The 144,179-nt window shown below is 38.2% G+C and overlaps 6 protein-coding genes across 9 annotated transcripts; 2 read left to right on the forward strand and 4 right to left on the reverse strand.

The window, feature by feature from the left end:
- The first annotated feature begins 33,318 nt into the window (after positions 1–33,318).
- Positions 33,319–37,337, forward strand: LOC141623140 (uncharacterized). The gene is made up of 3 exons (XM_074439207.1): positions 33,319–33,428; positions 36,792–36,957; positions 37,076–37,337. The coding sequence occupies exons 2-3, from the start codon at positions 36,793–36,795 to the stop codon at positions 37,121–37,123; spliced, it is 213 nt and encodes a 70-aa protein (XP_074295308.1). The 5' UTR covers positions 33,319–33,428; position 36,792; the 3' UTR covers positions 37,124–37,337.
- An 18,313-nt stretch (positions 37,338–55,650) lies between these two features.
- On the reverse strand, positions 55,651–56,646 carry LOC141617038 (uncharacterized). The gene has a single exon (XM_074434208.1). It carries the CDS (start codon positions 56,644–56,646, stop codon positions 55,651–55,653), a length of 996 nt encoding a protein of 331 aa, XP_074290309.1.
- An 8,909-nt stretch (positions 56,647–65,555) lies between these two features.
- On the forward strand, positions 65,556–72,769 carry LOC141623141 (protein DWD HYPERSENSITIVE TO UV-B 1-like). 2 transcript variants are annotated; one of them, XM_074439208.1, is made up of 10 exons: positions 65,556–65,854; positions 67,525–67,591; positions 67,761–68,014; positions 68,466–68,994; positions 69,322–69,978; positions 70,455–70,898; positions 71,356–71,550; positions 71,659–71,715; positions 72,188–72,250; positions 72,346–72,769. In XM_074439208.1, exons 1-10 carry the CDS (start codon positions 65,832–65,834, stop codon positions 72,427–72,429), a joined length of 2,373 nt encoding a protein of 790 aa, XP_074295309.1. In that variant the 5' UTR covers positions 65,556–65,831; the 3' UTR covers positions 72,430–72,769. The 2 variants fall into 2 exon arrangements, with proteins under 2 accessions (XP_074295309.1, XP_074295310.1); XM_074439209.1 differs by lacking the exon at positions 65,556–65,854 and adding an exon at positions 67,006–67,089.
- Positions 72,770–73,842: 1,073 nt separating this feature from the next.
- On the reverse strand, positions 73,843–76,449 carry LOC141623142 (U-box domain-containing protein 4-like). The gene is made up of 3 exons (XM_074439210.1): positions 76,369–76,449; positions 74,475–75,579; positions 73,843–74,127 (listed from the first exon to the last, which is right to left on the reverse strand). Exons 2-3 carry the CDS (start codon positions 75,546–75,548, stop codon positions 74,071–74,073), a joined length of 1,131 nt encoding a protein of 376 aa, XP_074295311.1. The 5' UTR covers positions 75,549–75,579; positions 76,369–76,449; the 3' UTR covers positions 73,843–74,070.
- A 1,833-nt stretch (positions 76,450–78,282) lies between these two features.
- LOC141623144 (aspartic proteinase 36-like) lies at positions 78,283–90,160 on the reverse strand. Its single transcript, XM_074439211.1, has 12 exons — positions 89,763–90,160; positions 89,520–89,640; positions 84,496–84,923; positions 84,246–84,402; positions 84,034–84,116; positions 83,849–83,945; positions 83,612–83,684; positions 83,189–83,518; positions 79,845–79,969; positions 79,616–79,717; positions 79,439–79,530; positions 78,283–78,683 (listed from the first exon to the last, which is right to left on the reverse strand). Exons 1-12 carry the CDS (start codon positions 89,978–89,980, stop codon positions 78,503–78,505), a joined length of 2,007 nt encoding a protein of 668 aa, XP_074295312.1. The 5' UTR covers positions 89,981–90,160; the 3' UTR covers positions 78,283–78,502.
- Positions 90,161–92,097: 1,937 nt separating this feature from the next.
- On the reverse strand, positions 92,098–97,889 carry LOC141623145 (metal transporter Nramp3-like). 3 transcript variants are annotated; one of them, XM_074439214.1, is made up of 6 exons: positions 97,563–97,889; positions 95,979–96,139; positions 95,533–95,887; positions 94,233–94,369; positions 93,495–94,147; positions 92,148–92,742 (listed from the first exon to the last, which is right to left on the reverse strand). In XM_074439214.1, the coding sequence occupies exons 3-6, from the start codon at positions 95,871–95,873 to the stop codon at positions 92,521–92,523; spliced, it is 1,353 nt and encodes a 450-aa protein (XP_074295315.1). In that variant the 5' UTR covers positions 95,874–95,887; positions 95,979–96,139; positions 97,563–97,889; the 3' UTR covers positions 92,148–92,520. The 3 variants fall into 3 exon arrangements, with proteins under 3 accessions (XP_074295313.1, XP_074295314.1, XP_074295315.1); XM_074439212.1 differs by having other exon boundaries at positions 92,098–92,742; positions 95,533–96,139; XM_074439213.1 differs by having other exon boundaries at positions 92,098–92,742; positions 95,533–96,210.
- Between the last annotated feature and the right edge of the window lie 46,290 nt (positions 97,890–144,179).

Raw genomic sequence — 144,179 nt, forward strand, 5'->3', positions numbered from 1 at the left:
TAATTGTAGAGTTGTTGGTGAAGTTATAAATTGTGTTTTGGTCTAGGTGCTCCTAACGACAAGTACTGAAAACTAAACCCCACGAGGGAACACGACCAAACATCAATAAACAAAACAATCGTCTATATGTACAACCCGAAACTCACAGAAAGCAACATCAAACAAAACAACAATCTATGTATATCTGGTATGTACTTTCGAAACTCGAATCGTAATCATCCCGCCTACTCCACCACAACCAGTGACGGCACCAACAGCCGCACCGCAGCGCGAAAATACCCACATCACAACACGAAGTACCGTGCTCGGATCACCACCCGAGGCACAACAACCACGTCGATAGACATCACAACCACATACAATTCCCATAAACACTGACTCAGTATAACTTTCCGGACAAGAAAACTTACTCAAAACTGCTTTACTGGCTCATAACACAACATATTATACGGAATAAAGACAAGAATCTCATGAATATCATCCATACCTTTTTATGGAATAAACATATATCAGGAATACACATACAAGTATAACTAGCCATGCCAGATCACCCAAACTATCACTTTTGAACATCATACCATTAGTTTACCGTATCCAACATATATCACAAAACATTCACATAACAACTTTATAACTATCACAACATACCATCTCTCGTGAGGTCAAAACCTCACACAAACATTTATATACATCATAGACCTGATAAAGGTTACCACCTGATAAAGGTTACCTCTCGCCCATAACACATTCCTCCATTCGCATTACCATCATCCCCTGCCAAATATAACCATACAGCTAATACTCAACCACTAGCAACCGCCTCCTAAGACCACGTCTTATACTTCCCCACAAACGTACATATCAATCCGTCCTCTACCAAATAAACCTCTTTAGAATTGCTATCTTTCTAATTGACTATCACCCTTAACCACTAGTGACAACACCACAATACCCCCACTACTCGTATAACAACCCTTTTACACTCATCTCTAAACATCACAGTTTTTTTCCTACCTTTGGTTAACATCCCAAATAACGAACATCAAATCCATCAATAAAATTACCTCACCACTATTCCCAATTCCATCCTTAATTGCATCGTCACCCAACTCACCACCAAGGTCTCATATCGTGTAAATTCTTTACCCGGCTTCTTACTTTCCTTAATTCCCCGAAACTCATGACTAATCATGTTGTCCTGAAACTCCTATATAACCCTTAACTAACATCCTCATGATAGTATCATAAATCTCGATGATTCCTTACTTCTATATCACATAGCTCTGGTCAACATTTTTCTTAGCTTACTTTTATCCTTCTTTTCTCTTTACACTCAACAATACCAATTAATAGTTCAACTCCTTATTCCTTCTACCTAACTCTTTAGTAATCCAGTTACCCTTTCGTTGCTCCAATACTCAAATTCCATTATTTCATATTAGTACCATCTCAATCTTTCTTACCATCGATCTTTTCTTATCCTGTTATTACTCACACTTAACATAAATCAGTCCAGACCATCTCATGTTATTACACACACTGATCTCCAATCTCTTCCTTTTTTCTTTTTCTTTTTTTATATCTCAAAACTCATTTCATAACGTTACTTGCCCAAGGAAATCACACATTAGTTTCACCTCTTGATAATGCAAATTCCCAAACTCACTCACTATCTGCAAATCCACATCGCGACATGTCCCCATTAAGTTCACTATATACCACTCTTCTCCATCCCTCTAAAACGACCTTTCACTACATATATTCTTAACCCACACGATTCCTAACCATCTCCCTCCATAATTCTTTACACATCTCAAGTTGCCACTATCCACATTCTTCCTTTCAATCTTTTCATTCTCACGTTCCTTAGACTCACATCACCCTTGCCCACATTCACTTACTTTTACATTACTCAACACACAACCATATCACTCATCTCATCTCACAAAACATGCTCCATGCCTTAATAAGTCTTGCCAATCTTCCTTTTTTTTTCCACTACCTATCACAACCGCATATAACTCATGTCCTCCCCACCGAACTCATACTCACCACAGGTGCCACTCCTTACATCATAAGATTGGGTAACTTACGCATCAAGACCGACACACGTGTAAAGCAATGCATAAAAAGAACACCTTTGAATTAAACATAATAGGCAACCAAGTAAAAAGATAAGCATATGACCCAAAACAGGGGTCACTAAATCGAGTACAGGTCACTCGATCGAGTGAGTGACTTACTCGATCGAGTAGGTGAAGGTCAGAAGCACGTAAAACAAATTACTAGGGCTACTCGATCGAGTAAGGGTTACTCGATCGAGTAATAAGAGGTGCACTCGATCGAGTGAGGGCCACTCGATCGAGTACCCTACGTATTTCTCGGCACTGTCCAATTTTCGTAAAACGGTCATAACTCACTCGATTCTTGGTCGTTTTGGGCGTGTGACCTATCGTTAGAATCGTAACAGAACAAGCTATCACCTCCAATTAGAATCACATTAAAATCATTTATGCATCTCAAGTTATAACAGTTTAAAGACAACTTTACTGTAATCAGACGACATAACTATTCGATTTTCTCTTTCAAACAACTTAAACAACAACAAGGTAGACAAAACAACTCAATACTCGTAAAATCAGTATCCCTAACCACATTTTACTATCTTCAAAAGCCAAGCAACAAACAACTCAATGCACATATATCATTCAACTTACCCATCATATATTACCCGCATGTTTTTATTCTATAACTTGACGTAAACAAAATCACAAATACATGACATCAAGTCCCATTTTTACATGTTACTAGCATAACAACATCATAATATCACTTTCATCATACAACATACTTAATCATAAATCATATTATCATGCAACGATTATTCATCTTTTCCACCAATTCATCCATCATACCACATTCTTCATCTAACAAGTGCATATGACACAACAGTAGACAAGTATATGAACTTATTACTTAAGTGTACGCAAACAAAATTATGTAAAATCATATCACATCCCCTAATCACATGTTACTAGTATAGACACATTATAAATCATTCATCCTGCAACATCAATATTCATCACATATTATCATATATGAACTACTTCCTTTTTCCACCACATTATTCATCATTCTCACATACTTTTCCAATGACTCCAACCAACATTATAAACCAACTATCATTCAACATGCTTTCAACCAACAACATACAAAATCACACTGATTCATGCCACACATCACTATATAGGTACACAATTCATAAAATAAACACATAACGATCCCGACTCATATCCCATGGTGACCGGTTCAAAATTGTAGGGCGAGTTTGCGACTTTAGGACGTCTCCCAAGTCTTTGCATTAGCTCCTACAACTTCTACCCGGGTTCATTTTATTTTGACTCCCTATGTTCATTAGGTTCATTGGTTACAGGTTTCAAGATCGTCGCTCTGATACCACTTTGTGACACCCCCATACTCCACCAGGACCACTAAAGGTATGAGAACGCCACCATCTCGGTTACCCGAGGCAATGATAATCAAATAAACAATAACGAAATGTACTTAAATGATTACAAAGTTTAAGTGATACAACTAAACTCCAAAACTGTTTAAAGAAAATACAACTGTTCTCAAATGTTAAACCAACTAGCTAAAGAACAACGTTCGACACAGCGGAAGACTTCTAAAACAGTTCGTGATGACTCAACCGGCTATCTCATGCGCATCAACCAAACTCGCTCAATAATCGCTCACCACCCCGAATGGATCACCACGATTTTTTAAAACATTTAAACGGGTCGTACTAATTACACAAAAACAAATACCATAAAGGAACAATATCACAAACAAGACAAACATTTCAACAAAACCGGTCTCCATCTCAAATCTCCACACAACTGACTACACACTAAAGTGTGTAGCCCTGCCAGAGTACCCATCGCAACAAGTACTCCACGCCGCCAGTCGGGGACCGCAGCCGTACCCACCAAATCCCCGCTCATCTCCATCGAGCGATAAACTCAAGTTCATTAATGTGCACATCCCTTCTGTGGCGGGTTCCACAGAAGGCGAATCAAGTTGTGAAGCCACTCCCACAAGTGACAGACAAACAGTAATCACAACACAAACCAACAACCGTCTGAATCAATCAATAATACGAAATCACAACCATCTGAATCAATCAACAATCACTAACTACAGCACAATCACCACACATTATGTGATTAATACTGAGTAGGGAAACCCTACCTGGAGAAGCAACCACCATAGACGATCTAGCAGCTAATCAGAATTCTCCTCTACGAATCCTCCTCCTATAACATATATACATTCAATTACTACCACACACATACAAATCACCCACAATCCTCAAAATCACCCAATTAAGGTTTTAAAGAAACTCAACCAAATGCTATAAAAATTATACAAGGAACTTACTCTTGACACGATGATCACAACGGCGTAAAGAACAGGATGATCTGACTCTCCTAGCCTTGGGGATTTGCTAATTATGCGATGAATAAACTTACGTAACTTCCTTCTCTCAATTTAGGTTTTTAGAATGATAAAAAGATTTAAGAAAAGTTACGGAACTCATTATATATTAATCTCGCATCACTAACAAAACCCGTCAAAACTCAGCCCGTAAACTCACTTACTCGATCGAGTAAGGCACTTACTCGATCGAGTGCCCCCTACTCGATCGAGTACCCAACTTACTCGATTGAGTACCCTACAGGCAAACTACTGTTTTGCGTCAAAAACTACTTACTCGACAGAGTAAGCCCCACTCGATAGTGTACCCATAGACTCATAAAACCGTAGTATTACATTTCTGTAGAGATGTTTTTCGTGTTTCGGATGATGAAACAATGAAGCACAAACGTCCCTATTTATACAAAACAAGCCTTTTTTCCGAAAAAAGGGGAAGCTGGCTTCTATCGCCGGTGTACTCGCGCCTCTTTGGGTTGTTCCTCAGGATTCCCACCATGAATTGTCCCTTTCAAGTTGTGTTTCTTCCTGACACCTCAAACCTCCCGCCGCATGGCACGCGCCTCTTCGGGCTTATCTAGGATGTTTTGTGTTTTCTCACACTCACATTTCCTTGTTTTCGCGTTTTACGAAATCATACACGGTTTCCATGACGCAACTTTAAACATAGGGATTTTCTTCTTCTTTTAAGGGGGAAGGGCTAGTCGCCCGATCCGCGACGGATCGTTTCCATATCAGTCGAAATTCTGAAAAAATTTCCCTTTTTCGCACTTCCCACAAAAATCGAAAATTGATAAACACAACGTCAGTTTTCTTCAAAATTTCAAGCTCTCACATATCCGAGTCTTGATCTCACAAAAAAAAATCAAATCAAATACACTCACAAAATTCCTTAATTTTTTTAAATTCACCCATGGCGGTTTGAGTTTGAATTTTTCGAGTTACAAATCAATCTCAACAATTTCGACGCGATTTAATTCAAAATACGAGTTAATTGCTCAATTTTCAAATCAATCCTTTTTGAGAAATCCAAACGTGACGACTTGTCGCGGAATTTTCAAAATGTTAAATCAAATTTCAATTTTAACTTCGAGTCATCGTGGTTAATTTTATTTTCAATCAAATGCTTTTTTTACTTGTTTTCGTTCATGCGTACGTGCTACTTGTTGCCTGTTTTCTACACTAACGATGCAGAAACTAGTACGAAGCTAAGGGGAATTAACAGTCGATAGCGCTTCTCCGAAACACAACACAAAAAAGCCAAACAATCACAAATAAACCACAATCCAAAAACACATGAACACAAACCGCCTCACGCAAGATACATCGACACACGTTTGATACAAACGACTGACCATACAAACAGGATCCGGTATAGACATTTATCATACAGATACTGGCCTAAGACAACAAACTGGAGGCTACCTGCCACCTACCAAACTAAGCACTCCCCGTCATTCCAATCAAGAAAGGGAATGAGCAACGGCAGAAGCAGAGGTGGTTACCATGACGGTAATACCACATTCCTGCTCCGCGATAAAAAGGAGAATAATGTCTTGCAAATTTTGGATGACATGACAACCGAGGATCGTAACTCAGCACGTTATCCCGATGTTAACCTCCAATCATCAGAATTCAAGGATGAAAGGGAACCATGACACCGGACGCTACCCCGATGTTGAACCCCAATCATCAGAACTCGACAACGATCGAAGACAACAACGTGGAACAACGAACCCGTCTTGAACCCCACTCATCAGACATCCAACCTCTGCAGACAACAGCCAATGACCGGTGTACAGTCAAAGGTCGGGCAAAGGCCGCCAGGGAGAAACACAACCAAGCCTGTAACAAAAAACAGTCCTCTCTCCTCCTCCAGGATCATCCTCGTCCTCCAAAGTCTCAGCAATGGACCCGGTAAGCCCCGAACACTCCCCTGCAATCAAAAGAACAACCAAAGAACGCCAGCCAAAATTTTGGCATTACGACGGCATAAAGTGAACAAATCCAAAAAAAAACCCTGCAAATCAAAACAAGGGCAATCCCGCCCAAACCCAACCAAACAAAACAATCCACAAAAACCACACAAAAAAATGACTCGCCCTTCTTTTCAAGCAAAAGACGAGTCAAAACAACAACAAAAAAAGGGCACCTCGAGACCCACATAAGGTTCGCCAACAACCAAAAACATATTCCCGACACAATGAGGAATTTTCCCACGGCTCAAAAAAGGCAGCTTTGCCCCAATTCAAACATAAACAGGTCAAAATTTCAAAGTACGACAACAACAAAACAACGTGATTTTTATCACATCTCAAAGCGACCTAAACTACCAATAAGGTCTATTTCAAAACAAACTGACTCAATTTGAGCTCAAACAGACGCTTATTTTGACAGACATAAGACCGTCGCAAAAGGCAAAAATTGCAATTTTGCCCACAATACCCCAACGAAGGTTCAATATGACAAAAACGGTCTCCCCTGACTACAATACAACCTAGTGGGGCACACAACTCAAGCAAACAAACTTGACATTGTGAAATAAGACGGTCTTACCGTCTCATTCACGTTTTTCGAACATACGGAGCGGGAACGGGGACCAAAATGCAAACTAAAAGCACCCCTATACTCCTATACAGGTTTCTAACCTAATGCAATCATCAATTTCACTCGAAATTGGCTCAATCAAAAACGCCCCAATCAATTTTGGAGGGTTTAGGGTTCGCCCTAATTCAATCAACAAAAAGACCAACAAATTCAAATGGATTCAAGAGGATTTACGTACCTTGAGATGACATGTTGACAATGGCACGAACTCAAGCAAGCAAAGAAGCCCAACAATGGCGTTTTTTGGTTTGTTTGTCGAAAATTTGAAGAAGATGAAGTGAAAATGACTAGCAGCCTGATCTCGCGTCTTTTCTACAAAAACAGGGAACCTCCCTTTGCCTTTTCAGCGAAATTTGGGCTTTGGCCCAATTTCCCACACAAACTATCAAATTTCAACGACGGCAATTAAAAACGTCTTTCAAAAAATAATAGTGAAATTCAAAATTCACTATTCCTTCAAAATTCAACGACGGCAATTAAAACCGTCCTTCAAAAAACATTAATAGTGAAATTCAAAATTCACTATTTCTTCAAAATTTCAACGACGACAATTAAAACCGTCTCTCAAAAATAATTGTGAAATTCAAAATTCGTTATTTCTTCAAATTTCAACGACGACAATTAAAACCGTCTCTTAAAAAATAATAGTGAAATTCAAAATTCACTATTTCTTCAAAATTTCAACGACGGCAATTAAAACCGTCTCTCAAAAAATAATAGTGAAATTCAAAATTCACTATTTCTTCAAGTTTCAACGACGGCAATTAAAACCGTCTTTCGAAAGCATTAATAGTGAAATTCGAAATTCACTATTTTCTTCAAATTTCCACATCGGTATTCAAAGCCCTCGCCCGTCAAAGACAAAACAGCGTAGCGGAATTCAGACCCGCTATTCTCACAAATTTTCAACAAACATTCATCAATCTCAAATCGTGGGAAGACGAGACTAAAATCGCCCTCCCCAAACAAACATCGAAAGACAGAGCACATATCTGTCCCTTTCCTACAAAACCAACGGTAATAAAAACCGACATCTCTCGTCGAGATTCAAAAATCGCTGCCAACCCTGGGGGCTAGGCTCACGAACCTATCCCTTCCCGGTACCACAAACAAACACCGAGATTCCCCAACAGGATATCAGAGGCTTCCTCACGAAGCCCGCCAATTCAAACAAACCTCTTAAAACAAGCCCATTATGGCTATTTCCTACGGTCGATCAATCGACCTTCGATATGGCTGGCGGGCCTTATAAACGCATATGGCTGGCGAGCCTTACAAACACATATGGCTGGCGGGCCTTACAACGCATATGGTTGGCGAGCCTTACAAACGCACATGGCTGGCAGTCCATACAAACGCATATGGTTGGCCATCCTTACAAACGCATATGGCTGGCGAGCCTTACAACGCATATGGTTGGCGAGCCTTACAACGCATATGGCTGGCGGGCCTTACAAACGCATATGGCTGGCGAGCCTTAGAAACGCATGTGGCTGGCAAGCCTTACAACGCACTGCGGCTGGCGAGCCCCTTTCATATACGCACCATGGCTAGCGAGCCTTAATATACGCACCACGGTTTGCGAACCCCTTCATATACGCACCGCGGCTGGCGATCCCCTTTATATACGCACCGTGGCTGGCGAGCCTTACAACGCACTGTGGCTGGCGAGCCCCTTTCATATACGCATCGCGAGTGGCGAGCCCCTTCATATACGCACAGTGGCTGGCGGGTCTTACAAACGCATATGGCTGACGAGCCTTACAAACGCAGGTGGTTGGCGAGCCTTACAATGCACCGCGGCTGGCAAGCCCCTCTCATATACGCACCGCGGCTGGCGAGACCCTCTCATATACGCACCGCGGCTGGCGAGCCGCTCTCATATACGCATCGCGGTTGGCGAGCCCCGTCATATCCGCAACACAGCTGGCGAGCCTTTGTCTGTAAACAAGATACAACTCAAGGACATATCCCGAAGATGCCTCGGGTACGACTCCTTATCACAACTGGCGCGCCTTTGTCCGCAAACAAGAACGTGTAAGGACATATCCCGAAGATGCCACAGGTATGACTCCTTCTTATGGCTGGCGAGCCTTTGTACGTGGTCTAACGGACTTTAAACGACCCGCACGAACAGTCGACAGAATCTAAACTGTCCCCGACGACAGGTCCTTCGCTCGTACCCTCAAGTCGGCTTGGCGTCGCCCTTCCCGACGGCAGGTCCTTGGCCCGAATCCTTTCGAGCCGCCTCGATGTCGCTTCGGTCTCCAGTTTGTAATCTTCGATTGACCTGGGGGCTCTACTTTGACTTTCGCCCTGTCCAAGCCTCAGTCAAAGTGGAGGCTCTGTAGATACCCAGTATCTGTCGAGTCTCCAACAAACACCCGATGATTATCGGACTACAACATGCTTAGGAATCGCGGCGTTTGATCGACAGTTGGTGTACAACTATATGTCGGAAATCTTAAAACGATTTTGAAAATAAAACATTCTAAAACTTTTCAAAAGTACCTGGAGTGTTTAATACATGACGACGGGGTCGCAATTACACGAATTAGAGTCAAAACCGACACCGGACCAAAAACCGACTCAAAATTCAAATCCCGACTCCAACAACGAGTCAAACCGAGTCAAACACAAAAAACAAACCATTCAAATGCTTCTATGTTAAGGTTTCCCGGAATCTTACATAGTCAAGTACAAATCATGTTCTTCCAAATCCTAGGATAGAACAAATGATGATTTCCTCGTGTGATAGTGACAAGACACCTCGAAGACGTGCGACATGGCTCGCTCCTCTTTGAGCAGCCCATGCGGCCACATCGCTCAAAACTCACACAACCACCCATTTTCCTATAAATACCCCTCAAATGCCACCATTTGAGAATTACGTGAGTGTCCGCCCTCTCTTTTCTCCCTTAAAATTCTAGACTCGACTTCTCAATTCACAATCCGACACGTGTTTACGACCTACCGATCATAAACACAAGCCTTACACATTGTTTGGTACCGTCATCGTGCATTAAATCACTTGACCGACCATCTCGACCACTACACCGTCACTAAACTTAACAAAACACTATTTTTACTTACTAAAACGGTTTTAAACCGAGTTTTCCGGCCAAACAAGTTGATACACTTACGTCGGTTTCTCGCCACAAGCCTAGCATGTAAGTATGAGGGTGTAAAAATCTTCTCTTATCATGTTTTCATTTGTTTCATGACTATAACATGCTAAATCATGCATAACATGGTCCAAAACATGGGAAGAATGAGCCAAAACCGGATTTTTGGTTGAGGCAGAAGCTACTTACGTAGCATACAGGCTCGCGCCTAAAGCAGCTGCCCAACCTAAATCCAAACCGTGTTTGGTCTCTTCATCTCCTCTATTTTTATTTCATATTTGTAATCGGTTTTTACCATTTCAAGTATTTTCAAACCATTTTTCTTATGACAAGTTTTTAACCACAAAGCATTAATCATCCTTGGTTCCTAGTACCATGACGGTTAAATCCGTGTTCGGTGATAATATTTGGTTAATTACATTTTAAAAGGTATTTTAAAGCCTTTTATTTCATTTCTTTACATTTTGAAGGGTATTTTAAAGCCTTTCTCATTTCTTTACATTTTTAAAGCAAATGTATTAGTCACCAACACAAAGTCATCCTTGGTTCTACATACCATGTCGGATTTCAACCCGAGTACGATGATGAATGTTGACTAATTATATACAAATGAACTTAAAACAATTAGTTCATAATCATTTTCAAAATTATCATGTCAAGCTTGCAAAATCGAACCCGACATCGAATATTGTCAAAACAATGACGATTATTCAAGTCTCGTTCTTCAAATCAATACAAAAGCGGCCTAAACGGCCTTTTCAAATCAAGCCGGATTCAAACACCCATTTTTCAATACATTTTACAAACCTTTTTCAATGGTTAGAAGACGTTTTCAATCGTCTGTTGACCCGCGCCTAAACAGGCCACTTACTTTTCTATTTTCAAACCAAGGGAATCCCCTTTGCATCGCCAACAGGCTCGTGCCTCTTATGGTGGCCTGATGCAGACCAGGGCAGACCCATTAGCATCGCCAATGGGCTCGCGCCTCTTATGGCTGCCTGATGCAGGGTCTGTTCCCCTCCCAGCATTTATCCAGGACGATCCCGACTTCGGTTAACCCGAATACAGGACGGATCAGATGACGAATCTGCTCATTCAACATTATATTTGCAAAACGCCTTACTAAGACAAATGGATCATGTTATGCACCATAAACCTAATTCGGTAAATGGATGTTTAATTTCCTTCTTACATGCAAATCAACGTTAAATCCAACTCGACATCTTATACTTGATACTTGGATTAAACAAACCGACATAGAAAGCTCACATGTTAGGTTCAAACTAGTGGATGCGCATTCATGCATTTACCCGTTTTATCAACTTTTGCATTTAACCAACCAAGATCGATCAGTATAGGCCGCTACCGCGGGCGGGATTGGGTGTCTGATTAAAGGACTTCCCAATACGTACCTTCACCTCTTACTCAGAAACTTTGGATAGTGGACGACCTTATCCAAGGCGTACGAGAGTCATTCTAGAGATAGGATGCTAAAGAGGGATGATTCCTTATCTTTTGTACCTATGTCAAACCCTACTTTGTGCTTTGTTTGACCGAGGTACAAAGTGGATTCGAACGAGTTCCAAGCATCCCACAAATGCTTGGTGGTGACTCTGAACATCTCTTGCATCGTTTCGAGACCCATGCAGAGACGAAATCGACCGATCTAAAATGATCCGGTCGAAAGCATTCTTACGCCACCGAGCGTGGCTTTCAAAAAGACCGCTATGCGTCCAACAGATCGGCTTGGCGCGTAGGTGGGCCATGTCCACAATATGTTGTCGATTATATGCATGCAATGCAACATCCATCGCTTTAATCCTAACATGTGAATTAAACTAAGTCGGTGAATAAGTAATTAGCACTTATTAATGTCGAATTAGGGTTTAGAGTTAATTACATGTGAAAAATGAATAAACACAATAAATACATAAATAAATAGCGATGATTGAAATTACAATAAATTACAATGGGTTAAATGATTAACGTCAAAAATATACTTAAGACGGACGATTTGAAGAAAATAAAATAAAATAAATAAGGTTGGAAAATATGGACAGATTAGGGGTGATATTACGGCTAATAGTCAATTAATTACGTAATTAAAGGATTAAGTCAAAGCAAGAACGGAATTTCAGAGACAGAATTCATCCCAGAACAGGCGCAGCATTGCTGCGTCCCTTGGAAGAGGCGCAACTTTCACTGCGTCTGTTCCTGAGGTGAGCTATGGCTGTGAAGTCAGAACTGCGGGTTTGTTGGTGGTTTTAATGGTTGATTATCGATATTTGACTCGGGTGAAGGTGATTTAATATGTTAATTACATACGAAACCGTCGTGAAAGCGATAAACACAAATTAAAACGGATCAAAACGGTTTAGAAACGAATTATAAACGAGTTAGAACTAATTAGGTTTACATACGAAGACGGAAACGAACTTGAAATAACTTGATAAACTGGAAATAAATGATAAAAATATGTACAAAGGACGAATTCCAAAAACTTGATATGAACGAATCGAGTGTCTAAAATCCGGGTTTGATTTAATGACGAAAACCCGCAAATATGGATTATAAGGGATTTAATTCGGAATAAAACATGATAATTATTAAGAATGTATTAAAAAATTATTATGTATGAAGAAAGAAAAGAAAATAAGAAAGTGAAAGAAAAGGAACGAAAACAACAGAAAAACCGAGGAAAAAGAAGAAGAGCAGAAACAGCGACAGCCTCTGGAAGAGGCGCAGCAGATGCTGCGACTCTTCGAAGAGGCGCAGTTGTTGCTGCGTTTCTTCTCGACATTTGTTTGCTGCTGATCCGTAAAAACGGTTTGATGAAAGGGTTTTAGAAATTGGTTTTAAACATACTTTTGACGTAAATCTTACAATAATGAGTACAAAAACAAAATACAATAAAAAAGATGGGATTTACACCCTCGAACTTACATGTTAGCGTCGCGCGATTTATCTAAAATCATTTTTTAGTGGTAACTCGACTCGATCTATGCAAATATGAAAGTGCCCTTGAAAAAGGAATTAAAAGATTGAATTATTGATTAATTGTGTAGTGGTGAAATTGGTCGGTCATGCAAACGTGACTGGTACTCAGAATGATTTGAGCTTACGTGGTCGATTGATCAAGCACGTAGGCGTCGAAAGCTTAGAGCAAGGACTTAGAATGCAAAGAGAGAAGAGAAGGGCGGACACTAGCGTGAAAAATATGGAGACCGAAGGTCTCTATTTATACTAATCACACAGAAGAATTATGGTAAGGGTAGAATTTGGAAAGGAATAGGAAATAAAGATCCAGAAACAACCGAATTAGTTGAAACACGGAAGGACAAAAACAAAGCCCTGAGAAAAAGCGCAGCAGGTGCTGCGTCCCTTAGAAGAGCCGCAGCAGTTGATGCGTCCTTACTCGGGTAGGTTCCTTCTGCGCGTAGAAAACGTGTTTTACAGCCTGTCGTATTTTAGGCATAACTTTCTCTACCAGACTCGGAATAAGGTGATTTTGGTGGTGTTGGAAAGTTAAGAGAAAGATCTAGAACTTTCTGGGAAATAAGCCAGACCCAAAAAAGTCGTTATCGCCTCGTAAAACGGGCCTAAATGTCGGGTTGTCATTTTAGCTAAATGAAATGCACATTTTGTAATGTAAACTTTAAGTTTAGCCCAAAGAAGTGATATGGGACTCAAAATGAGATATAATCATACATTTTATGACATCCTAACCTTAGGTAGACAAGCACATTGCTTTTTGACTCGGGATTTGACGGTTTTAGGAAATGAAGACAGTTTTTGACCCGTACTCCAAATGAACTCTAATTACTGCCAAAACGACCGTAATGACACCTAGATGACAACCAAGGGGTAGACACAAGTGTATGAGTTACCTTTTATTAACCGATTTATGAAACGTCATAAAATCGCGACATATGCTAAACATGCGGCCTAATCATCACTGGGTGTTTGGCGGGAGGTGCAAAAACGAGGTATCTACACCGCGGTACTTTAGCATTGTCCGAGTGAAACTATATACTAAGATACTAAGATGGTTTTCCATAAGGAGTATTTGATATTGTATCTTATACTTTAATGTTTCTGAACTTTGATTTGGATTTTCAATTGTTCAAACGCTTACTTATGTTTTTAACATATTATGATATACTGAGGTTTCATATTTCAAGTAATTGTGTTTTTAGCATTAGCTTGCCTTTAACTTGATGAAATGTGGCTTGGAGAATGCCTGAGTTACTCCCCACTGATTGTGGCTGTTATGTTTATAACATGACAGGTATTACCGTATTGGTTTGCTGGGATCTGAATGAGAGCTAGTGAGTGGTCATTTGGGACCTACTCTTCGTTTTTTTATGCTATGTTTAGAACCCCTTTTAATGGTTTTGGTTTTTAATAAGACCGTGTTTTGTACAAGTGTCGAGTTGTAGCTATTACTTTTAGTTACTGCTGTTTGAGACTTACCACCTTGGGAATGTTTCCCAAGGATTATTTTTATTTCACATAGCATTTTCATTGTGTATTTAATCCTATTAGACAGTGTCGTTTCCGCCACTATTTTACAATAGATTTTGTAGGGGATTACAGTTGGTATCAGAGCATACTGCTCCTGACGCTCACGCCTTGATCTTTAGGCAAAAAGACAAAAATGACTTGACGAGTTATAAATATATTTGTGAGAGATGGGTAGAAACAAATAAGGACTTGTTTGCTAGCTTATGTGATTGTGGAACTCAATGAATAGTGTTGAATTTATGTCATGTTTCCCCGACAAAGAAGATAAAAGAACGAGAAATTGGTGCTGTAAGGAACATACAATGGTGGTTTCGAGCCAAGATTTAGTTTTGCTCAAGCTGCAGACTATATGACCAAGAGTAGACTCAAGTTTCACGATAGTGCAGTAGACCAAGAGATGATTACACTGTGGATCCTTTAGATGGGGCGACCCAAGACTCGTGTGTTTATTTCTTTGCAAGAAGATGGAGTGAACCAGTGAGCACTCTTGCAACTCTGGAAGCCTGAAGATTCCTTCTTTTATCTCAGATCTTGCTAGTCTGCAATAAAGGTTCCTCTTCCTTCACTCTAACTAATCTTCATCTCCTATTATGGTGAATGAATCTTTGTTCACGATTCTTCCTCTTTTGCTATTTAATTATTCTCATGAGATTCATTGGTTAGACTAACCCTTTCTTGGTGATCTGTGATGGAAGTTAAGTGCGTTTCAGGTTTAGTGGAGCCTTGTTACTTATGGTTTGTGGATAGTAAGTTTTGTCTCTAATGTTTATCTTGTAAGAGCTATCATTCCTTAAGGATTAACTTGAATGGTGGCTAGTGGATTATGGAGTTAGGATTTTAGCTTAGATGTTGGCTTTGAAGTATAAGCAGCTTGCATATTTTGGTCTAGATGTGATTAAGGTTTTTATAGCAACCATGTATCATTATTGGTTGACCTATATTAATCTCAGTTTCGATTCTTATGGATTTAGATCGTTGAGTTCTAATGTAAGGTTGTAACCTTTGAAATTTTGGTTGTGTGACATATCGTCTTTACTTGAGTTGATTAGTGTTAACCTTGAGAACAAGGAGTGTCCTTACACAATAGCATTGTGGATTGATTGTGTTCATTTGAGGAATGTGAGACTTTGAAGTTGAGGATTATGTACCTTTCATACTTTGATGTCTGGACCTTAGTAAAAGTAATGTTTTGAGGACTTTTCGGGTGCGAACTACTTTAAAGGAAGTTTTTAGTTGAGAACCATTAGATTAATGTGATTGTGGACTTTTGAACTAGTAACCACTAGTTGTTGCAGTGTTATAATTAGAAACCTGATGGACTCCTAAGAGACTTTTATCTTTGTTAGACGATGATATCGGTTTAATGTTTCGTATCTTGAGAAGTCTTATGGATTTAATAACTTGAGGAATTTAGTTAGTCATTTAGATGTTGAAGTACTTGATGGATTTTTTTTACCATGATGTTTTGAGCGGATGATCAGCTATGTAAGGATTTGAGATAAAAGTTGTGTTAATCGATAATCTTGGAGGATGCAGGTTAGGAAGTTTGGCAACTCTGAGCTTGACAAGTTAGTTGCCTGATGTTAATAACCTTGGTGTTGTTTTTGATGGAAATAGAAAAAGCTTGGGTTCCATAGAGGAGTCGTACCAAGAATCTTGAGATCTTTAACCTCTTCTCTAATCCTTGATAGAGCTTTGTATAGCCCTTGAATCTCTCTTTCCCACTTCTTCACCCGAGCATATGTTCCAGCTGTTACTACCTTAACCTTGGCTTAAATTTGAAAACTTTTACCTTTAACCTTTTTTCCTCGAATATTTCCTTTTATACAAGGTTTAACTCCTATAAAATTTTGATTATCTTGGAAATTTATGACTTCAAAGTGTTAAACTTCCCTTTTCGTTTTACTCTTGGTTAGTATCTAAATTTTTGTCTTGTCTTGAAATGTTTTTAAAAATCCTTTGAAAATATTTTGGAATTGTTTCGAATAATTTTGTTTGGATGCTTTACAAACTTTCAAAAGTTATGTTGTATTTAACAAATTCAATTTGTCCAAGGGCTTAGAGTAAATTTTACGTAAATTTCAACGTTGGTTGGATGCTAGAACTTGTCATTAAAGACGTCTAATGACTTGTTTGGTACTTGCTAATGTTTGGTTTTGAGATTTGGTTTATCAAATGTTGACTCACTTTTATCTTGGACGATAGAATTCTTGTTCGCGGCGGGTATTCTTCCGTTCCATGAGTTGAGACAAGTGATTTCTAATAGTTTGATTTTGAAAATTGGTTTAAATTGTGTTCATTTCCCAACCATGATTTATCTTCGGATTTTATTTTCTCAACTAAATGTTTTAAAAAGTCTTTGATCTTTAAGTCTTGTTTTTCTATTTCCAGTTTCGAGGACGAAACTTTCTTTTAGTGGGGGAGCTTGTAACACTCGCCAATTTTCTAATCTATTTTCGTAACTGTATTTTATTCCCGGTTACGGTTTAACTTGTATGACTTGAATTTCATTCCCGAGTAATATATTTTTAGCTCTTTGAGTTCTTGAATTCTTTTATATCTCGAACATTCTTGTATTCTCGAAATTTATCTTTCTTTCTAATTATTTCAGCTTGGTCTTATTTGTTCATTTAATCCGTAATCTAATTCTATTCCCAGTTAATTTGTTGGACTTCGGAATTTATTTCTATTGAACCCTTTTTATTTTTATTAATTCTAATCTGGTATATTTTATTTTATAATGAGATTTAAATTTTTATTCTTTGATTTACGGTTTTGATTTAATTAAATCCGTTCTTAGTCGAATTTCAGTCTGATTTCTGTAACGGACCGACTATTATTCAAATGGTCAATTTTTATCACATTTGCGAAATGCCAAGGCTTGGCACCCAATCTATTGTCGTGATATTCTATGCAGTTGTCACATCTTATTTTATTTGGTATACAATTTCTTTTTAGGCTATTATTAATCTAATGCATTTTTTTTACCTCTTTTACTATACAAGATCAATTTTGTTGAGGAAATCATTGCTCATTTCCCTTCTTGTGAGCCGTGAATCTTGACTAATATTGCCCATCTGATTTCATTCTCATACTTTACACATCCCACGTTTCATTATTCTTCCCTTTGAAAAAAAATAAGAAAGACATCATCTCTTTTTCTCCCATTGTTGGACGTTTAATTCGAGACTCCATGCCCTGCTTTGTTCTTCAACTTTCTAATCCTAATTCAGTCAATTTTCATCCTTAGTTCAAGGGTAAGACGATTACTCTTTAACCCCTCCTTTTAATTAACGTTTTATATGATTTTCACCATATATTCATAATGTTTTTGTAGGTTACAAAGGAGATCCATACGAGGGTGAATACCTTATTGATTCGGATCTAAAACAAAGTAACGCGTGATGGCTGACTCGATATTTCATTAAGTGAATTGAGTAGTTGCATGTTTTATACTTGTTTTAATATGATTTTAATTGAATTTGTGTATTTCGAAAAATATGATTTACGATGTTCTAAGATTAATGAATAATTGGATTTGCAAAAGTTAGTATTGGTCGAGACTATGGTTATAGTATGTGTCAAAAATTTTATATATTGTTCTTATTAATGTCTTTAATAAAGTTTCAGCACTTTGTCAAATCTGTCTGTCGTCTTGTACAATTTATTTCTCCGTCTTAAAATGTTTTTCTTTGAAATATTGAAAAGAGACTCATGTTTATTTCAAGTCTATATTCTACCTATAAAATTTCGTAATTTTTGCACGTGTCAGTTGTTCACAATAAAATGTTTATGAACAGTGCGCTGAAATACTCGCGAAACAGACAGTAGCTCAAAGATTATTTCGAAAACCTATTTTATCCTTTGAAACTATTGTGGGTCCTTTTTATAAATAAACTTTGAATAGTCTATATGATGTTAGAATTTTACTTTACCCAAAATTGATTTGTTAAACCCGTTTTATAAACCGATATATTTTGTTCGATGATTTCTGTCAGACTTGAAAGATCAGTTTATAAACCCCTGTTAAGGTCATTATTTGGAAAATGTTTATTTCACAAAAGTTGTAGCTAAGTATCTTAGGAATCCAACCCAATTGGCTTTGCATCATTTCGATTTTCCTAGAATCCTCTATTTACTACGGAATTACTTTTTCACATACGAACTTTACTCTTTCACATACATTTTTTCATAAAGTTTCCACCCCATACCATTTTCCTAAACACAATCAAATTAACTCCTATCTTTCATCTTTACCTAATATTCAATCAAATTACTCTAAAAACTTAAAACAATTGATTATAATTCTCTAATTAGTGAAGTAATTTTGTTTATTAATGATTATTAATATTTTTGATTGAAATTATTAGGGTTAATTTTTATTGAAATTAATATATTTAGCAATCATTTGTAATTACGATTTATGGGTGGTGGAAGGCACGGTGGTTGACGGTAGCTCTGCGTATGTGTGGTGGTTATAGGGTGGTCGGCGTTGGGGTTATCGTCTGGGGGTTGTGGCTGGGACAGGGGTGTTGAACGGAGTTCAGGTGGTGAAGGGTAGGGAGATTAAAAGTTTCGGTGTGCTGTCGGCGTCGGCTGGGGTTGTTAACGTTGGGTCGGAGCAAAAGGAGTGTGAGGGAGGGGACTGCAGGCGAGGGAGTGTTGGAGCTTCTGTCCTCCACAAATTAGTGTGATAACATTTGTAAATCTCTTACAGGTTCACAAGGGTATACTTCGTATTTTAATCAGTTGATTAACGATTACCTAATAACGGTTGGCTTGCTAGAAAGTTTGACGTTATTATCATACAGATGGCGGTGATCAACTGGTCCCTAAAGGTCACACCTATAGGATGTGTTTGAGAGATGTGGTTATAGAAATATAATCACATTGATGCCTTATATGACTAAATAGTTAGTCAATGTGTTGATGAGACAATTATTTAATGAAGATTAAATAAAATTAGTTGAGACGAATTAACTGTCAATTCGTAAATTGAATATAATAAGTTATATTTAATTAAATGTATGTAATGTTAGCTTGGACGAATTAATCTGTTAATTCGTAATTAAATGTAATCGGTTATATTTAATATTAACAAGATGAATGTGTCATAGTGGTAATAGTGAGGGTACGCAAACCAATAGGTCATGGATTCGATCCTCACTAGATGACAATTTAACACATTTTATACATTTTTGGAATAACCGAAAATAAGGAAATCATACTCCTTATTTCGGTGATATGGGCCGAATTTAGGGAAAATAATATCTCCCTTATTCACTCCCATTTTTCGGTTTCAATAAGAGGGGAAGGGAGATCATTTTCTCTAACCTAATTCTCTTTTAACCTAATCTCTCCTCTCATAAAAAAAACACAAAATAACCTAAATTTTTACAGAAAATTTGGATCGATTCTAGCATAATCAAAGGGCATATCTCATATCATCTTGGGTGCAACTGATAGGAGAATATCATTGCGATATTGTTCATAGGCCGTATTTGCTAGGACCGAAGGTTATCTCTTTATCCTTTACTTTTGTTTATGTAATTTTATTTTATGACTAGTGATCATCTTCATAAAATTCGTTATAATCCTTGAATATAAAGGGATGCATACAGATAAATCTCACAAGTGGTATCAGAGGCAAGGCCACGAATTTTAATTTTGATGATTTTCATAAAATTGTATGTAAACCATATATGGAATTTCGAAGAAAAAAAAAAGGAATTTCGGCTGAAATTTTTTTTTTTGCCGAGAGATGTTTTTTTTTTCCGGTCTGTTTTTCGTTTTTTTTCTTTTGTTTGATGATTTATTTCCAATTTCATTTTTCATATCATTGTTGTAATCAGTTAAAATTATCATATGAAGAATTGGTAGATTTTGATTTAATGCAGATTAAGTTAAAATGCAAATTGAATCGTCATGTCGATGATATAAAAATTTGTTTTTGCTATATAGTTTTAGCATATACGATTAATCATGTTTTATTAATTCATTTGCTAAATCATGTTCTAATAGCAACTGTAAACATTTTCTTCATCGAATTATTGTTCTAGGGCTTTTTGCCGCAAAAGAAAAAAAATGACGGCTTATTTTTAGGGTTTGCCGTGAGCTCAAGAAAAAAATTTCTGTTTTTTTGTTGCATTTTTACTGAAATGCCGAGCCAAAAAATAAAAAAAAAAATTCTGTTTTTTTTTCTTATTTTGCCGAAAAGAAAAAAAATTGGAAGGGTTGTTATTTTTTTTTTTGCCGTGAGCTAAGATTAACAAAAAAAAAATTCCTGTTTTTTTCTTTTTGCCGAGACTCAAAAAGAAGAAAAAAAAAGGTTTTTAATTTTGTTTTGATTTTGGCCAATTAGTTATTGTGAAACGGTTCACAATTTAAAGATACCATATTATTTTAAAGCAGTTTAAAATTTTGATGGATTAAATTCATATTACAAGTTTAATATGAATTGAGATTGAAATTAATGTGATTAATTAAGGAATTGTCACTTAATTTAATTTTTAAATAGGTGGTTTGGATAAATTGATCAACATAATTAAGGAATTGTGTCATGTATGTTTAATTTATTTTTAGTTGATGCATTTTAATTTTGTTGAATGAATCATTGAATGAATTTTATTTACGTATTTTTTTTGCAATCGGTTGTAATTTGTAATACTTAGTGTGGCCTTAGTCAAATTATGTTTTCGTAATGAAGGAAACATGATTTTTATGTAATTATGAGATCTCGAATCTCCTTTTTCCTTTAGTTTTTGGGTTTTGAAATTAGAATGTAATAAATAGGTTTATTATGTAAATTTTATTTATTGTAATTTTCGAAGAAGACTAAAGATGGAGATTGGAGCTCACTCCCGCTACATGGATCAAGATGGAACATCAAGACAAGCTTCTCGGGTCCAAGGATGGATTCCAAACTTGTATTTAATGTTCATTTTGATAGAATAGGCCACACTAGGACTTTTATTGTTTCACGTTTTCATTCATATTGCCTTTCATTCACATGATAGTTTATGCATCATATTCCGCCTAAAACCAAACCACCTACTACTAAAATGCATGAAAATTGACTCATATAGGTTGTATGTTAGTTTTCATGGACATACAGATGTCACAGTCTTATTAAGCCATCACCTTAGTTTATTCATTCTCGCATGCTAGATATTAGTTCGCTTAAAATGAATTAAAATAAAGTTGATGGGATCTTCCTCTAAAACGGAAATTGAGATTAGTCTTTATAAGGGCAAACAACTATGAATCCCTTCTTCGTCGGTAGGCATAATATGACCCCTTCTACGTTGGGTAAGTAGTTGTGTTGACTTAGTTTACCTCAACATCATAGTCCGAAGAGTTTCTCGTGATTATGATGGACTAAAGATAGAATTTACAGAAATTTATCGACCGAGAATTCTAACGGTAGAATTAGCTAAAAGGTTAGCTTATCAATTTACAGAGAATTGTGTCTTGGGATCATTTATATAATTCTTGAGGGAGGTCAATTGTATAAATGCTTGAGTCTTCGCGTTATGACATTAGTTCATTAGACTTAAAATCAAAACGATGCACATGCTTATTATTTTTTTATTCTTCTTTCGCAGTGTAGAACACGTTTATTTTGATAATACTGTTACAACAAAATGTCTAGAAATAACGCAATCCAAATGCCTAGTGCCACACTTGGACACGAGTCCTGGCTGAAAATATTCATGGACCAGATGAATCAGTTCACACGTCTGAAAAACGACGGGTCCAACTTTGCGGATCGGGAGGCAAAGACTACGGAATGCCGCCATTGCCGACGGTAAGCTCAAGTACTTAACTCAGTCAATACCGGTAAACCCAGGCCCCAATGCAGGAGTCAACGAGTCACTCGCTTATAGTGACTTCGTTATGGAAGCGGGTGCGATAAAGAACGTACTCATCTTTGCAATGGAAACCAATTTGCAGAGACGCTTCATTGCCCAAGGTGCGAACAAGATTTTCACCACGCTTACTAACGAGTTCTCTAAAGCACCGAGAATCGTTACATATGAGCATACCTGTCGCTTCTTTGATGCGAAACTCCAGAAGGGCCAACCGGTTAGCCCACACATTCTTCACATGATTGAGAATGTCGAGAAGCTGGAGGCACTAAATTGTAAAATCAGTGAGAGCATTGTCATTGACCGAATGCTTCATTCTCTTCATGATAGTTTTGCCCTTTTCAGGGCGAACTACTACATGAATGACTTGAAAAAGAGTCCTCATGAGCTACACTCCCTTCTCGTACAGACCGAGAAGGATATGAAATTGAGTGGGAGCATGAAGCAGGATGTTCTCACGATTTACAACAAGGGTAAAGGTAAGGGCAAGGCTCGTGGCGACCTAGCTGTAGGTAAGCCAAAGTTTAAGAAGCCAGGAAATGGTAAGAGTGCGCCTGGTGAGACTAGTGGCTCACAGGGCAAGGCAAAGAGCAAGGGCGGTGACATAGAGTGCCACCATTGTCACAAGACTGGACATTGGAGGAGGAACTGTCCCGTCTACCGTGAGGACATCAAAGCAGGCTGTGTCGTTCCTGTTGGTATGTCATCTTATATTCATATGATTAAGATTAACCATGCAAGTTTCGGAACTTGGGTACTTGATACTGGTTGCGGTTCTCATCTGTGTAATTATTTGCAGGGCCTAAAGAACATCATACCTCTCGAAAAAGGTGATGTGGACCTGCGAGTCGGGAATGGAGCACGAGTTGCTGTTGTCTCGAAGGGAACATATGTAATCCAACTCCCTAGTGGTTTTGAGTTATTTTTAAATAACTGTTACTATGTACCCAGTTTGTCTAAGAACATTATTTCTGTTTCCGTACTTGCTAAAGACGGTTTTGCATTTTCAATAAAGGATAATAGCTGTATTTTCTCTTTCAATGAAATGATTTATGGCAAAGCAGTTTCCATGAATGGAATTTACATCTTAGATCAAACCACGGAAGTATTACACATGAATAATAAGAAATTAAAGCTTGGTGACAAAGATCAAACCTATCTATGGCATTGTCGAATGGGACACATAAATGAGAAACGCGTGAAGAAACTCGTCGATAATGGGACTATTCCCGCATTCGATTTTTCTACATATGGCACGTGTGAATCATGTTTCATTGGCAAAATGACTCAAATTTCCTTCAAAGGTGTTGAAATGCGCGCTAGTTACCTATTAGGACTCATACATACTGATGTTTGTGGACCTATGTCAATTACCGCTAGAGATGGCTATAGATATTTTATCACTTTCACGGACGATTTGAGTAGATACGGATATGTCTACTTAATGAAGCATAAAAGTGAGTCCTTTGAGAAATTCAAGGAATACCAGAACAGGGTACAGAACCAACTGGGAAGAAAGGTTAAAGCACTCCGTTCAGATCGGGGTGGCGAATATCTTTCAAATGATTTTGATCAACACCTTAAAGACTGTGGAATCGTTCTACAGTTAACTCCACCTGGAACACCTCAATTAAATGGTGTGTCCGAACAGAGAAATCGAACCTTACTTGATATGGTTCGATCCATGATGAGTCATACGGTAGTGCCTGATTCATTATGGGGTTTTGCTCTTTGTCATTTTGCTCTTATACTTAATCAAGTCCGACTAAAGCTGTCGACAAGACTCCATATGAAATGTGGAAGGGAACGGTCCCTAACTTGTCCTTTATTCGGGTTTGGGGCTGCGAGGCTTATGTCAAGTGGAGACACGAGGATAAGCTCGGCCCGCGATCGGTCAAGACATACTTTATAGGTTATCCAAAAGGGACATTTGGTCATTACTTCTATTCGCCTACCGAACATCGAGTTTTTGTTGCGGCCACTGCGGCGTTCTTAGAGAAAGAATTTCTCGAGAACAAGACGAGTAATAGAACCTTCGAGCTGTCGGAGATTCCAGAACCAACAACCGAGGAACAGATGGAGGAAGTGGTTCCTCCAACTAATGATACGGTTAGTATTCCTGAGGAACCTAGGAGGTCGGGTAAAGTCTCTCATCCTCCGGACAGATACATTGGTATGGTCGAGGAGAATGACGTTTTACTCCTAGAGAGTAATGAACCCGCTACCTATAAAGGTGCTATGACCTGTTCCGACTCAAAGCTATGGCTCAAAGCCATGCAATCCGAGATGGACTCCATGTATGAGAATGACGTATGGGATCTAGTTGATTTACCTAATAAGGTAAAACCTCTACAGTGCAAATGGCTTTACAAAATAAAGCATTCTGTAGACGCGCAACCAGATACCTATAAGGCACGACTTGTGCAAAAGGTTTCACTCAAGTGCACGGATTGCATTATGATGAGATTTTTGCACCTGTAGTCATGCTACGTTCCATTCGGATAATCTTAGCGATTGCCGCTTTTCATGATTATGAAATTTGGCAAATGGATGTGAAAACCGCCTTCTTAAACGGTTATTTGGAGGAAGAGTTGTACATGGTGCAACCCGAAGGTTTCATAGATCCTGAACATCCTAAGAAAGTATGCAAGCTTAAGCGTTCCATTTATGGACTTAAGCAAGCTTCTCGGAGTTGGAATCATCGTTTTGACCAGGTGATAAAAGAGTATGGTTTCACTCGATCGGTCGAAGAACCATGCTTATATATCAAGTCGAGTGGGAGCAAGATTGTATTCTTGATATTGTATGTCGATGACATACTCTTGATTGGGAATGACATTCCTCTCCTATCTTCGGTTAAAGAATGGTTGAAGAACCATTTCTAGATGAAAGATCTGGGTGAGGCACAGCGCATTTTGGGAATCCGCATCTACCGAGATAGATCACGACGGACGTTATCACTTAGTCAGGAGTCTTATTTGGATAAGATTCTTGAGAAGCTCAGCATGACCAACTCCAAGAAGGGGAACCTTCCAATGACGACTGGGATGCAGTTGAGCAAGTCTCAGTCACCCACGCCACCTGAAGGGATTGAGCGCATGAGTCGTGTTCCTTATGCATCTGCAATAGGATCGATCATGTATGCCATGATATGCACACGTCCAGACGTGGCATATGCATTGAGTATGACGAGTCGGTACCAAAAGACTCCAGGTGAAACACACTGGATAGCTGTTAAAAACATCCTTAAGTACCTACGGAGGACTAAGGATTGGGTATTGACTTATGGAGGCGATACTAAGCTATGCGCAATCGGTTACGCAGATGCTAACTTCCAAACGGATCGAGATGACTCAAAATCTCAGTCCGGGTTCGTCTTCACTCTTAATGGTGTTGCGGTCAGCTGGAATAGTTCCAAACAGAGTGTTGTAGCAGATTCTACTACTGAATCCGAGTACTATGCCGCTTCGGAGGCAGCAAAGGAAGCGATATGATGCGTCAATTCTTACAAGGACTTTCGGTAGTTCCTAGTTCGAATGACCCGATCACCATCTATTGTGACAATAGAGGTGTCATCTTCCAGGCTAAGGAGCCAAAGTCTAGCAACAAATCTAGACATGTACATCGGAAAGCTCACCTGATCCGTGATTACGTGGAGCAAGAAGAGATAGTGATTGACAAGATTGCGACGGATGATAACATCGCGGATCCTCTCACTAAACCGTTGAATTATGATAAGCAAGTAGGGCATGTTATTTCCATGGGAATTAAATGTGTTCCTGAGTTGTAGTACTTGATTATGGATTTGATACATTATCTTTTTTATATACTATTTATAACTTCATCGTTTTATTATAATATTTTGTTTTTCATGTGGATTGTACTGACAACATTGAACGCCACAAAGTGAACTGAATTACATTATATTTGTTTTTGGTCCGTAATTGCCAATATGAGCTGATAACTCCGGCTATTATATTGTGCAGTCGATTGATGGTGGGTTCAACGAGCCATAAGTCAAACGGTTGACTGATCGATCACAGATGCGAGATTATAACGATACCTCGTAGGACAACTTTTTGTGACAACGTAATGGAGTCCTAAATGTTTAAAAACATTCGGTGCCAGGTCGTGGATAGGACATCCATTGTGTTCCTAGAGTCGATTCTTTTGACTATCGACTGTCTCTTGAGATTAAGGCAGTTTTTGGGTGACTTTGGTTTCTTTCTCACGGTCTCTGTGAATCGGAGGCTAAGTAGATTTTTCTGGGTCATTTCATACTGTGCTTAAATCTGCAGGATTCGAGTTGAGGAAAATATCCAACCCTTATCAGGTATAGTTATTTCTCAGGGCCACTCGAGGAGTTGTAACTGAAATGCATGGCCATGCTCGAATGTTGATTCGTTTATCAGTTAAGTTACTCTCTAGTCGGGGAAACCACTCTTGATGATGATCGCTTGTAAAATACGACCTTTGTGAATACGGATTTGCAAATTGTTTTACATTGAGTGGGAGAAATTTTAGGATATGAGAATCGGTTATCGCACATACACTTGTGAGGACAAGTGGGAGTTTGTTGGAGCTTGTGTCCTCCACAAATTAGTGTGATAACATTTGTAAATCTCTTACAGGTTCACAAGGGTATACTTCGTATTTTAATCAGTTGATTAACGATTACCTAATAACGGTTGGCTTGCTAGAAAGTTTGACGTTATTATCATACAGATGGCGGTGATCAACTGGTCCCTAAAGGTCACACATATAGGATGTGTTTGAGAGATGTGGTTATAGAAATATAATCACATTGATGCCTTATATGACTAAACAGTTAGTCAATCTGTTGATGAGACAATTATTTAATGAAGATTAAATAATATTAGTTGAGACGAATTAACTGTCAATTCGTAAATTGAATATAATAAGTTATATTTAATTAAATGTATGTAATGTTAGCTTGGACGAATTAATCTGTTAATTCGTAATTAAATGTAATCGGTTATATTTAATATTAACAAGATGAATGTGTCATAGTGGTAATAGTGAGGGTACGCAAACCAAGAGGTCATGGGTTCGATCCTCACTAGATGACAATTTAACACATTTTATACATTTTTGGAATAACCGAAAATAAGGAAATCATACTCCTTATTTCGGTGATATGGGCCGAATTTAGGGAAAATAATATCTCCCTTATTCACTCCCATTTTTCGGTTTCAATAAGAGGGGAAGGGAGATCATTTTCTCTAACCTAATTCTCTTTTAACCTAATCTCTCCTCTCATCAAAAAAACACAAAATAACCTAAATTTTTACAGAAATTTTGGATCGATTCTAGCATAATCAAAGGGCATATCTCATATCATCTTGGGTGCAACTGATAGGAGAATATCATTGCGATATTGTTCATAGGCCGTATTTGCTAGGACCGAAGGTTATCTCTTTATCCTTTACTTTTGTTTATGTAATTTTATTTTATGACTAGTGATCATCTTCATAAAATTCGTTATAATCCTTGAATATAAAGGGATGCATACAGATAAATCTCACAGGGAGGGGGAGTGCGAGGAAGGGGCAGGGGGAGGGAGGCCGAAGTTGGTGGACGAAGAGGGGAGTGGGGAGTGCAAGGCCTGCGTGAGGTCGGCCTGAGCGTGGTCGGTCGGCCGGAGCAAAGTGTGGGGCAGGTAGTGGTGACCTGAGGTGGTGAAAAAAAAAAATGGTTATGGGAGATGAGGGGGAGAGGAAAAAAATAACTTGAGAAAGAATGAAAAAATGATGAGGGCAATATTGTAATAGTCGTATGTGAAAAAGTAAAATTCGTATGTGAAAAAGCAAGTCCTATTTATTAAATGAATAGGTGAACTCGCACATTTTCCCTCCAAAAAGCATCTTTTTAAATAAGAAAATTGTTGATAATTTAATTGTATTCACTAAATAAGGAAAGTAATAATTATAATGTATTTCATTATATTATTTTTTTCATTAAAATTAATCTTTTCATCAAATTATATAATTTTCCCTAAACACTAAACTATTATATTTTAATTAAAGTATAAATAATATAAGACTATAAACTATTAATTTTTTTATTGATATTATTATTTGCTAATAACTTGACTCATACTATTCATACTATGTATAAATAAAAGTATAACTGGTTTTGATTACTTTCATAACAAAAAAAAAAGTTGAGAAAATTTATAAATTGGAATCATTAGTGTTCTGGTATAAAAAATACTTTTAAAAAAATATATTTCAGCACATTACTCAATCCTCTTGGATTAATTTTCAGTTTTAATTTTATTTTTGCTCGAAACAAAATATAATAACGAGAAAAATGAACAATTAATGAGAGACCATTATTATTTTACATTCAATTTTACTTAGTTTTCTTGAATAATTTTACAATTCAATTTTTTTTCCACAAAATATAATAACGTGAAATATGAAAAATTAATAAACTGTTAGTTTAACATGATTAAGTAATACAAAAATAAAAAGTCTATAAATACCGCACATTCATTGCGCGGGATCTAAACTAGTTAGTTATGATTTTTATTGCAGGACTGTTTTGTTTTTGGAAAGCTGTAAATTTTGTTTGTTAAGCCTTTTTTTTTTTTTACTATTTCGGCCTTTGCCATTTATAAATGGATTTAATTTCTCTTTTTAGCGTCCTCTTAAAAATGAATTCAACATTTTATACATTAATTTTAGATATATATGTCTCAAGGCCTATTATTAACTATTTTGATATAATACCTAGTTTAACGGTTTACTATGTCGAATAATTGCTATTTTTACTATATTACTACTTTTAGTAACCTTTTATATTTATCAAATTTCTATTTTTAGAATGTTACTATTTTTATTAAGTTTCTATTTTGAGGAAGTTACTATTTCAAGAATGTTAATACTTTAAGAAAGTTTATTGTGTATTTAATCCCATTCGACAGTGTTTCCGCCACTGTTTTGCACTAGATTTTGTAGGGGATTACACGTACGGTTATGCAATTAATGTCTGTTTATACAACAAAACTAAAAAAATATCATGTTGTAGCATAGGGATCTACACTAGTTACTTAATAAACATGTAAAATAATATTTTACGTTGACAATCTAATATTTTATATAATAATAAATTGCATATATAAATAAATTAATGTTCATAATAAAATATCATATATTTAAAATAAAAGTAAAAACCAAATCTATTTAATTGTTAAATTTGAGTTATTCTCATTTTAGCTCGTCCAATCCTATATTATTATATAAAGGGTATTTTGTCCAACACCACCTTATAAAAAAGGTATTTGCGAAACATCACCTTTAAAAAAAATGTCTTGTTTTTTGGCACCTTTAAAATAATAAAATTGTAAAACACAACCAATTGGCCGAAATCTGGTCGAAATTTGGCCGGAATCTTATTTTTCAACTCCCTTTATAATTTCTCTCCATTTTCACCTTTGTATTCTATCATTATCACTATATATATTAATCTTCTAAGATCTATTACCACATGTCATGCTAATATTTCAGTCATGCTTACATGACATTCTGTAATTATGTTGAGTAATTTGAACCTTGCACATATCACGAAAAAAAAAGGAAAGTTTAACATAACACTTAAAATCAATTAAAGAAGCAATATAAAACATATCATTATTTACCAAAATTAAATTATAATTATCAATCAATCCCTAAATTCATGAATATTTCAAGTTCAGATAATCAATTGAAAAAATAGATTATAAACTAATGTACTATAGGTCTATAGCTATATGATATTCTTTCAAGCAAAATTACGGAATATATCTATATAAGCAAAATACATAATATATGATTCTAAAACTAATTTATAACCGAAATTACTGAATATATTTTAAATTCCTATATTGATGGTACTCTTCCCAAAAACAAGCGTACTTCTAAACATGTTAAATCTAAAAACTACAATAATGGTAAAAAAAAAAAATATACTCCATCGGCTATTGTGGTTGTCAATAATGATTAAGTTAAGACGGTTTTATACTGTGAGACGGTTCTATAATGTGGAACGACAACTTATTTGTTAGCATTAAATGAATATTTTTTTTTATATAAAAAAGAACCGTCTCATGGAGTGAGATCCTCTTATTTTATAATTTTTAACTCATTAAATAAAAAGACAATTTTTTTATTAATTTAATAATAAAACTGAACGTTTTTTTATTAACAAAAATGAACAGTTTCATAGTCGAGGTTATCTTAACCTATAATTTATGAATACATTTTACAAGCATTATTTTTTTCTCGATGACTTTTTAATGTGTATACGGGGGTAGAAGGGCGGGCTTCATTTGAGATTGTTTTCCCGATAATTTTTACACCATTTAAGTGGGGTTATATATCCTTTATGTTGTCTATATATCTCAAACGGGTTGGACGAGTCGGATCATACAGGTCGGGTACGGTGGGTTTAAATATGGGTCGAGTCATACGGGTTATGGGTCGAGTTATTAGGGGCAAAGTGCGGGTCAACAATTAGTATCTAACGCCTTTTATAGATCAGAAATTTTTTTTTAAAAAAAAAAAAGTATATTTAATATTAGTATTTTAATCATATTCAATGTTTAGTTTTTTAAAAATATATTTGACTCAACAGGTCGATGTATTCGTGTCGGGTTTCACTTAAATTAACGAGTCATTTCGGGTTCTAGGTAGAACGAGTTACTGCTCGAGATTTTCGGGTTTTAGGCCTGTAAAAAATGGATGAGGTCGGGTCGGGTCAAAATTTGACAGGTCTATATGTGAGCCATATCTTAAACTCGTAACTTATTATTTAGTTAAAATAATATGGATACGAATTGTACAAATAAGCAACTCTAATTTGTTGTGTTTTACATTTATATAAGGGATTTAATAACTTATACCTTGAAAAAGTCACTTTTTCAAATCTTATACCTAAGATAACTTTCTTTAAAATCTTATACCTAAAATAACATTTTCTTCCAAACTTGATACCAAATCTGAAAAAAGCCTTGAATTGACAATCTTACCTTTAATAATTAAACATTTTCATCATTTGCCTCACCTATTAACACACATATCCACGATTATCAACACTAAAAACCATCAAATTAGTAAGGGCAAAATCGTTAATTTAGGGATTTTTTTAAGATTTGGTATCAAGTTTGGAAGAAAATGTTATTTTAGGTATATGATTTTAAAGAAAATTATCTTAGGTATAAGATTTGAAAAAGTGAGTTATTCAAGGTATAAGTTATCAAATTACCCTTTATATAATATCGACTTTCGTTTGACTTTAAGTTTATTAACAATATATGGAGGTTTAGTTTAAAGGTAATCATCTAATCACGGAGTATAAAACAGTCCGTGAATTACACGGATTTAAAACTAGTAACTCTAATTATTCCCTCCTTATCTTCAACATTATATCCTCTTTCTTCATTTTTTCTAACTCATTTGTTCTACTTTTCATAAAAAAAAATGTCTTATTGAAGCTTTGAAACCACATTGAATCCCTCTTATCATATGTTCCTCCTACACTACTAAGTATAGGAGGCCATTAAACTCGACAATAGCAAAACGAGAGGCTGTCATACCAAGAAAAAACAGTTTTTGGAAATAAATTACTTGAACTTTTGATTGGAAACCAAATAGTGTATTCAAATAGTCAAAATTTGGATGAAGAATTTGATAAATTAGTGATTAAATTAACAGGAGGTGGAGTAGGGGAAAATGAGGGATGAGAGTATAAACGAAAAAAAGGGTAAGGTGATGAGAGTCAACGCCGGATTTTTTTAAATTTGGTCAAATTTCGGCAAAAAAGTAGTGTTTAACAAAAAGAAAATTTTAAAGGTAGTAGAAAACAAGAAATTTTTTTGGAGGTAGTGTTTCGCAATGTGACCTATATAGGCTATATTAAAGGTGATGTTAGACAAAAAACCCTTATATAAACGGTTTTAAAGGAAACCCACCGAGTTTGTGCTTGGTTCTCCGGCTTTGAACCCACCCGACATTTTTTTTTTTTTTTTGCAGCAGTAAAGTCATTTATACCTAACTATCCATAGCCTTACAAGCAAGGCTATGAGCAACATTATTGAATCGTCTAGGAATGTAAATAAAAGCTAAACAATGAAAAGAAGAAAACAATCATGGATATCCTCCAAAATTGCCTTTAGCAGATGATGTGGTCGTTCCGTTCCTGCAATTTGTAAAATCAGCGACAAACAGTCCGAAGAGACCTCCAAATGTCGGAAACCCCTATCTCGAGCCCATAGAAGCACCAAAGACACGCCAAGGCCGAAGGCCTGTAAAGCTGATTCTGCTTTTATTTTCCTCTCCGTGCTATTAAAAATCCCTCCATTATCAGACATAGCTATCCATCCAATTCCCGCTTTGTCTAATGCCTTCCAGCCGGCATCAACCATCACTCGCACATGTCCACACTCACCAATCCTGCCCACAACACACACTGGGTTACTATTACGTACCCAATGTACACGAGCCCCCTCTAACATTAGACTATTCCCGCCCAAGCATGAATCTTTTTTCAGCTCAGCAATAGCATGGATCCCAGTGCTAACAACCCACCCGACATTGACCGTATCTAGTCCAATAATTCTTCATAAACCCAATATCAAACGTGGGCCGTATTTTCTTAACAATTTGACCCAAAACATAGGAACTTAATAAGGTGTTACCTCCTTCCATCATCATCTTCATACAACTCGTGTATTCTCAGATTCCAGAACCACGATTTCTCTCCCTTTTTACCGAGTTTATCTTCCGAGTTCAACCGAGTCAACGTTCAGGTATTTTCTTTCATTCTTCTTCGTCAATCACTCGATCTATCATTTCTTAATCTTATCGTCAATGTTCCGCATCTTATAATTCAGATCCTAGGGTTTTCAATTGATTGTTATGGGAAAATTAAGCGAAGTTTTATGTGCGCATTTTATTTTCTCTGATTAGTCGATTCTTATCCCATTTTTGCAATATTTGATTAGAATTTGTTATGTCTTGTGAAAATACTATGCGTTTTGGTGATAAATTTGATAGATGTTGTGGTAATGGGATTTATTCAAGGATTTGTTTGATGTTATCCGTGTTATAAACGTCGGATTGCGCGATGTTGTGTGAAATCGCTTTACTTGGATCAAAATAATCTGGATGTTGTTATTAAAGGGAGATAAACCAATCATAGTTATCCATTTTGAATTTCGTTGTTTGTGGCGTGGTTAATATAGAATAAAGAGCTAATTTTTAGGTGTTAAGGAGAAATTGTCGATGGATGTGATGAAGGTGGGAGATAGGATCGTAGTTCAAGTTTTATTACGGAGTAGTTTTTTAGCTATGCTCGTCAATGGTCATTGAAAGCAGTGAAATGAGACTAGGGGAGTAGGTTGGTTTTCTATCATCACCTTGTTGTATTTAATCCCCGTGCTTTTGGTGTGATCATGATGATAATGCCAATTTTAAATGTGGTGAATGCCCATCGTCAACATTGTTCGTGTTGTTAATGTGATTATATTGCTTGAATTTGGAAGCATCACCCTATTGTTCGTTAGCACTAGTCCCCTGTAGTTCGGAATCTACATTTTTTTTTCAAGTAGTTTTTCACCTGGATACAACCTCATACACACTTCAATTTATCTCAAAAGTGTTTTTTTATTAAGCTTTTAAGAGCCCTTTGATACTCGTCTTTTTCTCTTGGGGAAGTGTAATGTCAGGGGACTGATCAATGGAACCATGGAGATCATAGTCAGGTGCACCGTTTATCACGCGCGTGGATAAGTTTATCTCCCTCATAGCAAGAACGTTTCCCTTTTCTTTTTTCTTTTTCGTTGCTGCTCAACATTCTGTCTTGAGTTCAGGACTCCTTTCATTTTGTTCTCTTGGGTATACGTACCTGGCTTATAGTTATAGGGTAACATTTCGTCTTCCTCATCCGTCTTTTGATAGAAACCTTATGTATGGCATTGGTGATAGTTTGTTAGTGTTGCTGTAATGCTGTGTCAATAGTGCTTCATATGTGGTGTCCTTTGTATGGCTGTTTTATAGTAGGGTTTTATTTAGCGGTGGTTCTAATTGTTTGGTGATCGTAGTAATGTAATATTGAGGATATTTTTTCCTATTAGTTTTTTTGTTTTTGTCTCCATATTTTTTTTTTCACTAATATCCCACTGGTCAAAATTTTCAAGCACTCCGAGCTTGAAGTCATCATATACATAGAGTATGTAGCATAGTTTTTGTTTTATTTTGCCAAGAGTGGCCTAAGTTGGAAACATCAACTTTCTTTTGTCTAAGATGACAAATTCTTTATGCCATAATGTTGCTTTGTTCTCCAATTTGCGTACTCCAACATACACTAGTGGCAACGCCTATTGGGTAGAAGAATGACGCTCTTGGATACTTTTAGATAACAAAAGTGGAGGGAAAGGGAGGGAGGGGGAGGGGAGGGAAGAGAAAAGGAAGGTAGGGAAGGGGAGGGGGAAATGGGTTGTGGGTGTTTGGATACAATTTCCCTCCAGTGGAGAGATTTTGATTTGCCTTGGAGGAGTGAAAATGGATCCCTCCAAATCACTTCCCCTTCATTTCCCTCCACCCTTATTTGTTATCCAAACATTGGATTTTAAATCCCCTACTCTCCCTCCCTTTCTTTTCCCTTCAAATCCGTCAAATCCAAATTCCAAACACGCCCTAAGGGAGGGGAGGGGAGGTGAAGGGAAGGGAAGGGAGGGAGGGGAGGGGGAATGAGGGAAGAGAAAGGAAGGGAGGGGGATGGGAGGGAGAATGGAGGAGGTGATTTTCCTCCAAATCTTGCCTATGTTGGTGAGGAAATAATTTGTCTCGTAGGAGGGAAATGGAGGGATCCATTTTCCCTCCCCTCCAAATCCTTCTACTTGCATTTTGCTAGCAATGGATTTCTCATCGTTCCAATTCCCTCCCTCCCCTCCAATCCCTTTCCCTCCAAATCCCTCAATCCAAACACACTCTTAGGGGTTGTTTGGTTCACCATGGGAAGATAGGGTTCCAATTCACATGAAGTTGCAATTCATGTAAATTGCATACACGTTGTTTGATTTGCATGGGGGAAAGGTATTGATATGGGAACTTTTACTCGCCTAGGGGGCTGAGTTAAGTGACTTCCTACATATTGTAGGAACTAGAGTTCCATGGGAAGTTGTACTTCACATGATTTTGGTACCCAAACAACATCGCGTTTATTCAATTCATAGGAAATTCTACTTCGCATGAATTAGAAGGGCAACCAAACAACACCTTAATGTCTTGCCATATATAATTTTCATTCAAAATTCAAACAAAATTCTATTTCCCAACTCTTCAAAGAGCGTTGTTTAATCATGAATCTTGATACCAATTTCGCAACACAACGGGGTCAGCACTGTGCAAAATTATACCACTATTTGGCTTTGAAGTTTGAAATGGAAATTCAATATAGGTACAGAATAATTTTTTTAAGGTCTCACTCGTTTATTTATTAGAAAGCCACTTGCCACGATTTATGCACTGCAGCTTCGGCAATGCAATGCTTTTAAAGTTACATATAGTATACTCCGCATGATTATGTTGTTAGTCTATGACCTATGTTGGGGCGACCTCATACCACAATATCCATGGTTACACTTTATTCTTAGATGCAAAAATAGCAAGTAGTGTGCATTGTGTCATGCTATAGAAAATATAATTACATAGAGTTCTTATGTTTCTATTCTGCTCATTAATTTGATTTGGTAACTCATAATGTTTTTGAATTAACATCACTTTCACAAAATATTCTCGCATTCATCAGCCAGATTAGTAAATTCTACTTTCAACAGTTATGGATTCTACATTTCTGCTTTCAACAGTTGGTGAGAACTTTACCATGATATCGAGTTCTATTGTTAACATGATTTAGAGAGCTTTCTTGAATTGTTGTGATGACTAATGAAGGCGTATAACTGTATAAGGAGGGCTTGTTTATTTTGCTGCGCCTAGCAACAATTCTGTCGTGTTTTCTTCAACTTTACCATGCTAAATTTGTCGTTATTGTGTACATATTGTATTTAAATCTGTCAAGTTTTCTTGGTAGCTTTAATTTTATGCCAGAAGAACAAGGGATAATATGAACCTCAATAGGCAAATTCACACTTTGTGATCTTGACTTGCAGAATGGCCGCAGAGATGGAGTCCCCATTTTATCCCAGGGAGAAACTTATTGCCAAGCAGAAGTATTACCAAGCCATCCAAAAACATACATATCTAAAAGGACCCATGGATAAGATCACCTCAGTCGCCATTCCTCTTGCCTTTGCCGGTGCTTCTCTGTTCATGATTGTGAGTATTACTTTCTTCAGCCTTTTCTTTATCCATTCAACTATTTCGAAATATAATCCAGCCTTCCCCATTGTTGATTTTTGTTGACGTTCTTGGTTTTTTGACTATATTATTCCAGGGCAGGGGGATCTATAACATGTCGCATGGAATTGGAAAGAAAGAATGAGGCCAGTGTTTGGATTTCAGCAGCTTAATATGAAGCCAATATTTGTGGATTTCAGCAGCTTAATAATAGGGTGTTGTAACTTGTCAACATTAAGAAATACGCTTGATATTTTGTACTTGAGATTTTGTTTTATGATTTACGCTGGCTGGCTGGCCTTTTGACCTTGAGAATTGTCTTTACAATGAAGGCTTTATAAGCCATTTGTGCTTGCCCAGATTTTCTTTACTAGATAATTGTGGGTATTTTTAATCTATACTACGTACGAGTGTACGACCGTACTTATGGAGTGCACAAAGTAACGGGAGTGATCATTTTGGGATACCTGTTATAGAGCGGAGCACAGAAGATTGAATGTGCATCCAAGATGGTGGTCAGCTTCTGCTTTGCGTTCTAAAGCGCGCATCTCTTTTCTGAACTTCTAACCTATGTAGCACGGACACTCCTCCTAATCAGTTGTCCCGTGTCGGACACACGCGGGCCTAAATGTATCTGATACCTATAAATGAGGAATGAGACGTTAAATTTTACCTTTAATTATTTAAATTTAATATCAAATACATTTACTAAAATAAATTCCGGTTTGTAAACAGTCTACGTTTTAGTAACTATCGTCAACGTTTTCATTCCAAAAGACGATAATGTCCTTTGCACATTTACACTCATTTCTCTCTATAAACAATTCTCTCTCAAATTCTACTAAAAATCAACTACATTTCGATCTCCCATCTGCATTAAACCAATTAAAAAATGTTAGAAATTAACGCACATCGACTAGAAAATTTAAATAATTTTAAAAAATCGGCAAATAAACATATTAAACACGGTTTTTAAAAAAAAATGAACTAGCTAGCCATGGACTAAATGTTGAGATTCAACAATCGACTATGGACCAAACATGGAGACTCATCGGTCGACCATGGACGGATGTTGAATCCCAACGTGTAATCATGGGCTAACGTCGGAATTCAACGTGTAACTATGGTCTAAACGTGGGAATCCAAAGTTTGGCAATGGAAAACTTCAACATGGCCAAACGTTGGATTCCGACGTTTGGACCATGGCCAATGTTGGGTGCCCACGTTTGGTCCATGGCTGAACGTTGGGTCTCAACGTTTGGTTCATGGCTGAACTTTGGGTGCACAAATTTCAGATTTACGCAGAAAAATAGCAATATTTTCTATTACTAAGTCAATACGTGGCGTAAATCAATTATTGAATAGATTTAACGGTGCGAAAAAAAATAAAAATTAACCAAATAATGAAGCGATTAAGTTGTTTAAGTACCGGCGATTCGGGATCCGTCATGTTAGTTAATCTTGTTAAATTGTTGTTGTTGTTTTTTTTTTTTTTTAGTTGATTTTTACTACAATTTGAGAGGAAATTTTTTAGAGAGAGAAAGTAGTGTCAGTGCAAGGTTAATTATCGTTTTTTTTTAAAACGTCGTCGACGAATATCAGCCCTCAAATAAAATTATACGTTAATTATAACTATATAAAATATTATATATTTTATTAAATTTAAATAATGTGTTTCGTGTCCTAAATGCCGTGTCTTTGTGTCCGTGTCCGCTTTGATGCTACCTAGCTTCTAACTCCCTGCTGTGATTTATTCACTCCATTTTAGATGGAATTTATTGATTTTCAAGTGGTACAAAGCTAGGTAGCACCAAAATGGACCGACACAGAAACGGCGTCCTATAAAATTTAGGACACGGGACACGTTATTTAAATTTAGTAAAATATATACTTAATAGTTAGAAATGACGTGCGATTTTATTTTTGTAATTGTATTTGATATTAAATTTAAATAATAGAAAAATTTGACTTTGACTACAACTCATTTTCATTTCTCATTCTAACTCATCTTCTAATCAATCTTTTGCAGTCTTTCGACATTTTATTTCTCGTTTATAGGTATCCGACATGTTTAGACGTGTGTCGGTGTTTGACACAACACAATGTCGGACACAGGACGACTGATTAAGAGGAGTGTCTGTGCTATCTAGGGACAAAGTGGGGTTATGTGACTTTTTACCCATTCATCTCAATTTTCTTTTCCTAATCCAAGTATTTGTTTGTTGATATTTATATGTTCATTATATTCATGTCTAACTAAACCAGAATTTTAATAGTAGAACATAGCTCGAACAATTATAACTTTGACGCAAATGTTTAGTGTGATTGTTGCTCATCACATCCCTTAACGATGTGGTAAAGGGTTCGATCATTACATGATAGTGGAGCAAACATCTTAACCGGCTAATATAAGCGTAAGGAAAGGAGTTAAACCAAGCCTAATTTCATAATACCTTTGGTTATAGGTTATAGCTATTCATTGTCAACAGATAACTAATTATCATCGACACTTTCACTTAAACTACCATATCCCTTTCCACATCTTTCCTTCTAATTAGACCCCAAATGCCCAAACACACTACAAGGCACTTTCTTTCCTTCATTCTCTCTAAAATTGACAAGATATTAAGATCCAAAATCTTATCAAAGTCTAAAATAGAGTCTTTAATATTTTAGATCTGTCTGATGAGTCTTGACTAGACCTGTCAAAATGGACTCGAAAACCCGACCCGCCCGACCCGTTTTTAGGGTTAAAAACCCGGTTTTTTCGACCCGTGACCCGTTTGACCCGAACCCGAAATGACCCGTTATTTTAGGGTCGAGACCCGACCGAACGGGTCGACCCGTTGGGTCAAGGGAAAATCATGAATTTTATTAAAAATATTAATATTTATATATATTATATTTGAAAATATAGTTAATTTTTTTTTATTACATAAAATTAAAAATTCAACCAAAAAGTCAATTTTATATAACTTTTATAATATTTAATAATAAAAAAATTATTAAAAAAATTATTTTAATAATTATATCAATAGAATTATTGTATATGATGAATATGATTAAAATAATAATCAATATCTATATCTCTATATATATATATATATATATATATATATAAAAGAGAGTTTTTTCGAGCGATCTGAGAGCGTCCACATCATCTAAAATCAATTTAGGAAAGTATAATTTTTGATGTAAAAAATAAAGTGGAAAATCTTTTAATTATTATAATATGTATATTTCCTAAATTATATTCAAGTGATATTTCCAATTTTTATATCAAACTTTTACATTTCATTTGGCAAAAAAATATCGTTAAAAAAATTATGAAAATAATATAATTAGCTCTTAAGATTTTTTATCATTATCTACTATATGATATAAAAAAATAAAATGGAAATCATTGGGAACTACCCGGGAAAGAGTTAAGAACATGAACAAGAAACTCAAAAAATAACTAAAGGTTTTACTAATGGTAATCTCCTGACACAATACAAAACTAAAGATTTTACTAATGGTTGTCTTCTGAATGCAGTAGTAGAGCGTTAATGAGTCGTTTTATGTACGATGTAGAGATCCATATCTAATGATCGAGACTAAGTGATTTTACCTTCAAAGAAAAATAATATGTATACAATAGTGATTTTTTAAGAAGAGACGTGTATTTCTTGGTATGTTATATCTTTCACATTGAAAAATAATGTAGGCATTATGAACATACTACGTCTAAATAATTAAATTATGTATCTCACACTGAAATAATAGTATACGGTAGGGTGATTCTATAAATATAAATAGGAGGCATCCTTGAAACTTATGTATTAATCCAAAAATTTTTGATATAAAAGATATAGACTTTTTAGCATGTTATATGTCCCACATTTAAAAATAATGTAGGTGTTGTGAATATATTATTGTTAGACGAATATCTCCGATATTCGTTCCGTATATATTTTGTATATATTTAGTCTTCTATTAGATTATTAGTTCCATATATTTTGGTAACTGTATCCTGTAATTTAGGCATATGTTTATCTAACCTAGAATGTAATTGGCTATATATACTTAATATAATTGATCTCCCAATTCAGGGATTATCACAATAATATGGTATCAAGCTCTTAAGGTTTTTTTCGATTTCCTTAATCCTGTGCCTGCCGCCTCTCTCAATTTCTCGAAATTGTTACCATGGCCCCCGATGGTAATCCACCACCACCACAACAAAAACCCAGCCTTCATCCGGTGTTCACGGTTACTAATATCCAGCATAAAGTTCGTGTTCTTGACGGCACGAAAGTCACATATGCATCGTGGGTTCGCTTATTCAAACTTCACGCTCGCGGATACAAGGTATTGTCTCACATTGATGGCAGTCCCGCTCCCGCTGAAGATCACGAGTCTTATGAGTCGTGGTGTGAAGTCGATGCACATGTGCTCCAATGGATTTATGGTACCGTAAGCGACGAACTCCTTCCTCGTGTGCTTGAAGATGAGTCAACTGCCCGCGCAGCGTGGTTACGCGTTGAAAACATTTTCAACAACAACAAAGGGGCTCGCGCCGCCGCTCTCGAGAATGAGTTTAATAATCTCCGTCTCGCGAATATGCCCTCGTTGGATGCTTACTGTCAGCGCCTCCGAGAGCTTGCTGGAATGCTTAAAGATGTCGACGCCACACATCGATCATCGACCGCCGCCTTGTCATTCAACTGGTACGTGGCCTTCCAGGTGAATATGACACTGTCGCTTCTTATATTAATCAAACGTCTCCTAATTTCGAGACGGCTCGTAGTATGCTTGAATTAGAGTTGCATAGGACATCCGGTCGTGAGGAGCCTGCGACGGCCCTTGCCACCCCTAGCGCCCCTGCTGTTGACTCGTGGGTTGACCCTAACCCTAAGGCCACCCCTTCTGGTCCCCCGCGTCAGTACAATAACAATGGTAATCGTTCTCGTCGCAATAATAACAATCAAAACCGCAACAACAACAACAACCAGAACCGCAACCCACCACAAACTAGCCTCCCATCGCCCTCACCTTGGCCACCACAGCAACCGTGGCCGTACCCCTGGACACCACCTCCCTGTCCCTACCCCACTTATCCCGGCTGGACACAACCCTGGCCCCCGCAATCCACCCAACAGCCTCGTTCTTACCCTCCTCGTGGTCAAGCACCACGTCCCACTGGTCAGGCTTACATCTTGGAAACTGAACCCGCTCAACCTACTGATCTCTCTCAGTCGTTCCAAGCGTTATCTGTGCAAAATTATGTTGAGCCATGGTACATGGATACGGGTGCATCTTCTCATTTGACTTCGGACCCAGGTATGATTTCTACTCCGCTTAACTCAAGTAAAATTCGTTCTATTTATGTTGGTAATGGCAATCGTATTCCAGTTTTGGGCTCCGACACTTCTAGCCTAACCAGCAATTCCCGTACCCTTCACCTACATAATGTCCTTCACGCACCTAGCATCATTAAGAATTTAATTTCTGTCCGTCAATTTACCAAAGACAATAATGTTAGTGTCGAGTTTGACCCGTTTGGCTTTTCTGTGAAGGATATTACGACGGGGAATATGATAATGCGGAGTGACAGTAATGGCGAGCTCTATCCTGTGTCTTCGGTACCCTCCACGAGTCAAACAAGCTTCCCACCGTGTCAGCCTCAAGCCCTCCTTACACACACCCACGACGTGTGGCATTCCCGACTTGGCCATCCCGGGAATTCTATTTTAAGTTTCTTACATTTGCATAATAATATTGGCTGTAATAGTTCTAAAAACTCTAGTCTTTGTTCCTCTTGTCAAATTAGCAAACACAAAAGACTACCATTCTATTCTTCTAATTCCTCAACAATTGCTCCATTTGATATTGTTCATTGCGACTTGTGGACGTCTCCAATAATTAGTAAAAATGGGTATAAATACTACATGGTCTTAATTGACAATTTCACTCAATTTGTTTGGGTATACCCTCTTAAATTTAAATCTGAGGTATTTGAGAAATTCCGACAATTTAGCAAATTTGTGTCCACTCAATTTAATCGGAATATTAAAGCCTTCCAATGTGACATGGGCCGTGAATTTGACAATAACCAATTCTCCAATTTCGCAAAAAATACGGGCCTTGTGTTTCGTTTCTCATGCCCACAAACTTCACCACAAAACGGTAAATCCGAAAGAATGATCCGTCGCCTTAACGAAATAGTCCTTGTCCTACTCCATCACGGTTCCGTTCCCAACCAGTATTGGGTTGATGCCCTTCATGCAGCAACTCATTTACATAACATCCTCCCTACCTCCACATTAAATTACCATACCCCAACATCCGCCCTCTACCTCAAAAACCCCACCTACGATCACCTTCGTGTGTTTGGTTGCGCGTGCTACCCGAATATCTCCGCAACCCGTCCACACAAGCTTGCTCCCCGTTCCCTCAAATGCGTCTTCCTAGGCTATCCCCCGAGTCAGCGTGGTTATCGTTGTCTCGACATCACCACGGGTCGTGTCTATGTGTCTCGCCATGTCACTTTCGACGAATCATCATTCCCCTTCACTGAATCGACCAACACGGACCCCTCAACATACTCCTTCCTTAATCCCCCACCCGCTGACCCAAACCCACTCCTGTACGACTCCATCACACCCCAACCCATCCCCCAAGCCCAACCTCACACCCAGCCACAAACCCAAACCCCACATCCCAACCCGCAACCCGACACCATTCCACAAACTCCACCAGCAGCTACTGAGTCCCCTGCCTCTCCTCCCAACACCACCTCTGCCCCTCATAACCCTCCCACACCTGCTTCCGCCCCTACTGCCTCACCAACGCCACCACCACCTCCCCCACCGCCACCACCTCATGCCCATACCATGACCACTCGTGCCAAAAACGGCATATTCAAACCCAAAACCATCGACGGTGCTTATACCGCCACTACCACTATATCTCCCTTACCCAAATCACCTAGCCTTGCCTTACGAGACCATAACTGGAAACGTGCTATGCAGGACGAATTTTCTGCGTTAAGGGACAATCATACTTGGGACTTGGTCCCTCGCCCGCAGGATGCATCTATTATTCGTTGTATGTGGCTCTTTCGACACAAATTTCATGCAGATGGTTCTCTTCAGCGCTACAAAGCTCGACTCGTTGTGAATGGGAAAACACAACAGGTTGGAATTGATTGTGATGAGACGTTTAGTCCCGTTGTTAAGCCCACTACAATTCGAACTGTGCTTAGCCTTGCCGTATCCAAGTCTTGGCCTATACATCAATTGGACGTCAAGAACGCCTTTCTTCATGGTCACTTGGAGGAAACGGTCTATATGCATCAGCCTCCGGGGTTTGTTGACTCATCCGCCCCACATCATGTGTGCAAACTTCGTAAGTCTCTTTATGGCCTTAAGCAAGCGCCTCGCGCTTGGTATCATCGGTTTGCCACGTTTATTTTATCGCAAGGTTTTGTTAGCAGCAAGTGTGATTCCTCCCTGTTCATCTTTAAGACACCTAAGGCCACGACATATCTCTTACTTTATGTCGATGACATAGTTATTACGGCCTCGTCTACCACGCTGCTACGGTCCATAATTGATCGTCTGTCCCAAGAATTCACAATGACTGACCTTGGTAATCTACATCACTTCTTGGGTATTTCGGTAAAACGCACGCCTAATGGGTTATTTTTGTCGCAAGAACAGTACGCTAAAGACATAATCAGTCGTGCCCATATAACGTCGTGTAAACCTTGCAACACTCCCGTTGAACCTGGTCCCAAACTTGATGCGGACAACGGCCCTAAGGTCGAGGACCCCGCCCTCTACCGTAGTCTTGCCGGCGCTCTTCAATATTTAACTATCACTCGCCCCGACATCACTTATGCGGTTCAACAGGTATGTTTGTTCATGCATGATCCTCGTGCCTCGCATTTCCAATTTTTAAAGCGTATCATACGCTATATCCAAGGCACTGCTGATCACGGACTGTCCATTCGGCCTTCTCGCAATTTCTCGCTTAATGCTTATTCTGATGCCGATTGGAGTGGTTGTCCTGATTCCCGTCGCTCCACCTCTGGTTACTGTGTATTTTTGGGTGATAACTTGGTTTCTTGGTCGTCTAAACGACAGCCTACGGTCTCCCGGTCTAGTGCTGAGGCTGAATATAGAGGTGTAGCAAATGCTGTAGCCGAAACGAGTTGGCTCCGTAACTTACTGTTGGAACTTCATGTTCCCTTGCATCGGTCTACTCTGGTTTTCTGTGATAATATTTCCGCAGTCTACTTGTCTGGCAACCCGGTACAGCATCAGCGAACTAAGCATATCGAAATTGACATTCATTTTGTTCGCGACAAAGTTGCACTTGGTGAAGTGCGTGTGCTCCACGTCCCTGCTGAATATCAGTATGCCGATATATTCACCAAAGGACTCCCTCGCCCTTTATTCACGAGATTTCGAACCAGTTTGAACGTTCGGTCTCCTACCGTTCCAACTGCGGGGGAGTGTTAGACGAATATCTCCGATATTCGTTTCGTATATATTTTGTATATATTTAGTCTTCTATTAGATTATTAGTTCCATATATTTTGGTAACTGTATCCTGTAATTTAGGCATATGTTTATCTAACCTAGAATGTAATTGGCTATATATACTTAATATAATTGATCTCCCAATTCAGGGATTATCACAATAATAATTATGTATAAATAATATATATGTCCCATATATATACATTTTCTATATTATATTAAAGTGATGTTTATAATTTTGATATAAAAACTTTATATTTCATTTGAAAAAAAAAGTATCGTATGAAAATTATATAATTAGATTGTGACAAAAAAATGCTATCATTAGAGTGTATATTGTATTGTATTGTATTTTCTCATTATTAAATCGGGTTGATGTCAAAGTAGGTGCAAAAAAAAATGGTGTACTTAGTATGTTATTTGTCCTACATTGAAAAGTAACGTAAGTGTGGTGAATATACTATGTATAAATATTAGAATTGTCTCACATCGGAAGATTATCATAAGGCATGGTGATCTTATGATTATAAATAGAAGTCATAACCCAAAATCTTTTGATTCCCTTAAGTATTATCAGGGATAACTCTTAAAAGAGTTTGTATTACTGTCTCTACAATAATGGTTTCTAACCTAAGTTAATGTTTGGAAAATCTTTTAGTTATTATAATATATACTATGTATTTCTTATTTTATATTCAAGTAATGTTTCTAATTTTTATAAAAAGCTTTTAAATTTTATTTGACAAAATAATGTAGGTAAAAAAATTATGAAAATAATATTATTAGATTCATGGTAAGAAATGCTATTGACACGTCTGTCGCGTACCTGTCAAAAATAAACCAACTGGTTCCAACTAACTAATATAGCTAGGGAAGTCGGGTCGAATCCACAGAGAGGTAGGAACTTTTCTGCTAAACTAAGTTCGCCAAGGTAACCAAAATGAGGGTTTGTAAATTGTGATTTCTAAACTAACAGAGTGAGGAAAAGAGAATTAAAAGGAAGGAGTTTAACAGAAAGGAAGAATAGCTAAGACAACGGTTCACCATAATCATCCGGTCGAGTAATCTAGGTTCTGGGTTAACGCAGTACGGTCTAAGGGGTAGCGAACGTCACCTTTCGGTCCTTGATTCACCCTAAAGTGTAAACAGTTTAACTTTCGCCCTCATTGCAATACTCTATTGTTCGCTACTAGTCTCGCCTCTTCCAACCTTTCGGTCCAGGTCGAGATCCACTAAGAATAAGGGTCTAATTGCGTCGACTCAATTAGGCAATTACAATTATTTGTAGCATTTAAACAACAAAGACGGTACCGATATTAGCCTAGTGATTCGATTACCCTCCCTTCAAATCATGGATCCCCTATAGTCTTAGCATAGGAAATTAGCTACTCATAATTATCAAATCAACAATAACAATAACCAAATAATTAAGATTAAACATGACGAATAAACTAATTGATTGAACGATTAGCGAGCAAAGAGAGAAAAGGAATTAAAAACAATAAATACGATGAAGAAATAATTGAATTGATAATACCGAATCAAAGTGGCAAGGTAGTGAACAAAGATCCGAAGAATCGTCAAAAGTAAAAGAGAAATGTACGTAGTAAAAGTGATAGGAGTAACGTAGTGTTCTCCTCGCCTCTTATCTTGTAAAATGTTTAAAACCTAATCTATGGGCTGATTAACAAAACCCATAAAAGATTAGGCGGAAAAAGACTAAAAGCACACGGAAACCTCTCGATCGAGTAAAGAGATCACTCGATCGAGCTCCAAGTCACTCGATCGAGCTAGGGCAACCTCTCGATCGAGCACCGCTCATTGGTCCTCCTCGATCGACTCCTTTGGTGGTCGATCGACCGATCTTGAGTATAAAGCATTCGATCGAGCACCAAAGTACTCGATCGAGCTATATAGCGCATTCAGACTTGAATGCCTTCCTTGACTCACTCATATGTCCTCCAAGTGTAATATTCCTTAACTCGGCTCCTTATTTCCCACGAATGCATACAATTGGGACAATTAAGGCTCGATTTAGCTCCTCCTCGGTCGGGTTCTCGCAAATTACAATAAACGGACCAAAGTAGAATATTCGGGGGTATTTGTAGCCAGATGCTACATAAAAAGCACAGAAATGCGTGTAAAAATGAGGTGAAAACCTTATATAAAAGACACGCATCAGCTATCATTAGAGTATATATAGATTTCATATAATTTGCACATATTAAAGATGGTGTATTTCATAGTATGTTATATCTCCCACATTGAAAAATAATATAAGTGTGATAAATATACTACATATAAAAAATAGAATTTTCCCATATCGAAATATAGCATAAGGTGGGTGATTCTATGAGCATCCTTGGAACTTAAGCATCAACCCAAAATCTTTTGAGTCGCTTAAGTATTGTCTTGGAGAGCTCTTAAAAGTTTATATCATTATATTTTCTACCTATAGATTTTATATGTCCCATATTGAAAAATAATATAGGTGTGGTAAATATACTATGTTTAAATAATATAATTAGAATTGTGTTAAAAAATATTCTATCATTAGAGTATAGGTTCTTATCATTTGCACATATTTTAATTATGATAAAAAAAAATAGAAAACAAACGTCCATGGTAACATGTGTAATCTATCAAAGTTCAAGGTTATCATGAGAAATTTCCAATATTATAATGATATAGTTAATAAAATTTGCATTTAAAAGAGAGATATCTGTATCAATAAAACAATAAAAGAGGTATTATTTTTTAATTGTTATTTTATTGCCACGTCATCAAACTTAACGTCCATTTAACAGCCTTTACATTAGGGGGTACCATGGACAAAAAAATGGAACCTCAAGGGTACTATAGGCAGATTTTTAAAAGTAGGGGTAACATGGAAAATCTAACAAAATTAAGGGGTACCACGGGAAATTTCCGTATCTCAATTATGTTAAATTTTTTTTGAAGAAAAACAACGTACAAATATTAATGGAGAGTACTTGATCATATTATTAAATTTAAATATAACTATTAAATATAATGAGCAGCAATTATCTGTATTCGGTATTCGAGATCTGGTTGGATGTCGAACTAAGTACAAAAAAGACGGAGTAATTCTGAGTATGTTATTTGTCCCACATTGAAAAATAATGCAGGTTTGATAAATATATATTACGTATAAATATTAGAATTGTCCCACATCAGAAAAAAAAATCCAATTTTTGTGAATATATTACTTATAAATAGTATAATTGTCCCACATCGAAAGATTAGTATAAGGTGGGGTGATTATATGATTATAAATAAGAGTTAACCCACGTATATATTAATCTTTTTTTTTTTTTGAAAAAGATATTTTAATAATATGTAAACAAATTATTAGACATATAATGTAAACATTAAACGCTTATAACGTTTTTTTTTCATTATAAATAAGCTAATTACCCCGTTGCAACGCACGGGCATTCAAACTAGTATATATATAAAAGAGAGTTTTTTCGAGCGATCTGAGAGCGTCCACATCATCAAAAATCAATTTAGGAAAGTATAATTTTTGATGTAAAAATAAAGTGGAAAATCTTTTAATTATTATAATATGTATATTTCCTAAATTATATTCAAGTGATATTTCCAATTTTTATATCAAACTTTTACATTTCATTTGGCAAAAAAATATCGTTAAAAAATTATGAAAATGATATAATTAGCTTTGTGTTAAAAAATGCTATCATTAGAGTATAAATTTCATATTATTTGCACATATTAAAGATAGTGTACTTCTTAATACGTAAAATTGTGTACATTTTAGTATGTTTTGTCCCACATTGGAAAATAAGTAGGTGTGGTGAATATACTACATATAAATAGTAGAATTGTCCCACATCGAAAGATTAGTATAAGGTGATGTGATCCTATGAATATAAATAGGATGCATATTTGGAACTTATGTATCCACCCAAAAATTTTTGAGTCTCATAAATTTGTTTTAAAGAGCTCTTAAGATTTTCTATCATTATCTACGATATGATATAAAAAATAGAAAATCGTTGGGAACTACCCGGGAAAGAGTTAAGAACATGAACAAGAAAATCAAAAAATAACTAAAGGTTTTACTAATGGTAGTCTCCTGACACAATACAAAACTAAATATTTTACTAATGGTTGTCTTCTGAATGCAGTAATAGAGCGTTAATGAGTCGTTATATGTACGATGTAGAGATCCATATCTAATGATCGAGACTAAGTGGTTTTACTTTCAAAGAAAAATAATATGTATACAATAATGGTTTTTTTAAGAAGAGACGTGTATTTCTTGGTATGTTATATCTTTCACATTGAAAAATAATGTAGGCATTATGAACATACTACGTCTAAATAATTGAATTATGTATCTCACATTGAAATAATAGTATACGGTAGGGTGATTCTATAAATATAAATAGGAGGCATCCTTGAAACTTAGGTATTAATCCAAAAATTTTTGATATAAAAGATATAGACTTTTTGAATGTTATATGTCCCACACTGAAAAATAATGTAGGTGTTGTGAATATATTATGTATAAATAATAGAAATGTCTCATATATATACATTTTCTATATTATATTAAAGTGATGTTTATAATTTTGATATAAAAACTTTATATTTCATTTGAAAATAAAGCATTGTATGAAAATCATATAATTAGATTGTGACAAAAAAAATGCTATCATTAGAGTGTATATTGTATTGTATTGTATTGTATTTTCTCATTATTAAATCAAGTTGATGTCAAAGTAGGTGCAAAAAAAAATGGTATACTTAGTATGTTATTTGTCCTACATTGAAAAGTAACGTAAGTGTGGTGAATATACTATGTATAAATATTAGAATTGTCTCACATCGGAAGATTACCATAAGGCTTGGTGGTCTTATGATTATAAATAGAAGTCATAACCCAAAATCTTTTGATACCCTTAAGTATTGTCAGAGATAACTCTTAAAAGAGTTTGTATTACTGTCTTTACAATAATGATTTCTAACCTAAGTTAATGTTTGGAAAATCTTTTAGTTATTATAATATATACTATGTATTTCTTATTTTATATTCAAGTGATGTTTCTAATATTTATATAAAAACTTTTAAATTTCATTTGACAAAATAATGTCGGTAAAAGAATTATGAAAATAATATTATTAGATTCATGGTAAGAAATGCTATCATTAGAGCATATATAGATTTCATATAACTTGCACATATTAAAGATGGTGTATTTCATAGTATGTTATATCTCCCACATTGAAAAATAATATAGGTGTGATAAATATACTACATATAAAAAATAGAATTTTCTCACATCGAAATATAGCATAAGGTGGGTGATTCTATGAGCATCCTTGAAACTTAGGCATCAACCCAAAATCTTTTGAGTCGCTTAAGTATTGTCTTGGAGAGCTCTTAAAAGTTTATATCATTATATTTTCTACCTATAGATTTTATATGTCCCATATTGAAATATAATGTAGGTGTGGTAAATATACTATGTTTAAATAATATAATTAGAATTGTGTTAAAAAATATTCTATCATTAGAGTATAGGTTCTTATCATTTGCACATATTTTAATTATGTTAAAAAAAAAATAGAAAACAAACGTCCATGGTAGCACGTGTAATCTATCAAAGTTCAAGGTTACCATGAGAAATTTTCAATATTATAATGATGTAGTTAATTAAATTTGCATTTAAAAGAGAGATATCCGTACCAATAAAACAATAAAGGGGGTATTATTTTTTAATTGTTATTTTATTGCCATGCCATCAAACTTAACGTCCATTTAACAGCCTTTACATTAGGGGGTACCATGGGCAAAAAAATGGAACCTCAAAGGTACCATAGGCTGATTTTTAAAAGTAGGGGTAACACAGAAAATCTAACAAAATTAAGGGGTACCACGGGAAATTTCCGTATCTCAATTATGTTAAATTTTTTTTGAAGAAAAACAAAGTACAAATATTAATGGAGAGTACTTGATCATATTATTAAATTTAAATATAACTATTAGATATAATGAGTAGCAATTGTCTGCATTCGGTATTCGAGAACTGGTTGGATGTCGAACTAAGTGCAAAAAAGATGGTGTAATTCTGAGTATGTTATTTGTGCCACGTTGAAAAATAATACAGGTTTGATAAATATATATTACGTATAAATATTAGAATTGTCCCACATCAAAAAAAAAAATCCAATTCTTGTGAATATATTACTTATAAATAATAGAATTGTCTCACATCGAAAAATTAGTATAAGGTGGGGTGATTATATATTATAAATAAGAGTTAACCCACGTATATATTAATCTTTTATTTTTTTGAAAGAGATATTTTAATAATATGTAAACAAATCATTAGACGTATAATGTAAACATTAAACGCTTATAACATTTTTTTTTGCATTATAAATAAGCTAATTACCCCGTTGCAACGCACGGGCATTCAAACTAGTATATATATAAAAGAGGCTTTTTTCAGGCAATTCTAGAGACTCCAACTTTTTTAAATTACCTAATTAATTTTTATTTAAAATAATATTATGTATAATCATCCCAATATTTATGCAAATTTTATCTACATACGAATATTTGTGCAAATTATATCTAATATTTGTGCAAATTCTATCTAATAGAGTTTTATAAATTATATACCACTGGAAAATCATAAACTTATATGGCTATATATACCATCAAAAGAAGGAATTCATATTTACAATTTGTTTCAAGGTAGTGATGTTGGACGGTGTATATAAGAAAAAGGGACGAGGGAGGGAGGCAACTTCGATTGAGTAGTGTTAAAGACGTAAACAATAGAATAAGATATAAGATACTGAGTAATTTATTCAAATAATCATGTTGATTACATATGGGTATATACTATGCTATTTATACACAAGAATGAATAACATATTTACGGAAGTAAATAACTTGTATCGCTAATTACGGAAGGCGGATAATATGTTGCCTTGTGTGGAGCTTGAGCCAACGGCTCTTATGAGGCTCCTAGACCGTTGCTCTTCAACGGCTCTCTAGGATGCTTGTTAATACCCCCCGCAAGTTGGAGTGGGTAGGGTCGAACACACCCAACTTGGATAGAAGGTCTTCAAATGATTCCCGTCCTAGAGCTTTGGTAAAGATGTCCGCGAGTTGAGCTTTAGTGTGGACATAGCTAGGGGCTATGACGTTCTTTTGTATTTCGTCGCGGATAAAGTGGCAATCAATCTCGATATGTTTTGTGCGCTCGTGGAAAACTGGATTGCGGGCTATGTAGAGAGCGGATTGGTTGTCGCACTTGAGTTGAATGGGTTTGTCATGAGAAATGCCGAGAGAATGAAGTAGTCCTTTGAGCCACTTAAGTTCTTTGACGGTGAAGGCCATGGCGCGGTACTCGGATTCAGCGGAAGAAAGGGATACGGTGGCTTGTTTCTTGGTTTTCCAAGAGATGGGAGAGGAGCCCAAGAAGACTAGGTAGGCGGAGAGTGATCGTCGAGGGCGTACTTTCGTTGAGAAATAAAAATCCCGGAGTTATGACGAGCGATTTCTAGGCCGAGGAAGTATTTGAGAGCTCCCAAGTCTTTCATATGAAAACATGTGATCAAATATTGCTTGAATTGATTAATGAAATCGGGATTGTTCCCACAAATGACCAAATCATCCACGTAGACAAGTATGTGTACCTCGGTGTTGGGCCGGTTAATAGAAAATAAGGAGTGATCATATGGGCATTGATTGAATCCATATTTTAAGAGAGCGGAAGCGAGCTTAGCATACCAACACCGTGGGGCTTGGCGTAAACCATAAAGAGACTTTCGAAGACGACAAACCTTGCCGGCTGTAGATGGATGAAAACCCGGCGGAGGTGTCATGTAAACTTCCTCATCGAGATCACCATGGAGGAATGCATTGTGAACATCCATTTGGTGAAGAACCCATCTTTTGGCGGCGGCGATAGCAAGTAAGGTGCGAACGGTAACATGTTTTATAGTAGGGGCAAATGTTTCGTTGTAGTCCACCCCTTCAACTTGCTTATTTCCCATAACAACGAGCCTTACTTTGTACCGTTCAAAAGACCCATCCGCATTGTATTTAATTTTGTAGACCCACTTGGAACCAATTGCTTTCTTATGCGAAGGTAGAGTTTCGAGAGTCCAAGTGTTGTTTTTGTCGAGAGCATCAAGTTCAAGTTTCATGGCGTCGCGCCATTCCTTGACCTGCACGGCATCTTTAAAATGGCTAGGCTCGTGGTGTTTAGTCACGGCCGACAAGAAAGCTTTATGGTTAGTAGAAAACTTATCATAACTTAAATAGTGAGAAAGAGGGAATGCGGTACCTGAAGACGATGATGAGGCCACGAGAGAGTTTAATGAGGGGCGTGGTTTAGAAAGAATAAAACCGTTATGATTAGAGTTCGGTATTTTGATACGATGTCCTCGACCCATGGGTTGTGGGTCATTGGTAGGCGTAGATGTGGAAGAGTCGGTCTCGGTGGTCTCAGTAGCTGCGGTCTATGGGGTCATCGATTGGGCTGATTGGGCCGTGTTTGTGGCTGGGGAAGAGGAAGATGTGGGCGTTGTGGATGGTGTGGAGGCGGATGTAGTAGTGATAAGTATAGGTTGTTCGATGGGTGTTAAAGAATCCGCTAAGAAGGAAGAGTTAGTGTCAAGATCGTGTATGTTAAGACCTTTATAAGGGAATTCACTTTCGACAAAGACGACATCGCGTGAGTCAAAATAGGACCCGGTGTCCAAATCATAGAGACGCCATCCTTTCTTTCCAAAAGGATAACCAATGAAAATACATTTACGACTTTTAGGAGCAAATTTGTCATGAGAGCGATTTAAAGTCCGAGCGTAAGCGAGACAACCAAAGATGCGTATATTTTCAAACGGGGGAGGTTTATTATAAAGCATTTCATAAGGCGTTTTGCCATGTAGAAGAGGCGTCGGAGTACGGTTTATAAGGTAAACAGCACTCAAAACGCATTCTCCCCAAAAATATAAAGGTAGACTTGCTTGAAAAAGTAGAGCGCGTGCAACGTTCAAAATATGGCGATGTTTACGTTCGACCCGCCCATTTTGTTGAGGGTGTCAACGTTAGATTTTTGAAAGAGGATCCTATTTTCGGTGAAGAAGGGGATAAGAGGGCGAAATTCGGTGTCGTTATCGGTCCGTAAAATTTTAATTTTTTTCTCAAATTGACGTTCGATCATAGCAAAAAAATTTAATAAGGTTTGTTTAGTATCACTCTTACGACGCAAAAGATAAACCCATGTAGATCGTGAAAAATCATCAACAATAGTAAGAAAATAAGTAGATCCGCACGAGGCATTCTCGGAATATGGACCCCAAAGATCGCAATGAATGAGATTAAAAGAAGAATTAGCATGACTTGAACTTAAATTAAAATGTTCGCGAGTTTGCTTCGCGCGTAAACAAATGTCACAATTTTGACTATGAAAAATATTCGATGTTTTAGAGACTTTATTCAGAAAAGGTAAAAAACGAGAAATTTGTGAAGAGGGGTGTCCCAACCTTCGGTGCCATAATTCAACAGAGTCAACCGTCCCAGCTAGACAAGCGTGTAATTTGTCGTTCCGGACACTCTTAAGGTAGTAAAGCCCCTCATGTTGCTCACTCGCGCCAATCACCATCTTCGAGATACGGTCCTGAATAAGACAAAGATTATGAGAGAATTGAATGGTGAGAGTCGTGTCTTTTAAAAGACTTGACACCGACATTAAATTACAATGTAAATTAGCGGCATATAAGACATCTCGTAAAATAAGACGAGAAGAAAGGTGTATATCGCCACTTTGTGTAGCGATTGTAAGATCTCCGTTAGGGAGACCAACGGATAAAGGAGTAATATTTTTAATATTAGAAAAGTGAGAAAGACATCCCGACATGTGGTGGGATGCTCCCGTGTCAACAATCCAAAAAGAAGAGATATTACCGTTTAAACGCTCAATAGAAGGCTCGGTTTTGCGAGACTGCCATAAATTCCCAAGTTCCTCCAATTCTTGTGGAGAAAGTGAGTTCAAATCAAGACGATCAAAATTGGCCAGAGGCGGACGAGAGCTTCTTTCCCCCGTGCTGGCAACAGTGCCTCTGCCCGACACCATTAAAGCTTTTGGTGCGAAACAGAGGGCAAAACAGGGGCAGAAGACGAAGGCACAGAGGAAACAGAAGGCTTACTACGAGGGTCGGGGACGAAGACAGTGTTTGTAAGGTCAGTAGCATTTTGAGCAAGATAAATACGGGGACGCAGTCTATCACCCCACCACTCGGGGTAGTTACCAGTAACTTGATAGCAAAACTGTAAACTATGACCAGATTTCTTACAGGCGATGCAATAATACTTTGAAGGTTCGGATGAATTACGACGATTATCACGCCCCCCTCCCCCTGACTGTCGGTTTCCTTGAGTTACACGCGCAGCAAAGGCCATGGGGACAGGGTTAGACTCTGTTTTATTCAAAGACAATTGCCGAACCCCCTCATCTTGCAAGAGACGATTATAAACCAAGTCTAAAGAGGGAAGAGGATTAATACCAATTATTTGGGAACGGGTGTTTGCAAAACGGTCATCGAGGCCGATGAGAAAGTCACATACCCGTTTCTTCTCCCTTCTAGCCGTGATAAGAGTGAGCCAATCACACTGGCACGGGTTGCAAGAACAGGTCGAGAGTGCGTCGAGATCAGAGATACTATTCCAGATGGCCGTCATACGACCGTAGTAAGCAACCAGGGACTCAGTCGGTCCTTGACGACAAGCCAACAAATCGGCCTGCAATTGATAGATACGAGACTCGTTAACTTGACTAAAACGATTTTTAATATCTGACCAAACCTGTTTCGCCTCAGGACGGAGCACGATTTGATTGCGGATGCCACTGTCAATAATATTAAAAATCCACATTGTAACCAAAGCATTAGTGGATTGCCATGTCTCGAAAGTATCAGCAGTTGCAGCCGGTTTCGTAATAGAGCCATCGATATACCCGAGCTTCCCTTTGGCCATGAGAGCTAATTGGAAAGAACGGGACCATTCGTCATAATTGTTTCCATTGAAGGGAATCGGGGTGATGCTATGACCCGTATTCTCCACATGGACCATTGTGACAGATGGAGTTTGTGGTGTAGGAACGATTTATGTGCCTGCCATAGCAAGAGATTGAAAGAAAGAAAAAAAAAATTAAGACGGCAGATATGAGATGTGAAAGAAAATCGAACCCTAGCTCGATACCATGTTAAAGACGTAAACAATAGAATAAGATATAAGATACTGAGTAATTTATTCAAATAATCATGTTGATTACATATGGGTATATACTATGCTATTTATACACAAGAATGAATAACATATTTACGGAAGTAAATAACTTGTATCGCTAATTACGGAAGGCGGATAATATGTTGCCTTGTGTGGAGTTTGAGCCAACGGCTCTTATGAGGCTCCTAGACCGTTGCTCTTCAACGACTCTCTAGGATGCTTGTTAATAAGTAGCCTTCAAATTTATTTCTAAAGCTGAGGACTGTGAATTTGTATTTTTGGATAAGGCACTTGTTGCACTGATCTTTGTAGATATATACGGAATATAAGTTTGGTTCAGTTAGCGTTTGATAATCACGATCTAGGAAGTGGTTTGTACTTAAATGTTGTTGTCTTTTGTGATTCAGCTCCTTTGATTTTTTTGTTTCTGTTTTTGTTTGCTCATATTATTGTAATCTTGCTTCAAGGTTGTTAATAAATATTTAGGTCTAACCCAAATATAATTATAATCAACCCAAACGATAATAGTGGAACAAGTCATTAGTCACAAACCACGTATAAAATTAGTGGTTCTTTTTTAACAGAATAACAATGGCTTAGTTGTAGCAGTAGTAGTGAGAATAAAGAAGACAACGTTGGAAGGAAATGCAGAGAATAATAATCAGTTTATTGTGTCAAGGGCAATATCGTTGATAGTTACTAAAACATTGTCAATATAAACCAACCCCCAACGAGAATTTGTGAAAGGCTAACGATATACTTGTCTCCTCTCATCATTGTTTTTAACACTGACAAGGTTGGCGGTCCAATAAACTGTTGATTATTGTAATCAAGTCATTAGTCACGGATTCACTTAAATATTATTGTTGTGTGATCCACGTATTCATGATAATAATACATGAAATCCGTATGAATACATACATAAACCATGCAACTAAATATATGTGCATGCAATTTTATTAATAGTGGTAGTGGTGTCAACCTAAATGATAAATCTTTTTGTTTACTATACGTCCATTAACTCAATGTTTACGGTGAGCATGAGCCATCGTATCCATATTATTTGATCTTTGAAGTAGATATATCTGACAGTTATTGAGTACATACTGATCCATATTTCTCATCATCGTTCTCATACATAAAAAAAAGGTTATCTATGAAGTTAGAAGACGTCACTTTTTTCATTTTTATTGATTTTGTTATAAAAATATTTCATTTTTTAACCTACAATTTTTTTACGGGAAGAGCACAAATTTTCAGGAAAGATGGTCTCTCATTAATCTCAATAAAAGACCAACTTCATATATGAAGATTGATACAAATTTGAGTAATTTCACTTAGAAACATAATCAAAATAGAAAAAAAAAGTATTTACACATTCGAGACGATTAAATAAGGAAAACGTAAATTGTTACTCAAGATGGGGTGGGTAAATAACGCATTGTAAATAACAAAACAAAACACAATACAAAAACAAAAGTTTCATAGTCTTACTTAAATAAGGTAGCTTTGACCTTTACTCTTGGTAGCTTTTGTCTACCTGTAATTGTGCAACCAAAGTAATATACTCATGTTTAGTAATTAAAAATGCATGTTTAGTAATTAAATTGAACAATAATTAATAAAAGCATGGGATATTGAACATATATGAATATGAAAAATAATAATTTAAAAAAAAAATCAACGTTCAAAAGGGTAAGGTATAGAGGATTTGTACATTTAATAATTCACAAAATCTCATTGAAGACGGCGATATCCGTCACAAGCTTGTGACGGATACCGTTTTCTCTCACAAAATACCCATAAGAGGTGAGTGGGGAAGCACGGGGGGGGCACCTTATCCCCTCTCCCTTTTTGTGAGAGGTCTTCAGCGTGTGACGGGACAAGCAGGACGCTTTGTTATTAATTTGATATGGAGATAAACAATGTAAAATTAATCTCAATAAAAGACTCTCTCATAAAAGAAATTATCATTTTATTATCATTTTTTTTAGATTTTTCCTTCAACACAATTAGTGTAATATTTTATTGTATTTTACCAAAAATAGAACTACATTATTAGATGAAGCTCTTCCCGTTAATTTGACATTTCTACAGTTCTACCATTCTAATGCTCCTTAATTAACCAAAAAGTCCAAAGAAATTGGTAAACAGCTACGAGATTTCAGGGGTTTGTACATTTATTAATTTGATATGGAGATAAACAACGGGGATAAGTATTTGGGTGATAAGCAAAGTATTCAATGAAAGTTTCATTCACTATAAGTCTATAACTATGTGGTGTTTTACGTACAGATAATTAACTTAATTTACAAATTACTAAATTATATTCCATTAAAAAAATTTATCTATAAATTTGAAAAGTGAAAACTTAAAGGATAAAACTTTAAAATAATTTGCAATTATCCTCTTATTCTAACAAATTGTAATTCCTATTCCTAGAATGCTTACATAAACGTACTTCTTAATCTTATATAAAATTAATAAGATAAATTTTTGAAAAGAAAGAAACTTTATTGAGAGGTGTTCAAATTAATAGAACTAGCTTTTGAACCCGTGCCCGCACGGGCGATCTTCAAAATTGCATTATAAATAATGTTTATATTATAATTGTAATTATCGTACTTTAAAAAAAAAAAAGAAAAAAAACTGATTTATGGGACTTTAATCGAATGTAAACAAATAACTATTTGTAAATCCAATATCATATAATAACTATCATACCCTAAAAGCATACACGATGTATGTGCATCACGTTCATTTTGTCCGCTCTTTGTATTTCTGTCAAAAACAGAACTGCTTTACTCGGGCACTCGACTTCTCCCGCTATTATTCAATTATGCAGTCAATTTTTGCTTCTAAATTATTAAATTAACCTTTATAATTCCCACTCTTTAACCAAAATCATTATGAGTCAATCAATTTATATCACTTATGCTGGATGAAACATAAAATTTATCAACATTAGTGAAGAATTTATCGAAATTTGATGCTTAGGGTGAATATTACGGAGTATATGAAAATGATGTAAAACTCATTCTTCAACTGCCATTCACCACGGGACAATGTTTAAAACCCTTCTCCAATCACTCTCCCAAATATTTCTTAAATTTATCGAACAAACGATTGTTTTCCCAATACATGAAAGTTCATCAGCTTACTCGACTCAGCTCGAATTTTGTCTCAAATCGCAATGACTCGTGTTTGTCCCGACATGTCAAACCCGTGTAATAGATTTAGATATTTTTTTTTTTACGAATATACATGCTTTAAATTCATATTATTGATTTTTCTACATGGTACCCTCCTGTTTTTTCCAAATTTGATTTCGAAACATCATTGGTACCCACCCAAACTTGATGAATATCTCTCAAAGCACAAATTCTCATTATAGACGGACACTATCCGTCTATACGTATAGACGGATACCATTTCCCCTCACAAAATACCCATTTGCCATAAAGTGGGAAGCACATGGGGGTGCCCCACCTTGTCCTCCCTACCCATTTTATTAGAGGTCTTTACCCGTCTGTTCGCCCCACCCGTCTATACCAAGACCAAAATACCCAAAATGCACTAATCCACCTCTTTCAAAAGTTTATTTTATGCACTTTTTGTTGATCTTTTAGCAATAATTTGTCATGCCAATAACTTAAATATTGTTTACTCAATCGTAAACATGTTTTTTTTAAAAAAAAAATTAACTATTTGAAAACTCGACTTTTAGCATGTAGAATTCGAAAAAACATAAGGGTACAACGTACAAAAAATCTTTTCGTATTATCACATTAATTAGTCTTAAACCCGTGAATTGCACGGGTGGTAATGAAACAGCGTTTTTGACCTGACAAACAGATCGTGTCGTGTCAGGTCGTGTTTGTGTCAATGATAAGTAAGTTATTATCCTCCTAAGTCCTAACCCGTACTCAACAGAATTGCATAAACACATCGAAAGACCCAACCCAAACCCAAACCCATTTAAATTTTGTATAACCCACCCCGACGTGTTTAACTCAATTATCTTTAAACATATCAATTTGAATCCATTTAACCGTAGCTCAAACCCATTTAATGAACTAATTTTAGAAGTTATACTTTTAATACAAACATTATGATTGAAGTTTAATAATCCTAATAATATACTTCGTATAAATCTTTGAAAGTGTGATACATGATGAACTCACGAGTCATGACTAATGTCAAATTTTCATTTTTTTTTACTTATGTATCAAGTTAGAAGAAATAAAAAGTAAATAAAAATGTACTCCTTATTGAGAGGTTAATTATAATTTATAAGGTCTTTGCAGCTGTGCGCAAGAATTGGAAAGTATACCTTTTTGTCTATCTCTTATTACAAATTCTCGTTTAAGAATTAAGATGATTATTATCCGTCTTAAACATAAGACGGATAGTATCCTGCTTAAACAAGACTTTTTGTGCTCTTTTATACCCTTGTGACTCACACATGAAACTCCAGTAACCAAAGAATAATTGCTTGTATGTACTTAAAACTTCATTGACTAATTGATTCCGATTTTTCTTATTACATCTCTGTTGTACAATTGAAGAGAAGAGAAATGCTAAAACCGGAACTAAAGATTTGTAAAAGCTTTCATAAATCAATAAAAAACTTTTAGTGACAATAGCCATAAATAATCGAAAGAATCAAACAGTTTCGAAAACATTTACCAAAAAGATTTAAAAAAACTCTTGAATACTGCAGAATGTAATACTTCGTACGGAGTATAGAACATTAACAAACTTGTTATAGTTACTTCACCCAACGATCAACGAATCAATTATCCACTGCCGGATTTTACCCATCTTTTCGACTTCCTTTAACATTTGATAATGTTAGAACACTTCAGAGGGGATAAATTTACAATTCAAGGAATTTTTTTTTTTTTTGAAAGGTTGCCCATGTAGGCTTTTATTTTGAGGTGCAACCCCATCCCTCTAAAATCTGAATGGTACTCCTATGTAGATAACGTACAGTCGTACAGTACTTCAGTATAATTAAGATCTACTCCATAAGATTTAAGGATGTGTGATATACATATGATTGTGTGAACATAAAAAGATTTGATTCGGTAGATCATTACCTATAATACGGGAAATATATTTCAAAATATTCTTTTAAAATTAAGGGAAATATTCAAATTTCAAATATATTTAAAAATAAGCTTATCATATGCGTGATTTGAGGAAGGCACATTAAAGGGAATGTTTTTTATTTTATCAAATTTTGTTCTATCTAGGAAATATTTTGTTTTAGGAAGATGTCTATGACTTTGACACGTTCAATTGAATTAATAGAAGGAATCTTTCCATTATACTATGATAATATTCCATTATATGATAAGCTTTGAATTTTGCCAAAATTTCGTGAATGTTTTATGCCATGGATAAATCGGTATTATGTCCTACCTCACATAGTGGTTTTAGTTAAGTTTTTGCTGTTTTAGGGAATTTTTTTATTTAGTGAAATATTGTAGGACTGATTTGGGGAGTATATATGGTTATTTTTGTTTTTAATTAATTTAGTTAAGTTGTATTTTTGATTTCACCAAGATTTTAGTTTTAAAAAATTAGACGTGATATTTTTTGCTCTTAATGTGTATTTTATTAATGGCAAGATTAATTGAATCTTAAATGATATGGGTATATGGTAAACAACCAATCACACCGAAATTTCCTCCTATAATTATGTTAATTCTTCTTGCAATCATGCTATCTTCCTCTTTATAAGTTTATTAACAGAATTTTTTTTAACAAATCATAATCACGTTGATGATTATGAAGAATAAGTAATAATGCCATTTTTTTTGCTAAAAAATATATGAAAATGTAGTATTTTATTGTGGGAATGGCACTTGGCAGAAGTCATCTATTGCTGACACGTGGCATATGGTTTCTGCTTTAATATAATATATGATATGATATATGATTTTAGATTTATTAAAATTTTGTAACTAATTATTTTGCAGAATATTTTTTGTAGTATGCTGTGATTATACAGAATGTAATTGGCCGAGATCTTATATTAAGGTTATAAACCTCTTTGCTGCAAGATTTGTGTGCTTATACAAAATTTATTTGGTCGAGATTTGTGTGATTATTATAAAATCTTTTTCCAAAAATCTTTCTATAAATATGATTTCAATAAAGTGCATTGTTTACCTGATTGCAAAATTTCAAACTAAATAAACTCCTTTATGAATATAATCTTTCTAACTAAATAAAATCTTTTTCCAAAAATCTTTCTATAAAGTATTTCCGAAAATAACTGCTTGATTTGCTTAAGAATATAGTTCAAAATCAGCAATATAATCTTTCTAACTAAATAAAATCTTTTTCCAAAAATCTTTCTATAAAATCTTTTCGAAAATATCTGAAGTGATTGCAAATTTTTTTTTTTTGAAAAGGGAAATGTTGATCAGTTCAAAATAACGATTCATCCTTCATATACGTGATTGCAATAATTTTTTTTTTTTTTAATAAAATTGCAAGTGACACGTGGCAATTATAGGGACTGTGACACGTGGCGAATAACGGGGTGGACGGTTACTGCTTTAATATAATATATGATATGATATGATAGGAAGATTTATACGGAGTACCTTATTTGAGTAATTGAAATACAACTTTTACGTATAATTCAAAATGATATTAAAAGGTCTAAACAATTAGAGGAAGGACAGATTTGAAACCCGTGCAACGCACGGGCACAAAATCTAGTTTTAAATATATTTGACTTTTCAAAAAAAAAAATTTTTAAATTTAAAAAATCGTTAAAAATTATTTCTTGACCCGTATTCTCCCTAACCCGACCCGTGACCCGTATTCTGACCCAACCCGTATGACCTAACCCGGGACCCGACCCGTTTGACAGGTCTAGTCTTGACATACCTACCTATTGACATGTCATCTAATATATGGCTACCGCGTGTAAAAGAGTTTGTTAAGCTTAAAGAGTATGGTGATTATGTAAATTATGAGGCGAATCTAAGAAATAAAATCCATAGTTTGAAATGAGTATATACACAGTAAAAAAAAATAGTTAAAGTTATTAAAAGGTTCACAAAAACTACCAAGAGACGTCTTTCAATAACGTTATTGAGAGACCTCACACATGATGGGGTGAGGAACCCACTGAATTTTTTTCCTTATTATGTATTCCACTAAATTAGTTGGAGACGGTCTCTCATGAGAGCTACTGAAAAAGGTTAGTACTAATTACATAGTTCCTCGTCAGCATTAATCAGTTATTTGATGCCTTTATACTACAAAAAAAATATTCATTGATTTTAAGCTTTAACTAAGAAGCTCCTAATGGTGAAGTTTAATGGTCAAAACTTGAATGAAATTGTCAAAGGTTTGAGGGCGCAAGTGCAATTTTGTGGAGGTTTCACCAGTCCCCACCAAGAATAACGGACGATCCATATTTTAGGATGATAATGGAATTTGTGAGGTAGCAATATGTACACAATCCAAGCAAGCACTAATCTCCCACGTTCAATAATATAGTGAATGCAATGATGTGATTGTATGAATATTTTACAATGAATCAATTCAAATACAAGTAATAGCCATGAGTCGATTTAGACGGTTATTATTATTATTATCACAAATTAAGAGATATTATGGGATATTTATCATTTGTCTAGGTGGATATTTTATACAGCAAGACAACCATCACAATAAAGACAGCAATAACCCCACTTAAAACCATGTGGATTCATATAATTCATGTCCCCCCACACAATAATCACTACACTTTTTTTTTTTTTTTCTAATTAAAAAGACATTCGTAATTCTAAGAATCAAAACTCAATAAAGTCGCAATTAGAGCCTACAAGAAGGCTGGATTCATTCTTCCAACATGGCGGAGTATAAATTACGTTTGTAGACGAAATACTAATCATCGTTATCAAGTGTCCAATCATCACAATTTACAACTTGACAACTTCATAATCATGCTAACACATTACACCAAATGACCAATCATATTATATACTTGGTAGATATTTCCTACCAATTTCATACGGCTGCCGCAGCCGTACAATTCTTATCAGACTACTCTAATCACATCCATGACTCACTTTTGGGCGTATGTGTTATCCGTAATGGACTCAAGATTAAATGTAACGGATGAGATAAATATCTTAGTAGGTGTAAACTATTTATTTGAAATAGAGTAAACAAGAATGAAAATTCACTTTTTTTTTTTTTATTATTATTCAGTAAGGGCGATCGCGCCTTCTAGTTCTCACCTGACTACGCCTCCATGTAATACTATCAAGTTATTTTGTAATAATGACTAATAATGGTCGTGCTCAAGTCATCTATACAAACTACAAATACATATCGAATGTAGGTCTGATTGTTTGCATTGGTCAGTTTTACCAGGTTTACCACCGTCACAATAAGTAGGTAAACATTGTACAACTTACATATATCTAATTGGATTTATGTGTGGTTTTCTTAAAATTTACTGTATGTTTTTATGTTTAAGTGGGTGAGTTCATAAAATTTATGATATACGGTATATACCTCAGATTCTTTAAAATAAAATTCAAAACATTAATATAAAACTAAAATTTTAAGCCACCAAGCAATGATACTGGTCGTATAGTTTATTAACTGATTGTATAATTATTTGCAATTTTCTAAAATATGTTGGGATAAATTGACATCACTTTCAGAAGGGTTGCCCATAATTTATCAAGATTTGAAGAGTCCATGTCTATCTTATCTTGATTTTCTTGTAATAACGTCAGTACAAGTCTTCAAGACAGCAACTATGTACTACCCTTTTTTATAAATTTGTCCTGACATACACATACTTATACAGTACGTGATATGAACCTACGATATTATGAAAAGTCGCCCTGCTTATATTTCACCATTTCCAACCCAACTCAAAATTCACTTATTTATTCCAAGCTGATTATTTTCAGGTTGACTTTCTTTTTAATTTCTCCCTCTAATATTCTAAGCACTAAATATAATTACAGTACATCTTCTCCATGGAAAACAACTTGGAATTCAGGTATTTTCTCTCTTTCATTTCATTTCCTTTTTTTTTTGGAGTGTCATTCATGCATGTTGCTATTGAGTTTTACTTTCCAAGGTTACTTTTTGGGTACATTAAGTTTTCAGGCCTTAAAATCTAAATTATGACTCCGCCACTAGATTGAATGGTTTTGTTAGCCAGACAGTGGCTGATAGATGAAAATTTCCAAGTTTTTAAGATTTTGGATTTTTGAGTTTACCTTACACATTACCTGTTCGCGCAACTAAAAAAAGTTCAAATTCTGACCATGCCACAACTTAGCCGAAGTTGTTAAAAATGCAATTTGATTGGTGATGAATGTAGTTATGTTTGGATTATGGTGCTTGATTGATACTGGAATTATGTAACTGGAAAAAGATGTTGAGCTTGTCAAATACGTACTCACGTGCTTTCCAAGTTGAATACTTGAATCAATCAATTTTGTAAATCTGGAATTCAATTTGATAGATCGTGCTACTCATCTGCCAACTTGGTATTTTTAGTGCCCAAAATACAAAAATACCAAGTTGTTTAGTGTTTACGGGGTTTGTACTTGTTACTTGTTACTCCGGTTTATAATTAAAACCGGCTTTATTGGTATCGTTAAATAAGGTACATAGTAGTTTATAAGTGCGTAACCCAATTTAAGTTTTATTTGAATTTTTTGTACGGTATAATTGATACTTTTGAAGTAGTTGTATACTTGTATGTGTAGGTGACACAGTGGGTACACATATTATTAAATGAATTATTAATTTGTTTTAGTAAAATATAATTTACAAAAATAAATGCCAAGTTGGTAAGTGATGTGGACAAAGATGATAGGAAGGGTGACGTGGAACATTTAGTCTGCCCATAGAAATTGATTTTTTAGAGTAAAGGCGCGTAATGCCGTGTGAGCTCAAATGCAAAGGGACGACTGTTGACTCTCAATTATTGCCATCTTTTTATCATTTCTCTAATGTTATTAGTCGGTCCAATTAAAGTTCCTAAAAGCAGATTTAGTACGGATGTATAGTATATTCACACCTCTCTCAATCAAATTATAGACTAGAGTTTGTGGATAACTAGTGCTAACTTTTTTGGAATCCGATGATGAACACCTTGACTTGTAGAAATCCGAAAATTATTAAATTTCACTTGATACCATTTAAGTAGTTCCGAAAATTTTGCTGTCTTTTTTGCTTGCCTAATTCCGAGTGAACCCTCTTGCCTCTTGATTAAGGAATAAGGTGATCGACAACCACACCGAACCCACTTGGTTAAAAATTTACTATCTACTGTATGAAATTATCTGTTTTAACTATTTTGGCGCACTGCACAATCTCATTTTTTGTGTATGTAAAAGATGCAAAACTTGTATCAGCTATTCAGCTGCTGTATGAGTACATTTACAAAGAGAAGGTGCATTCCAATCTAAGACTTATTGGTCATTGGATACGAATTCTCGGTCACTTGGTGCAATCTGATATGAGTTTAATAAAATTGCTATTTTCTTTTACGGAATTGGTAAACAGTAATCAGTCACGCAATCGTGTTACACTGGTATGTGCAAACATGGTATGCTAATGGCAAATGTTCATCACCCGAGATGTAGGCATGTAGCCAATAATAACCTTCTTAAATAGTGAACTGCTCTGAAAGGATGTTTTTGCAAATTTAATCAGGTATATCAGGTATTGTACAAGGTATAAGGTGCTGCCTGTTCCTGCAATTTCGGATTCTCTCACCAAGGTACATTTCAAACTGGCATTACTAATGTTTAACGACGTGTTACTCTCCATTAGTAACTTGATCATTGATCAGAGGAATGTCAAAACTCCGGAGGCAAAAAACAATGAGCGTTTTTACAATTTTTATGGAAAGACTCGAACAATTTCTTAATTTTGTGTAATTGGTGCAGGCTGATAATCAAAGGAGTAGAAAAAGGCGCAGTAGCCTGAAAGTTGAACTGGACCAGCTGAAGGATGCTGACTATTTACCTCTTATTGACCTAATCAATGCAATGTGCTCCTCTGATCTTGATGCTATCAATATTTGCAATGAGTCACCCTGCATTATCGATGAAAATCAGACCTTTTCGCTGATGTGTGCCGCCAATCAGAAACTCCATGCAGTTTGCCTCCATGATTTGCCTTTTACTAAACATTTCTTGAGGTTAGTCCAAGTCAGTCATTAATATAATGCAATAGTACTTTCACAGTTCACTTTTCTAGTGTATCGAACTTCATTTTAGGCAAACAACATGAACTCTGACCCGTTCTCCTCATCGCCCCCTAAAAAAAAGGTCTGTTGGTAGACCCTAAAACCAGCCCAGTCCTAACAATCTTTCATGGATAACCCAACCCGAGTTAGACCCTAGTAGAACAATCCAAATATTGGCCTGAAACCTGCCCCACCCACCTTGTTACTAGCCCGAGGAACTGATATAGACCCAAAATGCATCATATCGCCGACATGAACCATTTTGTCTATGACTCTATTCCAATGATGCCGACACGCACACGTCTGATTCCGACAGCTGGTCCAGAGTATTTACTATTTAGTAATCAGCTTTCCGTGTAACTTTTAAAACCAGTATCTTATTCTAAATGGTTGTGTTTGTCAGGGATATGTTTCGAAGTGGCTTGTCCTGTAGAGTCTTGAAGTTGAGCACTTCGAGTCTTCATAAGCTTGAAATGGTCGGAAACTTTAAGAAATTAAGGAAGCTCAATCTCGACTTCTGTACCTCGCTAACAACCATACAAAAGGATCCTTTCTCCCAAATGCCCAACCTCATGCATTTGTCCATGTGTGAAACCCGGCTCTCTAATCTTTGGACAACTACCGCCGCTCTGTCTAAGCTCCCTTCGCTAATAGAACTTCGGTTCCAGAACTGTTTGTGTTGCCAAGATACTGGCCCATGTCCGGCATATTCTGGAAATGACTCTGGGTTTCATGTTAGCAAGAATAATTATCATGCTCAAGAGACAAGTCAGGACTTTCTTGTACTTGAAGATTCATCCCCAAATTATGAGGATCAATTTGAGAGTTTGGATGTTCATAGTAGCGAACTTCAAAGATTAAGCTTATTGGATCTGTCATCTAATAGTCCGGATTATCTGATCAAAGAACTACCCAGTATGATCCAGAGTAAGGTACGTGAATATTTTACTCGCCTAAGTTCTCATTTATGATATGATGACATTGCTCCCTCTCTAGTGAAGTCAATGACCCGCTTTGTAGGGAAGTCGATATATTTTGGATGAGGGTGATTATTTTTTCCTCTCCGGAAATGAACACAATATCTAATTTCTGTAAAAAAAAATGATGTCAAAGACTCCGTGCGAGAAAATGATGTAATGAAGAAAATTGTCTCATTAATCTGTTTGTACATCTTATAATTTGAAGTAGAACTAGGTAAATGTTGTTGACGTAATGGCATTAAGGAAACAAGTTTCATTCCGCAATGTTAAATTTGACAGGAATTGCAAGTTAAGTCATCTGAACAAGGTTTCGGACAGGAGACACAAGAGATAGACCACAGTGAAGATTTCAAATCTACAACTCAACGGAAGTACATTTCACACCATCCCTCACCTTTATGTTTCGAAAAACATTATAGAGAGTTCATACTTTCTTCATTGCCTCAACTCCTGGTTTTAGACAATTTACCAGTAGGAACGAAGGAAAGAAAAATAGCCAGGGTGATATATTCAAAACATTTCGAATATTTACCATACAAAAGACAGCAAGAAGTGAGTGTTCCTCGTATCCTTCATCATCGTGAACTTGCATCTCGTGCATTACCTTGTCGGATACCTTCAGTGTCAAGAAAGTCATCTGTTCATCAGCGTAGTTTTTCAAAGTCTCTTTTGGCAGCTAAGCTAGGTGCCTCACCTTGGCCACAGTTGCATCGCATCTCTGAAATTAGCAGCTTTAAAAACGAGGAAAGCAAGATCTTTCGGCCTAGGCAATTTGAGTACCATCCTTCTAACTCTAGCCTAATGGCTTTCGGGACTCTGGATGGAGAGGTGGTGGTGATCAACCATGAGAACCAGAAGCAAGTCGCTTATATGCCAAACTTTGGAGCAAGCACTAGCATTTTAGGACTATGTTGGCTCAAAAAGCATCCATCCAAGGTATATTTTGTTTTATAGTAATACAGTATTGTTTTTGAATTGGCTCACTAAACTCTGTGAGCCTGTTATATTGTGAAGTATTTTGTCGGTCCCACATTGCGTGTTTCTAGGTTCACGTTAATAGCAGAATGGACTTCGTTCGCGACCTGTGTTGCTAAAGTTCCATATATAGTATATTTGAAACCATTAGCGTCCTAGAACAGATAGCTGTTTCCTGAACCGGAACCTAAACTTAATCAAACACTGAACCATGCGTATGCAACAATGTTTTGGTCGGATGAATTCTAGACCTGATTTTCAAAAAATGTCATCCAAAAAGATCCTCTCTATAATCTTAAGAGTAAGGTTCATATTCGACCCGGCTTACCATAGACAAGAGTCTCTCAGGCACTAGGATTACATTGTTGTTTATTTTCCAAAGTCAATTTCCCTTTCAGATTATCAGCATGTAATGTCCTGCAAATGGGAATGAACAGGTGCTTGTAGGTTCTGACAATGGTTTATTGAGATTGTACGATATTAATGACGCTTCATCAAAGGGTTCAGATTCCTATCATCAAAGAGCCAATTCGATCACCTTTGACAGCTTCGAGCAGTTAACTTCTGTTCATATAAACTCGACAGATGAACTGTGTGTCGTCAGTGGTTGCACAAAAAACGTCGCTATGTATGACATGGGCACAGGAAAACGGTTTGAGTTATTCAACAATCTACACCAGGAACCGATAAATGTAGCCAAGTTTGCAAACCATTCTCCATTCATGTTTGCAACCTCATCATTTGACCGTAAAGTCAAGATGTGGGATCTTAGACAAGGGATGATTCGACCTTGTTACTCGGCTATTAGCTCAAGAGGCAATGTCATGGCCTGCTTCTCCCCTGATGACCACTATCTGCTAGTCTCAGCTGTTGATAATGAGGTACAGCTCTTGTTCTAATTTCTTCATGACATGGTCGGGCTATATATCACTCTTGTTTTAGTCTGTCCAGGCATGCTAGTGATCAGTTGCTTATAACCATGTTATTCCGACACTGGACATTTGCACATGCTACGACACTAGTCACTGATCACATTATCTTAAACTAAAACATGATGATTTTGCATTAGACAGCCGAGTATGACAGTTGAACAGACACGTTGGCAATGGCACGCTGGCACCCAAAAAGATTGTTTACAATACCCCTTTGAAGACTAGAGTACTAGACTTTAAACTTTACAGTCAATTTATAGTAAAATTACAAATTTTAGATTTCTTAGAACCAAAATTGGGTAACACTCACAACGTTTTGTAGAATATCTCTAGACCCCAAGTCCCAACTTTTTACACGTAAAAAGTACGAGTAGCACATTACTTAAACGTGGTTGTGACTTAACAGGTTAAGCAGCTTTTGGCAGCAGACGGGAGACTCAACATAGATTTTGGTATAGCTTCAAGTGGAAGTTCACATAATTATACCCGTTCATATTATATGAACGGGGGGGACTATATCATTAGTGGCAGTTCAGATGAGCATGTTGTGCGTGTTTGCTGTGCTCAGACGGGAAGACGGTTGAGAGATGTCCATTTTGAGGTAATACTTGCTCCCATATCTTTTACAAGTCAAGATAAGAGGGTAGAAATTTGCCTTCTTGTATGTCTATGCTCGCAACCTTAATGATGTTTGTTGTGGTCATTTCAGGGAAGAGTTTCAGATAAGTCTATGTTTGTGCAGTCCTTGAGGAGTGATCCCTTCAGGGTAAATCTTCCCTTTTCTTTCATTCAGTTTTTAGATTTGTTTTCAATGGCTATAATTTCGGTCAAATGGGATGATTCCATTTTCAATGGAATCACCTACTCACTAACTTTGCGCTTTGGAATATGATTTACCAAGGAAAAATGGGTTGCTAAATTGACGCGTTCATTATTGTGAAGTCGTGGTGGATGAAATTCTAAAGATGTATATCATTAGTCGGAACTGACCAGATCCTGTTGGATCTAGATATATCCAAATTGACCCGGTCAGTCGAGTACAAAATTCTTAGTTCCCGCTACATGGGTTGTTGGCCGTCCATGAATATTGGTTGGCTGGTTGGCCCTAAATCTCTGAATATTGGAACAGCAAAAACCTAAATAACCTATAATAGAGAAGCACAAGCTAGGGCGTTCAAGGCGGTAGGATGTAAAATACAGTATCTCTTACCAAGTGTTTCTTTTGTTGCATTTGGCAGGAGTTTAACATGAGTATCTTAGCATCTTATGGGCAATCAAACTCAAAATGTGAGATAATCAAGGTAAAATCGTCAAGAATTTCTCTCTTTCCACTTATATGCAGCATAGGTTGCTTCAAAATTTTCATCGCTTTATATAAGTTCCTTTACTGACACAGGTAAATTTGCTTGCATCAAATGAGGATGGCGAGAATGATGTGCAGTTACAGAGGTCGTGTTCATCCTTCAGTCTAGGAGGTTGATCTTCATAAACCCTATGTATATTGCAAAATGCAGTTTCAAGGAAGGTTGATCAAAAGAAAGATACTCCGTATTAGATATGTAAATTCACAAGCAACTTACTCTTTGTTGGATGCAGAGAAGTTTTTATTTTATTTTATTTTGTCTAAAGATAGCCGAAATAGGCAATTTATTTATCATTCATATTGATTTGTAAGTTTTCGATTTTTGGAACCCAGAATGTAGAGAAAAGTAGTGCATTTGCTGAGCCTGAGAAGGTGTTGTTTGTAAGTTCTGTACATGATCATTTTGTATTAGTCTTGTAAAAAAAATGCACAAAAAAGCAAGGGCTTTTTGTTTTTTCGTTTCTTGTTTTAGTAATAAAAAGGCCCCCGTATGACATCGACAAAAATGTCAAAATTGCTCAACAAATTAAAATACCGAGAATTTCAAGAAATTATTGATCATCTCTACTAGATTTTCTAAATTCTCTTTTCTAGTTCCGATGTAGGAGAGTACCTCAAACTCAGGCACGATACTTATCGCGTCTAGCCGACATTAGAGAACCCGACAAATGAAATAGATAAAAATGTGGAGTCTGTTTACTGCCACCACATTCCCGAAGCTTAGTAAAGCAGTTAATAAATGTAGTGAAGTCATTCTGAGGGAACACAGAGTAACTAAGCAAGGATGGGAACCTCACACTTGTCTCTGATGCATGTATATATATATTCCATGTCATATCATGCACCTTTCTATTCCTTGTCTATATATATATATGTTACAGTAACTAGAAAGTATTGCATTATCACAAAAATAAAATAAAATAAAGAAGATGAAGCCGCTTTGTAAAGCAACTACTATGTTGGTTTTAGTTACCATAGTCTTGTTTGCCTCTTTTCTTCATCCTGCTATGGCTGCAGCTAATGCAACTGCGGCTGTCCCGAGTAAGTTGTTTCCTAATTCCTAATAAATCCTTGTTTTTCCATGAAATTAAGTGAGATTAAAATGCAATTGTGGGTGCAGATTCAGGGTGTTGGCCGAAATGCAAGGGAAGATGCAGCAGAACAGAGTTGGAAGGAAGGTGTATGAAGTACTGTTCTATCTGTTGTCAGAAATGCAACTGTGTTCCTTCAGGCACTTTCGGGAATAAACATGAGTGTCCTTGTTACAGAGACATGGTTAGCTCTAAGGGTAAGCCCAAGTGTCCTTAGATTAGATTACGCGTCCTAGAAAGAATTAAGCACCAACTACGTACTTACTGTATGTTTTTAAGTACTCTATACTAAAGAATAAAAAAATCATGTAGATACTAGATAGATGTCTTTTTCAATTAATAGTTTTGTACAAGATGAACGAACTAGTGTATCATTCCATTTCCTGGTCGGTTCAGAGCACAATGAACCATTTTTGTACATAAAAGACGGAAAGAATAAGGTGTGAAACCTGTCAACATCAAAACTGTCTTTGTGACTTGTTTTACAGGGAAATGGAATAAGTAACTACATGCTGCTGTAGCATCCTTGCTAGCTATATTCATTCTCTAATAATCCAATACATTCATCAATTCACAAAAAAATGTAGCACAACCAATCTTCAAAGCACCATTAAGTTAGTTATATGTGTACACAAAACTAAAACTACTTACAATTTAGGTGTCATATTCAGCCTCTCCTACCATAGCGAGGTAGATTTCTCAAATGATTGAGGATCTTAGTTGCCTGCATAACCACGAAAAAAAGGGATGCAAAAAACATTATGAGTATCTTGAAGAGTTACACATACGGAGTATAAAGGAAAACTCCAAGCTGAGACACGGCCTCAAGATCGGCTCAAACATTTGAAATCAAGCTTCAGTTCGAGTCTGGGCATAACAAAAATTAAGCTCGTTCGGGATCAGTTTGAGATTATTTCATTAAAATTTTTAGAAAAAAAGCAGAGACCCAAACGAGATCAGGTTGGATTAGGTCAAGCTCGGCTTAAGCAGGAGATCATTTTGACAAAACCGTCTAAGCTTTATCAAAACTGATTTTGAGTTCACTTATACCCAGTAAGTACCGTACCATACCTTTTCTCTGGCTCGTGCCGTCCCTGATGTTGACAATGCCACCAATGGTGGCGCAGCGCCTTCTTCGAGAAGCCTCCTACAATATTTGTTACTCTTACTGTCTGAACAAAAAAGCCATAATGCAGCAGCAGCATTCTCTTTGACCCTTTGTGAACCTAACTCAATAGCTTCCACTAGAAGAGGGATACCTCCCTCTTGAGCAATAGCACTCCGTCCCTCGGGTATAGTGGCTATATTTGCTAACACCACAGTAGCCCTATCAACCAACCCGATTGCTGGGTCCATCAAATCAATAAGGTGTTTTACTGCACCAGACTTAGCGATGCCAAGTTTATTTTCGGTCATTGTCGACAAGTGGAACAAAGCAGTGGCCGCATCTTTTTTACCATGAGGTGATCCATTCCCTAAGAGCTCTACCAAAGGACCAATGGCCCCGGAATTCCCAATCTGGATGTTAACTTTTTCAAACTTACAAAGACTACTCAAAGTAGCAGCGGTATTTTCTCTAGCTTCAGGAGTTCCTTTCTGAACAACATGTATCAATGGCTCAATTGCATCGAAATTAGCTATCAAGATCTTGTTGTTATCACTAATAGATAGGTTTAGGATGGCAGTCACGGCATGTTCTTGGATCATTAGGTCTGGAGAACGAAGAAGATGAATTAATGAATTAATGCCATCACAGTTTGCTATTAAGATTCTATTGTCCTCGTCCTTAGCAAGAAGCCTGAGCTCGAATGCGGCTTCTCTAATAGTCTCAAGAGATGTACCTTTCAGGTTTCCAACTAATTTCCTGACATGGGTCTCGATCGCTGCAGTATAACTTCCAGTATCTGGTATTGAGATAGTTATTGGTGAAAGTTTAGATGGTTTAAGACGAATTTTGCGATTGCATCTTTTGTCAGCTATTTTAGTCGGAGATATGGGATGCTTGGGTAGTGTTGTATCAGCAGAAGCTGGTCTTTGATCATTGGACATCATGCCTCCATTGCTCAACACATCGGCTTCTGACCTTCGCAACTGTTGATCAATTTCACCAGTGTCCTCTACGGCTAAGTCAGTATGCAAAACCATGCTGCACTTTTGTTATGCTTCAAATACATTCCTGTGAAGACATACAAAACAACATTGTTCAGACCAAAAAGAACTATTGCATTCCAATGCTTCAAATTCAGAAGACAACTTTTCGGAAAAGGCATGTCATTAACAGCTTAACGCCTTGTTAGGATGAGGCTATTTCAATGGAAGGTCAGGATAAAATGAATGCTCTGGAAGGAAAACAATGTTCAATTCGCGGGAATTGAGATGCTCCAACCGAAAAACATACATGAACTTTATTCACGGAAAATGTAATTTCTTAATGACAACCAAACAAGTTTACATTATTTCCGATGAATTGTACTTCTATATAGGAACTTAATTCATGTGAATTTTAACATCTTACATAAGTTGAATTCCCAAATGAACCAAACGACTCCTTATATTATGGTAATTGGTAAACCCTACTCTTTGTTTGAATGAAGAAATTTGGAGGTGAAGGGAGAATAAGGAAAATGAATGACTGGCATGAGGCGTCAAACTAAAAAGGGCTGAACTGTGCATCTGTAAGCTTCGAGTCTGAGTTCCAGAATACAGAAGTAATATTTGCATCATAAACACCATAGTATAATTTTACAACAACAAGGTTAAGAAAGCAATAAAAAAAAGTAGGCAGTACGATTAACAATTAATCGAAATATCATTTGTTTACCTTTGATTCAAATACTCTCAATCAATAAAAAAAAAAAGTAAACAAATGAATGGACGGAGGGAGTACGATTTACAATAAACCCATAATTTGTAGAGGTGCACTTAAATCAATGAAATTCAGATAGTTGAAAAAAGAAAGCAAAACCTGAAGAAGAGGCAGTGGGAATGAAAGGAGGTTGAGAAAATGTGTGAATTTTGTAGTAGTCATGCCGCATTGCCGTGTCATTTGAATTTGACTTCCTCAAATTTCTTTCTTTTTATATCATTCCGTCAACTTTCTTTCCTTTTTTTTAAAAAAAGGAAAAAAAATTCCCCCACAACAATTTGCATTGCCTACGTGTTCATTGTAAACGAGCAAACATCTCCTCCATTTTCTCAAAAAAAAAATTAAAAAAATGGAGGTTTATTACCTTTCAAGGGTCCGAATCGATTCTAGATATGTCGGGTAATTGTAAATACACCCGAGTAGGAAAAGATAAATGAATGTAAATGAGATATACTCCCTCCGTCCCGGTCAATTGTTGTCCTTTCGTTTTGGCACAAAGATCAAGGAAAGAGGAGATGACTAATAACGAAATGACAAGTGGAACAAATTGAATGAGAATGATGATCAAATTACTCTTCAAATTCATTCTCAAATAGAAATGACAACAAATGACTGAGACACCCTTTATCGAAAATGACAACAACTCATTTTTCTTCCTTACCACTGGTTTAAGACTTGAAAATTCCCCTCTCAACAGTAAGCCTTACTCATTGAAGTTTATGGAGAAATAAAAACATAAATCTTCCGTACTACATTATTCCTAATATGTAATTGAATTTAGGCAAATTTAACAAAAATAACCCAACGTTTGTTAAGTATTCCAAAAATAACCCAACCTTTTGATTTTAATAAGAATAATCCAACGTTTGCTTTTGGGTTACAAAAGTGTCCCAACATTTTACTTATATTTCAAAAAATATAATTTAATCATATATTAATCAATCCATTAACTTATTGACCATATATTTTCATAAATAATTATATAAAATTATGAAAAAATTATTTAAGAACAATTTGAAACATGGAAAAAAAAATTGAAAAAATATTATAGTGCCGTTCAAAATCCCAAAATGCATAAGTGATATGTTTAAAAAATTGTTTGTTTTCTCAAATCCACGGTTTAAAAAATCAAAAGTATTTCTCTCATAACTATTTCCACAAATTTAAAATCTATCTTATTTGTTATTTCTTTTCAAAAAAATTATATATTTGTTTTATAATTAATTTTTCATTGACAAACTAAAGAAATTATAATTCTTCCAGTTTTTTGGTTGAGTTTTTTTATATATGATATCACAAAATAGACTTTAAAGATTTATGAAACTATTTTACAAATATCATTTATCAATATTTGGTAGAAATTTGTTTAGTTGAGATTTCGGGATATTTATGTGACAAAAATATAAAGGTTGGATTATTATTGTTTAAGTTAAAAGGTCGGGTTATTTTTGGAAGACTTATCAAAGGTTGGGTTATTTTTGTTAAATTCGCCTTGAATTTATTATATGTATATTAAAGTTTACTGCTAATCGGCCCATAAACAAAGGTTTATAAAACTATTAGCACTTCGTATGTAAATTTTTTTTTTCTACAAACTCATGCTGTGACAGCGAGTCAGTAAAACACAAAAAAATGTCATCATTTGCCGGCCGTGTAAGTTTCACATGTACTTTGTAAACACAAAAAATGTCAACGGAAAGAAATATGAATGTGAATAATTCTGAAGTAAAACAGAAACGCATACATAGAACTTGTAATTTGGAGACTCGATGAGATCAGACGCCTTACCTTATATGACAAAACATTGCCCGATTAAAAAAACCCACCTGATTTCTTGAACTCACAGGAGTCGCATCGTAGTACCGCCCTGATTTCTTGAAAATTGTACGCAATTCATGAACCAAACTCGGCAGATTCTGCAGGCAATCTTCGAACATCCATTCGGGCAAAAACAAAATAGATATAAAACAGGGAGAGGGGATAAAGACCAGTATAATCGGAACACAAGAGATGTGGAGAAACTGCTTTGATAACTAAAATTGAAATACTGCTGCATAAGATTCAGGAGTAATCTACAAAATAAATGATAAAGAACAGTCTGTTCTTGTGTTTTAATTGGCATTAGAAAAACTAGTATATTTTGAACTTTTTGTTGAATTGAATGGCAAAACAAAAGATAAAACTATCAGAAAATCTCATAAGAATGATACAGAACTCGATCAGTCAATCGCAATCACAATGGCTGGAGTTCTTGCTCAATAACAGGAGCGGCATCACTGCCAACAGGTTTGTATGGTATGGTTGCTTCTTGTCTCCATCTCCAAACGAACCAAATCCCATATACCGATAATCCTAGCATCAATGTTATTATAATTGCCATAAATACCACTAAATAATGTTGTTGCCGCCAACTCCTGCCATCAAAGAAAAATCATAGTTATGAAGTGAAGAATATCGTCAAACTCGGACTCGACTGATAAGTGAGTACGTAACAGTGTTTTCAGAATTTCAGATGCATGACATTGCACACTCGGTAAACTGTACAGCAAAGATTTGTCTTGAGGGAGGTGTTCATCCCATCATTCGTGCATTGCTGGAGAGTAAAGCAGGATATTAGGAGGAAAAGGGAGGGAAGGGTAATAGACTATAGAGTACGGGTGTTCTCCTTCGAAATTTTTCCAATGTTCAAAGGATTTTGATTTTGCCTTGCAGGAGGGAAAATGGAAGAGAAAATGGATTCCTTTACTCTCCCTTCCATATCCCTTAACTCCAACTTACAATCTAAATTAGGGATAGTACATCATGTCTTTCCTTCCCCTCCCTTTGCCTCAAAATCCCATTGTCCAAAGACTCCAAACAAAGTAAAGCTATTGGTAACTTGCATTTACAGAATTTCTATATCTCACCGCTCAATGGTAGATAACAAATAAATGAGCATCAGAAATTAATTAAATATGCAGACAGAGGACATTCAAAATATTGCACATACAGCAGAGGCAGTATCGTCACTTGTATACAGCAGAGGCAGTAGAGTCACTAATAGCGTAAGGATTGACTGAAATCCAAATGCTTATTTAAGAAAGCAAGAGATATCAACATCGGAAAAACCGCGGAAGAAAAAGACAGTACTAGACCATACAAAAAGTCACTTAAAACAGAGAATATTTACCTTTTCAAAGGAGGCTGGACCTTCCAATTAACAAGCTTGTAACTACCAAAGGTGTCTGGAAGTTGCAGTTCAGCTAAGCGAGATATTATATGCTGCACAAAGTCGAAATTAACAAACATTATCTAGTGCTCACTTTCTTTTGAGTTACTAAGCCCACATTCACCAAATGCAATTTACCGTTGCAGTTGTATTTGAAAAGTACTTGGCAGATCCTTCAGGATAGATGCTGCAACTTATCAGGGAACCATTTCCAGCTGAAGTCATATTGAGGAGATGAACCTAGAAGCCATTAAATGTATTATTTACTTGACAGCAAGGTTTGAGAAATACAATTCAACCTCTCTCTTTCCCTTCTTGCTTCACTACTTTTATGAAAAATTATAAACCGGCTATTCCCTCAGCTTACCTGAGAGATGTTGACTCCCAACTCTTTGGCAATGGACGTAGATAGTTCTGAACCATGTGGCTTCAAGTCTAAGTATTTAACACTCAAGGATATAACAAATGTTATGTAACCGACTTGAAAATCTCCTGAAATTGGAAATAAATTTGAAAAGAAAAGGGGGTCAGCCAACACAAACGTCAGTTAAAGCTACCAGTTTACCATAAACACGCTTGCACATACACAATAGCACACATGAAAGCCTTGGCAAGGGAAAGTTATCTAAACTTCTAATGTGTGGTAAAAAAAAAAGGGGACTTGCTAAATCCCGCGCACCAATTTACTCAATCCCGCGCATTTTTCCCTTTTATTCCGAATATACCCCTCATTTCTCACCAATCACCCACCCCAGAATCCTCGTTAATCAACACAAGTACACAACACAATAACCCCATCCATTGCACCGCCTGCAGAACTGCCTTCCTCTTGGCCTGCCCAAAATAAGCCGGCACCGTCACCACCACATCCACCACCTTTACTTTCGCATGAAACTCTGCCAAATCAAGCGCATAACAAAACAACATCGCGAGCAGCTCCTCACGCGAGTAAACCTCACCGCCATCAACCTTGATCGCCGCAACGCCGTGAGAATCTTCCACGATAAGGGGTAACGTGCGACTAATCCCGCCGCTTCTTCAATGATTAAAGCGTAAATTTTGTCGGAGTAACGTGCGACTAATCCCGCCGCTTATTCGCCGATTAAACGGGTGTCAAAGTGAAAAGCGATCAAATTAGGGGATTTATGTTTCGACATTTCGTTGATTGCGACGGTAATAGGGATTTGACGTGGTTTGACATTAACTACTGCTACTTTCACCCATTCTGATCCTAGATCTATGCGTATCACACTGCTGCTTCTAATTTCCATGGGATTAGTGATAGTAAGATTAGGATTGTATCTGACGAAGTGACGATGTAGTGTGTTGATGCGACAGTGGGTTCATTTTTTGGGTTTTTTCATTCTCTCTCATTTCTCTCTCTGTGGGGTGAAAAATGGGAGGGGTATTCTCGGAATAAAGGAGAAAAAGGCGCGGGATTTAGCAATTACGAAAAAAAAATTATACACCCCTCCAATTTCTGTTTTCTTCAGATATTCTTTTTTGGCATTTTTTTCTTTTCTTTCCGTTTCTATTTCTTTCCATTTTGGGTAAATTTTTTCCAACAACTAACCACATTACCCTTATACACTCGCATTAACTACAACACTAGTGTACCACCCCTCAGGCCCTCAGCAAGTCGCCATCTCCATCCTCACAACTTGTCTTCAACTCCCCATCTCCAACCATCAACAGTTCATCACCACACCAACGTCTCCAATCACCGCACCACCTCCGACCGCCTTCAACCAACACCTCTATCAAAATCACGCCACCCTCCCCCCCCTCACCCACAAAACTCCCTCCCTTACTCTCAAAAATCTAGATCTAGGTTTTTCGAGGGTGAGGGAGAAACTTTTGTGGGTGCCTGGGTGGGGGTGGGTTCATGCTGAAGTGGCTAGTGGTAGTTGGTGGTAGTGGTTTTGTGTTGGCGCGACTGGTAATGGTGGGCTCGTCGAGCGGTGGTCATAATATTGGGCTCATGGGTTGTAGCAGGCTAGTAGTGGTGGTGGTGGTGGTTGTTGGGGTGGTCAGGTGATGGGGTAGTCAGTTGGTTGGTGGTGGGGTGACTAGCTTGGAGTTTGTGAAGGAAAATGGTAAGATAAGGCCCATAAGGGTAGTACTGTCATTTCAACCAACTTACAAAGCAGGCTAATGGAATATGGGAAGAAAAAATAAAACTGGAGAGGTAACTCATAAGGGGATAATGACGACAACTTTACCCCATTGCCTTGAAGGTTTCCCTTATGACGAGGCAACGAGTAGAATGTACACAACCTTTGAATCTGTTTTTGAAATAAAAAAAAAAAATTATCGTTTTGTTTCGGAACAAACTTATTTGACAAATGGTGTCCACGTAGGATCGGACAATCTCAAACCTGAGATGCGAAAGAGATACGCCATTGACAATCGCGTATCTAGTTTAACTTTGAAAATAGTGAAAAAAATCAATTTGGGATGAACACACCATTAGGAGAGGTGTATCCATTGAATAGACACACCATTACCAATGGCATGTCTTTAACCCTCAAAATGCCAAAAGCAAAGCCACAGCTCACTAGTGGTGATTGAAATCGCAAAAGTGTCAGATATCACTCCCTTTTCTTTCTCCCTCTTCATCGTATCATTTATCACCTTCCATCATCAATCATTATTCATCAACATCATTATGGATTACAGGATATATAGACCAAAAGAAATTAGACAACTTGGCGACGGCAATGACGATGAAACCTACCTTAGCGTAGGTGGTTGTCGAAGGCAGCAGATGATTGGTAGAGCAAATAGAGGTGGCGCCGCCAGGTAGGTAGAGGAGAGGTGGCCTGGCGGTTAAGCGAGGCTGAAATGGTAATGGTGTACTTGTTGAGGTGAGCTGTTGGGTGATCATGGTAGTTTATGCTGGTGGAGATGAAGCAATGGTGGTTGGGGAGAAATAGTGGGCGCAATTGTTGTGGGCCATGAGGAGGAAGGAGCTGCTAGTCATTTATTTAAAGGTGGGTGGAGGAGTTTTGAGGTTTGAAGGAAGTGAAAAGGGGACTAAAGGGGTAATAGGGTAAGTGTTGCTGTGGGTTTGCGATGACATTTTTTGGGTTAAAGACACGCCATTCATCTCCATCCTCATTATTATTTTTTTAATAAACTATTTGATTACATTTATGCCTTTTCAATCCTTTTTACTTAAAGCTACGTGCATTATCGAGCCTTATTGAATGCCGTGGACGGTTTCAAATGATGATTCATGTCGCCCGACCCCAAATCATTTTGAGACTAAGGCTGTGATGTTGTTGTACATGCCATTCACAATTGGCCTGTCCATTGAGATAGACACGCCATTGGTAATTGCGTGTCTGATCTGTGTTTTACGTGGATGCCATTTTGACAAATACATTTGTTTCCGAATCAAAAGAACATTTTTTTTTAAGCATTAGTTCAGAAAAAAAGATTCACAGCCTTTTCCCATTTATTTCCTCTACATAAGCAGACGTGAATCAGGCATTTTCTTTCCTTATTAACAGTAATTTTCCGTTCATAACTAGGTGATTCTTCATATTATGTCTTTCAGTTATCCATCATGACCATTAATTAATAGGTTAAGACATTGCATAGAGTAAAGTTGTTTGCTGTTGATTGGACCAGATAATTGACGAGCCATGAAACAAGCAATTAATAGGGAAAAAAATGCTACAAAAAGTTATAAGCATCTTAATATACCTGAAATAACATGACTGGGTGCTCCATTAGGAGCCGATGCAGGTGGCATCCCTGTATCTGAAATCTCTGCACCCAAAGGTGCGGGTGGCATCCCTGTATTTGAAACCTCCCCACCCAAAGGTGCAGGTGGCATCCCTGTATCTGAAATCTCCCCACCCAAAGGTGCAGGTGACATCTCTGTAGCTGCAACCTCCCCGCCCAAAGGTGCAGGTGCTGGTGAAATGCTTGAAGCATTCAGTCTCTCCCATAACACCGAACAATTGGTCTTCCAAAATCCAACTTTCGAGTGTTCACGATCATATGTTACAAGAGTATTACGGACAACAATGCCTGTTATACGAATTAAAAAGGAAATTACAAACTCCAAGAGAAGAAAGAAAATTATACCCAAAAAGAAGTATTGTAAAACTGAGCACCCTGTACCTCCTAAGAGAGTTGTCGGATCTTTTCCATTTTGAAAAACACCAAGACAATATGCACCGTGTACCTTTGAGTGCTGTACAAATGATTAAATTAGATTAATCCAAAAAGAGACACTAGGTCACGTTAGACCGCAACTACTTTATAGAAAGATAAAAAAAGTTTGAAGCACATAAATTGAAAAAAAATATCACAACAATGGTTGGAAAAGTAGCCGGAAAAAGGAATTAGCAACTTTACCTTAAATAGATAGTTTTCCGGCGATAGTGAATACTTTTCACCATTATCAAAGACCATGTCAACTGACGGGAAAGTCTTGTAGAGTTCTGGAATTTCACTGAGGCAGCACAAAATGGCGAAATTGAGAAATGAGATAATCGGACAACTAACTGCTGAGTGAATAATCCACTAGCAATATAAACTACCTTCCAGCACCAGAGAAGCATACATCATTATAATTTGGATCAGGACCACGAATCTGCTTAAGGCCATGGAGCTCACTTGTGATCTACATTTGAAAAATAATAATAAGATGACGAAGGAGCATACAGTATGTTCAGTGTTCACCTTACAGCTTGTATCCAGAACAAAATACCACAATGTGCAGAAATAGTGTACAAAAAGAAAATCATCTTACAGCTTGTATAAATGGCAGAAACGCTGCTTCTGGTAAATAGGCATATGTTGTACCACTATCTAGAATAGTTCCATGCTTCCCATCAAAAACCTGTGGATTTATATCTAGCTTCTTCCCAGCAACATGTAAACCCCGCAGCTCGATATTGTAATACGGACTGTTGCCAGCCGGAAACTATTGTAAATGTGTCAGACGTTAAGAGAGAAATACAAAGAGGGCTATCAAGTAACCAAAATCTTCCATAACAGACCTGCGATCAGGGTCAGAATGGCTGAAGACCATGTCAGACGGTGGAGATATTTGGCCCAGAACCATAGCACCACCACCAACCTCCATCCCACCATAACACAGTGAAAAGGAATCATTGATTACACCTTTTTCAACAAGTTGATCAACAATGCTTAGATCACCACGGCCCAAACCCATTATACCATCAGCATGTTGACTATAAAGATCACCTGTTTCTGCATTTTCACAACCAAAAACTGCACGCTGGGCTTTGAGCTCACTCATATTACCAAAAGATACAAGGTCTTCACCTAAAATCCCACTGCTGGAACTCATTTCAGCATATTGTCTCTCGTAAGTACACTGGTCATTTTCCGTATCACATGTACAATCAGGATTGCACTTCACTGGATGGTAGGTATCTGAAAGATCTGGCTGGAACTTTGGATCCTGTAATAGTATAAGCCAAAAAAAGGAAACATAAGAAAAAAAAATAGAAATCAGAGTAGTGAAAGGCACTGCAGTATCCATCATAAACGGATCAAGTTTTGCAGGCATATAGAAAACTATGCATAGAAATGGGCATGAGAACGTTCATATTATTTATAACTTGATTCTTAATAATATTTAAAATGTCAAGAACAGAAGACATCATACCTCATGGCGGATACCTTTGCCTATATAACACAATGCCTATGCTATCACTAAAAAAAAAATTTCCTGCTTTTTTATTCTGTCATTTCTTTTGATACCATGGGTATCAATCTCATACCACATCCCCCCTTGGATATAAGAAACCCATACCTCACGGGTATCATAATCAAATAATACCAAAACAAACATAAGTTGTGGTTGTCTATTCTAAACCCATACCTAATACCTTGTTTTTGTAAACCAAATGCCCCCTTAAAGTTTTCCGTATTTATATGTACAATTTTCCACATCCTTCCTTAAAAATGTTACTTGCCATCAAATGAGCTATTCGAGTAGACTGCAAGCCGCCCATCAAACTTTCTTGCATGGCTTCTCTTAAGTACACAGAGGCAACCCCATGTAATAATTTCCCCTTCGTGTTTTAACAGCTCAAATGAATGCTCTTTTCCTACTTCATCCTCAGTGGTGTTCTATGCTTGCAAGAAAAAGGATTGCTTTCAAGATACTAAAACCATCAGTAGGTATCCCAGCCAACTGACGAATGAGTACAAATAATGAGGCAATTTAAGAAGCCTTACAAGTTTCAATCAATTTTTCCCCTTCAATACTTCTTTCGAATAAATTGTCATTTATAGTTGGGCCCACTCATACTTTGCACCACTAAATATCTAAATGTATTCACTAGAATCAAGAATCAATTCATAGTTGTATTACGTCACCGTTTGATAAACAACAAATTGGCCAAAAAATAGTAAATTTGGGCAAAAAAGTAGATTGACCAATCAACACGCTAATTAAGTGTGTTTGGTAAATAGTAGATTTAGAGAGTAGGTTGATGCAAATCTACTAGTAATTTCAGAACCACCTACAATATTTAAGTAAATTAACAGCACTTTTCATCTTCATCTCCAGTTTTTCTAAAATTCAAATACATTCGTTAATGAGGGGTATTTTAAGGAGCTTAATTATTTTCTGAAAAGAATTGAGGATTGCCGCCTTCCCTAGGAGAGTAAGTCAAGGAACAAACAATAACCATCATCAATTCTTCATCAGATACGGAAAGCTGAGTTCCATGGAATCAATAACTGGGCAAAGCCTATATATTAACCAGTGAGAAGCCAGAAGTTGAAATAGCCATTTATCACAACTCATTGTCTATTAATGGAATTTCTTGTATCATCTAAATGGCCTAATACTGTTGGGAAATGGAGCTCTAATCTCCCACGAACCGAAAAGACTAAACTCCACTATAAAAATAGTGACCAAATTACAACTCCGAATTTGGACAACAATTTAGGAATACAAACAAGTGCCCTTTAGACCTCCTGTATAATTGAATATACCACCCCGATTATACCCCTAGAGTAACCCTCTAAATTATTGTAAAAGAAGACTTGTTATACTGCCTCACACACTCAAAAACGGTTGAAGGTTGAACTGTTACCCGAATCACAACCCTTGTGTGAGTACCTCACAAATGGACTTTTAAATATTCTTAAGAATCCTTGTCTCTGGTGACCAACTGAAGCATGCTTCTTTATATAGGCCAAGCCATTGCCTCTTAGTCAACTTTTGTTTCCTTATCTCGCCAAAACCAACAGGAGAATGCCTCTTTATAAAGGCCAAGCCATTGCCACTTTAGTCAACTTTTGCAACTTACAAATCGTGCTCACCATGCACCAGCCATTGAAATTATTGCCAACCTTACTACTCATGAACATGTGTTCATTGTAGCAAGTACATGGCCCAAAATTTAACAAAGAAACGCGAGATTTATTTCCATGAATCCTTGGGAGGGACCCAACAAACATCCCCCTCCGGCCCAAGGGAGTAACGGAGGAACTGCACATTCGAGACAGTATCCAGTCCTCATCAACCTCACTCACTACCACGGTCAATGGCCACAAGAGAGGGACCTCCACCCCTACACCTTACAACCAGCAAAAACATGTCGACGTCCTTTTCATACCTAATCATCTTTTGAGGTCTTAACCGCTACTGTATTAACCGCGGTGCAACTCTCATGAGGACCATATTACCCTTAGTCACCTTCACCACTCCCCATTGAGTTTTGGAGTCCGAGTCAGTCCAACTTAGTTGACTAAGTGAGATTCAATTCCGCCGCAACTCTACCATAAGCTACCTTCTCAAAAGTATGCACTAACCCACTAGAAGTTGACTTTCACCACCCTAACACCAAGGACATCCACTTTTGAGTGCCAACTTCAACTTTTTGGTCTGTCAAACCCCAAACGTGGTGATTGATACAAGATGCATCGTACTCATCCGTGACTACAAGTCACGTTCTTCGGTAAGGAACCAATCACGACTCCCCTCAGGGGTTGGTGCCACCATTGTCTATCGGACACATCTTTCCCAAGACTGTTCCGCCTAGTGTGCTCATAGTCACAACACTTATAACACTTTACTCCATTATTTCGAAAAGGGTTCTCCGATCAGACGTGCCATGCTTCAATCCATCCATCAGCCTGGTAGACGATCGACCTTTCCCATCTCGAGCAATCGCCATTGTGAGGTCGCTCCACATTCATCCTTATCCTTCTTCCTCGCATCAAAGGACAACAAAGTCGTATGTGCTTCCTCTATGTACAGAATTGTATCCACATATGTCTCATATGTCCGAGAGAGAGTTGAGTAACAACATTTTATCCTCCTCCTCAACCTTACCTCTATATTCTTCAACTTTCTACCGTCCATTGAACAAATTGGTAATGTCCAATGATATTTTCTTCTTCGTCCATCGACAACCGCCGATATAACCGTCTCTTTAGCAACAACTAATTGGTCAAGCCTTTCGCCATGTAAAGCTTTTCCAATTTTTCCCATATTGTTGATGTAGAGCCACCACAAAGAACACAGTTGATTGATGCACCCTAATGGTACTATCACGTTTAGTACCCAGTTGATCAAGGAATCCGAGATGCGCCCTAATGGTACTATCACAATTAGTACACCCCTGATATGAGTCGACTTGCCTTCAACTCCGGCTCTGGCGAAGCCAAGATGTACAAGTAGATCCTTCATTCTCCTTTGAGAGAGGGTGAAAGTACTTTTACCATCAAATTTGATATCCTTATCGATCAAACTACCGGACCACTTGGACCTTGCCGTTTGGCACTTAATACCACTTGTTGGGAAATTAGCTCCAATCTCTCACACGCAACTAACACCGATCGATAAATAATGTAAAAAGGAAATAAAATAAACAGCAAGAGATTTAGGGTCAATACCCCAAGCAAAACTCTCTGCAACGGAGGTAAAACCCACTAGCCGAAATGAGTGAACTACACAATAAAAATAGTGCCACGATAAAGATTGTGTCAATACTGGTCCAAATTACAACTCCGAATTTAACTCTGAATTTGGATCCAACAATAATTTAGGAATACAAAAAGTTCTCCAATATAGTTGGAATATACCACCAATTATACCCCTAGAGTAGCCTTTACATTATTGTAAGAGAAGACTCGTTATACTACCTCACACACGCAAGCCTGTTTATTTGTGTGAATCAGCAAATTCAACAATACCAAGAAAACACTTGCAATTTCATTGTATGCTTTCCTTGTTTCCTTAACGCAGCTAAAGAGTGTTTCTTTATATAGGCCAAACCATTGACTCTTAGTAAACTTTTGCAACTTAAGAATAAAAAACCATGCTCACCATGCCCCGGCCATTGAAATTATTGCCAACCTTACTATTCATGAACATGTGTATTCAATGTAGCAACTACAAAGCCCAAAATCAACAAAAGCATGAGATTTGTTTCCATGAATCCTCGGGTGGGACCCAACAAATACTTGAAACTCATGAAGATTAATCATCTCATCATTTGGCCCCTTTAATTAGTCCCCTTAGTCGTTAATGGAGATTAACTATGTATGTCTTTGGAATACTAGATGTATTTTATACTACATTGGATTCTTTCATAAATTTGCTCAATGATAAAAACTTCTGCCCAGTGGTGGTTGGCATGAAAATGAAAACAAGTTTTAATTTATATTTTTTTTAATTAGCGTGGTAACGAGTTTGGGTACTACCGGTGGCACCCAATCACTATCCAATAGCATATTTCCCTAAGGAAACGTGATCGTCAAGCTTGTTACTAAAATCTACTAATACTTATTTGTCAACGTTATCCGATTTCTAAAATCTACTTTTGTGAAATGATAGAAGTTTCAAAAGCCGTGTTCAAAATTACTCTAGAATCAAAGAAGAGATTTTTATATTGTCAAATGAGCTACTCCTACAAGGGATTGTGGGAAGGGGGTTTCAAACCTTGATTGTCCACTTCTCTACTATACCTCCGTCTTAACAACTAGGTTATGACCTCTTCCGTATCAGAAAAGAAAAAAGTGATTAAGGAAATACCTGATGATTACCACATTGATCACAGGAATTACAAGGCACATATGTGACCGTACTCCCTGTATCCACTATCAACGCAAACTCCTGTGGCGGCGTTCCGATCCATAACCTCGTCGTATAATACCTAAATTAATCAATGACAACGAAAACCCCTAACTCAAATCAATGATCAACACTAATCAATAACAATAAACCCTAAATTAGAGTAAAATACAGTAATAGTAATCAATTAACTAAGAAACTAACCCGTTGGAGAGGAGATCGTCGTAGAGACGCATCCTAGCATTAGGCGAAACGCCATGGAGATGACGTCGGAACTTTAACTTGCTGACGTCAGCTGTTCGCGGTGGGGAGAGAGAAAGCGGTAGGATTAGCGGGCGGCGATCGACAGTCGGTGGCGGCGGCGCGGTGATAGACGCGGAGAGGAGAGAGAAAGAGAGGAGGAAGAAGAAGACGATACTCATGGAGGCGGCCGGGGCACCGTAGACGACGGAGCAGAGTCGACTCGGGCGGGATGGTGGAGTTTTCAGTTGACGGTTTTTAAGGATAGTAGATTGATGTAGTAGTAGTGCAGTAGTACCGGTACCTGATGTACATCAAAGTGCAAGAGCCGTAGAAGTCTAGTTTACGATTGACAGTTAGGTGATTTGACTTGCTTTTCTTATTATTTTATCTTTTTCTTCTTTTTGGATTTGGATCTATTCTTATAACAACATCAATTAAGGTAATCTCAATTACTTCATAGATTGAGATGTAATCATGTTTTTTATTGGTGGTTTTAATTAAGGTTAATAAACTGAAGATCTATTGTTAGCAAAAACTAACAAACTAATAAAACGAGTTAACCATAACATAAGGACCTAAACTTTAATATTTTTTCCAGTTAAGGACCCCAACTATCATTTTGTACAGTTAAGGACCACACTTGGTGAATCTGTCACGTTTTCCGTTACTTGAATAATTTAACGAGAAAAAAAAAGCTGAAATATTTTTTAAAATAATATATGCAATCCCCCCTGACTTCATCTTCATCACTACTTTCAAGACTTTTGTTAATGTGGATACTACACAGACAAAACAATCCTAACCAATTACAACTATTATCAGTTTAACATTTCACCAATTTAAACACTCAAACTCAAGGATGTTAATAACTTGTTAGCAAGAAAAAAATTAACAGAAGCAAAACTGGAAACTTTGCAAGTGACAACACCAAACAGAAAATTTGTCAACACAAAAATTTACCAGCGATTTACCCTCCACCAAATATTCCCAACATCCCTGTGATGTCATGCAAACTATCCCTTCATCCTATCTAGTAGATGCATCACTTTCAAATTGTAGCGGTGCATGACCGCTGATTTTGTTTATTGTACGGAGTATTATAGATGATGTTTATCAGTTTGTGTGATTAGTAAGGATAATTAAAATCAAAGCCGATAACTTCAGTTTTGTCAAAAATCAATGGTTCTTTTGTTAAATCGATCGGAACTGGGGAAAAAGAAAATCAGCGCTACCATATTAAGCAAACCCAAAAAAAAAATTTTTGAAAGTGAATAATGGAGCAACTCGCAAACCAATAAGAAGGAAGGGAAATAGTGAAAAAAAATTAATTGCTTGAATATATTTTCCTGCAATCAATGTCTATTTAATGGCAACAATGACGGAAAGCTAGTTAGAGTTCCTTAACTGTAAAAAATAAAAGTTTAGTCCCTTATCTGGAAAAAATGAGAAAGTTAAGGTCCTTATCTTATGGTTAACTCCTAATAAAACTAATTTAAGATACAAACAAAAGGAAAAAAAAGTACACCTCAACGGCTCAACCTGAAAGAAAGTCAATTCATGATCGACTTTCAAAGCATGCAGTTTAGTAATATGGCAATTTCATACTCACTAGAGATCTAAATCTGACTATGTATGATGTGATACGCTTCTAGTTTAAGTAACATGTTTGAAGTCATTAGCAACTAAAATAACAATACAAGATGATGTACTAGAAAAAAAAATTTTGGGGTAGTGAATTTTTCTAATGTTGCTTTATGCTTGTGTTAACCTCTATATTTTAGAATTTTGAGGTAGCAAGAATCGATAATCTTTATCATTTTTTAGAAATTTGGGGTAACGGTGCTAACCTTTGCTACTAGGTAGGTTCCCCGTGAGTAAATGCACATTGTAAGATCAAGACGTTGCAACAGCTTTGACTTTGATTTGCATGGAGATTGCATCTTCAAATGTGCAGTAGCTATGGAAGCAACAATTGTCTTAATCACGTAGTAGGTCGTTCTTAAACCAGGTAAAACATAACATTGTACAAAACGGATCCTACTAATTAGTACTCCGTAATCACTAGTACTAACTAATGAACTAATGAAAAATTACAGATACTCGCAGAGTCGCAGGAGAGCTAGGTATACACTATACATACAATACCCTTATCCTAATAAATAATGGAGTCAGTTTCAAAACAAAACAAGCTAAGTCTCATACCGAAAATATGACGGATTTTTCAGCATTCCGCAAATAAGCACTCGAAAACCAGAGCAATGCTACATTTAAGTTACATGTATAGCTGACGAGAAGATTGTTGGTACATGTCATCACCTAGGTCTCGATTCCTCTTGCAGTCCTGCTATATTCTATGGCTAACAAAGTTATGCATAAGCAACAAATGTTGCCATTATTCAGTACATTTAGCTGGAAAATTGATGGTATTGTACATTTTCAGCCGAGAAACAGCAATCTCAGCAGAAGGCACTAATTAAACTCCCTGTTCTAAATTAGGGAGCGAGTGTACCTATAAATGCTACAAAACTTTCTAGTTACATATGGCACAAAGAAGATAAATAAGTGACTGCATGCTGTGGATTTTGTACAAATTTGGGCTTCCTCAGAAGAACATAGGCAAGCGTATGGGTCAAGTTCTAAGCAATTCCTTGAGATGTTGGTTGTTAACATAAATTTTCAGCCTTGTCTGATAAACTAATGTTCATCAATATAGACCAGTTTATTTGATCAAAGTCAGGGAAGTCTTCTGGTCACTCAACCTCATCCATGATGGCAAGGTAATGCTCCTCGAGATGAGGTATAAAACAAAAAGGACGTACGCCACTGTGAAAACACAAACTATGGAGCCAAATACTATCCCTCTTGCTTCCCCGGAGAAGAATTCCACCATCAGATATCCGTTTATCACAATCACAAGGCCAGCTACAAGCCATGCCAGTGTCTGCATACAAAAAAAAAAAGGTTTCTGATTAGGCTTTGGTCAAAAATTAAGTTTTCCAACAGAATATTCCTGCAATGACAGGTACTGCCCAATACTATTAGTGCAAAATTGCAAATGTCAGCTAGCTTAGGCTGGTAACAATTGAATGGTGATGTTCATGACGCGTTTAAAATTCGTCATTATCGAAATTGTCCTTTCGCTCCCTTTACTCCTGAGAAACTGATATTGAACAATACATACTTCTTGATTTCTCCATCCCTTATATTACATGTTATGCACTTAGGAATTACACCCACTTGACAACCAGTTCATGAAAGTCCTCAGTCTATATCACCCATATTGCTTCATGAATATGGTATGGAGAGAACTATATAGTTCATACTGAAATCCATGTTAACTGCTTAGGGTAAGGATATGATAAACATAGATCCAAGATTTTTTGACGTGTGATTCTTTATACTTAAATCAAATATTGATAGCAGACTTAGTGAAAAGTCTGGTTTTATAAAAGATGCTACAAATAGTAAGCTAGATGGATGCAGGAAAGGACATATGAAGAGTGAAGACTAATGACTATGCTAATGAAAAAATTTAGATCAACAAATGGAAGAAGAGTTAATTTGACCAAGTTCATTGTCCAATCAAATAAATAGGTCATAGAAATTTGTTCACCCTTCATTCTGTAGCCCTTAGAAATGACAAACAAAAATTCCAGAAACAAGCAGACTGCACAGTCGATGAAGTTAGCATACCTTGAGTACAGGGCCAATTTTGAAATCACCCATAATCTCTTCCTTGGAGACCAAGTACAGGAGGGGAATGAGAGCGAAGGGAATCTGGATAGACTGAAGAACATTTAGCCATTCATTAAGTGAGTCTAGCATATCATCCGACGTATCAAAGAGGAGGGCAACAATAATAGTTGGGATAATTGCACAACTTCGTGTGATTAGTGACCTTATCCATTTCTTCACCCTGAGGTTCAGGAAACCTCCCATAATGAATTGTCCGGCATAAGTACCAGTTAAAGTACTGCTTTGACCAGCAGCCAACAAACCAATGCCCCATATGTACAAAATTGGGAACAAACCTCCCCCGTACTTCTCTTGAAGGTAATGCCCAGCATTAGCGAGTCCTATACTGTTAGCTTCTGGTGTTCCATAAAATGATTTTGCAAAAACAGTAGTCACAAAGAGATTAATGATGAAAGAGACAACTAGGGCAAACGTCGACTCAATCGAGTAGTAATTAAGAGCCTCTTGAACTTGACCTCGCTTTTTGTGGTCAATATCTCTTGACTGTACCAAGGCAGAATGTAAGAACACGTTATGAGGCATGATTATGCACCCCACAACTCCCACGGCTTGCTGTATTGTTTTTGAACTCAATTTTGGAACCACAACCCCTGAGGAATAATAAGCAAACGTTCAAACTCTTTGTGACTGGCATGATGTCTGTTTTCAAGGGAAGAAAGGTATGAGGGGACTCACCAACAAGGAGCTCGGAACCACTCGGCTTTGTGTCATCAACCATCCAAGCAAAAGAAAGAGCCATTGTTGCGATAAAGACTGCAAAAACTGCTTCCAGTTTCCTCACACCATAATTTTCAAGAAATAGAAACAGGAAACTGCACGAGAACCACAAAAAACACCTCGGTCAGTACTCAGCAACCTAAACCATATACTTAGCCACTTTAGGTCATTGTTCATCAAGAAGCTATCATGACTAAACTACATATGAAATGTCTTCTTAATTTTATGTGTACTGTTCATAATATTTTGACAGCTAGACAGCATACGGCCAATGGTTTGGTACAGTATTTTACTCGTACTATCAACAATCAAGTAGAGATCATTTCATTTTATTTATATTCTCAAATGAATGGAAGACTCTCATCAGAGTTTCAAAGTGCTTCTTAAAGAAAATGCCTCCAAAAAGGATCCCGCTCCAGCAAGAGTAAGGGGAATCGAATGTATGCACCTCCTGGCATAAACTAACCAAGAGACTGTTCGACTTTATCATTGCAATAGCAATGAATTTTCGTTTTCATCAGGACGTCAATGAAGTCACAACATTTTTCATATAAAAAAAATTTTCTTCATCATGTAACCCAACCAACAAGATCCGTAGTCCGGCCTTTTCTTTTCTTGATTTGAGAGGAGGGGTCTTGTTGCTATATTTTACGCTGACGATAAATATGGTACTGACAAATAAAGTAAGACATTTTGCACCTCACATCTAGTGATACACATGCTTTAACCTGGGTGCCAGATAGTGGAGGTATTCCAATTTTCAACACTTATCTTTCTTTTCTACTTTATACATCATAGAGAATCAAATACTTTATACACAACAACCATATACGGCAAGCCTAACAACGACCACTGCTGTGATTCTATCCACCAAACAAAAGTAATACACACGCCATCAAAGAATTAGTTATGATCAAACACGCAACTAAGAAAAACTCCAAGATGTGAATTTCTGTAAATAATTAGATATTAACTGACACCACAATTCCCAAATAATACTAGAATTATCTCATCTGAAAAAAACAGACATCCATAAATACCATCTGTATATACCATACAATACCTTAGTAAACATTTTGAATGAAAATTATACCAACTACAAAGAAAATCAAACAGCTAAACGGGACTAGACAAACAATATCAGCTGGCTCAATCATCATAACCTGTTTACAACTTTACATCAAGTAGGATTAACTCGGAAATTTGCTTTATTTGAATAATATAAAAACATAGAAGTATGACTAGAAAAAGGAAGTACCAGTCAAGGGCTGTGATGAGAACCCCAGACCAAAGAGGCAAAACCCCACGGCTCAAAATATTGATAGCTATAGCACTTCCAATAACCTCCTGAATATCTGACCCAATTAGGGCAAGCTCAGCCATGACCCACAACAACAACCTGGCCCAATTCGGGTACTCATCCCGGCAATGCTCTGCCAAGTGACGACCCGTAGCAACACCAAGCCGGGCTGAGAGAAGCTGGATAAGCAAGCCCATAGCTGTGGCCCACATCAGCAGCCACAACAGAGAGTAGCCAGCTATAGCCCCAGCTTGTAAGTCTCCCTCCAAGTTTCCTGGATCTAAGAAACCTATGCTCATTAGAAGCCCAGGTCCTGTGAAAAACCACAGTTTCTTCCATGAAAATGGTGGCGTTTCAACATCGTATAATGAAGGGTGATTGTATGTGGAGTTGTTTAAATCTACCATGTGGACCTTCTCACTTTCCTTGTAAGCTGGCTCTTCCCTATCTTCTTCCTTTTGTTCTTCTTCATTGCGGCGTAAAAGCGGAATTTCCTGATTGTCCATCCCCTTTTCATCGGGAGGGGGGCTTTCGACTTCAAAGCTGGAAATCTTCTCCATCTCTCCTAGAGGTACAACATTTTTGTCAAGAGATGGAATTTTGTTGTCAATCAGACATATCTTCGTACTCCTGAAACTATAATATCAACACTAAACCACATATGCTAGAGCCTCTATACAAAATATACTATATCCCCTCCATCCCATAATTCAAGTTTATATTTGAATACTTTTCTCAAAGCTCTCTGACTTTACCATTGGTTTTTTTTTTCATAATTATAAGTCATAACTAGCAATACAAAGGTTGCGGTCTGAAATGATTGCCAGACAAGAAAAACAAAGGCCTATGTTCATTCAAGTATAGACAGTAAGCCTCTGTAATTGCATTTGAGTAAGAAAAACAATGTGTAGTGTAGTTCATACTTCATTGATTCACTGAATCATCGAATAATGAGATTTGCCTTGCTCGCAAAATGAACACTATCAGCCAGTCTCTACATTTCCACTTTCACAAATTGTGCTCATGAATTAGCTTAGGGCTCTTAAAAAAGAATACCAGAACACCCATTTACTTTTCTTGTATGGTTTCCTCAAAATACCTGGTTGAGCGAGACTTTTACGGTTTTGGCTTTCGTAGGAAGCTTTCACAGATCCATATTCTTATTCACCTTCCTAACCATTAAAACTCACCATGTCTTCATTTCTCATCATCAGTTTAAATCACATACCCAAGCTTAAAGATCAGTTAGATGCGCTCAGGGTGCCTCAGGTGCGCCTTGTTGCACCCTTGTCTAAATCTATAACTCTTTCCCTTCACTTTGCCTCTTTATCCCCATTTCCCATGTCCGCACTCTTTAAAATGCAAAAAGAGTATTGCCATCTATGTTACTCCTACTCGGCTCGAAGGATTTGACAGGGTGTGTACCCAAGTGTCTGACTCGGCATATGAAGTGTCGAAGTAACATAGATTGCCATACACTATCTTATTTCAAAAATACAAATTTGCTGGCAAAAACAGTGTGTCTCACACGCATGAGGCACACGCCTTCATTTCACCCTGGCGCCTTAAAATCTAAATTCTCATCCAAATTATTCACGTTCTAGACATGATATTCTACATAACAAATAACATTCGTCTCAAAAACCCCACCACAAAACCCGATTTCAGATTCGTCTTTTTGTGTAATACTCTGTATCACTCTGATGCATTTAAAAGTGCCTCTATTCCTTTAAAATCTCTAATTTTTCAACTCATAATTCTCTAATTCTCTAAAATCTCCTTGCATTTAGCCAAGAAAATTAGCTCAAAGCTGTTTTTTTTTTAAATTGATCCAATATCTGATGCTAAAGTTGACTCTAAAAAGGAAATGGATAACTATTGACCGACACTGACGGAGTATGAAATAAATTACGATTTATCAAGGGATAAAGAGAGCATTAATAACACAGATCAACGATAATGAATTGAGATTTAGATTGAAATCATACCTGGAGAAGAAGACAGCATTAACTCTAGGTTTAATACAATTGATTTCCAATAATGACGAATTGATAATACGGCAATTATAAATTTAAATTGATCTGATTTCTGAGATTAACAAATAGTAAAAGATATAGATTCTAACATGAATCTGGATTAATCAGGGGAATCAAATTGGGGATTAGAATTGCCGAGGTTTAAATTAGGGTTAAATAAATTGAATTAATTAAGTGATTAAAAAAGTAGATAATTGAGAGAGACGAATTTATCTGGGAAGGTTGAAATGATAACAAGAGTTCCTTCCCTCACCGTATCTCTCAGATCAACGACGTATTAACGAGATATGCGCAGTGTAACTTGTTAATAAAGCCAACAAACATCAACATTTGGTTAAAGGACAAAACTCAAAAGTTGTTAAAAAAAGGTTTTCCAAGTCTTCTTTTGTCAATTTTGTTCGGTTACAAAAATTTGTTTAAGCCGATCATATTCGTTTAAACTCTAAATAAGTAAAATAAGACGGAGTATATTGACTAGTAAAAACTTTGTCGTATTTATCCAAATTGGATGTTGCTTGACCCGTGTTAATGTTACTACTGGTGTAGTTCCCGTGTTATAGCAACGTACTTTTTAGATTTCTTTTATAAAGAGACATTGTCAATTAAATTATTTGCATAAATGAAGTGTACTTTTAATTTAATGTTGTAATTTATTAAATATAATATTAATAAGAGGTAGAAAAAAAAGTTTACTACCATAAGAAGACATTTTAAGTTAAGTTATTTTATTACTATTAAAAATAACACAATATTTTATACTGTTGCATACAACTAATTTATGGCATTAATAGTACAATTATTATGTTAGTTGTATAATCTTTTTAAAACGCGTATTAACCTTAAAATAAAAAGCGGTAAAAACAATATTCCGCGCATCTAAAAAGACGATTTACGAATTATTAAAATAATATTTTCACTTTTTTATTTCTAATAAAAAAATACATAATTGGTTTTACATCCTTAAAAAAAATAGTCCATATTGCTAAAAAAAAAATTACATAATAAATAAATGATGATTTCTTACAAAAGAGGTAACATATAAATATAATATAAATTTATATTTATAAGAAATCAAGTTCACTCATCTAACTTGTAATATGACATGTAGAGTCCAAAATTGTGGGCTATTAAAACTTTTATTTTGATATATGAGATAGAAAAAAGTGGGCTACGTATAAGATCCACAATTTACAATCCATCAAATCTTGTAATGTTAGCAGTATCAAGAAAAATAGGCCCAACTAAGAAGAAGTCTTTTAAGCGGGAAAACTAAGAGAATTTTTATTCTCTTAAGACCATCCCCAAGTAAGGTTAATTGGTAGGTCATGACCTTGCTTGGTCACACTAATCATCAATTAACAAAAAAAATTATGGTGACCTTTGGAGAGAAGAGGTCAATTTGTGACCTTTGGTGGTCAATTTGTGACCTTTGGTGGAGCAAATTGACCCAACTCATGACCTATATGTGGCGATATGTGATTGGTTGACAATATTAATAATTAATTGATGGGGCATATTCTGCACCCGCTGACCGAGTCAACACATTGAGCAAGGTCAAAGATAAATGACAGCAAGTCAACATATTAATGACTTAACCGACAAAGCCGGCTGTCTGTCACTGGGTCTCGGTCCCGAACTAGCCGCCGAGAGGCATATCCGCGTACTCACATCCAGTCCCCTCGGCATGGAGTCAACGGACCGCCGGCCGCCATGGGTCCCTCGGCCGAGGGTAAGACAGTCTTTCCACCTGCTAGCCACTTGGCCACTTGGCCACTACGTGACAAAAGGTGAAAGTCTATAAATACTCCACTTCTCTCGTTGAGAAAAGGATCCCAAAACGATCCGAAAATCACCTTAATCTGGTATAAAACTCCCTTATCTCTCTACAATATACTTTGCCAAGTTAACACACAACTTATCTCTTTAAGTTTACTGACTTGAGCGTCGGAGTGAGTACGCTCGGTACCAAGCCGAGCCCTCAGTTTGTTCATCTTTACAGGAGAGAGCGAAAGGAAGAGACAAGCCAACGACGTCATTCTACAAGCTTAAGTGGTCATAATCCTGCTCCGGAATTACACCCGGAACAATTGGCGCCGTCTGTGGGAACAGATACTAAACGTTAGTCACCTCCCTTACAAAAAAAAAAAAACAAAAAACAAACAAAAACAAAACCCACTCAGCAAGCTAAGAAGATGTCAAAGCAACAAGAAACTATGAGTGAAGGAACTGCATTCTTCCAGGATGACACGTTCCCTAATTTCGAGATCGGCGAGTCCCCCCGGCCGAGTCATAGAACCGGCGTACGGGATGCCAAAAGATCAGAACGCCGCCGCCACTGGCCAAGTCATGTCATGGGACATGTGGTCGATGCAATGCAAACCGAAGCTATTCCTGGACTCGATGGGTAGTACGCCGGTCACCCTGTCGTCATGACGACGGTGACGCGGCTCACCCACTGGTGACCAGGGCCCATAAAGTGACTCCGAACAACTTGTCCGGAGCGATACAAGGAGCTGGCCATGCTAGGACGCAGCAGAGCCCGTGGTGCCGGTGGCACCTAAGTCCTTCCCCACTCGCGGGAGGACAGCGCGTCGCCGCGGCAACAACGAGGCCACCCCCGAAGAAATGAAAGAAGTCCGACTCTCCAAAGTCGGACAACAAGAAGCCATTCCCGCCAGATGGAGAGAAGCCGGACTAAGGTTGCGAGGAGCCGATCGCCGCGTGTCAAACAGCCCCTCAGTGCCTATGTCCTCGAAGTCTCTGTGCCGACTAAACTGAAGCTGCCGCCCCTATCATACAAAGGGGATAGCGACCCAACCGACCATGCCGAGGCTTTCGAGTCGTACATGTCGGTATGGGAGCAGCCTGATGAGGTATGGTGCCGAGTCTTCCCAACGATCCTGCATGGGATGGCCCAGAGTTGGTACAAGGGGCTACCTAATGGCTCGGTATACTGTTATGCCGACCTAAGGGATAATTTCATAACCCAGTATGCTTACAACAAGAGAAGGGCCGTGGAAACATCAGATCTCCTCACTATCCGACAGGGGGAGGACGAGTCTCTCCAAAGCTACGTGAAGAGATTCGACGCAAAGGTTCAGCAGATCCGAGAGCTGAACACCGAACTGGCGGCCTTCGCACTGATGAAAGGCCTCCCGAAAGGCGAGTTCAAAAACGAGCTGATCAAGTGTGAAGACCTCAACCTAGACACCGCCAGAAAGATGGCCGACCGAGCCGTAAAGGTGGAGGACTATCACAAAACCTGAGTAGGCCACAGTGAAGCTAGGCACCCAGAGAGGAAGAGCCGCCAGGACAACATTGATGAAGGTCGCCGTGACGTGAATAGGTCACGGCGTGAGAGATTTAATAGGAAACAAAACTCGGCGAGCGCTGGGGGGAGTTCGGGACCATACACCCAGAAGCGGTACAGTAGTCTCTCCCCCCTGGTCAAATCTCCAACCGAGGTCTTTACCCTAAGCAAGAATGAAGGGCAGAAGTGGGCAAGGCCCCCCAAGGCGAGGGGGGACGGCGACACAAGCCAGTTTTGCGAGTACCACGGCCAGACCGGCCATAAGACCGACAACTGTCGGCATCTGAGGAACGCCATCGAAGAGCTGATCCGAAAGGGGGCCCTCAGCAAGTATGTAGCTGGAGGCCCAGAAACAAGCTCCGACGGGGTGAATAGAAAATCAGTATTCCAGCGGATGGGAGTGATCCAGGTTGTCATCGGGAACGAGAACGGTGGGTCACTAATGGGCACAAACGGCACTGAATGAGCTATACCAAGCCATCAACTTTGTGCCCAAAACAGAATCCCCGCTTCCACAATCCCCGATATAACCATCGGAAAGAAGGACTACGAAGGAGTCGTCGCCCCCACAATGACCGACCCGCTCGTAGTCCACCTAGACATAGCCAACCACTTGGTCAAAAGGTGCCACGATTGACACAGCGCCTACACGAACATCATGTTCGGGAGTGCTTTCTTAATCTCGATCAAGATTGGAGACCGAGCCCTGCGCTAACCCGCTATACGCCTTCTTCTGGGGGGCACACTGGTACCCCTAGGGTAAATCAAATCGAGGTGATGTTCAAACAAGCGCAGATGCGGCCAAAAATGTTTTGTCCGAGTTCGTGGTTATTGATGGTTCGTCCGCCTACAATGTTCTCATAGGCCGAGTCACTTTGAGCGAGGCCGATGCAGTGATGTCCATCCGGCCCCGACCTTGATGTACGTCTCGGACCGGGGGAAGCACAAAAGCTCGTCTCAAAGGACGAAAGAGACGAAATAGTCAATGTCCAAGTATCTCGCCGGGGGTGCAACATGTAATCCCTCAAAGTGGCGAAGAAATCGGAGAAGGGGAAGAGCCCATCCTTACGACGGGAGGGTGATCCGATGAACACCAACGTCGGCATGGTCGAAGGAGCCGAGACCGAGGAAGTGGAAATTGACCCGGGCGCACCGTGAATCGCTTGTCGGTGTCGGCACGGGAGCCAAAATTCGAGCCGATCTCCTAGACCTGCCGAGGAAGAACAAAGATGTCTTCGCATACTCGGCCGCCGAGATGCGGGCGTGAGCGGGAGGTGATCGTTCACAAGTCGAACGTACTCTCCACCGCCGCCCGTCAGCGAAGATGAGGAACTCCTCGGCCGAGAAGGATGAGGCCATCAAAGCTGAAGTAGACAAACTATTAGCGGCGAGCTTTATCATGCCTTGTACTTACCCTGAGTGGCTAGCCAATGTTGTAATGGTGAGGAAATCGTCAGGGGTGTGGAGGATGTGTGTTGATTTTACCAATCTTAATAAAGCGTGCCCTAAAGATTGTTATCCCTTGCCTCGAATAGATAGTTTAATTGACGCAAACAGCGAGGCTACACCATGCTAAGCCTGCTAGACGCCTTCTCGGGTATCATCGGTGTTTATGGCCGAAGAAGACATGCCTAAGTGCGCATTCATCACCGGTAACGGCACATACATGTATAAAATGATGCCGTTCGGTTTGAAGAACGCTGGCGCAACTTACACTAGGCTGGTGGACAAAGTGTTTCAAGATCAAAAAGGGCGAAACATCGAGGCTTACGTCGACGATGCTATTGTAAAAAGCAAGTCTGACAGCGAGCACTTGGCCGATTTGAGCGAGACATTTTGTTCACTAAGGAAATATAAGATGAAGCTCAACCCAATGAAATGCAACTTCGGTGTCCGGGCCGGCAAGTTCCTCGGCGTGCTTGTCGGCGCGCCGGGGAATTGATGCCAATCCGAGAAAGTCCAAGCAATACTAGACTGCCGGAGCCGAGAAATCGAAAAGAGGTTATGATCTTGACCGGAAGGATGGCGGCCCTCGCCCGCTTCATCTCTCGGTCGGCCGACAAGAGCACTCCTTTCTTTAAAGTTTGAAAGGGAATAAAGACTTTAGTTGGGGGAGGAACAGAGCACGGGTTTCAAGCGGTGAAAGCCCACCTTCTAACACTTCCGACCCGTCCGTGCCGACGCCTGGGGAGACGTTATATCTATACTTAGCGTTACCTCGGCCACGGTCGGTGCCGTAATCGTCGGGAAGAAAATAAGCAGCAACACCCAATTTACTTTATCGCCCATACATGGCCGGCCGAAAAGAAATTACCCGCTAATCAAAAGGCGACCCTCGCCGTCGTCGTTGCCGCAAGGAAACTGAAACCCTACTTCGATGCGCATCCCGTGACGGTCTTAACCGACCAGCCATTGGAGAAAGCATTAGAAAAATTCGAAAAATCCGGCAGACTTATCAAATGGGCAGTGGAGCTCTCCGGCTTTGGCATTCAAAGACAAGCCGAGACCTTCGATAAAGGGCAAGCACTTGCAGACTTCCTGGGCCGAGTGCACATATCAAGAAGAATCACATCCCGTGTGGGAAGTGTATACCGACGGGTCCTCCACGGCGAACACTCAGAGCCAAGCATCCTTATCACCAGCCCTAACGGAGACGAGTTTGAGTACGCCTTGAAGTTTACCTTCTCGTCCTCAAATAAAGAATCCGAATATGAGGCGGTGATAATCGGAGTCGAGTTAGCTAGAGTGCTTAGGGGCGGAACACATTGTGTTGAAGACAGACTCGCTCTTAGTAACTAATCAAATCCGAGGAGAGTATGAGGCTCGAGACGATAGGATGGTAAGGTACCTGGAAAGGGTAAAAGCTGACACCGCAAAATTGAAATCTTTCCAAATACAGTGCATCCCCAGGTCTGAGAACAACCGAGCCGACGCTCTCTCAAAACTTGCCAGTTCAAGCATCAAGAATGTCGGTCGAACCGTCTTGGTGGATATCGTGAATGCTAAAAGCATCACCGAGACCATCGGCATGGTGGGCGACATCAGCCGAGACGACGTGGATGACTCCGATAATGAAATACAAGCTGACAAAAGAGTTACCGGAGGACCGCAGTCTCTCTCAGAAGATAAGAAGGATCGCCGCCAGGTACTTGGTGTTCGAAGGAGAATTATACAGAAGGTCCGTGATAAGACCACTCTTGAAATGTGTCGGCCCAGCCGACGCGGATCTTATACTGACAGAGATTCACGAAGGCATCTGCGGACATCACATGGGGGCGAGAACGCTAGCCCACAAAGCTCTCCGAGCCGGCTACTTCTGGCCTACCATGCTGAAAGATTCCAGGGCCAAAACCAAGAAGTGCAAGAATTGTCAGATGCATGCTCCGGTAATACATGCACCTTCCCGAGACCTGCAACCGGTACTTAGTCCCCTACCATTTGCACAATGGGCGATGGATTTACTAGGACCATTTCCGACGGCCTCCGGAGGAAGGAAGTACCTGATCGTCGCCGTTGACTACTTCACCAAATGGGTCGAGGCTATCGCGGTACCTGCCAAGACCACGGCGGCCGTAAGAAAGGTGATTTGGGAGAACATCATAACTCGTTTTGGGTTACCCCAAGTCATGGTATTTGACCACGACCGAGAGTTTTGGAGTGACATGGTGATGAATTGGTTGGAAGAACTCGGTATCAAATTCGCATACTCCTTTGTCCGCCACCCTCGAGCAACGGCAAAGTGAGGCGGCTAATAAAACAATATTGAACGGGTTGAAAAAGAAGGTTGAAGATCTAAAGGGAAGATGGGGTGATGAACTACCGGCGTCCCTGTGGTCACTTCGAACCACGTAAAAAAGAAACAGTGGCAGATCCATTCCACCTAGTCTATGGGTCCGAGGCCGTCCCGCCAATTAAAGCAAAGCGGCCGACATTTAGAACGCAAACCTTTGACCCAGTCGAAAATGAGGAAGGCCTGAGAGCCTCCCTAGACCTGGTCGAAGAAAGTCGAGATACGGCACGGCTCAACTTGGCAGTATATCAAAACCGAATGAGAAGAGCATACAACCGTAGGGTCCACAAAAGGGACTTAAGAGTAGGAGATCTAGTCCTAAGAAAGTCGGCCACAACAAACAAAGGAAACATCCATGGTAAAATGACGGCCAAATGGGAAGGACCCTACAAGGTAGTTGAAGAAATGAGGCCGGGGACATACCGGCTGACAGACATGGAGGGTGTTCCTCTAATGAGCCACTGGAACACAGATAACCTTGGGAAATATTTCATATAGCGGCGGAGGTGTCCGAGACCGTTGTGGGCACCCCAACGCGTGATTATATCTAATGAAGAGTGATCCAAGTTTTCCATCAAAATGAAGAGTCCCCTCCGTAGTCGTACCAAGGTAGACGCCAAGGCCAAAGCCGGGCAGTCACTAGTAGACGCCACGGCCAAAGCCGGGCAGTCACTACAATGGCAGTTGATACTCGCGAAAGCGACCAACATGCTTAGTAAACGCCAGCCGGGCAGTCACTACAAATGCAGTTGATACTCGTGAAAGCGACCAACATGCTTAAGAACGTATAAGTACAGTTGAGAACGCAAATCTAGTTGCCCCGGCCAATCCGGGAGTGGCAGAGGAAGCGATCAATATGTCTATAGATACGAACGCTGTCGAGCCGTAACCTCGATTGCCTCGGCCAAAGCCGGGAGTAACGGGGAAACGACCGATACGCTAACATGTTCACAATAGCAGTTGGGAAGCGCAAATCTGACCGCCTCGGCTAAGACCGGGAGTGGAGGAGGATGTAATACTCCGTATTTATGAGTCTTGGGGTACTCTATCGAGTAGGCCTTACTCTGTCGAGTAAGGGAGTTTTGCAAAATAAAATAGTTTCTGACCTGTTGGGTACTCGATCGAGTAACTATGATACTCGATCGAGTAGGGGGGTACTCGATCGAGTACCACGGCTACTCGATCGAGTAGCCGGTTTACGGGGGTTGTTTTCTCGGGTTTTGTTAATTATGCAATTAAGGTATATAATCTTTCCGTCATTCATTCTAATCACTTTTCTAAAACCTAAATCACTGTGAGAAGAGAAAGCAAACTACGTTCATCACCTTAATCACATTGTTAACAAATCCCGGAGCTTGGAAGGTCGGATTTCACTTGTCTTTACATCGTTGTAATCCTTGCGTCGAGGGTAAGACTTTTATACCGTTTTTATTATATTTCGTCAAAGTTAGTTAAACCCTAATTTTTGGGAATTGGGGGTTTTGTTGTGTCATGTGCATAGTAGTAATTATGTGCTTGTATAATTAGGAGGAGGATTCATAGAGGAAGCTTTTTGATATCAGCTGTGAGATCGTCTGACTATTGTGCTTTCCAGGTAGGGTTTCCCTACTCAGTATTACTTACATGTGGTGTGGTGTTGTGCTGTAATTAGAATAATTGGTTGATTCAGACGATGTTGTGATTGTGATTGTGTGTCTGTGGTTCTCGAGATGCGTTCTCGGCTGAGTGGAGTCACTTGCGGGAGTGGTTTCACGCCCTAGTTTCGCCCTTCGTGGAACCCGCTACGGAAGGGGATGTGCACATTAATGGGACAGGGTTATCGCTCGGTATGTTGAGCGGGGCTTAGGTGGGAACGGCTGCGGTCCCCCACTGGCAGGGCTGGTCCAGTGGACAGTCGGTGACGGAGATGGAGTGGAGTGCTTGATCGTGTATGATTGTTTGAGTTGTGTTGGTTACTGTATTGTTGATTATATCACTTGTGTAAATAGTAATCGACCCGGTTAATGTTTTTAAAACTGCGGTGATCCATTCGGGGATGGTGAGCAGGTATGACATGAGTACTGGGATAGCTGGGATTGCCACGATATGATGATAGAAGTCTTCCGCTGTAGCTTAGTAGTTTTCATATACATTTCAGTTGGTTCAGTAGACAGCCGTTTTGAGAACATGTATTAGTATTTGGTTTGGTTTTTGGATTGTAACCTTTCACTAAGTAATTCTATTTAAATGTTGTTTCTTCATTGTTTATTTGATTATCATTACCTCGGGTAACCGAGATGGTAACATCCTTATATCTAGGTGGTCCTAGTAAGGCACTTGGAGTATGGGGGTGTTACAAAATGGTATCAGAGCGACGATCCTGAAACCTGTAACCAATGAACCCAATGAATATAGGGAGTCAATTAAAATGAACCCGGGGTAAAGGTTGTAGGAGCTAATGCAAAGGCTTGGGAGACGTCCTAAAGTCGCGAACTCGCCCTACAATTTTGTACCGGTCACATGGGGGGAATATCTGTTAAGTCGTATGTGTTGTTTGTTCGCTTGTGTGTGGATGTAATGAGGTGTGTTGTAAATGTTGGATGTTGAAGTAGAAGTTGAGAATATGAATGAAATTGAGGAGATATACGTATATATATATAGAACTGTGTGGAATAAGAAGCATGTTGAGTGATTACTATATGGCATTAATAACAAGATATAATTGATTGTTAATCGCATGAACAGTTGAGTAGCATGGTATGCATAATTATGAAATGATATCGTGTTTATAAGTTGTTTTACATGTTAGGATATGTCATAGCATGCGGGTAGCATATTCGAGTTAGCATGACTCGATCGAGCGGGACTGACTTGATCGGGTGGGTATTTGACGATTTTGTGACCAGAATGGAGTTTTAGGGTACTCGATCGAGTAACTAGGGGTACTCGATCGAGTAGGGAGTCACTCGATCGAGTAGCCACTCGGTCGAGTATGTTAGAGGTCAGAAGGTCTGTTTGTGTTCTGGAGTCGAGGTACTCGGTCGAGTATGTTGGGCACTCGATCGAGTAGCCTCTTACTCGATCGAGTAGGTTTGGGCACTCGATCGAGTGTCACCTGGGCAACCTGTTTTCGTGTTTTGAGGTTTAGTGCACGTGTTTATGTCTACCCTTTCTTATATATAGCTTCAAGATGCCGCCTAAGAGAAACGCTTACTATGCGAGAGCTGAGGCCATGAATACGGATGATATTGTTAAGATGTTGGAGCACCAAGATGCTCTTACGGAGGCCCTAAAGAAAGTGAATAATGATAAGGAGGTTGATCACTCTAAGATTAGCCTTTACATAGCTAGGTTCAACCCAAAGGAGTACAAGGGGACCGGGGAACCAAACCTTCTTGATAACTGGCATCGTGAGATGGAGAATATACTAGACCTGGTTCATTGTCCTGATGAGATGAGGGTTGAGCAAGCTGCGTTCTACCTGAGGGAGGCAGCTGGTTAGTGGTGGGATAAGGTGAAAGTGAGTGCCAGAGAGATGTATGCCAACCAGGGCTTACCTGCTATACCTTGGGATGAGTTCCGTAGGGCCATGAGGAAAGAGTTTGTGCCAGAGCATGTGAGAAGCAAGCTGAGAGAGGAGTTCGATGGGTTTAAGATGACATCTGACATGTCTGTGGCTGAGTACTATAAGCAGTTTAATGAGAAGTCTAGGTATGCTGAGGATATGGGTTTGAGTGAGGAGAACCTGGAGCTGAGGTTTGAGAGGGGGTTGACCCCTAAGATCATGGATAAGCTACCAGTAGGAGTCCTTACTGATGTTAAGGAAGCTTATGAGAGAGCTGGGAGAGCTGAGAGGTTAGTAGAGATGGCTCAGGAGAGGTCAGGTGTGGAGAAAAGGAAGGCGGAGAGTGAGGGTGGTGGCCAATCTAGTCACAAGAAAGGCAACCACAATCAAGCTAAGGGGTTTTCTATTTGGGTCGGGGTTTAGTCTTGGGGCTTCCTTCGGGCGTGGCCGTGGGGGTAGCAGTAGTAGCTGGGGTATGACTTGTTTTGGCTGTGGCGGTGTGGGCCACAAGAGACATGAGTGTACGAGTATGCCTGGAGCTTTTCAGGGAACGGCTCGGGGGAGTTATTCTCAGGGACCTGCACAGAGTTATGCAAGCAACAGACCAAGTGGGTCATGGTCTAACCGGGGGAGTCAGAGCTATCAGGGTGGAGGTAACCGCAATGGCGGTAATTCTTGTCAGAAACCAGCTACGAACAACAACAACAATCGGGGTCGGGTGCTAAGCGGCCACATCAACCAAGATCTTGTCCGGGGAGGTGGACGAAGACCATTAAAGTGTTGATGATGGACAAGAAAGCAGCTGAGGAGGATGCGCATGTTATCACTGGTACTTTTCTTGTTAACGGTATTCATACCTTTGTTTTGTTTGATTCGGGGGCTTCCCAGTCGTTTGTATCGTCGAGTCATGTTAAAAGGTTGGGTTTGAGAGTATATGAGTCTGTGAGTGAGAAAGTTTTTATACCTTCGGGAGAGTCTGTATCTTGTGGGAGGTTGTTTAGAGATGTGTCTATGATAGTTGGGTTGATCTACCTGTAGACTTGCTAGAGTTTCCTTTTAACGGTTTTGAGATGATAGTCAGGATGGATTGGCTGGGAAAGTATAAAGCTAAGATAGACTGTCATCAAAATAAAGTGTCTTTGAGAGGGCCTAAGGGTGTTAGTGTGTCTTATCGTGGGTTTTTAGTCAAGCCCAAAGTTAAGTTGATTGCAGCTATCACCTTGAAGTCCTATCTGAGGAAGGGATGTCCTTTGATCTTGTGCCATGTGAGAGATGACCGGATAGAGAGTCCGACAGTTGATGAGATACCAGTGGTGGGAGAGTTTGCCGATGTTTTTCCTGACGAGATTCCGGGGTTGCCACCGAAGAGGGAGATAGATTTCACCGTTGAGTTGAAACCAGGGACGGGGCCAATCTCTAAGGCACCGTACCGGATGGGTCCTAAAGAGATGGAGGAGCTCAGGAAACAGTTAGATGATCTGATAGAGAAGGGATACATTAGACCTAGTGTATCGCCGTGGGGAGCACCAGTTCTTTTCGTGAAGAAGAAAGATGGGAGTTTGAGGTTATGCATAGATTACAGAGAGCTGAACCGAGTGACGGTGAAGAACAAGTATCCTTTGCCAAGGATAGATGACCTGTTTGATCAGTTGAGCGGTGCATCAGTCTTTTCTAAGATTGATTTGAGGTCGGGGTATCATCAAGTGAAGATTAGAGAGGTGTACATACCAAAGACAGCTTTCACGTCGAGGTATGGTCACTATGAGTATGTGGTGATGCCGTTTGGGTTATCTAATGCACCGGCAGTGTTTAGGGATTTGATGAACAGAATCTTCAGACAGTTCCTGGACAAGTTCGTGGTGGTGTTTATCGATGACATCTTGGTCTACTCTAAGACTAAGGAGGAGCATGAGGAGCATCTGAGGATTGTGTTGCAGACTTTGAGGGAGCATGAGTTGTATGCTAAGCTGTCCAAGTGTGAGTTCTGGTTAGAGAAAGTTGCTTTTCTGGGGCATGTGATCTCTAAGGAGGGAGTAGCTGTGGATCCGGCAAAGATTGAGGCAGTGACAAAGTGGGAAGCACCAAAGAATGTTGCTGAGATCAGGAGTTTCTTGGGTTTAGCTGGATACTACAGACGGTTCGTGAAAGATTTCTCCAAGATAGCTAGACCTATGACAGCTTTGATGAGGAAAGAGAACAGGTTTCGTTGGGATGAGAGTTGTGAGAAAGCGTTCCAGACATTAAAGGAGCGTTTGACCACAGCTCCTATCTTAGCATTGCCTGAAGGGATCGAGAACTTTGAGGTATATACAGATGCCTCAAAGAATGGGTTGGGATGTGTGTTGATGCAGAACGGTAAGGTGATTGCCTATGCTTCTAGGCAATTGAAGCCGTATGAGGAGAACTACCCTACACATGATCTAGAGTTGGGTGCGGTGGTGTTTGCTCTCAAGATTTGGAGACATTACCTTTATGGGGCGACCTTTAAGGTATTTTCAGATCACAAGAGTCTCAAGTACATCTTCACCCAAAAGGAGTTGAACATGAGACAGAGGAGGTGGATGGAGCTGATTGGCGATTATGACATGGATATTATCTACCATGAAGGGAAAGCCAATGTCGTTGCAGATGCGTTGAGTAGGAAGAGTGTACACTCCCTGTGTACAGCTCTATCTTTGATGAGGCTGAGAGATGAGGTGGGGAAGTTCGGGATACATACGATTCAGAGTGGAGATGCCGTGGCAGATTTGACAGTACAGCCTGATCTTTATGATGATATTCGAGGTAAACAGGCTTTAGATCCTAAGATGGTTGAGTGGAGAGCTGGAGTAGAGAAAGGGACAGTGTCCCGATTTTCTATTCACACAGATGGTAGTTTGAGGTTTGATGGTAGGTGATGTGTACCTAATGATGAGGAGCTAAAAAAGACAATCATTATAGAGGCACATTGTACACCATATTCAGTACATCCAGGCGGAGACAAGCTATACAAGGACTTGAAGAACACGTTTTAGTGGCCTGGGATGAAGAAAGAAACAGTTGAGTTCGTGGCCCGTTGTTTGACATGCCAGAGAGTTAAAGGGGAACAGCGATGACCACAAGGTAAGATTCAGTCTTTAGAGGTACCTGAGTGGAAGTGGGAATCCATTTCTATGGATTTTATCGTGGGTTTACCAAAGAGTCAACAGGGTAATAACATGATATGGGTGATAGTGGATCGACTGACCAAGTCAGCTCACTTTGTTCCAATGAAAGATACATGGACTAAAGCACAATTGGCTATGGCTTATCGAAAGAATGTGCTAAGGTTACATGGAGTCCCTAAGGACATAGTGTCTGACAGAGATGCGAGGTTTATATCACGGTTTTGGAAAGAGTTGCAGGAATCTTTGGGAACAACTTTGAAGATGAGTACAGCTTTTCATCTTGCGACAGACGGTCAGACTGAAAGAACAATCAAAACTCTGGAGGATATGTTACGAGCTTGTGTGATGGACTTTGGTGGTAGCTGGGAGCAGAGGTTGGATTTGATAGAGTTTTCTTACAACAACAGCTATCACACTAGTATTGGCATGGCACCGTTTGAGGCGTTATATGGGAGGAGATGCAGGAGTCCGATTTGTTGGGACGACAGTGCTGAGGCAGTGGTTCTAGGACCAGAGATGGTACATGAGATGGTTGAACAGATTAAGATGATCAGAGAACGTATGAGAGCAGCTCAGGATCGACAAAAGAGTTATGCAGATCTACATCGCCGGGATATAGAGTTTCAGGTTGGGGATAAGGTTCTTCTGAAAGTGTCTCCTATGCGTGGGGTTATGAGATTTGGGAAGAAAGGCAAGCTGAGTCAGAAGTTCATCGGTCCTTATGAGATCTTAGAGCGAGTTGGAGAGGTCGCTTATCATCTGGCTTTACCTGCTGCGTTAGAGAGAGTGCATAATGTGTTTCATGTATCGCAGTTGCGGAAGTATGTGAGTGACCCGTCACATGTGTTAGAGGCAGAGAGCATAGAGCTAGATGAGTCTTTATCATATCTTGAGGTACCTAAGCAGATTCTTGACCGGAAGGTTCGGAAGACTAGGAGTGGTGAGACAGTTTTGCTTAAGATCCTTTAGTCTAACCACGAGACTGAGGAAGCTACATGGGAGGCAGAGGATATCATGAGAGAGCTCCACCCTTTCCTTTTCGACCAGGTATGTTTGGTTACGAGGACGTAACCTTGTTTCTTTTAGGGGGGTAGGAGATGATCGCAAAGAGTTTTTAAAGAGTTTTATACCCTTTTTATGTCGTATCGGTATAGTTGTTGTCGTTGAGTCGGGTTGAGTTTGAGTTAGTAACAAGTTTCTACGTTGAGTTTGTTTTGATTGTTGAGTCGGGAGTGTTGTAGTGTGAGTCTTTGTTTGGTGTTGGTTTGAACTTCGGGGACGAAGTTCTTTTTAAGGAGGGAAGACTGTAATACTCCGTATTTATGAGTCTTGGGGTACTCTATCGAGTTGGCCTTACTCTGTCGAGTAAGGGAGTTTTGTGAAATAAAATAGTTTCTGACCTGTTGGGTACTCGATCGAGTAACTACGATACTCGATCGAGTAGGGGGGTACTCGATCGAGTACCATGGCTACTCGATCGAGTAGCCGGTTTACGGGAGTTGTTTTCTCGGGTTTTGTTAATTATGCGATTAAGGTATATAATCTTTCCGTCATTCATTCTAATCACTTTTCTAAAACCTAAATCACTGTGAGAAGAGAAAGCAAACTACGTTCATCACCTTAATCGCATTTTTAACAAATCCCGGAGCTTGGAAGGTCGGATTTCACTTGTCTTTACATCGTTGTAATCCTTGCGCCGAGGGTAAGACTTTTATACCGTTTTTATTATATTTCGTCAAAGTTAGTTAAACCCTAATTTTTGGGAATTGGGGGTTTTGTTGTGTCATGTGCATAGTAGTAATTATGTGCTTGTATAATTAGGAGGAGGATTCATAGAGGAAGCTTTTTGATATCAGCTGTGAGATCGTCTGACTATTGTGCTTTCCAGGTAGGGTTTCCCTACTCAGTATTACTTACATGTGGTGTGGTGTTGTGCTGTAATTAGTATAATTGGTTGATTCAGACGATGTTGTGATTGTGATTGTGATTGTGTGTCTGTGGTTCTCGAGATGCGTTCTCGGCTGAGTGGAGTCACTTGCGGGAGTGGCTTCACGCCCTAGTTTCGTCCTTCGTGGAACCCGCCACAGAAGGGGATGTGCACATTAATGGGACAGGGTTATCGCTCGGTATGATGAGCGGGGCTTAGGTGGGAACGGCTGCGGTCCCCCACTGGCAGGGCTGGTCCAGTGGACAGTCGGTGACGGAGATGGAGTGGAGTGCTTGATCGTGTATGATTGTTTGAGTTGTGTTGGTTACTGTATTGTTGATTATATCACTTGTGTAAATAATCGACCCGGTTAATGTTTTTAAAACCTGCGGTGATCCATTCGGGGATGGTGAGCAGATATTGAGCAGGTATGACATGAGTACTGGGATAGCTGGGATTGCCACGATCTGATGATAGAAGTCTTCCGCTGTAGCTTAGTAGTTTTCATATACATTTCAGTTGGTTCAGTAGACAGCCGTTTTGAGAACATGTATTAGTATTTGGTTTGGTTTTTGGATTGTAACCTTTCACTAAGTAATTCTATTTAAATGTTGTTTCTTCATTGTTTATTTGATTATCATTGCCTCGGGTAACCGAGATGGTAACATCCTTATACCTGGGTGGTCCTGGTAAGGCACTTGGAGTATGGGGGTGTTACAGAGGAAGCGACCGACATGCCAACATGTTTAAAAACGTTTAAGTACAGTTGAGATACGCAATCTAACTGCCTCGGCCAAGCCGAAGGTAAAACGAAAAAGCGCTCAATATGTTAAAAACGTAAGAAGACAACTCAATGGAGAATAAGATCAAAGCCTCGGCCAAGCCGAAGGCAAATAGACAAACTTTATTAAAAATGTTTACAGGTGGGGCAAAACAAAGTCGACGGCCGTCCCCATGGGGATAGCCTAAACACAACCTACCAAAGTTTATCAAAAAAAGAAGGTACAACAAAAGGTTACAAACATTAAGACTTGAAGCGCCAAAAGGATGGCAGGGAGGAAAGGCTCAATAGTTGGCCCCGAACAAACCGGGTCGTCGAAGGGCCGGGTGAATCCGGTGACGACCGCCGTCTCCCTATGCTTATTCTTTTCGCCACCGGCAGCGGTAGCAGCATCACCAACGGTGGGCGGCCCAGAGGAAAGCTTGGCAGCTTCACTTGCCTTTGCCCTCTCAGCCTCCTCTCTGGCCTCCTTCACCTTAGTGTAGATACCCGTATCCGTCGATATTGGAATTTATAGAGAACCCGACAAACACCCGATGATGATAGGACACATGTATTTATTAGTTGTCATTGTCATTATTTAGAGCTCGTTTTACGAGGTAGAATGGGCGTCGTCGATGAAGTATTTTATTAATTTAAATGATATTTAAATTAATGTTTTTTTTAGTGAGTTCATTTTATTAATTTAAATGATATTTAAATTAAAGTCTTTTTTAAGGTGATTTCAATTTAATTTATTTTATTTTGAATTTATTTTCCCAAGTTTATTTTATTGAAAATAAAATAAATATATGATTTGAAAAATCATTTTATGAGTATATTTGATTTGAAAAGTCATTTATTTTAAGGTGTTAATTGATTTGAAAAATCGATTTAAAAATCGAAACGAACTCGTTTCAACCATACGTTTTTGAGCTCGATTTTATCTCGGTTTTTGAGCCCGTTTTCTTTACGAGTTGGCACGAATCTCGAGTACACTAACCAACCTAGACCACTACCCATCCAACCCCAGTTCAAACCCCATAACCATGGCCCAAATCCCATCCCAAATCACCCTCAAACAGCCCGCAAAACACGAAGCAGCCCCCCTGTTTTGCAGCTCAAACCCGAGTCCAAAACCCGCTCCAAATACCACCAAAACCCGTGCCCATTAACCCTAACCCATACCCTAATATCCTACCCATATTACCTTACCTTAATCACCAAGAAAAAGCCCCAAACGAACCCTAGAAAACCCCCCAAAAGCTGCTGGACAGCAGCTATGCTCAGCCGAGCCCGTCTGCCTCTCCTCTCTTTTACCCTACTTTAACTCCTTATAAATACCCACCCTTCACCATACATTCATTCCTCTAAGTTCTATATACATCCTACCATCACTCACAAGCTTTAAACCTCAGAAACAAACCCTAATTGCCTCTCAAAAACCCTCCACAAAACCGACATACAAACTGAAACTGTTTGTGTGTCTTCCTCGAAAAACAATTCGTTCCTCCCTCAAACCTCCATCAAAACTCGATTTTCTTGTTCCTAATTAACCACATAACATCCATCTACACATTAGACAAAGATTTATGAGCCAAATTGCCCTTGAGAGTACACGAAATCCCTCGAAAAACAGAGTGTTATACACTCTGTTTTCGCGGTTTGTTCTTGTTTGTCCAGTTCTGTTTGTGCTCGTTTTTCGTGCCCAATAACTCAAAACGAGCGGGGTTTGCTTTAAGATCCCTGTTCTCCTCTCTTTCTAGTTTTCAAAACATCTTTTAAATCGAATTTTCATCGTGAAACGAGGGAGAAATCATTCTTTGAAAGTTGCTGTCCAGATTTGCCAAAAACGCGTGTTTGCTTTGTTTCTTCGTCGACGACGGCCTCTCGAGATAAAATCTACCATCGATTACGACCCAAGACGGTGTCAACGATACATGTAGGTTGAGGGTGCATCAAATCCTCCTCTTTCTCCTTTTTTATTTCGTTTTTTATGCTTGTTCTTTTATAGTTTGTTTTATTCGTTTATCGTTTTTGTTTATCGATTGTTTAATTAACTATGAAACTAGTTTAGTCCGAGTATGAGTTAAAGTACCACCATGAACACCCGCGTTGACTTGAGATGGGAAAATAAACCGCTACTTCAGTCGGTCGTACACCCCCGTCTCATTTACATATCCTCGTGTTCAAGGTAGGGCATAAATAAAACAAATTTCTAACTTCGCTCTTCGCTTTTGACCCCTTTGTTATTTCGGCCAATTCGACACACCCTAGGATCCGCTGTATGTTAGTTTAACCTCTGATTGTTAATATATGACGTATTTAGACGACATTCGATCGTTTTAATAACCTAATTAGACATGTTAGGTGGCATCGGCATAGCTTTTAAAATCGATTAACAATTCTATAACCCAATTGAATACATCTTTCTTATCACTTGATTTCTCGCTAGCATAGGAGTGCGTGATTAGCGCCTTCCTATTAACACTCGACGAGTAAGCATTAATCTTATGATATTGTGACCTAATTGGACCCTTTAGGCCGTGTAGAATACACACTCGCGCGTTTTTTTCTCAACCGATCAACCTGTTTTATAACTTGTTTTCTAACTCGTTTTCTAATCCGTTTCGCAATCATTCGATCTAACCAATGAACCTAACCTAGGAACTAGGATGGCCTTGTCTTGGCCGTGAGGGTGGTCGTGGTTTGGGCCGTGAGCTTGGCCGTCTTCTTTGGCTTTCTTGCTTCGTTTTTTATACCTTTTGTTCCTCGTTGTTTCGTTGCTTGTAATTTGTAATTTGTTTATCGAGTTGTAATTTTCGAGCTTGTTTTACTTTTATTGAGTCAAAACCTCTTCAAAAACCTTAGTCTTGTTTGGTTAGACGGTTGTTCCCCAATGCTTGTAGGAGCGTAGTAAACCGCATGTTGTTTAAAGCAACATGGCCCGGTTTATGCTAATGCATGCTTTGGTGCGTAGCCTTATGCCTAATTCGATGAGATTAAGTGAAAGCACGCATTACGAGGAGTGACCCAAGGCCGTGTGTCATGTAGGCCGTGAGTCACCCCCTTGTGCACGGTTTTCTAGGCCGAATGGCCGTGTATTGCGTCGTGTGTATAGCGCTGTATTTAGATCGAGTTGTATCTTTAATTTATTGTTGTGTCGGCATGAAATGCCTGGTTTGTAATAGGTAGATCCCAACGGCTCCCCCATTCCCCCTAAGCCTTGTTTGCTTTCGTTTGTATGTTGTTAGATCAATCAACCCACATGCTAAATTACAACTTTGACAAAGTTAGTTTAGTTGCATCTAAAACGACATAGAAATTGTTGTCACATGATAGGGTTAAAACAACGTTTGCATATCATACATCGTAGTAGCTATGACCTTGTTTGAAATCCGACACTTGACTTAGTAGAGGCCGTTATCGACGGGCGGGGTTGGGTGTCCTTATGGGCTTCCCAACACGTACCCTCACCCCTTACTCAAGATCTATGGTTTGTGGATCCGTCTAAATACCATTGGATTACGAGAGTCATTCAAATCGAGTGATATAGGGTACAAGTCTTTATCTTTAATCACTCGTAGTCGATTGGCTTTATGCTTTTCGATGAAAGGTGTAAAGTTGACTTGAACGGTTCCAAGTTCCCAAAAAACTTGGTGGCGACTCTAATTGGTCTTAATTCGATTCGAAGGAACCTCGAGTCGATTATGCCTGGTGTGGATTCCGCGGACGCAGTTCCCGAGGGCCTTGTCCACACTTAGCATCCCGGGCCGCCTTCTCCGCAGCCTCCTGAGCGGCCTTCGCCGCCTTCGCCTTCTCCGCGGCCTTGGCCTCCGCAACAGCGGCTTTCTCATCCAGAAGCCGGTCAAAATCTTGCCACGGGAAGGAGCCTTCAGGAAGGAGCTCTTTAATGGCATCCCTGGTAGCATCTTCAGCTTGGTCCCGGTACCGGGCACACATTTCAGGGATGATGACGGTTTTCAGCGTCTCAATGTCCTTCTCCCTCTGAGCAAGGATAGCCTTTGTGCCCTTGTGCTCCTTCGCCTCGGCCGAATGCAGGGACTTCCATCTCTCCCTCTGATCAACCATAGCCTGATAGCCGCCCTCAAATTTGGTTTTCTCCTCCCGCAGCTTAGCGGCATCAGCCAATGCAGCCTCAACCTTGGCTCTCTCGGCTAGGACCAGCTTCTCGGCTTCCTCCTTAAGCTTTCGCTCAGCAAGGAAGTCCTTCATGGCGGCCTGGAAGTCCTTCTTCGTCCTCTCGGCCTCCTTCTTAGAAGCAGCAAGCTCGAGCCTAAGCCGTTCAAGCGCAGGGCCGGCTTGAGCCATGACCTTTTCTTGCTCCATAATATGAGCGCCGGCTAGTTCAGCCCACTTCACCAGCCTCTTGGACAACCTTATGCCTTCCGCCCTAAGCCGAGCGGGGAAACCTTCGGGATGAGGAGTCGGCGGTGACATTTTGATCGCCGTCTCCGCACAGTCGCTTCTCCAATTGCCGTTCAGTGAGAACGACAGCCGGCGACGGCTGATCTACAAAAAACCCAGATAAAGCATCCATGTCAACATTTATTGACATGTCAGAGAGCCTGTCATCAGGAATGCCTAAAGAACCTGCTAAATCCGAGCCATGGGTTAGATCCGTACCAGTCCTGGCCTTCTTGGACAGAGGGTCGGCTGACCCCTTCTCTTTCCCTGCCTCGGTAACAGCAGCAGCAGGCGTTGTTTCCTTCCTCTTACTTGAAGGAGGAGGACACTCCAGAACGGTGACGTCCTCGTCAACATTGACGACCACCGTCTCCTTTTGGACTGCGGGGATTGAAGATTGAGTGGGAGTTGGCGTCATAGCCGCCGCAGACGTTGTTTTTGGTCTCCGGTGCGACACGTTACCGCCAATCTCCGCTTGAGCCGCCGCCACATCCATTGCCTTCATCGCCTGCTCCATAAGTTCGTGAGGGGCCGGTCTGCGATCACGTGGCGCGGCCTTAGGATGCAGCTCAACAACTCTCCCGTCCCGGTCAAGTCCCAACTTGTTTAGAATGGAGACGGAGAGATCCCGGCCAAATCGATCTGCAAGAAATAAAGTCAACAGTTAAGCAAAAGAAGTAAACTAAGGCTCAAATACAGAAGCATAAAAAGCAAAGGTGGGCCTCACACCGACCCCACTCACCCTGACCGAGGGCCGGTATGAGGCCGACGTGGCAAAACGGCTCGTCTTGAAGGACGATCTGCGTCGGGGGCATCCATCCCTTCGGCGTGCCATCCTTCTCAGCCTCGAACAGGCTCATTGCCCGCTCTTCGTCCTCCTTAAGATAGACCTTCTTGGCGTCCATCTTAAGCTTATTCCGGGAGACATATCTATCATGCTCCCCCTGACTCTCACACCGCAAATTGACGTATTTGGAAGGACCGGGGCAGTGGATAGTCCTCCGGAACCTCAACATATACCCACCGCCCCTTCCAGTCCTTGCAAGATGTCAGCTTGGAAACGGTGACATAACCCGGCTCGGTTTGCACGCTGTACCACCCCGAGCCGCCTAGGGTAGTCTGCCAAAGATGGTGGAGCCGGCGGAAGAGGTTCACCATTGGGGCCTCCCCTTTAAAAAGACATAACCATACAAAGCCAATAATCGTCCTAATGGCCAACGGATGCAGTTGTGCCACGGCGACATTCATGGCTTTAATTATGGCCACGACGTGTTCATTAAGAGGAAATCGGAGCCCATACTCCAGATGTCTGATGTACACGCCGATACAGCCTTCGAGAGGGCAACAGACCGCCTGATCACCCTCAGGGATAACAATTCTATACCCCCTGCCGAAGGAGTAATGGTCTTCAAAAAGATCAGGCCCGGAACAACTAGCGACCTTGTTCGTCCAAACACGATCAGGATTGATCGAGCAGGCATCGCCGTGCCACAAGAAATGCGGCCTCTCTACGTCATAATGGGTCCTTTCCTCATCATCATCATCAATAACCTCCAAAAATTTCTCGTCAATATCGGGAGAAGGCGACAAGCGCCCCCCGAACCCTATCGGGGTGACAACCAGTGGCTCCTGTTCATCAGGATGCGGCGGTTCGCCCCCCGGAGCAGAGGTACTAGGAAGAGCATCAGCAGCAGACATGGTGACAACAATTAATTAACAAGTAAAGAGTTGGGGAAGAATTTGTTTGTTTACCTTGAAAGGAAGTGTTACGCCGAGTAACGCTTCGAAAACTAGAGAGAAGTTTCTTCGAAGAAAACTAGAGAGAGGAAATTTTTTGAGAAAATGAAGTTTGATGGCCAAAATGAGGGGCTAACTGCTCAATTTATAGAGCAAAGCCCATTCAATGGACCAATCAGAGCAAAGCCCATGAAGCGTCCACCAATCAGCACCAGGCCACGTGTCGAGCATGCAGCCACGGAATGTCAATCGACACACAGTGACAAATCTTCTTCGACACGCTCCTTGGTATCTACTTGCCAACGGCCAGCTGATCAACCAAGCTTGGCAGCACCGGCCGGGGGCAATCAAAAGCACACGGCATCCTCAACCTTGGTCTCGGCCAGCGCCATTTTCTTTTCCACATTGGATGTCCATTACACAACCATGTGGAGGGGGGATATGGTACAGCCTGAACAGAACCAAGCCGAGGAAGAAGTTCAACATGCACAGAATACGCTCAACACTCCTCGAAGGTCCATACCACGGCATAGACTACGCTGGGGGCAAATTGATGGGGCATATTCTGCACCCGCTGACCGAGTCAACACATTGACCAAGGTCAAAGATAAATGACAGCAAGTCAACATATTAAAAGCCTAACCGACAAAGCCTGTCGGCCTGTCACTTGGGTCTCGGTCCCGGCAACTAGCCAGCCGAGAGGCATATCCGCGTACTCACATCCAAGTCCCCTCGGCATGGAGTCAACCAGGCCCGCCGGCCTGCCATGGGTCCCTCGGCCGAGGGTAAGACAGTCTTTCCACCTGCTAGCCACTTGGCCACTACGTGACAAAAGGTGAAAGTCTATAAATACTCCACTTCTCTCATTGAGAAAAGGATCCCAAAACGATCCGAAAATCACCTTAATCTGGTATAAAACTCCCTTATCTCTCTACAATATACTTTGCCAAGTTAACACACAACTTATCTCTTTAAGTTTACTGACTTGAGCGTCTGAGTGAGTACGCTCGGTACCAAGCCGAGCCTTCAGTTTGTTCATCTTTACAGGAGAGAGCGAAAGGAAGAGACAAGCCAACAACGTCATTCTACAAGCTTAAGTGGTCATAATCCTGCTTCGGAATTACACCCGGAACATTAATAAAAATATATATATATGAAAAAGTGATATAATGTGGAGAGATGTAATTGGTTGAAAAGTGAAAAATGATTGGATTGATGACCTAGGTCGTGACCTTCTGCTTGAGAGGGTGAAAGTAGGTCAAGATAAATAAAGCGCGAAAGTGGTAATTAGGCCCCTTAACTTTGTTCAATTGTGAAATTAGGCCCCATAAGTTTTATTTGGAGTAATCAAGCCCCTTAAGTTTCACCAAAAGTGACATTTAACCCCATTTTTATAATTTTCACCAAATTATTATATTAAAATCACTTTTGATACAATTTATCAAATATAAAATATTTCTTTTATAATTTTAGAACTTTTATACTTATATTAAATATTGAGAATTGTTTTATTTTGAATTTTATAGTATATAGACATTTTATTATATATGTATGAATATTATATAAATTATAAACAATCTACTAAATATGTATGTAAAAGTGCTCTTCAATGATTAATAAATTATGTAGAAATTCGTAAAGTTGCAATTAGTAATTTTTAATTATATAATAAATTGTTTAATACTAATATAAACTGTTTTTAATTAAAATTCTTGTGAAAATTATAAAAATGGGGTTCAATTTCACTTTTGGTGAAACTTAAGGGGCTTGATTGCTCCAAATAAAACTTATGAGGCCTAATTTCACAATTGAACAGAGTTAAGGGGCTTAATTACCACTTTTGCGATAAACAAAGTGGATTAAGAGTAAAACAGGGTCGTGACCTAATTAGCGCGACCTTTGCTTGAGGATGGTCTAATAGTAGGGGGGATGGTCTACGAATATACCTATCTTAAGAGAAACCAATTAGAGTTTTTGTAATTTTCGTAGAGTGGTCTTACGGTAAAAAAAATATACGGTAATTTGGAGTCCTAACCATTTTGATCATTTTGTTATATTTAATCGTATATTTTTAGAAAGTAATCTCAATAACGTATAATAATTCTAGAGAAAATGCTTTTACCATTGGTAAAGGCTGCAACATTACACTAAATTTACGCACAACCATAGGGCTTCACACAACTAACGATCACCGGCCTTTACCTAGCCCAACACACTTTTAATTCCTAGATCCGCCCCTGATTGTGGTCAATGTTGTAGTTAGGGGAGGGTGAGTAGAAGCGTTCTTCTCGGCTAAAAGATTAAAATTTCAATGTTTCTTATTAAAGCTTTTAAATCTTTACAAGTCTTTTTTACATTTCGTACCTTATATCACTATCCTTTCGCTCTTATTAATAAAAAAAATTAGGTGTCATTGTTATGCACTCAAATCATGCTTAGAATCCCTACCATACACATAAAAGTCCACAGTAATGTTAAATACCAAAGTATCTTTAATTTTGGACCTTAGATATTTAGACAATGTTATATGCTATAGAACATGCTCGATATGAGACATAAAAAACGACAGTGTTCCAAGATTGGAATGACAAATACCAACTTGTTGAGGCAGAAGTGTCCACTGTATTCAGCGGTCAGTCCTCAGTCCTCAGTCCTCACCCTGCAACAGTATCATAGTTTAGTTCCCCAATACATGTTAAACTCCACTTGGTTTAAGTTGATTAGGTCTCTCGCGACGATCTTATCTTAAGACTAGCAAATATTAATTTCTTTTTTTAATAAAAAGTAATTATTTAATAATAAAATGTTATATCTATAGTTATCACTTTTTAACCAAAAGAAACTGATAGTGACATTTTATTAGAAAATATTTGTATTTTATCGTAAAATGTTTATATTTGTCCCGTCTTAATTTTAGATAAAAGTAGTCCGTCTAAAATAAGAATTTGCCTAGTTAATACTAGTACTGGTTTTCAAACTTGATTAAGAATAAAATGTATACAAATAGGTTGATAAAATGATTTGAAGGATTATTATTGATAGCAATGATGATTAAAAGTTATTCAACTGGTTATAATTGATAGGCTATTTCGTAGAGAATTATGTGACGAAAGTTTCACCTGAGAATAAATCTATCTTATACAAATTTCTCGCACAATTTATGCACGGTATATGTACATATAATTATAATATATGCAGGGGCGGGGCTAGGATTTTATGTTTGGGGTAGCGAATATCTTGAGCATACATATTCGTATTAGAAAAATAGAAAATTGAAATGACGTATTATGCAACATATAAAAACTCAAATTCCACATCTATACAATCTTATATATATATATATATATATATATATATATATATATATATATATATATATATATATATATATATATATATATATATATATATATATATATATAATCGGGTTGAACCGTGGATGCGTCACGTGTCAATCCAGCCTTAAATACAAGTATTAATTACAGCTGAACATTAAATATAATATAATAAATACTTAAATATCAGCAAAATATTAATTATACTTTAATAAATTTTATTATAGAATTAAATAAAATAATTACGGTAATTTGATTCTAAATTTATTAAAAAATTATTTTGATAAAAATTATAAAATGTAAATAATTACGTTCATTGCGAAAAATGCTTTCAATTGAGTATAATTTTCATTATATTTATTGAATTATTTTGATATATAGAGATAATTAAAGTGAGTTAAGCAATGTTTTATATTTACGTAAAAAAACATTTTGAGAAAGATATAAAACTTAGACCATTAAATCCATTAAGAAAAATATATTTGGAAGAATTATTGTATTTATTAAAAACAGAAATTAAAGAAAACTACTACTCCAAGAGATAAGTTTTTATAGTGTGAGAATGAAAAAAAATTATATTGCGATAAATTGAATACATATTAGATTTAATTGCGGGCTGATAGGTGAGTTATGTAATGACATTTTGTTGACATTTTGAGTAAATATCAAATGGGCATATGGATAACTTGGTAATGTTGTGGGCCAAATCAGGATTGTTACCTTTGTTTTGGATCGTCCGTTTATAGCAAGTGTTACCTTTGGTCTGGGTCAGAGGGAGTATTATGTAATATTATATTATAAACGACATGAAAAGGTAAAAAACATGTTACATTTTTCTTTAATATCTTCAATCAAATACGTATACGTCAGGTATAAAATATTGATTATGACTAATTAAATATTACTTTTAGTTAAATATTATTTTATATGTTATCTTTTAAACAATTTGAAATTAAACCTAAAAAAATAATATTTGAGAAAGTTCAAGGTACAAGCAAACTCTTAAACACCACATTTGTATAGAATAAACAAAAGTTTAAGCCCAATATTTGAGAATAACCAAACCTATTTACTTTTAAGGCCCAATTTATAGTTGAGGGTGATTTGAGCGGGAAAATTCCTACTTTCACCTATTCATTTAGTAAATAGAGGATATCACACGTCATACATAAAAAATTAAAAATTACATAAAATTATATTCACATCATTTTGAACAAATATTAATTGATTTGGAACATAGCGTATCGCGAAATTATATAATTTGAGAAGTTAGTGTTGATTGTTGCATTATTCGAATAAATTTTATTTTAATTAAGTATGATATTTGAACAGTCATAAATTTAATTATAAAACAATGATCATGCATAATTAATTATCACTTATTATTTTTAATTAAAATTGTATGTATCTTATTTTATAACATTGAAGTTAAACAAAAAAAAAATTAAATTTGAGAAAAATTAATTTATTTTTATTTACAAGTAAAAATATTAAAGGTCATATATAAATTATATTATTTTTCTTTAATTATAATAATAAAATTTTAAAATAAACATACCAAGTTCATATTTTAAAATATATTTGAATATAATAGTGTTATTTTAAATATATTTGAAAATTTTAATTTGGTCTATTTTTTATTCTATCGATCAAACATATTTTAAATATATTTTACAATTAAAATCAACACTCCACTAACTCCTTCCTCTCTCAATTTTTCGGTCTATTTAGGATAAAATGGATGGCCATTTTTATTTGTCAAATGTAAATGTCACATTACATGTCACACATGGTAAGTAATATGAAATAAATCATTTTATTGCATACTAATTAATTTAAATATCATAATTTAAATTAATAATTTTACATTTAAAAATATCTAGTAATTCATAATTACTAGTGTCCAAAATGGGTCATAACATTATAATTCACAACTACTTGTAATTATAATGAATCATTCATTCTTATTTAAATTGTTTCATAAACAATAATAAAATTTTAGTAATAAAACATTTCAATTACTAAAACGAATCTTAATTAATCGAATTACAATAAGATACGTATTCTCACTCACAAAAACCTATCATTCAATTTTAAGGAATTAATTAACTTATATCGATATACAATTAATTAATTTATCAATTAAGAGCGTTACCCTAGAGGTATGACCTTAAGGGATCAACTGATCACCACCGTCATACGACAGTAATGTCAAACTCTAGTCAGCCAATCATTACTGATTAGTGTGGATCAGTTGACAATATTTATAATTTTCCCTTATGTATTCTTGTTATGAGATTTAAACATGTGATCACACTATTGTCGAGGACACCTACTCCAACATCTTCACCAGCAAAAATCACTCTAAAAATCTTCAAAATCTTCAAATTAGTCTTGGGTGGTAGAATTCAAATTTCTAATCCTTTTTCTTCTCTTAATCCTTGTTAGTGGATAATGTAAGTGATTTACTCCTCTCTTTTATTCTTTCTCTAGCTAGTTTTGGTATTCCCTTAGTTAAATTTTACTCAAATTTCTTAACTGGCACAAGTTTTGTTGGTTATTTACATGTTTGTACTATATATAAATTGTGGTAGTAAACAATTTTCCACACTACTTTTGTGAGCAAACATCGAAATTTTATGTCAAAAATTTTCCATGTGTGGAAAATTTCAAAATGGCTTATATGTTTATTGTTGGATTTTGGTGTTTGTTAATTGGCTTAGTTGGACAACAAGGTTTAGTCTTTATTGTTGATTATGAATTTTATCTTGCATGTGCAATTTTGTCATAATTCTTCATCAAAATTTCTAGAGGGTGTTACATTCATTAACCCCTAAATAGACTCATCTAATTTAGTTTTATAAATTACTCATAATTTATTTCAAGGATCTAGTTGCATGCAAATGAAATCAACAAAATAAAGTGAAGAAATGGATTTTCTCACATCATATGTTGGACGATTTTGGGCACTAGTTTTGGACTCCTTCCAAAATCTAGTTCTTGAGCTATAAACATTGGATGATCCTCCAAAGAACCCAAAGTTTCAAGTTTAGAAGCACTCCTCTTAGTTGCACCCAAGACATACCCTTAAAACTACTAATATTATTAACAAGATAATAAGAGTAGTAAACCTTAAAATAAATCTAATAATATGTATTACTACTTCTAGTAATATTTTGAGTTATTAGAAATATTATGAACAATTTTTCTTTTCACAAAAACCAATTTTTGAGAGAGGTAAGAGAGAGCATTTTTAGAGCATAAGAAGTGATACAAGAAAAATAAGAACCATTCTCCTTTTCTTATGGGGCAACCGGTTTTTAGCTTAAAAATTGGGGAAGGGTGAGCTTTACTTTTTTTTTTCATTCTCAAAGCACTAGCTTAGGAGTCTAGTTTAGGGTAGTCATCATTATGTTAGGAGCATAAGAAGTGATACAAGAAAAATAAGGCTTTTTTTCTGAATAATTAAGGACATCTCCAATGTTGCATAACTCTTGTACGATAAAGAATCTCCAATAAGGCCTTTTTTTTCTGAATAATTTATTCCAAGTGACATTCTTATAGTTAATAATAATAATCATAAATTATGCTCCTAACATAATGAGACATTCTTGTCTAAGATATCCGAGAACTTCTCAAATCGAAAACCATGATGTAAGATGGTTGGAGTTACAGCCTGATCCACACGTGTTGTAAAGCTAAAGTATAACCGATTCTTGTAGTCTATAGAGACTTTGTTGACATAAGTACCTATGTTATCAGAGACTTCCATATTCGTTAATCTGTATTCCTTGCCTTCTTCAATAGCCTTTTGAAACTTACGAATAAATGATCTTCGTTCAGTAGCTTGAATCACATTTGCGGTTTGCTTGTACTTTTTTTTAAATACTAACTAAAATCAATTAAAATAATAAATAATAAATAGTATAAATAATATGGAATAAAAAAAGAATTAGAAACACATTTAATAATATTTCGTAAAATAACATGTGATATATAAATTATTGTCCTATTTTATTATTGTCCTACATAATAGGATTGGGCCAATAAGCTATTACACAAATTAGCCCAAAAAAGTTTAATACAAACTAATTTGGTGAAGACCATTTAGACCCCAATCAAAGACTTGAGGAACGTTCAATCTCGTTCTTCGGAAACTCACAAGTTACCCTCACAAAGTCCTAAATGTAAATTTCTTATACATCATTGCTTCAACATTGAAGACTCCACCACCATCTGCTCCGCGACCGCCCCGTGGACCGCCCACCCGCGCCGCCCACCAACGCCGCCACTTACGCCGCCACCCTCTGCTGTCACTTTCCCCTTGTTTCTTGTGTAAGTTTATTCTAGGGTTTGTTAATTTACAAACTAATTCATTTTTTTTGTGATTATTCAATCTAATTTTGTATTTTGGGTGTTTGTAGCTTGTTTTTGTTAAATTGCCAGTTGATTATAATTCGCAATATCTGTACCAAGAAACTTCAATTAAGCCTGTTGCCTAATTTGTGATTTTTGTGATGTAATTTGTGAATTAGGTATTTTTTGCATTTACAATTTTTACGATGACCCGTTTTGAAGAGTTGGAAGCGGGTTTATTGAGTGAGTCAGATGATGAAAACGAGTCCCATAAAGACGATGGGGAGGTGAGCAAGTACAAAATAAGGGGTTATGGTGCACCCAAAAAATATGAGGTTGATGATACAAGGTGTTTAGTAACCTTTGTAATAGTTATCGTACTTGTCATGGTAATCATGTATAGATCTGGTTATGCATAAGGATCATCCTTAGCTAGAAGTTCTTTTACCTCCTTTTACATGGAGAGGGGGGTGCGTGGATAATTGCTCTACTTAGGTATTTGATGATGGGATAATTTTTTGGACATTCTCTTTAGAGAGAGAATCTAACCTATTTCATTATGAGACAATTTTTTGTGTGTCTCTTAAAGAACATGTATGGTCAATGGGTTTTGTCAACCTTTGAAGGTGTATTTGTATAGGAAGTTTATCGGGTAATCGTGTACGAAAAATCTAGGAATCGGGCAATGACAATGTCTAAAGCTAGTGTGCCCTCTTTTGTAATATTGCTAATATAATCACACCTTCCACGTTTATATATGCAAAATTATAAAGCAATTGCTTTTAGTTTGGACCCTCTCTATTTGTGATTTGTTTTTTTTTTACATAAAGCACTCTTAAGCCTTGCAGCTCAATTCTTATATGACTTTGTGGGTATGACTGAAATTTGATGTGTGTGAAATAAGTGGTCATTTGCATATGAATTACGAATTTCAAATTTAATATGTTGGTCTAGGTTAGCTTTTATACAATTCAATTTCCTTTCAGGTTTGCTAATTGCTTCTAGCCTCGATCAACCGTTACAAATCTATTGGTTATTTTCCCGATAAACATGTCATATGCAAAATACTCAAAACCATATACATGCAATCATGCATTTTAATGAATTACAAGGTAGCCATGGGAGTTTAGCGGTTGTGAGGGATTTGCTTGTGTCGTGTGACTCTGTGAGTACAAGGTAAAGCTTGTACACTCAGTGTGTTCTAGACAAGAGTTACATGGGTTGAGTCTAGCGGTTTGGGATCTGAACCTTACCTTTGAGTGGCTAGGGACGCTGATAGGTCTCTTGTGAAAGGACATGACAGTTTTGAACATGTTCCGTATGCTATACGATAAGAAGGCGGGATTAAGGGCCACACTTTTTTATTCGTTAAACCCATAAGCCTGATATTGTTTGCTTGGGCACGTTAGTGGGTTTATGATCATATTGGTGGGTCGTGAGGCCTGTTTATATAGTGCCCTGCATTAGGCGGGGGTGTGTGTGTCAAATGTAGTGTTGATTAATAGAAATATGTAGTATAACCGAAGGTTAGAATTGAACTAAATTACAAGCGAAGGTTTGATTAATTCTCACTTTGGTTATCAATATACTGTAGTATAATATAGCTAATATTGAATTTCATGAAAGAATGAGAATAATTTATCAGGTGTGTGGACACGGGGGGCCCACGGGGGCGCTTCGGAAACAAGCGTTTACATTTGTGGAGTCGCCACCAATTTATTGTGGAAAATTGGAAACTGTTCGAATACTTCGCGTCATGTCAAGACACAAAGTAATGACATAGACACTAAGAACTCGTTACCCTTAGCATTCTATGTCTAGAATGACTCTCGTGGATGCCAATGAACACGGATGTTCACAGAGATCTGGAGTAAGGGGTGAGGGTACGTATTAGGAAGTCCTTTCAATGAACACCTAATCCCGCCCGCCTCGATAGCTGCCTCTACTAATGATTAGGGAGGTCGTTCATACTTGATATGATGTCGATTATATGCATGCAATGCAACATCCAACGTTTTAATCCTAGCATGTGAATTAAACTAAGTCGTTGAATAATTAATTAGCACTCATTAATGTCGAAGTAGGGTTTAGATTAATTACATGTGAAAACAAGTAAACATCCATGATAAAATACAATAAGTAAATAAAGAAATAAATTACAATGATTTAACTGATTTATGTCATAAAATGCTCAAAAGAGTTTTAGAAATAAAATAACAGAATAAATGAAATAAGGAAAACTAGAGAATTGGAAAAAATAAGGAAATTGGAAAATAAGGAAAATTAGAAAATTAAGGAAATTAGGAAAATTTGCAAAATATGGAAATTTGGAAAACAAGGAATCTTGAAAAATAAGAAAAATTGGAAAATAAAAATAAAGAAATAAAATAGAAAATAGAAAATATGGAAAATATGAATTATATGGAAAATATGTCGAATTATGGTGATAATAGGAATAATAGTTAATTAAAATCCTAATTAGAAACCCTACGTCAAAACGAGAAGAGTTCAGAGGCAGAAGCCAACTTAGAACATGCGCAGCATCTGCTGCGTCCCTTAGAACAGGCGTAGCTGTTCATGCGTCTGTTCTCTAGTTGGATTCTGACTGTGAAAGTTATACTCGTGGGTTGTTAATGTTCGTTAGTAATTTAAGGCCGATTATTGATATTAGAACTCGAGCTAAAGTGATTAACAGATTACATATATTGTTATAAGATGATGAAAACGGATTAAAACAGGTTAAAACGGTTAAAGATGAATTAAAACGAGTTAAAACGAATTAGGTTTAATTGTGAAGACGAAAATGAATTTGAAAGAACTTGATAAATGGTAAAAATATGTACAAAGGACGAATTCCAGAAACTTGATATGAACGAATCGAGTCTCTAAAATCCGGGTTTGATTTAATGACGAAAACCCGCAAATATTAATTATAAGGGATCTAAGTCTGAAATAAAACGTGATAAATAATATTAAAGTATTAAAAATTATTATGTACAAAGAAAAGAGAAGATAATAAGAAAGTAAAATAAATGAGACGAAGTCAACAGAAAACCGAGGAAGAAGAAGAAGAGCAGAAACAGCGGCAGCCTCTGGAAGAGGCGCAGTAGATGCTGCGACTCTTCGAAGAGGCGCAGCTGTTGCTGCGTTTCTTCTCGACGTCTGGTTACTCCTAATCCGTAAAAACGGTTTAATAAAAGGTTTTTTAGAAGTCGGTTTTAAGCATGCTTATGACATAAACTCGTACATTAATTAATTACAATAAAATAAAATACATTAAGTAAAATACATTAAATAAAATTGGGATTTTACACCCTCAGACTTACATGTTAGCGTCGCGAGATTTAACTAAATCGGTTTTTAGTGGTAACTCGACTCGATCTATGCAAATATGAAAGTGCCCTTGAAAAAGGATTTTAAAACAAATTGATTAATTAATTGAAGTGGAGTTGGTCAAATTGGTCGGTCATGCAAACGAGATTGGTACTCAGAAGGATCCGAGCTTACATGGTCGAAAGTTCAAGCACGTAGACGTCAATAAGCAAAGAGCGTGGTCTTAAAAAAGGGAGAAGAGAAGGGCGGACACTCGCGTGAAAAATATGGAGACCGAAGGTCTCTATTTATACTAATCACACGGAGGAATTATTGTAAGAATAGGATACGGAAGGAAAGATCCGGAAACAACCGACTTAGGTTAAAACACGGAAACTTGGAAAAAAAGAAAACTGCGCAGGAAGTGCTGCGCTCCTTGGAAGAGGCGCAGTACTTACTGCGTCCTTTCTCGGGTAGGTTCCTTCTGCGCGTAGAAAACGCGTTTGACAGTCTGTCGTATTTTAGGCATAACTTTCTCTACAAGACTCGGATTAAGGTGATTTCGGTGGATTTGAAAAGCTAAGAGAAAGATCTAGAACTTTCTATGAATTAGGCCTGACCCAAAAAAGTCCTTACGACCTCGTAAAACGGGCCTAAATATCGGGTTGTCATTTTAGCTAAATGAAATGCACATTTTGTAATGTAAACTAAAGGTTTATCCCAAAGAAGTGATATGAGACTCAAAATGAGAAATAACCATAACATTTTATGACACCCTAACCTTAGGTAGACAAGCATATTGCTTTTTGACTCGGGATTTGACGGTTTTAGTAAATGAAGACGGTTTTTGACCCGGACCCCAAATGAACTCTAATTACTCCCAAAACGACCGTAATGACACCTAGACGACAACCAAGGGGTAGACACGAGTGTATGAGTTACCTTTTATTAACCGATTTATGAAACGTCATAAAATCGCGACATATGCTAAACATGCGGCCCAATCATCACTGGGTGTTTGGCAGGAGGTGCAGAAACGAGGTATCTACAGAGCCCCCACTTTGACTGAGGCTTAGACAAGGCAAAAGTCAAAGTATAGCCATCAGGTCAATCGAAGATTACAACCTGACGACTATGGCGACGCGAGGCGCCTCAAAGGGTCTGAACCAAGGACCTGTAGTCGGGAATATTTTAGAGTCTGTCGACTTCCGGGGAGGGTCGTTTAAAGTCCATTAGACTACGTAAGGAAGCTCGCTAGCCATAAGAAGAGACCATACCTGAGATTTCTTTCTCGAGATATTTCCGGAGTTGCGTAGGAGCTAAGGGTAAGACCTAAAAGATATGTAAGGATTGTGCTAGGGTGTGAGGCCCTAAAGGAAAACATCGACGAGAAGGAGGCCAAATATAAGTTCAATCTAAGGGGTAACCAAGGTTTGGGTGTAGGAACTCTAAGAAAAGGTGATCCTAAAGATAAAAGGTGATCTTAAAGGATTATGATCCTAAGGGTAGAAGTGTGTGAACTCTAGGGAGTTTGGAAACCTAAAGAGTTAGGTGTATGCACCTGGGTATACGAACCTAAAAGGAGGCTGGTATGGGAACTTAAAGGCTTATGAAGCTAAGAGGAATTGGGATCCTAGGGTTAGTTTAGGAGCTATTGGGATATTAATTTTTGTTTTAAACGCGTGCACTTAAGTTTTCAGAGGTATGAGAACTCCAATAGGATTTATGGGTTTATGAACCTCAGGACGTTGGTGTGGGAGCTTAAAGGCTTATGAACCTAAAGGAAGCCATTTTGGGATATAAGAATCTAGGGGTAAGAATCCTAACTTTGGGTTTACGAACCTAAGGAAGGAGGCTCTGGTTTTGGAACTTATGGAGAACGACACCTTTGCCGAACTCCGTGAGGAAACAATAATATTAAGGGTAGCAGGACGTCGGTAGAAACTGCTGGGGAATCTGCTTGTGTCAGTCTCAAGCGAACTTTGGCAAAAACTTGAGGTTGAATCTGCTTGCGTCGGTCTCAAGCGAACTCTTGCAAACAAACTTGAGGTTGAATCTGCTTGCGTCGGTCTCAAGCGAACTCTGGCAAAAGACTTGAGGTTGAATCTGCTTGCGTCGGTCTCAAGCGAACTCTTGCTGAAGATTTGAGGTCGAATTTGCTTTTAAAAAACTCTGTCTCTCGAGAAGTGCAATCGGCTGTCATGAACTCTCGCTGGGGAATATATTGACGATTAGGAACATCTTGATCGTCATGGGAAGAATGTATACTTGAGCGAAGCCCCTAGTTGGAGCGAGCACTGCTTCTGATACTTACCTGCATGGTTAGTAGCCACACAAGAACGCAATATAATAGGAAAAAAATATCACATAAACATATAAACAATTATCACATGGACCTCGAATGTGAAACACATAGGTTTTGCAAAAAATTGTTTCTTTATAAAAGTTATTTAAAACCTGCTCAAAGAAAAAATGTTGTTTTAAATGCGTTATGAATATTCAATGGGCTTTAGTCACAGGACTTGATACGACATCGACTCACTAGGATGCAAGACGATAGACTGACGCAACACTGACTTAGATTTGACGCGACACATGGGATGACCTTGACAGACTTTGCTTAAGTATGTGCAACCCCTAGCCAAGTGTGGGTGACAATGCGTATTAGTTCCAAAGGTAGAATAATTGAGAGAATGATAAAGGCATATAAATGAAAGGAATGAGCCATGGTCAGCTGTATACTTGGATGTCTTTTGACATTGTCTTGCTATAAAAGAGATCCTTCTTGAGGCACGATAACTTCGAGAATCGATCTAAGACCTCATCATCGCCTGGACTGAGTACTAGCTTGACTCAAATGAGAGAGGAATAAAGGAAGGGTGGCATCTCGGAAGAGAAGCCCTCAGGATAAGAAGGTGACTCTGGAATTTGGTAAAAAAAAGAAGAAGACTGGGCGACAAGAAGAAGCCTCCAGTAAAGAGGAAAATTTGGTTGTGGAAGGGATGTTAATTGAGGTTGGAAGGTTGAAAATTGGGATGGTTGATAATTGAGGTGGTTGAAAGTTGTTAATTGGGATGGCTGGTAATTGAGGCTGATAGTTGATAATTGAGGTTGAAAGTTGGGATGGTTGTATCCTTGAGGACTGCCCACGTATTCACGTGAAGTGAAGTCAAACCAGATCGTAGTTCCGAGGTTTGGTTAATTTTGTTTGGGTGTTGTGGTTGTATCTTTCTTGTGTAAGAAAGGACTGCCTACGTATCCACCTGAAGAGGTGAAATCAAACCATGCTCGTAGTTCAGGTGTGTGCCTAAGCTTATGTTGTCAGGACCTTAAAGTGCATGGGTAAGAAGAGTATATTTCTTTGGTGACTTGAAGAATCGATTTGAGATAACTCCCTCTGATTATAGACCAAAGAGGTATAATTAAGTTTGTAAAAAATTTCCTTGTCATGTGAGCACACTCGAAAGTGGACCCTAAGGATGGATAAGAGTTCGTCCCGTCCTGGGTAGCAAAGTATTTGAAGACTCCGTATTTGGGTCAAGGTGAAACTGGATTGGATATTTGGAATGTGGAGCTTGGAAATAAGAGGCTTTGATGAACAAATCTCTGGAGCTTTGATTTTGTGGAGTTAAGGCTCGATGGGATTATGGCTTGTAATATGGCTTGGAAATGGAGTCTCTGGCTTGATGTAGACTGAGCACATAAAGGTAGGTTAAAATGACGTGGGTTCAAGTTTCCATGTCTTAGCCCTAAAGGATGGGTATACTTGATAAGCTTGAGAGGATTCTCAAAATTCCTAACTATCTCCCTGTAACGGTCTCGAGAAGGACTTAGGGTGTGTGATGTGTAAAAGGCTTAGTGAGGGGTGCTAGCTGACCATCTTCATCGATGTATTGATTCTATATAGATTTCAGTAGTGCTTCGTTCAGCATTTGATTTCATACTTGTTCTTGATTTAGACTCAGATTCTTGGTCTGGAATATATCTCGGCTTTTTGCTCAGATTCTTGATTCAGATTTTTGAAGATAACTTTGACTTTGGATATTGACATTGACTTGCTTGATTGAGCTTCTTCTTTTGACTCTTTTGTCTTAGATATATGGGCATAACTGCGGTCTTGGATATTCATCTTGGTCATTCCTCTTGATTGAGCCTTTGTCTTTGATCATGGCTCGTATCGTCTTGGATTTGCTTGCTACCATGGATTTGGGTCAGACTAGCACCTTTGGGTTTGAAATGGGTTGGTCTTTAGTAAACAGGTTATTTATTGTGGGGAATGGGCTTGCCTTTCGTCATAGATCGTTAACAAGGGAGAAGGTCTAGATTCATCCTATAATCTCTTGAGATAGGCTCGTCCTAAACTAGGGTATAGTGAGGTTTATGTTGCAAGACATGGAATAAGTAAGAAAATGGACACGGAGTTTCGGGTCCTCTACTACTCGGAACGGAACATCATTTAAGTGTACTCACATTGACTGACATGCGTTGTTCGTTCGTTTTTAAAATGTCTCAAATCAATTCTTGTTGTCACAGGAAAAGGGTAAAGGATAAGAGATAGCATAGAATATGTGGATTAAAAATTGTACTTTTATTGACATGAATAATAAATGTATTCAACATAGACTCAAGAAGACATGTGACTCGTGGGACAGCCTCCAGGTTGTCACTAGGAATAGAGATGGACACGAAGAAAGACACTATGACAAAATTATGGGATAAAAAGCCTAAGACTCGGACTCGGACTCGGACTCGGACTTTGACGTGATCTTAGATCCAGACTTGTAATCATCATTGTTATCTCCGGAGAATCCTCTTTCAGCATCTGGTAGCTTGAACGTCCGATCTTGGTCGTTGAAGGATTTGAGCACCCTGTCCTCGTTGTTTGGGGTACTATAAGGGTAAAGGCCCAAGAGACCTTCCTATCTTTGAAGAGTAGGACACCCTTGAGGGTCGTTCTTCTCTTTAAAAGGACTGAGGGTCGATAACGATATCTTACCGCGATTGAGCATATAATGGATGGTATATTTGAGCTTGGAACATTCTTCGTGTCGTGTCCATTACCTTTATGAAATAAGCAATATTGAGAAACGTCCCAGAAGCAAACTCTCCTCTAGTACTTAGGGTCTGGGGTTGGACCTATCGGTTGGACTAGTCCTTTAGAAAAAAGTCTTTCAAAGGCGATCGTATAAGGCATGCCTAACTTGGAGAATGACCTTGGAGGCTGAGTTCCTCTTTCTGGTGAAGGTTCTATAAACTTTACGTCGGTAATGCGGATTGTTTGATTGTTGGATATTTGAGAGTCTGTTTTCCTTCTTTTTACCAAATGATTGGTGGATTGTTCATCTTTTTGATTATCCGCGATGCCGAACTCCCTGTAAGGTCGCTTAGAATCTGTACGCGAACAAGTTAGGAGTGAGACAGAAATACTACCATCCTCAACCCCATCTTGTATGATACTCTTGAGTTTATAGCAATCTTCGGTATCATACCCCCTACCCCCATGGTATTGACAATATGAATTGCCATCCCAAAATTTAGATTTCTTTTCTGGGTCTGGACTAGGTCCTATTGGTTGAAGAAGACCTAGAGAGGATAATTTGTTCAAGGCTAGGGCATAAGGTATGCCTAGACTCGTGAATGACCTGGGAGAGTTGTTTAATTTCTTTGACAAAGGCTCCATGAGGTTGCATTTATTGATTTTGATTCCTGGATGAGAAGAACTAGGAATAGATTGCTCGCTTTTTTGCTTTAGGACTGTTAGGTCGAGGGTTTGTCTGGACATTTTCCATCTTGAGAGGTTGGGCATCAAGCTTCTTACCCATTTCAGCAAACTGGTTCTCCATATTGGAAAGTCGAGAGTTTAGATTATCAATGGCTCCTTCTATTTTTGAAAATTTATTGTTGAAGGCCATGGAAAGCATGCGCATTCCATTTTGGATATCGCCGTCTTCGAGGATATTGATCTTTTTGTCGTTACGAGGGTCCAGGAGAGGAGAACAGTCTAGGGATTTTTTATGGTCATGTTTAATGATACTAAACCCAAGAGGGTTGATTTTCTCGAATTGCTCAGCAGAAAGTGACACTGGAAGTTTGCCCCCTTCAATCATACTAGAAGTTTCTCTAGGTGGCGTGTTCTTTTCCACCATCCCATTCTAAAGGGTGAGGACGCGAATGCTCAAATTTTCCACTGTAGCTTGAACTCGTAGGACCATGGTATAAATGTCTTGGAGAGACATGGTGATTGTGGCTTGAGCTGCTTTGTGACCTTGCTGATTGACGGAACTTGCTGGATTCCTACTTGACATAAATGACGCGCATTACACCTCGATTCGACATGGAATCACGCATACTAAGGCAATAAGCAACGAACACAAGAAGGGACAAGTAACTATGAGGATAAGACGACAAATCTAGACCTGACTTGTGAATTCGTGAAACGTCGTGAGTGACTTCTCGTGTTTGAATTCACGGTGCTTGACTTTAATTTTAGACTTGAGTGTTAACTTTGACAGAGTGACATTTATATGGTTGACTGGATTGACGGGATTGACGACACGTGTTGATTCTAGACTCGAGGTTTGGTTATAGGTGTTTTAGAAGACTGCTGTAGTTTGTCTCAAATATGAGGCCCATTGAGACTCGTGTGTTAAGCCTCGGAACGTGTAACTCGAGGTGTCGAAAATGTGTAGATCCTAATTGAATTGGGGTATGGGGGTCCAAAATGACGGCGCGACGCCTTAGGACTTGACTTTGAATTTGAAAAGACCCAAAACGTAAAGGAAGACGGGTTCATGACTCGATAGAGTTCTGACCAGGACATAGTCGGTTTGAACTTTGACTCTAACTTAACCCAATTGAATTTACATATTTACATTTACATGGTTTGAAAATATTTTGATTAAAACGTTTTTGGTTTTTTTTTGGTTTTTTTTTTGTTTTTTTTTTTACGTTTTTATCTTATTTTTACACGGGTCTTGAAATGGGTTTTAGGACCGAAGTTTGACTCGATATTTGGACATAGTTTCGTCTTATTTTGCGCTATTTTGAAATGTTTACATTTTGAAAAGGTTTTTATTTTACAAAATTTCGCCATGGTTTTACAAAAATGGTGATCACGTATATGATACAAACATACATATGGGCATTATAACGGTATGCTGAGTGCATTTAAAGGGTTTTGGCTTAAAAGGATGGGTTGCCATACCAAGCAATCAAACCCTGGTCTGTGGAGAGGTCCGTGCCAAACATGAGTAAAGCCGGTTCCTAGTCCATTTCCTCGAGTAGTGAAAGCCCTTGATACAAACATGAGTAAGCATCACGGTATGGTTGACGTCAATCGCTATCCATCCTTAGGCCCAAATAAGAATTTGGACCGTCCAGACGGGACGATTGGTCGAATGAGTTGGGTTGGGCCTAGGAAGGCCGAATAAAACGACCTAAGAAGGTCGAGTAATGAAAACCGACAACTGTTTCATATAAAATATTCCCTAACCTTGTTCAAGTTTCACCCTTGGCAACACGTAAGTGTATTACTCCCCAGCGGAGTCGCCAAACTATGGACACGGGGGGCCCACATGGGCGCTTGGGAAACAAGCGTTTGCATTTGTGGAGTCGCCACCAATTTATTGTGGAAAATTGGAAACCGTTCGAATACTTCGCGTCATGTCAAGACACAAAGTAATGATATAGACACTAAGAACTCGTTACCATTAGTATTCTATGTCTAGAATGACTCTCGTGGATGCCAATGAACACGAATGTTCACAGAGATCTGGAGTAAGGGGTGAGGGTACGTATTAGGAAGTCCTTTTAATGAACACCTAATCCCGCCCTCCTCGATAGCGGCCTCTACTAATTATTAGAGAAGTCGTTCATACTTGATATGCTGTCGATTATATGCATGCAATGCAACATCCAACGTTTTAATCCTAGCATGTGAATTAAACTAAGTCGGTGAACAATTAATTAGCACTCATTAATGTCGAAGTAGGGTTTATATTAATTACATGTGAAAACAAGTAAACATCCATGATAAAATACAATAAGTAAATAAAGAAATAAATTACAATGATTTAACTGATTTACGTCATAAACATGCTCAAAAGAGTTTTAGATATAAAATAAATGAATAAATGAAATAAGGAAAATTAGAGAATTGGAAAAATAAGGAAAATTAGAAAATTAAGGAAATTAAGAAATTAGGAAAATTTGCAAAATATGGAAATTTGGAAAACAAGGAATTTTGGAAAATAAGAAAAATTGAAAAATAAAAATAAAGAAATAAAATAGAAAATAGAAAATATGGAAAATATGAATTATATGGACAATATGTCGAATTATGGTGATAATAGGAATAATAGTTAATTAAAATCCTAATTAGAAACCCTACGTCAAAACGAGAAGAGTTCAGAGGCAGAAGTCAACTTAGAACATGCGCAGTATCTGCTGCGTCCCTTAGAACAGGCGCAACAGTTCATGCGTCTGTTCTCCAGTTGGATTCTGACTGTGAAAGTCATACTCGTGGGTTGTTAATGTTCGTTAGTAATTTAAGGCCGATTATTGATATTAGAACTCGAGCTGAAGTGATTAACAGATTACATACATTGTTATAAGATGATGAAAACGGATTAAAACAGGTTAAAATGATTAAAGATGAATTAAAACGAGTTAAAATGAATTAGGTTTAATTATGAAGACGAAAATGAATTTGAAAGAACTTGATAAACGGTAAAAATATGTACAAAGGACGAATTCTAGAAACTTGATATGAACGAATCGAGTCTCTAAAATACGGGTTTGATTTAATGACGAAAACCCGCAAATATTGATTATTAGGGATCTAAGTCGGAAATAAAACGTGATAAATATGAATAACGTATTAAAAATTATTATGTACAAAGAAAAGAGAAGAAAACAAGAAAGTAAAATAAATGAGACGAAGTCAACAGAAAACCGAGGAAGAAGAAGAAGAGCAGAAACAGCGGCAACCTCTGGAAGAGGCGCAGCAGATGCTGCGACTCTTCGAAGAGGCGCAGCTGCTGCTGCGTTTCTTCTCGACGTCTGGTTACTGCTAATCCGTATAAACGGTTTAATAAAAGGGTTTTTAGAAGTCGGTTTTAAGCATGCTTATGACATAAACTCGTACATTAATTAATTACAATAAAATAAAATACATTAAATAAAATACATTAAATAAAATTGGGATTTTACACCCTCAGACTTACATGTTAGCGTCGCTAGATTTAACTAAATCGATTTTTAGTGGTAACTCGACTCGATCTATGCAAATATGAAAGTGCCCTTGAAAAAGGATTTTAAAACAAATTGATTAATTAATTGAAGTGGAGTTGGTCAAATTGGTCGGTCATGCAAACGAGTCTGGTACTCAGAAGGATCCCAGCTTACGTGGTCGAAAGTTCAAGCACGTAGACGTCAATAAGCAAAGAGCGTGGTCTTAGAATGCAAAGGGAGAAGAGAAGGGCGGACAATCGCGTGAAACATATGGAGACCGAAGGTCTCCATTTATACTAATACGTACCCTCACCCCTTACTCCAGATCTCTGTGAACATCCGAGTTCATTGGCATCCACGGGAGTCATTCTAGACATAGAATGCTAAAGGTGACGAGTGCTTAGTGTTCATGTCATTACTTTGTGTCTTGACATGACACGAGGTATTCGAAAGATTTCCAATTTTCCACAATAAATTGGTGGCGACTCCACAAATACAAACAAACCAAGAGAGTGAAAAGCTTGTTTCGCTTTTCGCCCCCGTGGGCCCACGTCCACAGTTTGGCGACTCCGCTGGGGATAATACACTTACGTGTAGCCAAAAGGGTGAAACTTGAACAAGGTTAGGGAATAGTTTGTACAAGACAATTGTCGGTTTTCATAACTCGGTCTTCCTAGATCGTTTCATTCGGCCTTCCTAGGCCCAACCCAACCCATTCGACCAATCTTCCCGTCTAAACGGTCCTAATTTTTATTTGGGCCTATGGATGGATAGCGATTGACGTCATCCATACCATGGTACTTACTCTTGTTTGTATCAAGGACTTTCACTACTTGAGTAAATGGACTAGGAATCGGCCTTACTCTTGTTTGGTACGAGCCTCTCCACAGACCTCGAGTTTGATTGTTCGGTATGGCAACCCACCCTTTAAAGCCAAAACCCTTCTAAATGCACTCAGCTTCCCGTTATAATGCTTGTATAATGTTTGTACCATATGTGATCACTCTTTCTAAACAAAACCATGACGATTTTTATAAAATCAAAATCCATTTTAAAATGTAAAAATTTTCGAATCATAGGCCTAATATTAGCGCAAAACCAGTCGAAATTCTGTCCAATTGTCGAGTCAAAATTCCGGCCTCAAAACCTATTTCAAAACCTCACTTCGAGTTCACTCCTACTACTACACTAAAGTTGACTAGGACCAACATTTTTAAACTTTGTCATTTCCTCAAAACTCACTTGACACAAGTGGCACACTCCCACTTCACGAGTCAAAACATTTCTTTTCGAGTAAGTGTGCTAGAATGGTCGATCGTGTTTTGATTCGTCGTCGATCTCTTATCCAGTTTCCAAGATGCCTGAAACAAGCGACGTGAACTTCAACCAACGCCAGAATGGTAATGATCAAATCCTAGCCGCACTAGCTCGTCTCCAAGTCACTCAAGACCAAGTGTATGATCGCCTTGACACAATCGAAGGCCGAATATATGCCGTGGAAACGAGGATGCCTCCTCGAGAAAGTGAAGTGTCTGATGAATTTGTGAATAACTTCGGGGACGAAAACCCTCCCATAGGTATGACTACAGCTGAGAAACGACTCCAATACTTGGAGGAAAAATTGATGTATCTCAAAGGGGATGACATTTATAGGGAAAATAATCGCAAATATGAAGCCGTGAGTTCCAAGTTGCCAACCAACTTCAACATGACGGATATCTCTAAATTCAAGGGACATGAAAATCCTTTGAACCATATCCGTGCTTTCAAGGATTATATGTCTATCAAAGGCATTAAACCCGAGATGTTCTTAAGGATCTTTCCTTCATCTCTTGACACCATCCCAAAACAATGGTTCTATTCTTTAGAGCACAAGAAAATTGCTACCTAGGACGATGCCGCAATTGAGTTCGCCAAACAATATGCGGATAATGCTGAAATCCAAGTCAACATGCGCACTTTAGAGGTTCTTACCCAAAATGACAAAGAAGGTTTCACCGACTTCCTAAGTAGGTGGAGGAAGACTAATACTCAACTTGTTGAACGTCCAGATGAAGCTACCCTCGTGGAGAAGTTCGTGGACAACCTCAAGCCCATCTATGCAAGTCATTTGAGGTACCAAAATATTAGGACCTTCAAAGACTTAACCGTACTCGAAACAAGGACCGAAGATGACATCCGTAAAGGGCTCTTGTCCAAAACGGTAGGTCTTGGATATCAAGGCTCAACAAGTCGTCCCTATGGCTCTACTAGCAAAACTGATGAAGTTAACCTTCTCAAGCCATCTAAGAAGAGTACCCCACCAAGGAAATTCACAAATCTTGGGGACACATATTCCAATGCTCGAAAAAGGTTGATGAAACTGGGTAAACTTCAACCCATAGGCCCTACACCCGAACCAGAATAGAAATCCAAGTTCTGGGATGAGAATTCGTACTGCGAATACCATAGAGGCAAAGGACATGATACAGAAAAATGTTACAAACTGAAAAATGTACTTCAAGACATGATTGAAGACGGTCGCCTACCAATACCGCCTGGAGGTAAGCCTAACAACATTCAGAATCCTCTTAGAGTTCTGATGATTACAAATGATGAATCTACCTTAGATTGCTCACATCTTATCTCCCCAAAAGAAGAGGTGATCAATGGGATATGGACGGATAGCGAGGAAGATGTCTACCTCCAGGATCTTCCCTTAATCAAGAGCGCCGAAAGCATCATAAATGAGATCATTGCCACACTGGGCACAAAAACCAACACCAATCAGCAGAAAGGATGGAGAAAGTCGATCAAGTGGACAAACAATCAAGGAAGACTCTTCAAGCTCACCACTGGAGAAGGAGAGATGTTCAAAGGAGAACTGGAAGACGATGAATTCGAGTCAGAGTCGGAGTCAGAGTCGGAGTCTAGAGAAGTTCCTAGAGAGTCTCCTCCTGTCGTCATTCCCACTCCCCTTGTTTCTCCTAGCTTAGCATCAAGTAGTAACAGTAGTTCGGGAAATGTCCTAACGGCTGTCCCTTTTCCGCCACTGACTACAGATCAGATGGCTTCTTTGTTTCAACTTTTCTCAAACTTTAATATGAATAAATCAGGTTCTACTTACTCTTCGTGTTATCTTGAATGCAATTCTGTTTACGATGATAATGAGGATGACCTAGACCCAGACTCAATACCTCCCCACATAGCCAAAGAAATACTACAAGAGGGGGAAGGGGGACCAGTAATAGAAAACACTGAACCCATCAACGTAGGAACCGAACTAGGACCCCAAGAACATAGGATAGGGACGACCTTGAGCCCTACCGAAAGGGCCAGTTTCATAGACCTCCTGCACAAGTTCAAAGACGTTTTTGCTTAGTCCTACAAAGATATGCCAGGGATCGACAGGGACATCGCAGAGCATAGAATCCCAATCAAACCAGGTTTCAAACCCATGAAACAGAAGCTTGGTCGAATGAGGACAGAATGGGCTCTCAAGATCAAAGAAGAAGTCGATAAACAGTTCGAAGCCGGGTTCATCAAAGTTTGCAAGTACTCAGACTGGGTAGCTAACATAGTACCCGTACCCAAAAAGGATGGTAGAATCCGTGTTTGTGTTGATTTTAGAGACTTAAACAAAGCAAGTCCTAAGGATGACTTTCCTCTACCACATATCGACATATTGGTGGATAATACAGCAGATCACGCATT

The sequence above is a fragment of the Silene latifolia genome, chromosome X (genome assembly GCF_048544455.1).
Source record: "Silene latifolia isolate original U9 population chromosome X, ASM4854445v1, whole genome shotgun sequence".
Classification (NCBI taxonomy): Eukaryota; Viridiplantae; Streptophyta; class Magnoliopsida; order Caryophyllales; family Caryophyllaceae; genus Silene; species Silene latifolia.

Coding starts and splice junctions, on each gene's coding strand:
- LOC141623144 (XM_074439211.1), bottom strand. CDS start 89,980: ATGAGTATCGTCTTCTTCTTCCTCCTCTCTTTCTCTCTCCTCTCCGCG. Junction 84,924..89,519: donor ATCAATGTGGTAATCATCAG/GTATTTCCTTAA, acceptor ATACTATTACAG/GATCCAAAGTTCCAGCCAGA. Junction 79,718..79,844: donor TGGGAGTCAACATCTCTCAG/GTAAGCTGAGGG, acceptor AATGGCTTCTAG/GTTCATCTCCTCAATATGAC.
- LOC141623141 (XM_074439208.1), top strand. CDS start 65,832: ATGGAAAACAACTTGGAATTCAG. Junction 65,855..67,524: donor GAAAACAACTTGGAATTCAG/GTATTTTCTCTC, acceptor AAATTTAATCAG/GTATATCAGGTATTGTACAA. Junction 69,979..70,454: donor TCAAAAAGCATCCATCCAAG/GTATATTTTGTT, acceptor GGGAATGAACAG/GTGCTTGTAGGTTCTGACAA.
- LOC141617038 (XM_074434208.1), bottom strand. CDS start 56,646: ATGGTCCATGTGGAGAATACGGGTCATAGCATCACCCCGATTCCCTTC.
- LOC141623140 (XM_074439207.1), top strand. CDS start 36,793: ATGGCCGCAGAGATGGAGTCCCCATTTTATCCCAGGGAGAAACTTATT. Junction 36,958..37,075: donor GTGCTTCTCTGTTCATGATT/GTGAGTATTACT, acceptor ATATTATTCCAG/GGCAGGGGGATCTATAACAT.
- LOC141623142 (XM_074439210.1), bottom strand. CDS start 75,548: ATGGTTTTGCATACTGACTTAGCCGTAGAGGACACTGGTGAAATTGAT. Junction 74,128..74,474: donor CGGCACGAGCCAGAGAAAAG/GTATGGTACGGT, acceptor GTGGTTATGCAG/GCAACTAAGATCCTCAATCA.
- LOC141623145 (XM_074439212.1), bottom strand. Junction 94,370..95,532: donor CTCATCACAGCCCTTGACTG/GTACTTCCTTTT, acceptor GTTCTCGTGCAG/TTTCCTGTTTCTATTTCTTG. Junction 94,148..94,232: donor TGGTTCCGAGCTCCTTGTTG/GTGAGTCCCCTC, acceptor ATTATTCCTCAG/GGGTTGTGGTTCCAAAATTG.